The 144,179-nt window shown below is 47.9% G+C and overlaps 2 protein-coding genes across 2 annotated transcripts; both read right to left on the reverse strand.

Moving 5' to 3' along the window:
* Positions 1-43,360: 43,360 nt before the first annotated feature.
* Positions 43,361-62,006, reverse strand: CD101 (CD101 molecule). Its single transcript, XM_050892865.1, has 10 exons — positions 61,961-62,006; positions 60,411-60,788; positions 59,067-59,483; positions 55,491-55,874; positions 54,338-54,721; positions 52,951-53,355; positions 47,575-47,982; positions 46,321-46,713; positions 43,554-43,719; positions 43,361-43,493 (listed from the first exon to the last, which is right to left on the reverse strand). Exons 1-10 carry the CDS (start codon positions 62,004-62,006, stop codon positions 43,361-43,363), a joined length of 3,114 nt encoding a protein of 1,037 aa, XP_050748822.1.
* A 15,244-nt stretch (positions 62,007-77,250) lies between these two features.
* On the reverse strand, positions 77,251-116,661 carry PTGFRN (prostaglandin F2 receptor inhibitor; the record flags this gene model as incomplete). Its single annotated transcript, XM_050913914.1, has 8 exons — positions 77,251-77,780; positions 79,047-79,352; positions 86,170-86,277; positions 97,784-98,203; positions 105,212-105,637; positions 111,167-111,550; positions 114,998-115,417; positions 116,280-116,661. Coding segments are annotated over 8 exons (2,613 nt in total), but the record flags the coding sequence as incomplete, so codon positions are not given.
* Between the last annotated feature and the right edge of the window lie 27,518 nt (positions 116,662-144,179).

Consider the following 144,179-nt stretch of genomic DNA (forward strand, 5'->3'; position numbering starts at 1 on the left):
GGGAACGGTGAGCTGGCTGTGGGCTTTGGGATGAGTTGAGGAAGAGGGGTCAAGAGGTGGCAAGCCCTGGCTGCCCACCGTCAGTGGAGCAACGTGGCAAGGAGGGTGACCAGGTATGCTGAATGTAAAATGGGGGGACGGGGGGGGGCTGTAAAAGGGAGGGAGGTATGGACATCCCTGTAGGAGGCTGAGCACTGAAAAGACACTGCCTGCTGGGAGACAGGTAGGTGTGCTTCAAATTTGGTATAAGCCCAGAGCATGGCTTTAGGGCACGAAAGGGGTTGCTTTCCCAGCTTGAGGAGAGTGATTCCTCAGGAATCAAACCCAGCTTGCTGCCCTCATCTCCCAGCAGTCTTGTGTGATGTGAGGGCCACCGAACACCAGAAATCAGCCCTCTCATGTCCCATCTCCTAACTAAAAACTGCAATAGTCAGAACACTAGCCATGAACCAGTTCGGTGGCACAACCAGATGATGCTCGCAGGGAAGATGAAGCCAAACTTCTGAGACATGAGAAGCCCTGTTAAGGCTTGGGTCCATCCCATAACTGCTGGCAAGAAGGGAAGTGTAAAGGGAAGGGATCGGCACAAAGCCTCTGCGCTGAACACCTGCAGTTCACTCCCACAGCGATCCGGGCTGTGGCATGGCTGCAACCACGTTCCCACGCTTCCCCGTGTGGTGCCTCTGCCCCCGATGCTTTGGCAAGCACAGCGGACCCCCTCCACTTAGGAGAGGCCTCACATGAGGGAAGAGGCAGCGGCGGTCCCCCAGCATCACCCACCACCCCAGCATCGCTCCCTACAGCTGTCAGAGAGGTGTGAAGTCCCCTCGAGATGAGGCTTGACCTTCCTTTGCCAGCTGCCTTGTGCAACCCCTGTGGGTCTGTGCCCACTTCTGGCAGGTCGGCACGGGAGCAGCGGGAGACACGGCACCCTGCTCCTCCCTGCCACGTCAGCCAGGCAGGAAAGTGCAATTAGATTTTGTCCAGCAGTGAAATAGCTCCAGTATTGTAATTCAGTGTACCCCAAGGAGAAGGGGGAGAAGTACGTGTCTTTCTCCCAGAGGAGCTCCCTTCAGATTTAGGCACGTGGCATCGCGGCAGTTACACCCCACTCACATGCTAAGGGTTCTCCCTTTGCTAAAAACCCACATTTTTAAAAATTAAAAGCCGTGATTCTGGCATGAGAGATGCGTTCACGAGGGACAAGTTTCAGCTCACCAAGCTGCTGTGAATCAGTAGTCCCCTTCGCCTCAAGGCATCAAGAGAGATTAAAAACCATTAGTACACTAGAAAGACAACAGCGGTTTAATCAAAACATCTTGGGAGCGGCTTATGAATACTGTTAGCAGGCAGTATTTTCTAGTGTATTTGTCTCTCATTAAGAAGAGCCTAACTTAAGCAGCTTCCTTTTGAGTTTTTGCTTTCTCAGACTTGAATTTGGTTTAATTGCTAGTGCACAGGCCTGGCTGGCCACTCGCCGCCTTCTGTTCCTCCTGTATCCATCACTGCCGTTCGGCATTCCTGATTTTTAGCCAGGATGCTGATTGCGGCCTCTTTTGTTTACCGGTTTCCTTCCCCTGGTATTTGCAATTCTAAATAAGTTGAATATTTATTACCAGCTCGTCATTTTATACTGAGAACTGAGCTCCCCCCAACACACACACCCAGACAGGCTTCTTGGGGTGAGAGGCACCTTCCTCTGCTCTGCCATGGCCCCACAGGCAGTCTCCAGGGACCGCCAGGGCCAGGGATGGAACCTCTGGATTCACAGAGGAGAAAAGGCATTTGTCCAAAAGAGAAGGCCAAAACTGCACTTACGGTGCGTGCCCCGGCAGGCTCTGTGGCGCTGGCCCCTTCCCGCCTGGTCCTAACCAGCAGCCACCCCAGAGGTCTCGTGTGCCACCACTGAGATAAGGTGCAAGCAGGCACGTATGGCCAGGGGCTGGTCCCTGCAGCCCACAGAGGGCACAGCATCGGCGCTGGGCGTGGTAGAACTGGCTGCTGTGGCAGGGTGTCCAAAAATATAGGGGCTTGCTGCCATCACACAGGGGAGAAGAGTTGGAAACAGGCTGTGGACTGAAGGAGGCTATCGCTGGAGAGAAAGACCCTTCATTTCCAGTGCTAGGGTAAGGGCTGCCTTTGCTCGCTGGCCAAACACTTCCTGCTGGCCTCTCCTCCTGGCTGAGCTGATACCAGCTGGCAGCACGGTGCACAGCCTGGGAAAAGCCGTGCTGGGACTATTTGAGAAACAGGGGCAGGTAGGAAGGTTAAGGCTGATGTGATCAGGGACGGCTTCACAGGGGAACAAGGCTGGGAAATCCTAACCACTGGGCTGTTGCTTCCCTTGTCCGCTGTGCACGACTGCAGAAAACAGCCCTGATGTTGTGCTGCAGCTTTCCAGTATGGCCATGCATGGAGGAAACTGGGCAGCCCAAAAGGAAGCTGCCGCAGAACAGCGTTCAGCAAGGTGGTACCCACTCTTGTGCCCTGCACCAGCTGATGGGTATATCTGATCTGTGCCCTTCTCCCTCTCCCCTTCCCTGCATCTGACAACCGCAGAGAGACATCCTTTTGTACAAGTAGCACAGAGTGTGTCTAAACCTGTGTTGCGGGAGGTTATCCTTACGGGGTGCAAGTGACCTTCCTCCAGTCCACAAGAAAGTGCACAAGCTAAAACTTCAGAATGAAAATATCTCTTTTTCCATAGGATTAACAACTAAAGAAACCTCCCCTTTCCGAACAAAAAACAACAAACCAACCTTCCTCCTAACTCTCCAAAGTAAACAGCATTCAGAGTAAAGTTGCTGAAAATGGAACAGCATACCCGTCTGTCATCCTTTTTCTGACAAAATTGCCACAATTTTCACACCACTAGGCTAATGTACACCATCTAGCATTTGTCCAATCTTTTTTTTTAAATAACCCAATCATGGAGAAGCTTCCATCAGTTCCCCAAGATGCTGTTTTCAGCCCTGATCTCACCACTAAGAAATTCTCCTGGTCTTCAGCCTACATGTTGTTATGCTTTATTTCATTGCTCTCGTTAGTCCACCTGCCAGACGTCCAACACACTATTAGAGGGCTGCTCAGTTATAGCGCCTTGACATGCCACCGTGTGACTTCCGTGAAATATAGGGCTGAAATTTAATCTACGTGCCTGTAGCCCAAAGCTATTAAGACTGGGTTGTAGATTTATAACAACACACTTTTTCTCCTTGTCACCAGCCCAAGGACTCGGCGGCTGCACCTGCACTGCTGTGACCCCCGGGACCTGGGTTGTTGCTTGCCTGTGCCGCCTGCCTGCCTGCTGAGTGCTGGCTGGGACGGCTTGGAGTTCACTTGGCTGGGACGCAGAAGGAGCAGCGAGGGTGGAGGAACCCTTGTAGGTGCCATCTATGCCCCAGCAGGCCTGTCTCATCTCCCCACGCAAAGGTATCAGAGCAACAGGACAGCCTGGGGTCTGTCCCTGACAGGCAGTGGACACCGAGGAATTTGGGGTCAGGCTGCCCCAAACAGGGACAGCACAGGGGTCATGTCTTGGGTCACACCAGGACCAAGTTGGTCAATATAGTCGTGCAGATGGTTGCGTGCTTTGGGTGACTAACAGCATGAAGGGTTCACATTGACCTTCCTTCCCTGCTGAGGGACTCACCAAGCTGAACACATATCTCTCCAGACAGGTCCCAGCTGCACATCTCCATCCTCCTTAAAGTCACAAGACCATGAGAGGTTTGAGAGTTGCTGCAATAGCCATGCACACTGCACTTTGGAGCACCCCCAGCAAATGGTGAATGTAGAGGGAAATCGCACCTCTGACTGCTCATCAAAGAGGCTCCGGGTATTCAAGGCTCTCAGAGGATGAGCTAGGCAACCTGCTCCCATTGCCTGAGCCACAAATGCCCTTTTCCTGCACCTTCCAGCCTGGCATGCTGTGGGAGAGGCCAATCACTGCACAGAAAACTTGAGTTATGTGGTGGGTTGACCCCGGCTGAATGCCAGGTGCCCACCAAAGCCGCTCTATCACTCCCCTCCTCAACTGGACAGGGGAAAGAAAATATAACAAAAGGCTCGTGGGTCGAGATAAGGACAGGGAGATCACTCAGCAATTACTGTCAAGGGCAAAACAGACTCGACTTAGGGAAAAATAAATTAATTTAATTTATTACCAGTCAAATCAGAGTAGGATAATGAGAAATAAAACCAAATCTTATAAAACACCTTCCCCCCACCCCTCCCTTCTTCCTGGACTTAACTTTACTCCTGAGTTCTCTACCTCCTCCCCCCCAGCAGCACAGGGGGAGTGGGAATGGGGGTTGCGGTCAGTTCATCATACATTGTCTCTGCTGCTCCTTCCTCCTCAGGGGAGGACTCCTCACACTCATTCCCCTGCTCCAGCGTGGGGTCCCTCCCACGGGAGACAGTCCTCCACGAACTTCTCCAACGTGAGTCCTTCCCACAGGCTGCAGTTCTTCACGAACTGCTCCAGCGTGGGTCCCATCCACAGGGTGCAGTCCCTCAGGAACAGACTGCTCCAGCATGGGTCTCCCACGGGGTCACAAGTCCTGCCAGCAAACCTGCTCTAGCGTGGGCTCCTCTCTCCACAAGTCCACAGGTCCTGCCAGGAGCCTGCTCCAGTGCAGGCTTCCCATGGGGTCACAGCCTCCTTCGGGCATCCACCTGCCCTGGTGTGGGGTCCTCCACGGGCTGCAGGTGGATATCTGCTCCACCATGGACCTCCATGGGCTGCAGGGGGACAGCCTGCCTCACCATGGTCTTCACCACGGGCTGCAGGGGAATCTCTGCTCCGGTGCCTGGAGCACCTCCTCCCCCTCCTTCTTCCCTGACCTTGGTGTCTGCAGAGTTGTTTCTCTCACATATTCTCACTCCTCTCTCCGGCTGCAGTTGCTGTTGCACAGGGGTTTTTTTCCCCTTCTTAAATATGCTATCCCAGAGGCGCTACCACCATCGCTGATGGGCTTGGCCTTGGCCAGCGGTGGGTCCGTCTTGGAGCCGGCTGGCATTGGCTCTATCGGACATAGGGGAAGCTTCTGGCATCTTCTCACAGAAGCCACCCCTGTAGCCCCCTGCTACCAAAACCTTGCCACGCAAACCCAATACAAGTTATCATATTCATCAAGTTATAAGACAGCTTCCAGCTCCTTCATTGGATCACAGTTTAGGAGGTCCTCAAAATCCAGGTCAGGGTAAGTCCCTGGGTCATAGTAATGCTCCTGAGGCCTTTGTACTTTCAGCCAGCAGATCGGGCAAACTCTTCTCTTAAGGAAGCTGCCTTTGTACCAGGTTGCATTTTCCCATCTTCCGAGGAGCCATATGATGGGCAGGAATTCAATCATCCAGAACTCAAGCATCTTGGGGCTGTGAGTCAGGGCGCACAGAAGTTATTGTATAGTAGAAAAGAAAGGATGTTGCATGTGTCCAAAACACTTTTAATTAATGCCAATATGGAAGATCAGGATGCAGGAGTGGTGGATCCCAGATTACAGTGTGGCATGCCTCAGCACTCACAAAACCCGCTTGGGCTTGTGGAGTGGCTTGTAGGGCACAGCATGCGGTTGCCCTCCCTGTATATCCCAGGCCCACTGCGCAAGGTAGCACCAGCTTTGCAGATGAGCCTGAACTCCTTGCAAACCTCTAGTGGCCTTAGAGGCTGGGATTAGCCACCCCTACCTCACAGCACAAAGCATTTTGTCTATGAATTAGGGGCAGCATGGGGAATTTCCAAACACACGCAAGAGCCCAGCTCCTTGGAGGCACCATCTAATCTGCATGCTTGGCTGCAGCCCTGGCACTGGTGGGGCAACTCCACCCTGCAGACCTCTTCTCCTAATGAGCAAAGCCTTCTGCACATTTCACAGATCCGCCACATATAAACAAGTAGGTCATTCCCGTAATCTCTTCAGCTGGGTATTAAAAAGCTTGTCCAAATTTAAGCTTGGAGTGCGTGAGCCTTATTACTCCCAAGGGCTTCTGTTGTGTCTGGCAGAGGCAACACCAAGGCTGCTGAGGTTAATGAGAGCATTTCCAAGGACTGATGAGTGCCCTGCATCATGCTTTCCGACGCTCTCTGGCAAAAACACACCTGCAATAGAACCCAACTGCCCCAGTCCCAAACTGGGGACCGGGGAGCTGGGGACTGGACAAAAAGGCTGCTTTTTTTCCAAGCACAGAGTGCTCCAAGTCCACGATGAGGGACTCCCAGGTTGCTGCCAGGAAGACGGAGAATTTTCTGAAAGAAATACTGCCTGGCATTTAGCTGCAAAGACCCTGGTTTTATCAGAGAATATAGATGTGTGTGAACGCATGGTGAGTGATGGCACGTGAGAGTGAGAGGGCACTTTGTTAGCAGCCCAGCCTCTGGAAACCGGAGCCCGTAAGGGAGCTGACTCGAGCTCAATATCACACAGCAAATTGAGGGTGTTTGTTGCACACAATGCAATAATTGTATCTGGGTCTAAATGAACTCAGCATCACTCCAGGATATAGTTATTATTATGGTTAACGGGAAGCTAACACCAGTTACTGCTCCAAAATGTACTCTTTCCTTGTCTCCTGATTGGATACTATCACTCTCTTGCTCCTAACAGTGATTGCTTTCTGCAGCCTCCATCCATTTTCCTTGCAATAAAGACAGCTGCCTTGGTTTTTGACTCCTTCTTCATTGCATTGCTCTAGCTCGCATTTCTCTCCCTCTGTCCCATAGGCACCCATAGCCTCCAAAATGTGAAGCCCAGGCCAAAAATCAAAGCAGTAAATCTTCACCAGGCAAATGCACATCCAGATGCTGTCACTCAAAAACAGGGGACATCACACCACTGTGGGTATATGCCACTGGTCAAAACCCATTTACAAGCCAGTAAGTGCTTATATCCAAAGAATGAGCTCAGAACAGTTTTTTCAACATAAATTCTTTGCTCTGGTGTTTGAAATGATACTGTCCTAAGATTGCCTATTGTGGTCTACTGACAGAGTGCAGAGATTTGCCTGCTCTACCATTCTTCCCCAGCATCTAGATCAGTATTAATGTCACCCCTTACCAAAGAGAAGAGCAGAGCCCCAGAGCTCAGTGGCTTTCTGGGGGATGCAGAACGAGTTGGTGTTGCAAACCCTGGCCCTTATTTTCCCCAAATGCAAAGCCTCACTTCCACTTTTGAACATTCACTTTCAAATACAGCATCTCTCTTAAGGAAAAGACAGTTAAAGATTTCAGAAATCAACACGAAATGCTTTTCATGCTCTGGCTGAGATTCTCCTCTGCAGTACACGCTGACTTTGGCTTCACCTTAAACAATATATACATTTCCATAAATGTTGCTATTCATCTCAGTGGTGCAGATAGCTGCTTACAGAGCAGTTGGCTGGTTTTGCTCCATTAGGGAGCAACACCAGCATGGCTGATGTGAGCCTAGGAGGCGGATGGGCGCTTTGGCTGGTGGCAGCCCCTGCCCTCCCCCTTGAAGGTGCAGGTGGAACTGGCGCAAGGCTCACCTCCACAGAAAGGGAGCTGGCTTGGGCGTTCACTCCCACGGCTCACGGCCAGAGGGCCATTTAGGACATGGACATCCCCTGCCTTTGAGGCTGGAGGAGAGAAAGGCAAGGATTACCCTGCCCTGTCATCATTGACCTACATACTGGGCCTGCTGTCCCTGGACCCCGCTCCTGCACTCTCCTCGCACAGGTTAGAAAGCCAGTGGGGAGCAGGGAGTATGGGAGGATAACCACCCTTGCCCCTCCACCAGCAGCCTGCTCCACACACGCATGCGGGGAGCACCCACATATGTTTGGGATGTGTGGAGAAACAGAGCACACGTTTCCCCACCATTTCAGGCACAGGTGGGAGGTGCCCAGTGGGTCCTCTCGTAGCCCGCATGGGTGGGATGTTACAGCAGACCAGGCTGTGCAGCCATCTCAGCTGTGAAGCACTGCTGAGCCCTACGCAAAAGCACCAACTCTTTCTCTGTGTCTACCGAGCAGAAATTACAGGCAGAACTACCAGCCACAGGCGCTGGAGCCGCTCGGAGCGCAGCGGCCAGCAGCCCCCGTGCTGGCAGGGCCGCCTGGCCGGGGCTGCCCATGGAGCACCTCAGGCTCGTCCCCAGCCAGCCTCGCCACTGACAGTGCCTCAACGCCCTCTCTTGGCAGCTGCATTTGCATTTCCACAGTTTCAGCTCCTCTGCCTGTAGGAACCACCGGCTCTTACTGGAAGAGATGGGCAGGGATGCTTGCCGGGACCGGGACCAGCAGCGAGGACCACAGAGAAGCAGAGAAACAAATCGAAACCAGCCAGCCAGAGGGTGGGAAGATGCGGGGGCCTTTTCTGACAGCTGATGGCTAAGCGTTAGCAACGAAGAGAAGAGGACATGGACCTGCGTTTTCCCCTGCTCTGTGTGCGGGACAGGACATTTACACTTGTACAGCACGCAGGGCGTTAGACACCCACCGGTACCAGGCAGAGGAGCTGTGCGGCGAGTGCTCGATAGCGAAGGATTAGACCCTCGCAGCTGGCTAGGGAGCCTCTGAGGGAAATGTCGAGAAAGGGGGAGGACTTCTGTTCATTCTGAAATCAGCAAAGGGTTTCATAAGCTGCTTCCCTTGTAAAGCAGAGCTAGTGCACTGTGGTACCGGCTGACACTTACCCTGCTGGAACAGTCTACATGCTACAATTAAAACCCCAGGCTGTCCAAGACAAGCCCTGCTACCGCTTGGGCTGGGATGTGCCGGCCACTGGATCAAGACCTGCACGGCAGCTCACTGGTGGCTGGGTTTCATCAGAGGTTTTTCCTGGGTAGTCCTCCACAGGAGCTACCCCAGGCTTGCAAGGGATACGACAAATTGAAGTAACTTGTGTCATCAGCTCCCTCTGTCTGCTGGTGAGACAACCCCATAGTGCCAGCCAACCAAGTTAATCAAGCAATACTTAGAGGACCAAATAATTTGCACCAGTGTGATTTGTCTGACTGCATGGGGTAGATGTGCCATCAGCTGATTTGCCCATGGAGGCAGAAAGGAGCCAGGCAGTGACAGCTGGAAAAGCCTAAGTGCAGAGTGAGGCCGAGAGAGAAAAAGAATGGAGAAAAGACTACGCATTGACAGATGAGGATTTTGGCAACAGGGAAAGCAATCACTGTGTGTGCTACATGTACCTCACGGCATCATTGCAAGCTTAATTAATCAATAAGGGCCCTGGGAAGTTCGGGTGCTATGGGAAAGCAAGCCAATGGCACCGATCCTGCGACTACTGCCACCTGCAATGTGAGCTGCCCTGGGGGGAAGGGGGAGAAAAAGATCCATCTTATTTAGATCAGAGCGATGCCAATGGGCTTGACTGGTGCGGGAAGAGGAATTGCACCTCTACACCTCTACTTCAGGAATCTTCTTTATCTGTCCGTTTTGGGTACAAATAAGAGTAGAGAGATCATTTTGACAGTGGTGATGAGATTGCTCAGAAAATGGACCTGTGAAAATTGATTTCTGAGCTCGCTGTTAGGGGTGGAAAAAAAGAATAATTTCAGGTTGTCCAGAAATGCAGATTTTCCAGTTTGCTTGCCAACACCTACCATAGAAAAGAAATAAACACCGTGGGTGGCTAAATCCTTGCTTTTGACACAAAAATTCAGTGCCATTTACTTCATTTTCAGGGCTTGTGTTTTGCTTTATGCTTTTTTAAAAAAATCATATTTCACAACGGAACATTATTTCAAAATGAAAAAGTGAAATGTTTTGTTTAGAAACTGTGGGAATAAAACATTTAGATTGAAAAAAAGCCACCCTCCATTATTTAAGCCCAAACTATTTGTCGAACTTGACATGCATTTGCAAATGGATTCAGTTGTCCTGAAAACTGAGGGGTTTTTTCCTTGCTGATAGCTGCTTTGGGGGCGGAGAGAAAATAGCCTATTTCTGCCTTGGAGTTCATTTGTTCTTGAAGCTCTTTAACTCAGCAGGAGTCAGAAACATTCATCTTCCCTGTGGGAATGACCAGGCTGCGAAATCAGCCTGGAGGCGAAGGGTGACAAAGGTGCATCTCCTGGATGCGGCTCCTTGCACAGGGAGGGCTGCAGCCCCTGCTTTTGCTCTGGTGTCCTAACGTCCCAGGACGTTACAAAATTTGGGACTGCACGCGGAGACCTGTTGGGAAAGCCTCTGGGAGCCGGAGCTCCCTGGAAATGCTGTTTTGCCAGAAGGGATGCAAAAGCATGTTGTTTCCAAACAGAATATCTCATCAGAGCTCACCTTGGCACAGGCCCCCTGTACCACACCATTGCACTGGGCTGAGTGGCTTTCGTGAGAGCCACGAGGAGAAGCAGCAGTGAGGTGTGAAACCCGGCTGCAGGATATGGCGATGCAATCCCGCTGCCCTAATACCCTTCCTACCAGGAGGGCGGCGGGGCAGCATCTCTCTTTATGGAAACGGTCTTCAGCGCTTATCCAACATTTCTGCTGTTTATCCTACTTTTGCACTTCTAATTAAGCTCCTTATTAAAGCAATTAATTCTCCAAACACAAAACTGCAGCGAGCGAAAATTACTACCAACCAAAGGCTGTTTGGTGGAGTGTGGTAAATGAGTTGCGGAGCACTGTAGCTTAATCCTGGTCCCCATGGATAAGGATTGTTGCTAGAAAGCCTTCCCCCACTGCTGGAGGGTTTTTTTCCCTGGGGCTCAGCAGAGGACAAGGGCGAAAAGAAGCACAGAGACCCTCCTCCCCTGGGAGCAGCGCTACAGGAGCCTCCAGACCTCATCCCTGACAACACAGCGTGGGCATCCTCTTATTTTGTGAAGTGCTGTGTACATCAGGGTTGAATAACAAGCTCAAGATTTGGGGCTCCAAGGCCTGAGGGCTGCTCTTCTACACTAGCGTAAGAGCCATGCAAAAATAAGACAGGAGGCTATTCCTCCCTCCAGAAGCCATCTCTTCCTCTCCACACCTTTCCCAACCCAGGCTGGCAGCTCTCCTAGACCTCACCCTGGAGATAGCTGGGAAGTTTCTTCTTTTGCTATTTAGATGTGATTACCTTTTACAGCATAAGGAATCTTCTCCCTACAAATCTACCGTTCCCAAAGGCAGCCTGTGATAAGCCATACCCTTAATTCTGGTCTTCTCCAAAAGAAGAGAGGTGGGGAAGAGACAGCAACACAAGAAGGATGAGAAGTAGCTGGGGCTGACAAGCAACCCATCTAGCACAAGGAGGAAATTCCCCTGTACTCTGACTGCCCTGCTTAGAGCATCCCGTGATTTGCCTGAGCAGCAGGGCAGTGAGAAACATTTATAATATGGTGAGTGACAACTGTAAGAAAACTCCTTTTCCCATCCTCACCCTGTTGATACCCGTTGTGTGGTATTCAAAGAGTACCTGCTCTTTTTATAGGGCAGACCCACTTGACCAGCTAAAGCTTTCTTTCTCTCCCTCAAGCATCTTCCTTCCCACTCCAGACCTGCTGGAGTGGGCAAGACACCTTTCCAGGCACCCACAGCAAGCGTTTGGCAACCACAGTGCCTACCAACAAAAACAAGAGAGGATGAGCTCCAGCACCAGTAAGCCAAAAGCAGTGCTAGCAGCCCTGCTGTCCTTTAACTTCATCCATCCCTTCCCCAAAGCTTTCATTCTCTGGCTCTACCACAGTGTAACCTCCAGCTGGCAAATATCCCTTTCCCACCGTGTGGCCCCACTTCCCAGGGGGACACTCCCTGCTGTGGTTTGGCAGACAAGGCAGTCCCTGAATTGGGACCTGCCTCAGGGCCAGTCTGTCGCTAGTCTGGGGCAGGGTTGCCTGTTCCTGTCTCCAAGGCTCCTCCCCAGCTCTACTTTCTCCAGCATCTGGACACAAACAGCCTATAAAGAGAGCATCACCCACACGATTTACCTTGTCGCAGCCCCACTTCTACCCCAGCTCCGGCTTAGGCGTTGTCCCACAGAGAGAGGTGGATGCCATGTGAGATGGCCAGCAAGCAAGTCCTTGCACCAGCCCAGGGGTGCTATGTTAATTATCAGGCACACAGGGAGCTCCCCAGGCCACTGCAGGAGAGGTGTGCCTTCTGCCAGGAGGGAGCCACTGCTCTCTCTGTGCACGAGCACAGCAGAATAGAGGGCCTGGGGTGCCGCCACACCCAGCACCCACAGGTGAGTTAGGGATTCATTTGCCCTACCTACCTAACCTTGAGCCGTCAGTATTTCACAGGAGCTGGGGGTTTCGCCCTCTCCTGCTTTTACCCCAGAAGCAAAAACAAAGCGCTGCCCTTACCCCACGTCACAGCGTGGTGCAGCACCACACCACAGCACAGCCCGGCCACATTGTCACCATGCCACCAGGACATAGCAAAAGGGGACACATCTCCAGAGATTAACAGGCTCCTTGGCCAGTCAGGAGCAGGTACAGCCCCTAAACCCTGTGCAAAAAGCCCCGGAAAGACCCTGCCAGCAGGTGAAATTCTCCTCTGGATTTCTGCTGTCTGAACACTGTCATTCAGTGGGAAATCAGGCTGACACGCAGCTAGAACAGCACAGGGAGACAGCAACGTGTGACAGACCGTGGCACGTGCTCCCTGGAAATGTCCCTGCCTCTTGCCCCAAACAACACATCTTTATCCATTTTTATGGCCATTTCTGGGTGCCAGCTGTGGAGCGGTGGTGCAACGGAAAGGCTGCAGAGGAGCAGGCTGCAGCAGGGCCAAGCAGGTGTCCAACCTCCAGCATCCCTCACCAGGTGCTCATCTCATGCATCAGCTGGAGAGTTGCGAGGGGGAGCTAAGCCACAGAGAGGCCGTCTGCTACTAAGAGTGTTCCTGCTTTTCATTTGCATTTGAGAGCAAAAAACCTGGACTGCTGCTTCTTCTAGTCACATGCTTTGGGCTCCTCAGGCGAACATGAGATGGGCAACTCTCCGTGGATCTGTAGAAGGGAAGCCTGTCAGGCAGCTGTGGCTAGAGCACAGTTGAAGGGGAGGATTTGTGAGGCATCAAAAACATGTGTTGAAACCTGTCCAATCTGTGGCCATTTGGATCAGCTTCTCACACGCTGGTATCGTCCTCCAGCCGCTGCAAGGAAAAGCGGGAGGGAGGCGCCAAGCCCTGGAGCCCTGGCAGCCCTCCCCGTGCCGTGATGCTGAGGTGACACAAGCCAGCTCACGGGCAGAGTCATTAGTTGTTTCCTACTGGCATCCCACGCAGCAGCGGGGGGGTCCAGCTGAGACCCCCGCCATGCACCGCCGACGGCTCGCAGGTGCAGTCAGCTCTTCCTTGACTTGCAGGGGCCCCTTTCTCCCAGGAGAGGGGTGCGGGCACGCTTCACAGGGCCAGCACAGAGGAGCACGGCCCCTGCCAGCGCCATACGTGCAGGAAAAGGGCTTTGCTCTCCTTCTGTGCCTGCAGATATAGCAGTCACTGAACTTGCAGACAGAATAGGACAAAGCCTGCCTAAAATGCCCCAAACCACACAGACATTCTCTCCTGTCTCTTGGGTTTAACTGTAGCAGCCACGGCTCCAGCTTTCCATACATGGCTCTAGCCAAAGCCAGACCATTTACACGTCCTCCAGACTTTTTCCTTGCACGGCACCAAGCAGAGGAACGTCTCAGAAATACTTCGTGAGTGTTTAGTTCTCCCACCATTGACTCTGGCATGTTGGGGACCCTTTTCTGCCGAGGTTTGAGTGACCTCCCAGTGACTTGCTTTCTCATGCCAGGCAGAGCCAGAGCATGGCAGCAGAGGACCTGCCTCTCCTGGGTCCCCCAGAAGTTCTGGGTCCCACCTGCCCCTGACTGCCAGGGGGTCCCCACTGCCCGCAAGAGACCTCCTGCCCATCTGGAAGAGGCAGAGCACCAAGCCCTCTGCACCACCACGACAGGCCCTCAGCACGCGCCATATGCGTCCTTGAGCAGAAAGGTGGCAGCTCCCGACTTGGCATCAGGCCACGGGCCTCTCCAATTTTGGTGGAATTCGGGAGACTGATGCCAGCCAAGGGACTGCCCTGTTGGATGTATTAGTGCTTGGAAAGGTGGTGCCTTTCTTCCACTGCCAAAAGGACAACCCCTTTCTAAGGCTGCCACCAGAGGGGCCGGTGCTGGGAAAAACCTCCTTCAGCTAAATAATCCCACTCATCTGTCTGTCGGGAGGGCAGAGAAAGCAGCGAAACACTTTGGGATGTCAGCCAGCCGCTGTCATACAGCGAACAGCTGGCTGGCACTCCCCCAGTGACAAAAACGCAGCAGCCTCAGCACGGGGAGCAGGAGGATGCGGCGTAAGCTGAGCACCAAGCGTTGCTTGGTCCTTGGTGTTTGGGGGGAGGAGGACCGTGCTCTTCCAGATGCTGCTGCACCCCAGAGCGGGAGGCGGATCGGAGCCGTGCCCAGCTGTATCCCCGAGAGCAGAGTCACATCAGCAGTGAGGCAACTCCATCCCTCCCTCCCTCCTCCCCTGCCACGGCACTGACAAGCCTTGCAGAGAGGCAGGCAGCCCTTGTGAGAACAGCCAGGAGACACGGGCAGTGCTCCCAGGGTCAAGCCATTGAATGAGAAAGTGAGCTGCTGAGAAGAGCCTGGGCATTAGCTCCTGTACAAGAAAACAGTGGAAATACCAGTGCAGCGCCAGTGCTTCCTGCACCAATGCATCCTGCAAGGCTGTGGGCCTCCAGTTGCATCTGCAGATGCTAAGAAACCAGGAGGCAAGGGGCAAGCACCCATGGGGCAAGCAAGCCCTGGCAACTGACAGGATCATGCCCTCTAGGACATGCTGCTGCATAGGGAACAGGGTGGAGGAAAGGCGGCCAACCAAACCAGCTGCTATCCTTTTGTCTTCCTTCAGGAGGGGATCTAGCCAGCTGGTTGCCTCCTTGCCCTGGGGAAGAGGTAGGAGCAGACAAGAGCTCTTCATGTGACTCCAAAGTAAGTGCTTTACTATAACCCAGAAATCAAAGAATCGCTACTTCGGAGGCAAGACAATAGCAAGGCACTCATTTTTCATCAGCCTCTGATCTCCCATAGCTCTAATTGACCTCAGCAGAAAACACAGATGTGCTGCACTTCTAGGAAAAAGAAAAAATCATGCCTCAGTATTATCTCAGATATTCCCAGGAGAGGTAATAGCCAGAGAAATTTGGTTGTTCACGTCTATCCACAGGAGGTTTGTGTCCACAAAGACATTTCTATTGGGTTTCTGGCTGACACCAAATGCATCCTCTTTGATGTGCATTTTTGGGTCAATGCACACCAACATCCTCCAGGTGCCCTTTTATCCTGCATGAGCTGGAGAACCATTTCTGATGGAAGAACTCATTTAAAAATTACTCCAGAAAGATGATCTCTGTCTGTACTCTGTACCCTCTGGGGAAACGGGCCCCAGCAGGCATCCCAGGAGGTTTGCTGCTGCCCCGCAAGCCCAGCGCTGCGGAGGGACAGGAGCAGTGCCAGTGAGTGCTGGGGAGCGGGAGTACTCGGTGCCTCTTGCATGTAGGAGCTGTGCTGGGTCTTCATGGGCTGCCACTTGCACAGACGCTATAGCAGTACCTCCTGGCTCTTACTCCTCGGCTCAGTATTTCTTCCTATTGCCTAAGACTTTTCCTCCCTGTTGCAGAGGAGGTTTGCAAGCCTTTCAGCTTTGAGCAATGCCAGCTGAATTTTGAGGCTGATTTTCTTTATATAGATGCTGTTTTTCTCTATTTATTAGTGGTCTCTGGAAGCTCCCAGGCCAATTGTTTGAGAGCATATTTTATAGCTGCGTGTGACAGTAAGGAGAGAAAATATGCTAATATGCTCCCAACATGGGAAGAGGAACGCCAGGTCAGGCTGCAGGAAAGGCAGTAGCTCCCCAGAGGCAGCAGCCCCGCAAGGAGAAGCACAGGCAAGGAGAGCAGGCCAACAGCTGTGCCGGTGGCACGCCGGGCTAGGAAGGGGCCAGGCTTGCTGAGCTTTTCAAGAGAAACATGGCTTTCTTCCATGCAAAGAGTGGATTTACCAAGGAACAAGGCAGTGGGGAGACACGGGGGAACTACAGACCCTCCTGGTGAGCTTGCTTGGTCTCCATCCCTCATCCCCCTGGCTGTAGGCACCGGAGTGAGGCACAACTGGTGACAGGACAGCGTGAACACCTTGCGTTCACAGCTGGGGATGGTACCTGACATCATTTCAGACTCAAAGGAGAGAAATGCTTATTCCCTGCACCTCAGAAAGGCAGCACTAGAGTGGAAGTTAGCTGCTGGGGGAGGATGAAATCAGAGGCAACATGTTTCTGGACAGCTTTGGGGGTCAGACTAGTGTTGGGAGAAGGAAGATCGTAGGCTGAACTTTCCCCACACCTACCAGCTGTACATAACTCAGACAAGCCTGAATCTTTGCGCGCTTCCCAAACAGATAACCCACGGGTTACATGCATGGAGGCACACCAACTTCTTCTCCGGTTTCAAGGAATTCAAAAGGTGAAATTGATTCTGCATGAGTTAGGGAGTACTGAGAGGAGGATGTCGTATTTTCAATCACTGCTAACGTCTTGTTTACCGTTCCAGCCCTGGGAAGCACACAGCCTGCTCATTGAAAAGCTTTTCTTCCCTCACATGTTCATTCATTAAGCAAGCTGTTGACAGAAGCCTGTAAGCACAAAGCCCAACCACAGCAGTGAGCTTCGGAAACTGCTTTATTTTTAGAAAGAAAAACCTCAAAACTGCGATATTTCTCCAGAGAACTAACTCTAGAACCACGACTAGTAAAAGCTGCCTTGAAATAAAACCATTTTTAACGATGGCATTTAGTGGCAGTTTGAAGAGCCCAATGCGCTTGCAATTTTATCAGAGGGGAATGCTTTTTGGGGAAGGCACGCAGGACCAGTGAAGGACTGTGGGGTAGGCAACATAACTGGCCTTAGCTTGCCCGTCACCACTCAGAGCAATCTGTGATGCCTTTGCTCACAGGACCCAGCATTTCCCCTCTGGCTTTGCGTAATGCACCGAGATCTCAGATTCCTAAGTGGCTTGCAGTGCACAGTCCTTTTTTCTCAGTAACTCTCTCATTATAGACCAATTTCAACTTATAAATTCATTTATAAGCCAGTCCATTTGTGCAGACCATCTTGCTGAAGGCAGACTTCTGCTTTTCTCCATCTCCCTCTCTCCCTCCCTCTTCCGCTAGAGCCCCTAATAAGGACAAGCGCGTGTGAATCCGGGACATCTCTTGCCTATTGCTTGCGCGGGGCAGGGGCCGGTGCCGGGCACAGCTTCATCCAGGAGCTGTGGACAAAATCAGAAAGGGGCAGCATAGCTGCAACATGGAGCTGCTCTTGCTGCCCAGCTACCTCAGGATAAAGGCAGTAGAGGTGACGGTGGCTTCTGCAAACACAACCATGTCCAGACCCACGCTGCCAGATCACGCAGGCAGGGATGGGTTCCTCCTGCCTACAAGTGGCGGGCAAGGGGCTACTCCCAGGAGCTGCCCAGCAAGGGGCCCTGACATGGTCTCACCTTGCTGCTGCTCATTCTCAGCCCTCTCTGAGGGAGCCATGCAAGCTCCAGCACACCCCGGCAGGGGCTCATCTGGAAGAGGAAGCGCTTGCCTTGGCGCACCTCCATCTATCCCAGGACCCTCCTCCCAGTGGCACTGGGATGCTTTCCTGTCGCTAGCACAGCCTCGGAGCACAGATCAAGAGCACTTGGGCAGCAAACCAGGTACTGGGACAGGAGCAACCACCCCCTTTAGGCAAGGAGGGACAGGAGAAAGGGAAACGATACAAGGGAAACTTGGTAGCAAGAAAGTTGACCTTGCCAGGCCCAAGAAAAGGCAGGCATCCTTCTCCAAAGCAAAGGGGCTGCATGTGGCTGGGCCCCAGCCCCTTGGCTAAACCAGGCTAACCAGCGATGGGTCACCGGCTTGGCCCGAGCTGGAAGCTGGCCCAGGGTCTGTAAAGACGGGCCATCAGTCACCTTTGCCACCGTGCGACCAAGGACACATTGACTGCAAAGCAGTGGCCAGGCGGAGGAGGAGGAGAGAGTGATCTCTGCCTCCCCGGCAGAGCCAGAATGGAGACAAGCCCCTGGGAACCACTGCTGCCTCGCTGTCCCCAGCCCTCAGACCGCTGTCCTGGGGCACAGCCGCCTCCCCCAAACCCGCTTTATTTCCCGGGAAAACCCAGCAGATGGTGCCAGACTGTCAGAAACCCTCCGGGAGCCCGGCCCCGGCTCAAGCTCCGCTGGGGGCCCCGGGAGCTGCCGCCTGCCTCCCTCCTCCTGGCCGGCAGCGGGGGGCAAGGGGGGCAAGCAGGGGTGCGAGATTTTGGGAGGCCCTGCATTAACCTCTAGTAGAACCCCGGAGGCTGTGAGAAGGTCGGCACCCACCCCTTTTAATTCAGCCAATGCTCCTTGGCCAGCATCGCATTGTTTCCAACATTTTATTTTCCAGTGCGATGTTTGGTCCTTTCAGTGACCAGAGCAAAGGAGTTTCCCCCCGCCCCCTTCTCTTGGCTGACTTCGCTCTGGGCAATTTATCTCGATCCTCAGTGTAAAATTTTCCTTTGCACCATTTCATCCTATTATTCCAGAATAAATCAGGATCATTTCCATGTCGAATGCCAGCAGAGGAGCACCAGAGCGGCAGGGTAGTTTCACTGCTGACAGCAGTTCAGCCAGTTAGGAGACTTTCCCCTGCGCTCCGGCATGGGGACAACGGGCCCTTCCTGCTGACCACAGGGCTGCCCCGGCTCTCCATGGACGCCTGGGGCCCTCAAAGCAGCGATCCTCTCCCGAACCTCTCTCCGAGCAGGACTGTGCCAGAGGCTGGTGAAGATGCAGGAGGCTGTGTCATCTCAAGGACCAGCTGCCTGGGAAGCCACACCGAGGTGTTTCAGGACAGCCTGAGCGGGTAACTCAATAGTCAGCACTGCTGGGCTGGCCTGGAAAAGCAGCATCCCAAGGTGTGGAGGCAGGCAGGCAGGCAGGCAGGCAGAGGAGCAGGCAGCTCAACCATCCTCCTCCTCCTCGCAGGGCTTGTGGGCTGGGGACGGGCTCAAAGGGCAGCGGTGCCCAGTGCACCGGGCAAAAGAGAAAAGAGTCTGCTTGACCTGGGTGGGCCTTCGAAGTAAAAATACATCGATGTGTGACCCAGGGTGACATGGGGTCTGTTCTGCACTGAGGGTGGGTCCGTGCCACACAGCAAGCACTAGGCATTTCCCCACTAAGCCAAAGGTTTTCAACCACTTGTAGAGCCCAGAGTGCTTTCCAGTGGAGGACACATGCCCTTGTGTCAGCAGGACTGCCAGCAGACTCACGTACCTCAGACCCCAAAGAGCAGGACAGGCATCCCCAGGGACCCGCACAGCAAGGACAGAAAACTGCTGACCTAGAAACAGCCACGTGGGCTTTGGTGCTCCCAGCTGGTGGTGATGCAGTCACAGCTAAACAAAAGTCAGCTTTTAAATTACAGAGCAGAAAGCCCACCCATTTCTCATCTACACCCAACAGCTGAGCTCACCCCCATTATTTAAAACCATGACACCACTGTTCCAGGCACGCCACTGTGACCTGGAGCCTGGGAGAGCTGAGTGAGCAGAGCCCCTCTGGAAAGCAGGGCAGGGACCAACAGCCCAGCGCCCCAGGAGGGGACTTAATGCTTGAGCCTGAATGCGGGAGCTGTCTGCCAGAGAGCTGCCTGCTCAGCTTTGCTTTCCCCCAGCAAGTGCCCTCACCTTCCCTCAAGTCCAGGTTCTCATACAGGGCATTGCATCACCACACCCTGCTCTCTATTCCAAAGGCTTTTCCCAAACCTGTCAGCGGAACCAGGTAGCTTTGCATGCTGGAGACCTTCCCCAGTCTGACCCCCAAACTGCTGCTGCTGCTGCCTGAATGGCCAGGGAGCACACAGCCCTGGCCCTCTCAAACACATGAGCCATGTCCCTCTCTCCTCCCTATACGCGCTCCCTGAACAGCACCATCCCAACCTCATCCTCCAGCAGGCAGCCCAACTCTGTGTCCCCAGCCCCCCCAGCCATGTCCTCAGGATGTGGCCACCTTACCTCTCCCCTGCCCCTGCCTTGCAACCTACAGGCACAAGCATGCGTAACTCTTTCCTGCTTATTTAGGGATTGCAGGTGCTTCAGCCTTGCTTTATAAACATCTGTGTCTCTCTGCTGAGGTTGGGCCAATGGTGCCTCTGGCTGCCAGGGCTCTCTGCCCCATGGCAGGGGTTTCTCCTTCCCCTCCAGCACCTCCTGGCTGACACATCTAATCAAGTGCTGGGCAGCTGAAGCATCCTCTCTGCACTGCTCCTTGCAGCCTGCATGCGTGTGTATGTGTCCGTGCAATCACTAGCCTGTCTGGCAGGGATCTGGCAGCACGCAGGCAGTGCCACCCCAGCAGCGCTGTGAGGTGTTAGCAGCTGCTCTGCAGCTGCCAGCCTCAAAAGCACCTCTGGATGAAGCCTCACTCCAGCCGAGGTTTATTTCTAGGCCAGTTTCCACAGTAAAGAGGCCTAAGAGAGCGTTTTGCCCATCCCCGTGGGTCTGTACTCACTGCCCTCTCTTCAAGTTTCAATGAAATTTGATTGAAAGGGTAGCAGTCTCAGCTATATTAAGGTCTCCTTGACTTATATCCTATATTTCCACAAATGTAGGTGAGCGGATAGAGGACTGAGATCCCATCAGCACTCTGGCCTTTGCTCGGCTTCTACCAGGCAGTTATGGCTCGCCGGGGCACGGTTAGGTATGTCCTCCCCACAGGGGCATTTTTAATCAGAGGCTTCAACTTGTTCGGTTCTCGCTGGGTCACTGCTACCAGTGGGGCCCTCAGCCACAAACCACAACCTCCATGTTGCAGCAAGAAAAGATGAGATATCACCCAGCAGGACAAGCTTGAGTTTGAACATTGCCACAGCGAAGAAATCAGGAGCAGAAAAATTGAGGACACCGGTGTGATTTCGCATATTTAACCTCCTCATAATTCCCTCTGTCGGTATTACCTCTCAGCTTCCAAATCCTCAGTTTGGCTCAGAGGGAGGGAGATTTCTCTCAAGGCTTTAATTCTTGGGATTAGACACCTAGGAAACGCCTGTCCGGGACACACCAATGGGCTGCCTAGCCCATTCTCCCGCCGTGGCCATGGGAGAGGGCACACAGGGTTGACCCCACCATCCTCCCACAGCACCCAATATTGTGGAGCCAAGGGTGTGAGAGGGCACTTCCCATCGCTTTGAGTACTCCACTCCTGAGCCTGCTGTCCCTGAATGCCTCTCACCCTGCCCGAGCCTGCCGGTGCTGCCTGCCTCCCCAGGGGCAGAGAGGGCCAGGCGTCCAGGACCTGCTGCATGAAGGTGTGCTTCCTCTTGTAGCTTTTTCCAAGGAGGTGTAGGAGTTTCAGTGACTGTTGCACGGTGGCTGTGCTGCAGGCCTGGGTGAACAACAACTCCCTGTTCACTGCCTCTGTGGTTTAGCAAACCTCGTTTGTATTCCCTACCAGCCTCCTCCTCTCCAGAAACTGAAGTCTTTTCACATCCCTCAGACATCAAAGGACACAGTTAGGGCTATGGGAGCCTAACCTGCATCCCTGAAAGAGCCAATATAACCACATCTAATTCCATACGTGCCTTGGTATTCAGGTAATTGCCCCAGGCGGAAGCCAAGTACATGTCCAAGGGGACGGGTGAGATACATCCGGGGAGCTGTGGGAGGACTGAACCTGAAGACCAGTGTATAAACTGGTGTAGATTTAGCATGCACCCATCAACTTTAACCAGGTGACAGCTATAGGTCTAGCCCATGAGTCTTTGACTGTGGGGACAGGGAAGGTTTTAAGAGAAGTGAGAGAAAGCCACTCTGAAAACTGCTGCAGGACTGGAAGTGTCACATGAACAGCCTGTGCTGGTGCAGTGTGGTTTCAGTTGCTTGCAGTTTGTGTAGAGGTTTCATATCACACCACGGGACTCTCATTGTGTGTAGCCTGACATTTCTAGAGCAAGCAAAGGCAGCAATGAACATCAGTGCATACGATATTGTCCTGGTTTCGGCTGGGACAGAGTTAACTCTCTTCTTAGTAGCTGGTACAGTGCTGTGTTTTGGATTTAGTGTGAGAATGATGTTGATAACACTCTGACGTTTTAGTTGTTGCTAAGTAGCGCTTATCTTAAGCCAAGGACTTTTCAGTTTCCCATGCTCTGCCAGCAAGCAGGTGTGCAAGGAGCTGGGAGGGAGCAGAGCCGGGGCAGCTGACCTGAACTAGCCAAAGGGATATTCCATACCATGGAACGTCATGCCCAGTATATAAACAGGGGGGAGTTGGCCAGGCAGCGCGGATCGCAGCTCGGGAACTAACTGGGCATCGGTCAGCCGGTGGTGAGCAATTGCATTGTGCATCACTCGTTTTTTTCTCCCCCCCCGCTTCCTTTTTCTGTTATATTCCTTTTCATTACAATTATTATTATTATATTTCATTATTACTATTGTTAGTATTATATTTTACTTTAGTTATTAAACTGTTCTTATTTCAACCCACGAGTTTTACTTTTTTTTCCCCTTTCCTCCTCCTCACCCCACTGGGAGGGGGGAGGGGGAAGCGGCTGCGTGGTGCATAGTTGCTGACTGGGGTTAAACCACGACAGTAATGAGTGCTGGAGATATTATCCAGATCTCCAGACAGGTTGCATGAGGCAGTTATGAGACTCCAAGCTGACTAGACTTCTACAACAATGACAAGCAAGAAAAAAAATTCAGTAGCTCATTGGCTTTTCCACATACCTCAGGCCTTTGAAGGGACAGAGGTCACTTCACAATGATCCTTTCCTGGACTGTATTCAAAAGGTTTTGTTCCTGCTTGATGAGTTCAGCCCCACTGCAATGATGTCCTTGATAAGGAGGCCAACTCCATCACCAGCAAACCTCTCTTTCCAGGCTGATATTTCAACAAAGGTGTTTCAAGCATATGCAGCGTGTGGAAGAGAAGGGGAAAAGCGAGGAGTTTATGCAGGGCTGATATGAGAGATTTACCCTGGCAGAGAAGATATGGGAGATTTACCCTGGCAGTGAAGATATGGGAGATTTACCCTGGCAGTGAAATTAAATGTGCGTGACACAGCTGAAGGCGAGCATGTGTGTTAACAGACAAACACTCCCAGGAACTCAAAATGAGATGAAAAGGGAGCTGAAGAAAGCAAACACCAAGGCATTCACACCACTCAAAGACATGGTGTGATCCTACTGCAGCCGCTCCACCAGCTGCACATCTGTGGCCATGCCGTGTGCTGCTGTGTATGGCCCTTCCTGGGACAAAGTTTACAGTGGGGGACAACATGCTGTGGAGTGTGGGTGGGACAAGGGACAGGACATGGACCAAGCAGTACAGCTGTGTTAACTTCTTAACAGGTAGCTGGGGTGAGACATGAACACACAGCATGACTGTATCAGCCTCCCAGCCACATGTGATGAGCCCTCCCACCACCCACCCCCAACCACCGCATTTAGCCTTCAAGGCTAAAATATCACGTGTCCAGGGGTAGGTAACCTCAGCGAGAGCTGCTGAGCAGCATGAGACATTGCTCGATAGGCCAGCCAGGAGGGAGAGAAAGACAATGTGGCGGCAGCTGCCAACCCCCATCGAAATTATGGATGGGCCAGCAAGCCATCCAGTGCGTTTACTGTGGTGGCCTGCAAAAGGGCCTATAGTAAATCCAAGATTCCTGACTCGAATTTTTGCTACCTCCCTTGCCCTGGCCCTGACCACCTCTTTCTTTACTCCCCAGCCTGAGACACAGAGAGAAAGTGTCAGTAGGCTGCAGATAACACCACTGCATCAGTTTACGCTCAACGTATGTTTCAGGTACAGGTAGCAATTTTCCCTGTGATGGGAAAGGCAAGCTGAGGGAGCATCAGACCAACAGCACAAATGCACCCTGGAGTATCTACATGCCTGTGCTGGGTCTCCTTGCTCACAGCAGGGAAAGACCACCCAGCATTACCCCTTACATGAGATAGATACCCTTGGAAAAGTCACAAGCTCTAGAGCCATGCCTCCTCCCCTCGTGCTGCTGTTCCCAAGGTGGTCTTGCACTTGGCGACCTTGGCACCCTTGTCAGCTGCCCTCATGACATTCGCCTCCTTCCCCTGTGGAAGTAAAAAGACCAGATCTGGACACGGGCACTGCTGAGAATAGAACAGCCTCCCCAAGGTGGGGAACAAGGCTGGGAACTGGGTTCCCACCTCCCTTGTCCCTGGCCATCCTGCCTGGGCTCTCATGGCACTGTTACCCCGTGGGGCAGCACGTCCCTTCCTCTTCCACCCCCCGTGACATGAAGCAACTCTGGTTACTCCTCTGGCCAGCTCTGCTCCCCAGCGCACCTCAGCAAGCCATCACAGTCCTTTCTGAAGGACAGGCAGCTCTCACAGCAGTAAAGACCAGGGTAGAAGACAACAGAAAGCTTATTCTTCACCCCCAAGAAATGTCTGCAAAGTTGCCGTGGTGTCCCTGCCACAGCAGGGAGCGCTCTCTGTCCCCTTGCTTCTTGTAGTGCTTTTATCTGCATGACATGAAGACGCTGCAGCAGCTGGGACTCAGCACCAGGTCCCAGGAGTTGTGACCAGCAGGACCCCCCTACACCTGCTGGCAGCAGCCCGGTGGATTCAGGCCTCCCTGGGAACTCGTGAGGGCCTGGCCCCGAGGATCTCAGTTGCTCCAACAGTGAAAGGTTTTAAAAACACTTGCAACCAGAACTGTGGCCAAGATGCTGCACTTTAGAAAGCTTAGGAAAAAACCCATCCTAGAGTCATATCAAAATTATATTAAAAAAAAAAGCCCAAACTTCCATAATGTGTCAAGCTCTAAATTAGCCATCTCTTAGGGCTCCAGATCAAGCATGTGAAATCCTCTCCCGTCCTTGGAAGGGGAGCACCTCAGGGAGAAACAGATCTAGAAATCCTTAGAAGCACTAAGGAAGCCTGAGAGGGCTGCCAGCAGCAGGGACCCAGCTTCAAGGGCACGAAATTCCACTGCCTGGGCTAAAACACTGGGCCTCTCAACTTGGGGGCAGTGATCAAAACCAGTGATCCCCTCCAATGCCTAGCCCCTAGAGCAGAAGACGGACACATGTATTTATACACAAGCTGTCAGCGTGCACTATGCTTGCAACGACCAATAACCTGCCCGGGATGAGCCCAGGCTCCTCTAAGGTTTCGGACAAAGGGCACCTCCGAGTTAATGAGCTGCTGAGCACCTCCTCACTCTTGGGCTAGTGTCCTGGTTTAACCCCAGCCAGCAGCTAAGCACCACGCAGCTGCTCCCTCACTCCCCCTCCCCCAACTCCCAGTGGGATGGGGAGGAGAATCAGGAAAGAAGGTAAAACTCGTGGGTTGAGATAAGAACAGTTTAATAACTAAAGTAAAATATAATACTAGCAATAATAATAGTGAAATATAATAATAATAATTGTAATGAAAAGGAATATAACAAAAAAAAGAAGGGGGGAGGAGGAAAAAAGAAAAAAAATAAAACAGTGATGTACAATGCAATTGCTCACCAACCGCTGATCAATGCCCAAGCAGCGATCTGCCCCTCCCAGCCAACTCCCCTCCCGTTTATATACTGGGCATGACATTCTATGGTATGGAATATCCCTTTGGCTAGTTGGGGTCAGCTGTCCTGGCTGTGCTCCCTCCCAGCTCCTTGCACACCTGCTTGCTGGCAGAGCATGGGAAACTGAAAAATCCTTAACTTAGGATAAGCGCTACTTAGCAACAACTAAAACATCAGTGTGCTATCAACATTATTCTCACACTAAATCCAAAACACAGCACTGTACCAGCTACTAAGAAGAAAATTAACTCTAACCCAGCCGAAACCAGGACACCTAGCTACCAGCATCTTAAACAGAGAGAGATTTTCAGTGTAGATGCACAGCATTCCCAATTCATAACCATAAAGACATGCACCCCTTCCCTTGAAATAGGCTTGAATCCTGAAGCTGAGGAGATTTGCAAAGCAAAACGACCCGAGCACTTCTGCCTGCCTCTATAAACCACATGGCTGACAGCCAGCAGTATATCAGACTGGCAGAGGAGGGAAAGCTGTCATTACCTGGTGTTCAAACAGCTCATGATTTAGCCTGCTCGTGCTCCCCAGAATTTAGGCTGCTTCAAACCACAAGCTCACAACCTCAGCCAAAACTGAGGAACTTGAAGCAACCTGAGAAACTCAGGAGCAGCAGAAAACCCGGGGCCAGTGCAGAAACATTAAATACAGTTCACCTTGCCCATGTGCAGAATCAACCGTAACCCAAGCGTCCCTGCTGAAGCCCAGGGGTCCCGATGAGCAGCTTGAGGGAGGGAGAACCACTCATTCACATGAAGATGCGATGCCAAGAGAGGCAACAACGCCACAGAGGAGATGGCGGGAATCAGGTGGAAAAACCATTTTTCAGGGCCTTGACAGTGACCCAGAGCACTCCCACCGCAAGAGGAATTTCTTTAAAAAGCACTCTCGCTGGGGATTTATGGGCGAACATGACTGTATATTTTACAGTACATTCTTATGGCCTCATCGGTCAATAATCTGCATTTAACTCAGTCCCTTCAGAGTGTGATGGGCCATAATGCTTGCGAAGCAGCTGCTACATGCTGAAATAATAATCAAGGAAGCAGAGAGCAGAGTTGATAATTGACTCTGCTAATGTGCAAGTTGGGACTTTGAGTTATTGATCAGATATGCTTCGGTGGCTCAGCAAGAGCCCAGTCCTCCGTGCCTGGAGGTTATCAACTTGGATGTTACCAAGAAGGGGGTCCTCTCTTCTCCCTACATACTCCCTTTTTGGATCGTCACCTATTCAGGATTTCTTTCAACATTTCCCCCAGGACTGGTCTAACACAGACCCTTGAAATTGCCCGGCAAAGCAGCTTTGTCCCTGCTGCCAGCCTGCTGCTGTCCTACACACCCAGATCTTCAGTATCAGGAACATAAACATGCAATGCTAAGGAGACAATGACTTTCACCCCTCAGTACCTCTTCCTGGCACCATCCTTGGCATAGGTACCCCTTCCCATCAACCCCTTTTCCTTCTACCCTCCAAGTGAATCCATCGCTTCCCCCTTCAGGTCTTCCACCCACCTCTCCTCCTCCTCCTTGAGTGACCTAAGCTTCACTGCAGCTTCGGCACATTTCTCCCTGTCCCCAGAGGTTACCGTGCCATGGCTGCTCAAGGCGTTGCTTGGCCACCTCATCCCCCATGCCACCACTGACCACCTGTTTGCCCACCTTCTAGCCCATGTTGGAGCCAGAGTGATAAGCCGCTTCCTCCACTGTTAGCTAGACATCTGCAGCCACGTCCTGAACGTGCCCTTGCAAAAAGCCTGCTGAAAAAGCTAAATAAATTATGTCAGACAGTTCTTCTTTCTCAGCTAATTCACTGGTTTGTTCAAAGACTTGCAAGAGTTCAGGAAATGCGGTTTCCTTTTGCAGAATCTCTGCAGGTTGCACCTCCGAGCAGTCTTACCCGTGTAAGCTTCACGGCCAATTCTCCTAATTTGCTGGGTATTGCATTCATTTGCATGCGTGTCGAACAGGCCTGTAATTCTCCATGTCATCCCAAGAGCTGTTAAAATTGTGAGTGCAACATTGTCCGTCCTTATCAAACACTGCTTTTTCTTCTGACTTTTTTTTGCATATGTGTTTTTTTGTCTTCAACGAGAGAAGAAATATTTCTTTTTGAGATGCGGCCCTTTAATCCCTGTGTTCCCCGAGACCTCTCGGCTGTACGCCATCGCAACCTGGCAGCTTACTGATACTTATATAGTCTGGTTGTTCCAGCTCCTCCCTCGGTCTCTGATGCTATCCCGCCTTGGTCCACAAAAGAGCAAGGTCTGCGTAAGCACCTCCAGAGCCACCTTTGTAGTGGAAACTGATGTGAAGGAATTATTCAGCCCTTCAAGAACACCTTTCGTTTCCTTAATTGCTCTCTTTTAAGTACAGGTGACTCAATCCTCAAATATTTAAGCAGACCTCCTGGTGTGGGTTACTTGGGAAATCAATGCTTTTACACCTCTAGGCTTCTGCACACTTAAACCCATTCTGATCTTCTAAGACTGGGAAAAATGCTGTCCAGTGAAGGGCATGAAGAGCGTAGTCTGGGTTGTCCAAAAACACTTGTGAGATGCTTTAAGCAAGTACCTTCACAAGAGTCTAATAATTCAGTGGAGAAAGGTAAAAGAAGAGTCACTGGCTGAAAGTTAGAGCCAGACAAGCCCTATAAGGAAAAAAAGCCATGTGCTCTTAGCTGGGAAGATAACTATCCACTGCAGTTCACTCCAAGAAGAGGGCTGAAGTCTCCATCTTGACATCTTCATCACAGCAACATTATTCAGACCTAACATGAGATAACCAGCTGAAAAGCTCTGTCCCAACCGAGGTCCGCCAAAACACTCTGGCGGCCTTCCTGACTCCAAGCCCCGCGCATAGCCCCCCCGATGCACATCGCCGCGCTCGGCCCCTGCTCCCTCCAAGACACCAGCCAGACCAGCCGCTGGGAGCAGCCGTGCAATGTGATTAATGGCCACACGGCACCTGCCCGAGGCCTCTCTCTCTCCTACACCACCCTGAAAGGAGCTGAAGAGGGGCGGGCAAGGTGTCCCCTGCCACCATCCTAGCGCAGGGGGTCCCTCATGGGTCCCCATTGTCAGGGGACAGATGACGTGCAGGCAGGGCTAATGGAGACCCACAAGCCGCCAGCCCTCTGTAAAAGCTTTTAAGAGGTGACTAAGAGAGGCGTGACGTGTGGCCGGGTAACGGGGTGGGAAAACAGCCACAGTGCTGAGCTGTCTGTCAGGCGGTGGCTGCAAGTCACGCCACCAGAGACCGAGCCGGTGGCGGTGGCAGCCGGCGGCTCCGTGCGGGAAGTGGTTACCTGCGCTTCGCCTCCCGGCACACGCAGCTGCCGAGGCTGGCCCGCCCGGCGGTGGGGCGGCGAGCTCCCCGAGGAGCGCCAGGCCCTGCTGGGGAGGTGGCCCTAGCAGCGCTGCCGGTGCCCAGACACATCCGTGGGTACGAGGTCTCAGACGCTAGTGGGGGGTGTGTGCAGGACCTCTGTCTGGCAGGGGAAATAACCACGTGTTTCGTGAACCGAGCCGCAGTGAGAGCCAGGGGCTGCGCCGCTGGAGAGAGCCTGCGTCTCGCAGCATGCCCCTCCTGACCTAGTGTCACCTTCGCTGAGCTCAAAGCTGAGCAGATGCTCGTCCAGGCCCAGGTAGAGCCCCTCGCAAGGCCAGCAAAATACTTCTCTCTCTAGCGACTGCTTATGAGGCTGGAGGTAATACTGATTTTCAGATATGAACCCCTTCAGCCCACAAAGAAGTGGCAGGATCCTGCTGGTAATAATGTTGCTTTCGGCCACCAAACCAGAAGCCCATGGTGATTTCTTCCAGATCTGCCATGGTTTGGTGATTCTCAACACTTTGAAGCAACAAATCATGGTTTTAATTTGACTTTCTTGTAGATCTCCCTGCAGCCTTCTTGCCTGTCTCTTAACCAGAAACCCCACAAGGGCTCTCACTTCCTTGGATCACTCCTTACTGCTCTGTGGGCCATGGCTCTGGGGCCAGTGTCACAGGTGTCCAAGCCACCCTTCTTCAACTCCTCCTGAACAGGATTCAAAAACAGAGGCTCGTCCTAACCCAGAGTTGGATTTCAAAGGAAAAGACAGGATTCAACAGCCAACAGAGCTCATAACAGCTAACAGGCTTCAGGTGGAAGTCTGGCACTCCTCCCCGCCCACCATCGTACCTCTTTGAGGGGAGGATGGGACAGGTTGAACTCCCCAAACTCTAGCTGAAGAGTCCAAGCATTGCTTCCACCAGATGACAGGTGTCCAATGGGCTTCGCTTCCCCTTTGTCTGCAGAAGAGGAGAAGGATAGCTTCCCATTCGACTGCACCCTGCCAGATGCTGTGGGACATGCCCGTGTTCCCACAGCCCTATATGGCCCTTCTCATTTTCCAGGTTGTCTTTCCGACCGGATTCATCTACTGCCAGATGTTGCTCACTTTGCTGAGTCTGTAGCTCATGCAGCTGCTAGATTTTCACAGAGGTTCAGAGTTTTTACCAAGAGTAGCAGAAAGTTGACAAGACGCTTGCAGTTTTGCTGTGGCTGACAGAGTGCTGAGTTGCAGCAAGGGAAATAGGAAGGCTCTTGTTCAGCTCGGTCCCATGATGCATGAAAAGCTAAGAAATAGCCACGCAGGCAGGGAAGTGATGGCTCCATACGGAGACTCGGGATGCTGAGTGTCAGCTCTGCAACTCAAAGATGTGGAAGACGGGGATTTTTAAAAGAAAAATGTCATTTTACAGAAATAGACGTAAGCAGTTTCCACACAAGCATCAGGAAAATGCTTTCGAAATGCCCATGCCAGCTGGACAGAGCCTCGCCAGGAAGGTGCCTACGCACAGAGCCCACGGTGGCGGGCAGCAGATCTGCAAGGCAGGAGCCACAGCATTGGCACTGGTGGCCTCCCCCAGCCCCAGGCCTCAGCACTTCCCACGAGACAAGAGAAGCTGCTGCTCTGCAGGGGTGGGGAGGCCAAGCGTCACAGCACCTTGGGGTTCCTGTCGCATCAGAGACTTCCTGACCGATGTTGCAATTACTTTGTCCACCCTCAGTGTGCAAACAACCCCTGCCACCCATGCCTGGTGGCTGGCTCCCCTCTCCCTGGGGGGATGGCAAGGCGCTGCAGCGTGCAGCCAGCCAAGTTGAGTAGTACCCCCTGCAGAAACACAAAACCTGCAGACAAACCGTCTGCCCCCTAGGGCTCTCCTGACTTTGGTTGCATGGAGGGACTCAAGGACCAGGGGGTCCTGACGGACAAGCTGAACATGAGTCAGCAGTGCACCGCTGCAGCAAAGGCAAATCGGATCCTGGGCTGCATCCACAGGGACACTACTAGCAGAGATAGAGACATGATCATCCCACTTTACTCAGTGCTTGTCAGGTCACATCTAGCGTACTGTGTCCAGTTCTGGTCCCCACAATTAAAAAGAAAGACGCGGACAGACTGGAGAGGGTCCAAAGGAGGCCCACAAAGATGATCAAAGGGCTGGGGAACCTGCCCTATGAGGAAAGACTGAAGGACTTAGGTCTCTTCTCCCTGGAGAAGGCTCAGGAGGGACCTCATCACAGTTTTCCAGTACCTAAAGGGTGGCTACAAATTAGACAGAGGCTCTCTCTTCACAAGGGGCCACATGGAGAGGACAAGGGGCAATGGGTACAAGTTGCACTGGGAGAGGTTTCATCTTGATATAAGAAATAGATTTTTTACAGTGAGAACAATCACTGGCACAACCTCCCCAGGGATGTGGTGGAGTCCTCATCGTTGGAGGTTTTCAAGACACAACTGGACAGGGTGCCAGATAATCTCATCTAGGCTCCCTTTCCCATGAAAGGCTGGACCAGATGATCTTTTGAGGTCCCTTCCAACCTGGGCTGTTCTATGCTTCTGTGAAACTCATCCCGTCTCCAGACCCCAGCCTCCCTCCAGGTCTTTGCACCTCCTGGCCCCTGTGTAGCTCACCCCCTCACCCCAGGCATTTCCCCTGCTATCCAGGGACACTGCCTCCAGCCATCCCTCCCAGGGTCCCCTCCCCTGCCTCTTATGAGGGGGAACCATGACTGTGCCATCCCCAGATAGCACGTGCCCTTGACAGGAGAAGTGTTGTCTCTGCTTGCAGACTCCTCGCTGCTTCTTTTCTTCTGCAGAAGGATCTGTTGCCTTGCTCTGCCTCCTGAAAAAGCAGAGAATAAAAAGGGAGACAAGCCTGCCACTTTGTTGCCCCTAATCAGAAGGGTGCAGGGAGTGGGAGATGCTGTATTTAGGAACATACCTGAAGGATTTTGGATATCCCACCCACATACCCATTCAGCTGGTGGATCCAGACTCCTCTGTGTCGTTTATCCTAATCTCTCCCCTTGCACTGCACAGCAATCACCCTTCACCATGAGATCACACAACTCCTGCACCCACAGCAGCACACTCATCACCAGTCCCAACCCTGTCCCAATAAATCACGGCTAGTCTACCTATTGTAGAGGAACAGGCAACAAATCACCCACTGACCAAACAGAGCCAGGGAAGTGCTTCAGACAGAGTGCTGCAAGACACGCCCAACATGGAAACATACACTCCGGCTACAGGGCAGCTCCCAGCGTTGGAGAGATGGTGCTGGTAGTTACCCAAAGGTTTCACCATATGTGTGTGTACACATCTCCATTGCCCATGCTGCCCTGCCTGAATTTGGAAATAGCTCCCCTCCAGCTCAGCAAGGAGCGTTTCTACACCGGAGCTTCTAACCTCCGTCACGTCAACAGGGACCCGATCTGGCGATGCTGTTCTGGATCCTTCATCCCACTCCACGGCATCTGCAAATGAGATGGAGGTGGAAATGTCTGATCCAAACCTGAACCAACTGCATCAGAGGTTCAGAATGAGTTTTTGGTCCTAATCCATTACTAAATGCTGGAAAGTTCAGAGTGCCTTACAAGCCTGCTAATGAAGCAAGTGCAATAGGGAAAGAAATACGAATCCCGTTTCTGTGCCAAAAGTGAATTCAATTTTGTAGAGAAACTGCATATTTACTACCAGGCGTCCTGTGATCACTCAGTTCCAGTTTGCTCTTTTCCTTCCCTAACAGGATTTTCCCAGCACTACTTACCTCATCAGCCTTTCATTGCTACTAAGCCAGGATTCCCAGACAATCTGTCCCACTGCCTCAAAACAACTTTCTGTCTATCACTAACAGGTCTGCAGCACCCATATGTCCTGCAGCCTCCACTGCTAACAACAGTCTTAATCTTTTTCCTTAACACCAGTCATCAAAGTAACACTCCGAGGCAGGAATAGATGCTAAATTTCAGATCATTAGCAGAAAACAGAACCAATTATGAAAAAAATAGCCAAGAGTAAGAGATCTCACATTGGATTAAAAATAGATTGTTTTTATTCATTCTCATGACTTCAATTTGGCATGCAAACAGCAGGCTTTACAAGCTCAGAAGGGAAATGTGCCTGGCTACGAGGCTGGCAGGGATGGCCTGAGTGGGGATGCATCCACCCAGCTCACGCCTGCAGTGTGGAGGAAGGTGTGTGCAGCACCACAGCTTGTTTCGTGGGCCTGGGATGCCTCCCAGGGGGGACCTGGGCAAGACCGGCTGGGGAGTGGGGCAGGGTTAGCTTCTGCGCTGGGTGGCTGTCGCTGCTGGGCACGTGGGATCAGAGGCCCCGCTCGGACCTGAGGAGGCAGCAAAAGGGCGACAAAAGTTGCTCTTCCCGTGCAAATCTGTTCAACACTTTGTACGCTGACACGGGTCACGGGCCTCCTCAGGGATTTGAAAGCATCAGAGGAGAAAGACTGCCCATCAGGCACCTGCAGCTCCCCTCACTGGTCTTGCTGGAGGGATGTAATTTCCTTTGGCAGCATCCTTTCCTCACACCTTGAAAAGCTTGGAGCTGAAAACGACCACCAAAGGAGAGACATAACTGCTGCCATCGCTAGCATGTGCTTTTGATGGTAACGGCAGGCAGGCTCTGACAAAACAAAAAATCTGTCCCAAAGCAGGGAGGAGGAGGGGAGGATGCCTGCAAAGCGAGTGTGGCTCTCAGCAAGCAGCAAGAAACAACTGAATCTCCAGGAGACGAAGCGTGTCTTCCATCTCCCTGTCACAGAAAATGTTGAGAAAGAATAGTTTCCAGCTGTGAGGGAAGACCGAAGCCCAGCAGTGCTAGGGGACAGTTTCAGCTGCTGCTGCCACCCCTCTGCTAAGGACCCGGGCTCCAGCACCAGCTTCACCATCAGTGACCATCACCACCCCAGTGTGTGCAAGAGACCAGAGCAGTGACAAAACTGGTGGCCTGATGGGTGAGAAGCGGGGGAGATTGTTCGTATGGACTCAACAGCAAGTCAATAGCTTCCATGTGGAACGTTACATTAAGATGGATTGTTTAAATGACTGGAGAGTTTATTTTGGCTGGGACAGGCATAGGGGCTCAGAGGAGGGAACAAGAAAACTATATACAATTTCCATGAGGGTTATTTGTTCTTCAGCATCTGAAGAGAGCCCCAAAGCGCTATCATAAGTAGGCTTGAATTCATTATGTGGGGCTCTGTAGTGCTGCTGGGAAATGCTTGGGGGGGGGGGGTGTCTACAAATAGACACCTCCCCAAATAAAAAGTTGAAAGCCAATGTGAAATGAAGAGGGAATAAGAACATGGAAAGTTTGTGTGAAGAAGAGTAGCCGCAGCTTGGCTACACAAAAGCTTCATCTATTCCAAGTATAGCAAATGGGAATAAAACTCTGAGTCAGACCTTATTTGTCCTATTAATTTGGCTGAGCATAAAGTCACAACAGAAGAAAAAAAAAATACCCAAAACAGCCTTAAATAGCTTAAACTAAACCCAATCATTTACCAGCACAGTGTCACAATAAAAGCAATTAGCATGCAAGATATTAAGAACCTATCCCATCTTTAAAATGTCTATGGGCCACAAATAGAGGTGCACAAAAGATAGATTAGGAACAAATCTCAACCTCTTATGCCATCAATTCTCAAGTTAATTATCTGATAATCACCATGGCGTTCATTTACAGAATAAATATCCCATGTAAATTTAAATCTGCATGTAAATAGAAAAAGAGTTAATTAACGAAACAATAAAGTACCCAGCAATGTAAACACTCTGCTGACTCCACTCCCCATTAGCGGGAAGAGTCTGCTGGAACTTTGTGCTAAACTCCCAGATTGAAGCACTGGGGTCTGTACTTTTAGCAGCAAAGCAACACGTACTGTCATAAAAAATAAGTTGCAAGTTTGTCAGCGGCGAGGAAGCAGAAGAAAGCCCAGATCCCAATTCAACACAGCTTATCCTTATTTCTACCTCCATCGAATAAAGCACATAAGCCTCCATGGAAATCACATGCTTGCATCCTGAGCTGAATAGGGATAAGTAAAGAACATGCTTAAATATTTTGCAGAATTAGATCCACAATCTTCATTTCATACTGCAGTAATTCTTTTTCAGAAAAATCTGTTTCTATGGAAACTTATTTTGGGTCCAGCAGAGAGATTTTTCCCTTTGATTCTCACTTTTAGAGCCAGTCTTTCCTCCTGTCTCCTTCTCTAGAGATGTTCTAAAAAAGCAGATTTCTGATTTCTTTGCCTGTTTCATGGCAAACTGCTGTGTCTAAGTTGCCTCATTTGTTAAGCAGAGAAAATTCTCAACTACGCTATTGTGATAGTGTGAAGTCCTTGAATGGAAGATGCTGTAGAAAAAGAAAGGATAACCTAAAAACTTCATCTTGCCTAGTGGCCTACAGATTAACATGACTTACTCTACTGAAAGAGGATTCTAATGCTTTTAGAAGCATTTTGGGGGGGGGAGGGGAGGGGAAGCCCTTTTAGGGTGTATAAAAGCAAGAGAAAATGTGAAAATTTAGTGGGTATGTGCCTTTTTTTGCATCTTATACAGTTATATGTACATCTACAAAGTAAACATGGAATAAGAACATAAAAAAAGTCTACACAGTCAGACTATCTACCTCTTCACCTTGTCTGAGCAATGGCCAAAAGCACAGGCCTAAAGCAGAAGACAAAAGCAGAGCAGTCATATGTGATGCTTCCCCAAACCCCTACCAATCCACAGCTCAAGGACTTGCAGGATGGCTACTTCATGGTTAGCAATGCTCAGTAGATTCCCTTCTCGATCGTTTTCTCCTGGAAAACACAAAATTTTAGCACAACATCCCATAACAAGGATCTTTCCAACTTAATGTCATGTTGCGTAAAAACCCTGCTCCTTTTCATTCCTGTCATTTTGAGGCTGCTGCCAGCTAGCTTCTTCAGTGTCCTACTGCTCTCTTGCAGGGAGAGAAGGAAAGCTCAACCGCTATCAATCCTTTCCTTGCCATTTGAGGCCTCTCTCACAGCCTGAGGTCATCTCCCCCAGACTGACAGGCCCAGGTAGTTCAGCCATTCCCCACCTGAAAGCTGCACCATGGCTTTCATCAGTCACTGCTGGCCCTCCCTGCGCCCTCGCCAGGTCTGCTGTCTTCTCTGGGGGTGGAGGAATGGCCCTGCATGGAAGGTGTGGGTGCACCGCAGGTGTACACAGCGGCAAAATGATGCTATTTTGGTCTGTATTTCCTCATAACTCACAACTTCTTGTTTGCTATTTCGGCTGCTCTGAACATCATGCAGATGTTACGTACACCTGGCTATTCTCACATCAAGATCTTGCTTCTGAATGATAACTGTCAGCTCAGACCCCATCATTTTATACGTGAAGCTGAGACTGATTTTTTTGCCACCATGTCTCACTTTACAGTCACCTACACAGAATGTCATCTGCTGTTTCATTACCCAGTCACTCAGTCTTTGCTTAGTAGTCATCTTCTTTTCCAGACCATTTGTGTGTTCGTTGAGCAGCACAGGTCTCATCACTGGTGACGTCCCTTTTCTGTCAGAACTATTTACTTTCTTTTCTGCCTTGTACTTTTAACAAACAGTTTATCCATGCAAGGACCTGCCAGTTTTATCCCATCGTTACCTAGTTTCTGTAAGATCCTTTGATGATGGTTGTTGTGGAGACTCTTTTGGCTCTGCACAGACTACATCCATGAGATTTTTCTCATCCAGATGCTCACTGACTCCTTCAAAGAACCTAACAGATTTGTGAGCCACACCTGCCTTTTTCAATAGCCAGACCATTTCTTCCTTGCTTGGTGCAGAGGTCAATCTTCCCAGCTGCCTGCAGGTCCCTCAGCCTTCCCATGTCTGGCTGGTCTAGCATAGCATCTTGCAGAGCCATTCAAGCCTCTGAATACCCATGCAAGATACACAAAAAACTCTGGCCTGATCCTAGGACCCAAGAGCCTTGTGTTAGTGAACAGTGTAATAAATATCCCTTTAGACATTAATTCTTCAAAACAGGTCAGATCTTTGCCCAAAACAGAGTCTCAGGAAGATGTGTTTGTCCAGCGTGAGCTACCTGGCTCCCAGATCACTGCTTCGGGCTTGATGACCTCATTCCCAGGAGCCTCTGGGTCTGCCCCAGAACGGCCTTGTCAGTTGAGTCGCAGTAAGTGTTGTCCTGCTCAAGTCCAATTAAATGCCCAAATGATAGCACAAAATGAGCTGCTTAGCCTCCCATACCTTTGCCTCACGTGGGGAACGCACCAAATTGATGATTCACTCTCTGAGACCAAAGAGCAGGATGACCTCGCATTGCCTGTACAGGATGTGTGTCTTAAAACATAGGCATGTAATAGTAGGACAGTATGTTCATAGCTTTCTCTCTAGGCACAGAGGGGCTAGGGGCTTAGCCACAGGTGTAGCTTCCCAAGGACAGAAAGCAGAGGACTTTGTGCCACACTGATGGTAGTGAAAGTTACCCCGCGACATCCCCATCCTTCCTCCCTGTCTCTTTAGACCTTCAGTAATTCCTCTCTGAATTGCCTGCCTCTCCTAACATTATCAGGCAGAAGCGTACGTCCCACTTCATTAAGCCTGTAAGCCACGGGCTGGATGATATCTGACTTGCATCCGTTTGCAATTTAAAACGGGCATTTGCTTCAGATCAAAGCAGCAGTGGCAGTAGGAACAGAAATTAGCATCTCACAGCCTCTCTCTCCCCGGTTTCATTGCTACAGTGTGTCTCCCTCATTACCAGGGAAATGAAACGTCTTTACAGTTCAGGCTGCCTCGGCCTTTTATCCCGCAGCCACCGCATGAGGCATTACTGCCACATTTAACAGCGATTGGTCATGGCCCTTCTCTTTCAAATGGGACAGTGGGCCTCTCCTCCCTATTAGCATCCCATGAGGGGGCTGCAAGGAGTCACAGCCCCTCGTGGTTTGCCATACTGCTCCCAGCATTCACCCATTCATTCCCTCAAGCTTAAAATAATGATAAAACCAATGTTTTCCCCCCTGCCTGTGACTTTTCACACTTAGTCGACAGTCCCAGAAACAAATGCTCCTCCCACCCCTACAAGGAGCAGGTAACAGCACGCACAAGGCCAGAGGCCAGGTCACCCCTCGCTTCGCAGCCACCCCCACATGCTTTGCCTTCATGATGGTGCCCAAGGAGGGGTCTGAGGACAGCACCCATCATGAGGGCAGGCTCCGGGGATGCTGGAGGAGCAGCTCCCTTCCCTCTTCCCTCGCTTTGCCCAGCAGCCCATGCACACGACCTGCACCCGGTGCCTGCAGGGGGAATGAGCACCATAACAATTAAAAGATAAAATACCCCTGGCTCGGATTATTCTTTTTAAATAAAGCTGCTGATGGAGGCGAGTGGTTTGCAATGGCAGTAGCGAGCTTGCGCCCACACGTCCCTGGAGAGCTCACTGGCACTGGCTGTAGAGGATGGCTCAGCTCCCTGCCAGCATCACTTATAAACATATAACTCTCCTTAGAAACATACAGGAAAAAAATGTAACGAATGAATGAAAGCAAGAAAGCCCAGATGAGCACATGCTTGAATTTGTTGCTTGTGGTATTCTGTTTCCTGTCCGGATTGCAGAAGCAAGCAGCGTCTGGACCTCGCTTTCCAGTCTGCATTTCTAAATAGGAGCTGCTAGGGAAACACGCTTGTGTTTCGTTTAAACGATGTCCACGAAAGGATTGGTTTGTGGTTTTTTGGTTTTTTTTTAAATGCGCAAGCAGGTACAGGACCGTTAATCTTGTCAGTCCCACACCACCACAACCAGCCTCTTTGCTGGTGAGTGCAGCTGGCTGAAAGGACGCTGAGCTGGTCCCTCTTGCTTGCTGCGGTAGCAAAGCAAGCCGGATACCGCGTTCTCTCTCTCACATCCTTCCCACCTCAAGCCCCACAGTTTGTACTGCTTCTGCCTTGGAAAGCATTGCTCTAGGGCAAGGGCTGCCTCTTCCTGCCCTGTGCAACAAGACTGCAATCCCATATTATCTGCTGGAAGAAAAAAGGGAGGAGGCGGAGGATTGGAGAAGGACCAAAAAAACAGCAGTAGGCAGATACAATGCAGCAGTTTCTTAGTGGTTAAGGAAGGTTTAGAGTCCTAGGAGCAGTTCTGCTTTGTCTTAGGTGCCAAAGACCAAGGCTGAAGGACACATGAAACAAGCAGGGGCTGCAGGAACCAGCTGGAATGCAAAATGGCATCAAGTGAGACCAAAGCACGTGTCAAAACTGCATCTTTTATTTCCAGTTTTTAAATATTTTATCACAGGAAGAAAACTGAATGTCAAATTTCAAAACCAACTCAGAGTTAATAGGAAGGAATTAAGAGATGCTGCTTGAGAGGGGACATCCCAGGAGAACTCCAAGTCATTTGTTTGGAAGCATTTCTTGAAAGTTTGGCAACCTTCCTCAACAACCTTGCCCTGGCAGCACAGGACAGCATGCTGCTGCTGTGCCCTCTGCTCCCAGGGAGCAGGGCAGGCCAGGAAACCCTGAGCCATCGGCTGCCAGAGGACGCAAAGTATCTCCCCGCTTGCAAGCCACTTCCCACCACTCCTACACAGCAAGTAACTCATCACCCACCCTCGCTCCTCACAGGATACAGCAGCCTTGCAGCAAAAGGTCCTCAGGGCACGCATCTTCAGGTGAGAGAGTCACTGGTGCGATCCTTTGCCCCACTGCATGTTGGGCGAGCCACCCCGGCGGTCACTGAGCACTGGCCATGCTCCTGCCCAAAGGCAGGTGCCACAAAAGCATTCCTGGAAGGCAATGCAACACAGGGCTTATATTCCCACCCATCCCACCCTCACGACATCCATCTTCTGAACAGTGAGGGTCTGCCAAGCTGCAGGGTTGTGCTCACTTGCCTGGGAGGCAGCGCTGCTCTCCCCTTGCCTTACAGTTTCCATACCTTCCTATAGAAACACAAGAGCACAACACAGCTCTTGTGTTTCTATAGCCCCGTGCAACCGCTTCCCAGTGGATTAATTCCTCTTGGACCCAGCTCTGCATTGCTCTGTAGCCCCTTCAAGCTGCTTTAAAACCTGTGAAAGGACCCCTGGACCTTCCCACTGCACGCTGCCCTCACACAGGACGTTCCCTGGGCAAGGGCGCATCAGGGGGACGGGGTGCGACAGGGGCACTGCTGTGCTGCAGCGTCTGCGCTGTTGCACTGTTTTCCCCAACGGGGCTATAACAGCTAAATATATATTTTACCAGCTGTTCTAATTTACATCAGAGGCTGGACTTGGAAAAAAGGTGGCGATGGGGGTAGGTGAAGGTGGCCAAGAGCCCCGGCAGCAAAATCACCACCATCCCCTGACCCACCACACACATGTCTGTCTCCCTCTCATACGTTTACCTCAGCCGAGTGAAATGTTCTCTTTAAAAATAGGACTGTTTTGGAGCTTTTGCTGTGATAAGTTATAACTCTTTCTAAGTTCACTTATGGAAAAAAATACATCTTAAAAAATATAGCCGAAAGCTTTGGTGGTGATCCAGCAAAGCCAGGGAAAAAAATAAAGAGGAAAAAAATTTAAAAAATAAAAAAATAAAAAGGAAAAAACCCCGCCACTGCAAAAACACGCATTCTTCTTGCAGACCCTTTCATCAAGACCCTAGGCACACCTTACAAACCTAAATTAAAACCTCTAAACCCATGTGAATAGAAAGCTGCTACTTGCATAGGCCTCTGGCTGAGCGAAAACAGGACAGAAGAAGAAAGTGCCCCGTTGATGGAGAAATCTTCCTCTCTCTGCCCACCTTCTTCTCCCAGTCCACCAGACACAAAAACCTCGTGTTGCAGTAGAGTCTGCAGCTTTTCACGTGACGATCAGATGGCAGCAAAGACGCCTCCACAGACCTGCAATGGAGTGCTGAGGTGGCCAAGCAAGGGGCCAGCGCGGACTTGGGGGATGCACCAAACCCAGCCAGGTCACTCATAGGGCTTGCACTCAGCTTACGGAGACTGATCCACACACACGACCGCTGCAGCAGGGTAGGGGCTGTCCCACGCCACCACCCCAGCACTCTTGTAATGAGTAGTAACCTAAATAAGTTAGATTTTTGAACAGAAGGCTGGTCTTGATGAGGTTCATCCTAAGACATGTAAAGAACGGGCTGTCAAGCCGTCTGTTAGTGGTTTGCTGCGGTAACACCTGAGGAGGTGTGAGACACCAAGTGACAAGAAAAGGGCACAATTACTTTTAAAAAGAAAGGGAAACAGAACACCCACATCTTCTTAACTGCAATCCTCAGGAAGATATAGGGACAAAGTACTTACAAGCACCTAGAAGAATGCAAGAAAAAAGAAAATAAACTTTTTTTGGTTTTTTTTAAACAAGAACAGAGCATCTGTTGAGACCTATCTAATCTCCCCTGCAAGAAGTACTTATGGGCAATCTAAGGAAACAATCCAAAGGAAAACACAGAGGGACAGCACAAAATTGGCAGATAAACTATGTGCACAGATTAATTGTTAATAGTTTATGGTCAAAAATGGTTCCTTCTTTCCTTTCCCGCGCCCTAACACACCTACATCTCCTTTCTGTATCCCCTAATTACAAGCAGGGTGCCAGGCAGCCAGCGTACAGCTGGCTCAGGGCTGGCTGTCAGGCAACTCACACTGCAGCCTTCCCTTGGTGCGACAACTTGCCTGCCTCCTCTCCTTCATCCAGCTACCACTTTTCATGAAACTTGTAGGAGTTTAATGTCCTGGGAGCATCTGCTTCTCTGTCAAAACAGACTGAAACTGGTCCATGAGTTAAAGCATTATCGAGACAGGACTAAGACAAACAGACAGCAGGATCTTTCACAAACTGGTGCAGAAAGCTGTTCAACAGGCCCATGCAAACAGTGCTTCAATTAGATAGGAAAAGTCAACAGCCTGGACACACAGTGGAGAAACAACTTGCTAGACAGTAAATCTGCAGGAGAGGAGCCTGCCAATTGCGAGCCAAGTGCAAACAGTGCCGCGCTGTCACATGCACACAGAAAATCAAACATCCTACTGGGATGTGTAAACAGGACATAACCCACAAGGCAGGGGGGAAACCTCTGCAGAGAGCCCCACGTGCGGCTCTGAGCACTCACGCCACGGGAAGACAGATCGGGTCAGGGCAGCAAAGGGCAAAGCTGCACGAGGTCCAGAAAACATAACCCACAGGGAAAGACTGAGCAAGCTGGAGCCCGCCAGTGCAGACAGAGGTGGCTCAACAGGGAAACAAGAGCAGTAGTCTTCAAACTTATGCAAAAAGTGCTTTTTCAAGGAGAAAGGGACCGAAGCACCTCCCAGTTCCTCGGGATACAGGCAGGCAGCTTGCCTAATTGTAAGGAAAGTGAAGGACTTGAACAGATCATCCAGAGGGGCTGTGGTGTCTCCAACCCTCCCTCTGGTCAAAGGAAGCAGGTTCATAAAACATCTGCCATGATTTCCATATGGCTGCTTTTGTCTGAGGACAGTGCTTTGAGTGTCGCCCTGATGCCTGACCTTGCAACTCGCTGGGACCACATCCTACTTTGCACAATTAGGGGTTGAGTATCCTTTGACTTACAGGGACTGGATTAAAATCTTTCCTCTAATGCATCATCCAGCCAGCCTTCAGGTAGCAGAGCTCCTCAGCCTCGAAAAGGTGAGCCTGAGCTGGATCCCAGAGCATAGAGGAGCTGCCCCGCAAGCATACGCATGGCTTTTTTTATTACATGGTACAACCCTGCAGGCATCTAATACCAGGTCCCAGCCGTGCAGCTTCCTGACCCACAGACAGCCCAGGCACGAGGGGCTGGATGCTGTCTTCTCCTACAGCAGTCCCAGCAAAGGAAGGAGCTGGAAAGTCTTTGTACACTCATCTCCAAGATGGCTTGGTGTCCACTTCTTCCTTCTGGGATCCAAGACTCAATGTGAGTCCCTTATTGGGTCGATAGGATTTGGTTTTTTGTGGATGGCTGTGGTACCCCTGCTATGGACTTTTTTCAGCCCCAGCCAGCCTTGCTCAGTCCTCATATTCCTGTGACAGGTTTTGTGATGAAGACCCATTTCCTTTCAGAGAAGATGCTCTTTGGGCACAGGCGCTCTCAGAACGAGGGGATAGCAGTGTCTGAGAGCTTCCCCAGCAAAGGGTGGGCAAAGGCAAGTGCAATGCCTTAAATGGGACACCCATACTCCATTTCCAGCTCTGCCACTGGTTTTTAGCCTGCACACCACATAGATTTTGTCAAGTCACCTAAAATGAGTAGCAATTTGATACTTTTGTGCCACAGTGCAAAAAGAGCTGGTTTTTCCCCTTATACCTGTAGAGGAACAACACCACTTCCATCTACAGTGGGAGATGCATACTGCAAGGACCTCAAACATACCACGATGAACAGAGTGTGAAATGGGGGGGTACCTAACCTAAGAGACAGGAACACCTGTTACGAAACCCCTGTTTGCTTAGTAATTCAAAGCTGCTTCATTCCACTGAAAGTAAACATGCAATTTCAAGGATTTATTGCAAGAGCTACTACAAAACAATAAAAAGCCCCTCTGCAAGTACTCAGTCCTCCTCAGCTGTCCAGCTCCACTGCTTCATGTTACATCTACCATTGTAGACGAGCTGAGTTTTCTTGACCCCTCCAGCCTTTGCAGTTCCATCAGCTGGTCTCCTGTGATGTTGTCCTTCTTGCTTTTTCTGAATTTGAAGTACCAGCAGAAGACTGCAAGGGCCAGGAGAAGGATCAGAACCAGTGGTAAGTATAGGATGAAGTTCAGCAGTGGTGGGGATGAGCAGATCCTAGATAAAACAGTTGACTCTGGAGGAAGAAAACAAACAACAAAAAAGTGAGGCCCCAAGCTAGTTTGAGTTTCTCTCTCCTACTGTTTCCATAGGTTATCTTCTTATCACTTTTCCCTCAATCTTCAACAGCTACCAATTTTTAAGAATTCATACAGGCTACCTGAGGAGAAGGGGGAGAGAAACCAGGTAATTTGCCTCAATTTCTTGTTTTGGGAGGTCAGATAGGGCCCCGGCTCATTCAGCGGAAACTTCCCAACAGAAACAGCATGGCTCTTCAGCTAACCCGTTCCAGACCAGGCTCAGCAGGAAAAGCCACATACCTTTCACCCTCTGGGTCCCTGCCCGAGAACAGTGACAGCAGGGTGAGGTAGAGGTCTGTCAGAGGCTGCACCACTGAACAAGGAGGGACAAGAGGAAAGCAAAGGAAACCCGATCAAGGAGGTCCCTGTCTCGCCCAGACACCTGCTCCTCCTTGCTTCTGCCACTCTGCTCTCTTATTTCAGCCACGCTGAGCTGCAAGGCAGCTGTGAGCCCCATCCTCGTCCCCAGCAGCTCCTGCAGAACAGCTCCCCAGTTGAGGTGGAGGCTGCCTGTACTGCTGGTGGACCCTCTGGGTGCTTCAAAAAAAACTTGTTTGATCAGTCCCATGCTAGCTGAAAAGCTCTCATTTGCGGCCTCTCCATTTTTGTCCTGAGCTCCTTACAGCCACCCATTAACCCTGGCCATCAAAATCTCCTCAGTTGACACATGGCTTCAACACCACAGACTGACCTCAGATGCACCTGGCCCACCATGAAGGGTCATGCCAACTCCTTTGGGTCTGTTTTATCCATCTCAAAGTATTGTTCCTCAATTCTCCTCTTTACCCAAGACCCATGTGCAGACGTTTTACGCTTGCTCTGCAGTACCATGCTGAGCATGCGGGTCTGCTGATTTGAAGCTGTCCGTGGTGGACCCACACAGCCTGGTGGGCTAGGTGTGACCCTAGGGATGAACCAACCTGGGGGCTACTACTGGCTGTGAAACTGGGTTTTACACCTCTACCTCTGAGGCTCTACGCCCCATCCATACAGATGGAAACAGCATTTACTCTCCCATAGGAAAACAGGGAGAAGTCTCCACTACATGAATGCCTCTAGAGTACTAGGGAGGTATCCTAAAGGGCAGCATCAGGGATTAGAGCTGAAGTAACTCCTGGTTACAGGTATACGTGCACATGGCTGTGTCATTATCCCCCAGAAAACTCCGGAACATTGAAATTCGTGAGCCAGAGGGGCATTTTGAGATACCTGCATCACTGGAGAAACACACACACACAAAAAAAAAGAAAAAACCCACCCAGCTAATCTCTTGGATTTTGTGAAAACCATGAAAACCACTTGGCAAAAACACTTATACAAAAATTGGAGAAGAATTTTCCAGCAGTTACTGAGCAATTTTAGCAATGGTTACTCCACCAGTAATGGGTAACAAGAGACAGAGGGAGCTGATGAAGGAGAAATCTGAGTGCTAGAGGGAGCCATGATGGACAACAGCAGGAACATAACAGCAGGGGGATGAAGTGCTGTCAGTCCCTCCCTGTGCAATTCAATCCAGATTAGCTCTGCTGTAGGTGCAGAGTCACGCGAGTAGGCTCCGTGCCTGCCTGTGCCAGTAGCAGGCACAAGGGAGGGCTCTACAGGGTCCCCTGAGCTCTTCCATGTCGGTCAGCATTGGTAAGTGCTACAGAAGCTATAATCACATGTAGGCACCCAGGCTGGCTTCAGGCATGGCAGCTCCAGGGCTGAAGGCATGAGAAGAACTGCAGGATCCTCTCAGCTGGGTGCAACACAATTGATTTCACAGTTCATATATTTTCCTCCACATGGGTCATTCGAGCCTCCTATTTCCCCAAAGAGGCAACAAGAGAGTACTTTTTCCCTGCCTGTTACCTCCCTAAAAACACTGTGTACACCTGACTGAAACCTTTGCTTTTATTTATTTAAAATTCTGTATGCAGAATCCAGCTCTATCTTTGCACCCAGCATGCACCCTAACTCACCCCAAGAGGACAGAGCCTGTTTTTAGAGACCTCACTGGAGATGGACTTGCCAGAAAAATCACACCAAGAATTTTTTCCCCAGAACAGTTAGCGTTCTGGCCCCAGTGGCACAACTGAGAGCAGGGGCTTGTACCCATGGTCCCACAGAGAGCCCACAAGCCGTAAAACACTGCAGACACAAGTGCACTCAATGGTACCCTCTGGACCACGTGCCTCACAGTCAGAGCTCTTGGTATCTCATCTGACCACCACCTCCAATGTTTGCAATGCCAAGCACCTGGGTTTCAGCCCTGGCAGATCAACGGGACTGGGACCTCATTGCCTCCCCCACCAGGCCCATAGCACGTGTCCCTCGAAGGGCTCCCTTCCCTCCCCTGGCTCCCAACACAACTCTGGTGATCTCCCCAGCACTGACCCCCTCTGCAATCCCTTAGCAAGTCCCACTTGGATGCAGCAAGCCCCACTACATCCTTGCCATTGCAGCCGGCATCACCAGCAGAGAGCCGCCATTATCCACAGCACGGCTAAGGGGGAATGGGTGCAGGGTGAGCAGCCCCTCGCACCCAGCAGCATTACCTGGTGGGATGGTAGTGAGCTGGGTGTACCCCGAGCGCGCCCAGGCTTGCAGAGCCCAGTCCTTCCCCTCGCTCTGCTGCTGCCACTCCTGCACCTGGCAGTGATACACCCCGGCATCGCCCTCCTCCACGCTGCGCAGCGTCAGGCTGAAGTCGCCAGCAGCCAGGCGGCGGAGGTGCAGCCTCCCCGCCAGGCTCTCCCGGGGGTACTCAATGGTGCCATCGTGGTGGAGGGTGAGCAGGGGCCTGACATGGCCGCTCTCCTCCCGAAACCAGGTGGCTGAAAGGTGAGTGGCGGGCAGGTGGGCACCCTGCAGCAGGCAGTGCAGCGTCACCTCCTCGCCCTCCCTCGCTGAGATGCTGCTGTTGGTTTCCTCCAGCTGCAGTTCACGCTCTGGGGTAGGATGCAAGCAGAAAGAGAATCTTGCAGTGTTGCACTGCCATAGAAATGCTCCTGCCTGCACCTGCAGGCTGATAGAAATCTTCTGGAGTGAAACAAGGGGAATTGGGATGGCCTCTTGCAAGAGGCTCTCAGGACACCCACAGGACCCTTGCTCCTGTGACTCATTCTCCCTGGGGTGTTTTTTCCCCCGCCATCATCTCTGCCCCCTGTTCACAACCCTCTGCTGTAATACTTGACACCCCCTCCAAATAAGTGATAAGGCATCCTTTGGACCAAAAGCTACTTAGGAAGCTGGAATTCTCTGATCCACTTTATTTAGGGCTGTAACCCATAAGCCAAGTGAGTCTGAGAGAGGGAAGAACTGAGCCAGGGAGACTGACCGTGCACCCCAGCAGTGCAGTACCCAAGGTGGGAGCAGCTGAGCCTTCAGCCTTGTTCTCAGCAGCAAGGTGCTGCAGGGTAAGGAAAACAGTGTCTTGCTTCAGGATGTTCAGGAGTACCAGGAAAGGGCGGCTTCTCTATTCACAGCACTGTACAACCAACCAAGCGCACCATGTGTTGGAGGGAAAAGAAAATGCCACGATTCACTTTGTTATGAAGCATTAGACATCATCTGCCAGTGGCAAAAATACCAGCTTGGTTGGTTCGGGAGGATGTGGTAAATCCTCCTAGTTCCCTATTTCCCTTTGAGAGGCACTGACACCTCCTGCATCTCTAAGTCTCAGATCCAACGCAGGAGCTGCTGCTTCTCCTAAGCCCTGCCAGCTTAGGAGAGGCCTGGCGGGGGGCCCGGTTGTAAATTGATCCAACCTTCTCCAGTTGCACCTATACAACAGATAACCACCTGCTCACCTGGGAGCTTGAACTGCAGCATGGTCCTTCCTGATGCTCCCTCTCCAAGTTTGTACCAGCCGTCCGCCAGCCAGAGCCATTCCTCTACCACACAGTAGTACCTGCCCTGGTCCCCGGGGTTCACAGAGAGTATCCGCAGCCAGAAAACATTGCTGGATGCCCTCTGACTCAGGAACCGGGACTTTTGTGCAGGAGAGCTGAACTCAGCCCCATATTCCAGTATGCTGCTGTAGTCGGCCCTTACTATTTGCAGGGGGGTTGCATCTGCTGGAGGAGGAGGTAGGAGGTACCAGGTAATGGCGAACTGAGAATTATTCTGGGCAAACACGATCCTGCACTCAATGGCTGTGTCAGCACCGCCGGCAATCTCCACAGAGCTCTCTTTCGTAGCTACCTGAAGCTTGCTTTCTAAAAGGGAGAAACAAAATAATCATGCTGGCTGCTGCTGCCAATACAAGGATGCTGGCAATGAGAGAAATAAGGCTGGCCCGAGAGACCCACTGAAAGCGGAGGGAGGAAGAGGGTGCTCAGAGTACAAAGACCCATTATGGGATGCTGGAGCAGGGGAGGTGGAGGAAGGAGGGAAAAGGCAAATCCACACACCCTTATTTGAACTGTGGTGGGGAATCACTGGGTGCTACTGGGCAGGGGAGTAGCGGAGGAGGGGCTTGGGGGACCACAGAGCAGGAACGGGGTGGGGGGATGGAGGCAGCTGCCATGTTGGAGCTTGGAGGCAAAGCCTCTGTCTGAAGCAAACGTGTCTGTCTACCACTGCTTCTATCAGCAGGCTCACACATAAGTGACAAAACCACCCCATGGCTTTGGAAACTGTGAACAAGTGTCTTATCTCAGAGAGACTACAGAGCCTGCATGGGTTTCACTAACAGTCACCATCTCAGGTGTTTGCTGTGGTTATTAATCGGAAACCACATAACACAGTCCCAAACATCTGCTGTGATTATACCCAGCAACTGTTCAATTTAGCGCTGAGCAGTTCAGGAGAGGAGAGCTGCGGTGCTGCCTGCAGCTCTGCCCCCCCGGCAGGGTACACGGTTGCTCCCGACGCGCCTGTGCTGCTCCTTGTTTGAGGGACCCCCTTCCCGCCATGCATCACCTGTTGCTGGTGCCTTTCCTTCTCCTGCACCAGTGGAAGGGCTGCAAACTGGGCTCTTCGAAGGGCCTCCAACCGCCTGCATTTCCCCTTGGCCCTCCCCTCCGAGACACCACCTCTGTCAGATGGGGCCAGCAGTCACGTGAAGGAATACACACAAATATCTACCCGTGGGTAGACAGAAATTATTCAGCATGAGGCACCCTCAGGGTTTTAAGGGATTGTAGCTTGCGCCGAGCAGCGGGATGCCTTGTGCCACGGAGGCTGGGGGCAACCGAGCTCACTTAAGTTCAGCCCCTGGGTGCTGGTTCGGGGACGGGCTGCAGTGGACATGCTGAGATGCCCCCGCAGAGTGTCTCAGCCCCCTGCCCTCAGCCACAGGCTCAGCAGGGCACTCTCCTCCACGGCACCTCCCTGAGGGATGTGATGGCACCAGGTTATGGAGAGGGCCTGTGGACCAGGAGGGAGCTGCGGCTTCTCCTGCAGGGGAAGAGGGACACCGCAGGAGAAAGTCTGTGCATTTCCCCTTCCTTCAAGCATTTCTTCTTGAAACTGAAGCAATCCACTTCAGAGGCCATCACTGTCTCTCTTGAGGCCAGTCAATGCAAAATATTCCAACTGATGGCTCTTGACACCCCTGCGCATTGCCTCTGCCTCCGTCTCAAATTTGCCAACAAAATCTCCCTGCTCACGTCCACTTATGCTGTTCTTTTCTCTTTGCACCCTATTGCTCTTCCTCCCTCTTCCCTCCACACTGCAGACAGACACATTTTCACCAAAAGGTTGACAGTTTCCTCCACAGCAGGACTTGCACAAGTCCCAGTATCTTCTTACTGCCTCTCCTCAGTGGTGAGGATTTCAGCAGCCACATTCCCCGGGAGGTCTGGGAGGTGGCCCCTCCCAAGGGATCAACAAAGCGCTGTCCTGCATTTCCCAGTGCCCATTTGCGGCTCTGAAGAAACAGGTAAGGGCAAGAAGCAGAAGAGACAGGAAAGCAGTCAGTCTAATTAGGAAGCTGTGCAAATTAATCAGATCTACACACACAGAGATCAAGCAGACTTGAGCGCACTTAGGAACCACATGCAAGTTGATGTCTTCCAACTTCAGTATTTAAAAGCATACCCAGCCCAGAGCCAGCTCTAAGGAAGCACAAATCTTCAGAGAGCGACACTGGAGATATTCAAAAGCTGTCTGGAGACAGTCCTGGGCAACCTGTTCTAGGTGACCCTGCTTGAACAGGGGGCTTGGACCAGATGAGCTCCAGAGGTCCCTGCCAACCTCAGCCATGCTGTGTTTCTGTGACAGGTGAACTGATCACACTGGAAAAAAATAACACACATGGTTCTTAACTTCAGCTGTTCAGTACAGAGGAGTATCACTCAGCCAGCCTGCTGAAGGTCCAGGAGCTTTATTCAGGGACCCAGAAGTGAACTCTGCCAAAGGAAAAGAAAAAAAACTCCCAGGTATTTCAACTGGAGACTTTGCTCCCGTTTCAAAGGCCACAGGAGAGGAGCAGGCAGGACCGGGGAGGTGGTGGACACTGGGGACAGCCTTCCCATGTCAGACACATGGACGCGCCTTCCCCAGCTGCAGCTGCCGGGGAGAGCATGCCGGCAGAGCAACCCCACCACTCATCACAAGCAGCTCTGCCACCTCTCCCAGTGAAAAGGAGCTTCAGAAAAGTCAGCTGTGGGGTCACGCTGGACCAAAACGTGCGCCTCCCTCCAAGTGAGCTCCTCCTGGCAGTGCTGCTGCAGTCAGGGGCGGGCAGGTAAAACCCAGGACCTTTCCCCAAATCCAGAGAGGCTGCCAGCCCAGGAGACAGCAAACTGTGCAGGGGGGGCCTCTCGCTTGAGTATGGCCCAGCCTGACACTTGCCGGGGCAGAAAATACTCCAGAGAAGCAAAAGCTACTAGAGCTCAGAGAGGAGCCACAGGAACCGCTGCGGTGAGCACTTGATTTTGATGAGAAAAATTGCTGTTACACTCTCTGAGAAGATCACCTCAAGAGGAAGCAGAGCACTTGCTGCAAAGCCGCTTTGTTTCAGCTCCAGGTCTCCTCTCGCTACCGCTAAAGATCAATTACCGAAAAGGGCAGAGCAGCTGCCTGCCTTCTCCTTTGGCACAGAAAGACATAGTGCTGTTTTCCCTTTCATTTTCAATTTAAATTAACTAAGCTGAGCCTCTTGCTGCCTGTCTCACTGTGAACCCTGCCTGCTGACGCCACACTTTCTGCCAAGCCCAGGAGCAGCGGAGCACACCGAAGGGCACGGCCGCTGCAGCGACCCATGTGGGCCAGCTGGCCAGAGGGGCGGCTGGTCCAAAGCCCCCTGTGGCTCGCTCCAGAGCTGGGGGAAGCCACCACAGGCAGCTGCGCCGAGAGGCTGATGGGAGCATCCCCGCTAGGCTTGGGCAGCATCTGCCTGCCCAGGGCACTAATTTTGGGACCCCACCAAGAGTCAGATGCTGAACCACCTAAGAAGTCAGAAATGGAAAAGACCTGTCCTCCTTCCCCTCGTGTTATGACCTTTCATGCATGTCCTTCCCATCTGAAGCTACAGGCCAGATCCACAGTGGCATTTAAACTCCTAAAGCACCAACTGACACCAAGTGGTAAACAAAGTGCCGAAGCCGAAGTCAAGAACTCCAGTATCTCTGCAGGCTCCAACCATAAGATTTTGTATGTGAAGAAACAGGCTGGTGATTTTCATGATTTGCAGCTTCACCTCATCCCATTGCTGTTCGAGCTAGTTTCTTTCCTAGACTTACTTCTCCACCTTCCAAAATATCCTTCACTGGCTCATGCTGCCTTTCTGAGAGAGACGGTACTAGAGCCAGCAGCCACCTCCCACTGCACCTCACCCCCTCCCAGTGCCCACCATCTTTACAGAATCGCAGTATCCAGTAATGGCTGCAATACATTTGGAGCCAAACATCGTAATATCTTGCTGCTCCACTGCTACCGTCTCCTCCGTGTAGATGCTCTACAATTACGCTTGCTTGTCTTAATGCCATTTACACTACTAACGTACGCTCACAGACGCTGTCTGTTGTCACCCCTAGCCTCAGTACCACCCCGCAGACCCCCTGCCCCCGGCTGGCTGTAGCTCAGGTGTAACACGGAGCACCCCAGCACCCAGGTCTGCAGGGGCGAGGAAAGAGCAGCAGCAGAGCAGGAGGGAGAGCACCATGGAAATGAGTCCGAATAGGGAATGAAGTGTATCAGCTTATACTACAACAAACCCACCAGTTAAAAAACACGGAAAATGCATAATTTCAGTTCACTGGGTTATGATCCCAAAAATCCAAGGATTAGAGGAAGGAGAACTTAATGCATGTAAAAAGAGCAAGAACTCTCCTTTGCTGGCAGAACAGACACGGGGGGGGGGGGGGGGGGAAGCCCATATTCTCACGCCTGCCTCCACAGGCTCAGAGGTTTTGGCCGGGACAACCCCTTCAATTCCTGCAGCAGCCCCAGCCACGAGCAGCGCAAGCTGACAGTGTGCTGCTGCCAGGGGTGGCGGGGAGTGGACGCGCAGCGGGCTGGCTGCGGGGCTGCAGTGTATTTGCAACATCTCTCTTCCATAAGAGGACGAGGGTCCCTGCGTGATGCTGGCAGGCACAGCGGCAGCGCGGATCCTGCCTGCAGAGGTGGCCATAAAAGGGAACCCTGGGCAGGGGCCCCAGCTGCGCAGCCCAGCCATGCCTGGGAGGAGACACCTCCACCCAGAGCCCCTCATACCTTGCGGCTCGGTGCTGGCTCCCAGCCCGGCAGAGAGCCCTGGCGCTTTCTCAGCGCACCTCGAATACACCAGGGGAAGCTCAGGGGGACACAGACATATCCCAGCACCAGCTTCAGGAGCCAGTCTCTCTCCACCACTCTCCACCCCCCCAGAAGCCCACACTATGGGAGGCACCTTGCACCCCCAGCATTCAACTGGGCTCCTTGAGGGGGGACTAGTACTTCCCAGAAACAAAGCTTAAAATCCTAGTGGAAAGGCTGATCCCTATATGCTTGGCATAATCTGCAAACAAATAGACATTGCCACTCCCCAACACCAAATTTGCCTCCAAGAGTGTTGTCAGGAGCTGTGGGTGCTGAGGAAGAAACAGGAGAGGCAGCACCATCTCGTGCGGCCCTGGGAGGTGACCCTGCTGGGGACACCCCAGCCATCAGTGGTCCTGGTTGCCCTTGGTCATGTTTGATGGATTTAAAGTTGCAGAAGGAGAGACCTCTGCTGCAGAAGTGCCTGTGGCACTGCTTACCTGGCAGCACCACCTTTATCCCCACAGCGTTGGACTTGGCAGTGGCCGCCGGCTGCCCCAGCGGCAGGGTGTTCCTCCTCCAGACCTCGACCTCACACTGGTATGTCCCCTCATCAGCAGCCACAGCATTGCGGATGTGCAGCCTGAAGGAGGTGGCAGCCTTCGTCAGCTGGGCTTTCCCCTGGAAGTGTGGCTGTGCTGCCCCCCAGGCCATGGTGCCACTGGGAAAGACCCGAACCAGCTCATGGTAGTGGCCGGTGGGTGGGCTGGGCTGGAAGAGCCACCCCACCGACACTGGCACCTCCTCGAGGGTGTAGCTGGCGCTCACTTGGCAGATGAGTTCAAAACTCTGCCCGTATCTGACGGTGGCAATTCGGCTTCTCAGCGTGGCGTGTAGACCGAGACCTGCTCAGGAGGAGTAGAGCCCTTGGCGCTGGGACAGAAATCCTGCCCTGTGCCACCTCAGTGCCACCCTTCCCACGCAGCACCGTCCCCGCTGCCCCAGCCACCGCAGCCCCATGGCAGCCAGCAGTCCTGCTGCTCCTCTGCCGGTGCCGCTCTCCCCCGAATTGCGCTGTGCTCTTCCAGCCCTAAGTGGTCCCTAGCCCTCTCCTACCTCGCCTCCCGCTCTCCCACCCCCAGCCCCCCAGGCAACCCCGAGTACCCTCTCTTCCAGGCTCCCCAGTCCCACCCCGTGGCAGGGAGCCAGGGATCCTCTGCTGCTGCTGCCTTGTTTGCTGCTGCTTTCCACCCTCCACAAAAGCCTAACAATTCCTGCGGTCCGACTGGTGCTCTCAGGCACCTGGCCCAGCAATAAGAAAGGAAAAACACCCTAAATCACAGCCAAAAGCTGTCTCTCCATAAAGGCACCCCTTCCAGCAATGAAAAGAAGAAACAGCGTGGGCATTGCACGCCGTGTTGGTTAGCGGCTGTGTGCTCAGACAGGAGGGCAAGAGAAGTGATCAGATACCAGCACCAGGGGTGTATCTCTGACAAAGGCCACCATACAACTCAGCAAGTGCCTTTGTTGAGCTTAATTACTCTAAGTAATTATGCTGCTAGAACAGATATTTTGTATTTCAAGCTAAGGAGACAGTCAGAAAGACCTGCTGAGCAAGCCTCTGCCTTTCAGGTCTCTGGGCATTTTAGCTGTTGTGTCCCACTTGTCTCTCCCAAAACATCTCGTGGAGGACTCAAGCACCCTGCTAGAAATGGGGAAACTGAAGCACTCCAGGGCCAAGCGATCAGCCCCAGATCACTCTGCAGCAGCAGCGGAGCTCAGGGCACAGCAGACCTCTGTCCTATCCATGTGTGTCCACCTGCTTCTCCAGCCTTGCCTCCAGTGTGTCCAGCTTGAAAGCCCAGAAATAGGGGTGGCCCAACTCACCCATGGAGCTGACTGTCACTGCTGTCTCCTCCTCCTCTGTCCAGCTCTGGCCTCGGGACCACTCCGTCGCTTTGCACCCGTACCGCCCGCCGTCGCCCTCATCCAATGTGTTGGGGATCACCAGGGTGAAAGCGCCGGAGCTCGCCTTCTCCAGCCGGAGGCTTCCCCGAGTCCCGCCGTCCCGGTAGGCGCTGCCCAGGCTCAGGGTGCCGTCCCGCTCCATGGTGGCCACCAGCACCCGGGGACCCGGGTGCTGCGGTGGCAGGTGCCACCACTGCACGGACACAGGGCTGGCGGCTCCTTGCACCTCGCAAAGGAGGGTCAAGGCATCTCCCGCCACGACCTGCGGTGTGCTGGTGGACACGGACAGGCGCATGCGGCTCTCTGCGAACAACAGTTACTGCGTGGGAGGGGACGCAGTTGTGCTCCGCAGAGAAAGCCAGAGATACTGTGGCATTAAACGGAGAGACTAGATAAATCTTGACATTGGAAAAGGAAAGGAATTGTTTCAAATTTTCAACCAGCCTTTTCTTATAACTTTGGAGAGGGCTTTGTGGTTTGGTTTTTTTTTTTTTCTTTAATGTCTTTCCTGGGACATGGATACTTAAAGAAATACTTAGGAGATAGAGTCCCAACAGGCAGCTCCTGCTACATCAGAATAGCCATAGTCTAGCTATGACAAGGAAACCAAGAGTTTCCCACACATCCATCTTAGAGTGGTTTCTCACAAGTCATCCCTCCAAAACAGGGAGGGCACCCTGATGGAAATGGCAATGATCCCCCCCCTCCAGAAGTACCTGTTCTGCTGGGTCATCCTGTGATCCTCAGGAGTAGCAACATGCATTGTTCACAATTTTCTATACCAAAGACACAGACCCAGCCTCCCCAGAACTCTACCTATTTGCCCCAAAACTTATTGCAAAGAGACTGAGCTAAAGGTTTACACTTTGTTGACAGCTACTGCATCTGTCATGCTAATGTTTGCCAGAGCAAGTGCTTTTCCATTATTTACCAAAATCTATGGCACATTTGCACTCTTGCTGCAAACAGCAGGTGTGTTGCCCCTGCCAAGATGAGGCCAGACTTGAAGTGTTCCCCAGTCAGGGATCACTGCAGGCTTTACCTGGAAGAGCAGCCATTAGGATTTACTAACCTATTGGCTTCACGTCAACTTGGATGCCTGATGACAGATTGGTTTGGATGCTGTGAAAGTCTCCAGGAGTCTTCACCTCCGAAACAGAGCAGTAGTATGTACCGTTGTCCTTCAGCCCCACCTCATAGATGGTGAGGACATAAACTGTGTTGCTTTGCTTGAATGCTCGGAGCTGCCCCAGCTTGGCTCTCTCCTCATATTCTTCCTCCCAAATCAATACCCCATAGGGGTCAACCCTGGCCACTTCCATGCCGTTGAGGAGCCAAAGCACCTGGAAGTGTCTGCTGCTGCTCTTCTGGGCTCCCACCATGCAATTTAGCTGCAAGGTATCACCTTCAGAAAGGGAGCTTCCAGCAGCAGCGATGTCCACGGAGAGGTCTCTGCCTGTGGGCAATCAAAAGCAAAGAGGGTGCTGGGTGCCCCTGCCCATGCTTCCCGCCCGCCTGGCAGCACTGATGGCCGTGCAGATGGAAATGGGAGGGAATTCTCTATTGAAACATTTTCTTTCATTAGAAAAGTGATCAGGATGGAAAATTTTGCCCATAGGGAGATGGCTGCCAGCTCCAGGCACTAACCAGCAGTCAGAGGTGGAGGAAGCATCAGAGCCTTGAGGAGCTGAGCTCCCCCCTTCAGAGCAGCTAACCCCCCCAGAGCAGAGCACCCAGCAGTACGGCCTTGGACCACAGCCACCCCTGACTCAGCTCAGGCATCCGAACCAAGGGCTGCCCTAACCCAGAGGCACTGGCTTTTGCGGGGGGCTGCTCTGTCGCATCTCCTGGAGCTGTTCTGCTTCACGTAACAAACATCCCTTAAACCAGAAAGGGGCACAAAGCAGCTTTATCACTCAGTGGTGTTTTTAACTCTGCTGTCTGTGGTGGGAGAAGGGGCATGGAGGGCTGGCATTCAAGTTGCTTGTCTGAATCTGATGCTGCAGGTCCTGCATGCTGCAGGTCCTGCATGCTGCAGCCCTCACTGGCTGCTGCAGGATGTGGGCAAGAGACGCTCTCCGAGTTGGAGAAGTTTTGGGTTAGTTCCTACAGAAAGCAGAAATGTCAAGACTTGTCACAGCACAGGGAGGACAGAGGGAAGCAAGAGGAGGTGGAGGTCATCTCCTAATCCCTGTCCTGCCCCCCAAACCGACTAGCAGCAGGTGCCGAGCAAAGAGGGTAGCAACAGGGGCAGCACAAAGTCATCTTCCCCTTGGCAGACCCTCTTGGGCAGTCAGCCACACCTGAGGTAAGGACCCTGTCTGTGGGTCCTATGATATGATTCACCTTCCTCATGGGGCATTCAAAGCCTCTGCTGCTAATGCCCTCTGGTTCCTGGCATCAGCCTGGCTGGAGAGTGGCTGGAGGCAGAGACCCACAGGGTGCCCCAAAACCCTGCGCCACGACCCCATACAGCAGTGGCATGGCCAAAAAATAAGAGGTAGGGCTGAGCCCCGACTCCCTGGGCAGACAGCCTGGCTCACACCACTCCATCTCCTTGGGTCACTGTGGTGCCCTCTGTGTCTCACAATAAAGGCAAGGCTATGTGCTGCAGTTTGGAGGTAAAACAGAGCAGTTCCCAGACTGCCACTGGAAGGGCTCGAATAATTTATTGAAAGCAGACTACCCTGTTAATTTAAACACTGGTTCATAAACAGTTTGCGAACAGGAATCCCAGTCACTGCAGATATGTTTGGCATTCCCAAATATTTGCTGGAGAGTTTATAGAAACCGATGGAGCAGTTAGCCACGGTCAGAGTGGTCGCCGGCTCCCAGTGTGACAGGGCACTCAGCCCCGCAGTCCGGGCTCTCCCACGGGGTGCTGGAAGGAGACCCCAGCCCTGCAGACATGATGGAGGGCTCGTACGCTCACCGCTGTTTCCTTTCGGCAATACCAGCAGCTCCAATACAACCACCATATTGTCCTCTTACCACCATCGCCTCCCTTCTACCCTTAACAGCTACCACAGGGCAAATATTAAACTCTGACAAGGTTTCTCTATTTCTAAGTGATCCTATGGCACCGCTACCCAAAGCCACACACTACTGGTCACGACGAACACTCTTAAACAAGTGGATGCAGGAAAGCACACCAACTGCCATTGCTCGCCTGGCAGCAGCAGACATGGAAAGCCATTGCTCCAAACAGTGCGTAATAAGGGGAATAAAGCTTTGCCAGTCAACCAGGTTTTGGGAACCAGACTCTGACAGTGGGAGACTACACTTCCCTCCCCCTCCCGCTGACACCTTGCCCCCCCGAGCTGTACGCAGGGTGTTTGGTCCTTACCCATCCGTTTCTTTGGTTTCCTGCTCTGACTCACCACGCTCCCGCGAGACACCGGTTCCCCTCACTGCTCTGGCTCTGCAGCCTCCTCCATCCGCCCTGAGGCGTGGGGACAGGGTACACCACCTCCCCAGGCAGGTTTTCAGTGAGAGACTTGCTCCCATTTTACTGCATACGTTAAAGGGCATCAACTAGACGCAGCCTTGTCTTGGCTGCTTTGAGGTAAAACTCACTGGTGGGAAAGAGAGATTTTTCCCTTCCTCTGGGCACAGCTACCCACATGCAGCTGGGGGAAAAGCAGGGTGAGGGACTGCAGCCAGCAAAGGGCTTGTGGCAGGAGAGATGGCAGGCAGCATGCTCAGAGGAGTGGCAGCAAACACACAGTGCTGTAACCATTCCAGGGCAGTGGGGAGAGAGAGGTTTTCCCACCGGCCCTGGGTGAGGCGATGCAGAGCTTGCAGATGCCAGGAGCCATGGGAAGCTGCTGGGGAGAGGGAACAGGAGGTGCCTGGCAGGGACAGAGTGGAGTGGGGGAGAATGGGCAGCACTAGCAAGGGGCTGTTTTTCAAACTTTCCTATTTTAATCCATCTCATACATGGTAGCAGGTCTAAGTCTCCTCTTTCTAATACTACGTTCTCCTAGAGCATAAGCCAGGAGCTTGATGCACCCACTTCAAGCACAGTCTGACCCACAGTCCCATTACCACCCTATATGAACTACTAGGAGGAGACACAGGGATGGCCTAAAAAAGAGCAACAACAGTTCCTCTGGAGGTCAGCAGACTCGTGACAGCATGGACAGACAAGCCACCTGAAGCAGACATCAGAGCTATGCAGCACACGCGGCGCATCCCCATGTCCCTCGGTGCCCGTGGCCAAGGCACCACGACGGGCAGCTGGCTGTTATGTACTTTGGTTTTTGAGACCATGAGACGCTCGAGGCAGTCTAACAGTGTGGTTTTCTGCACACTGGAGCTTAACACTGCCAAGGAGCCAGCCTGCTGCGGGCACACGCTGCTCTCTGCTAACACCTCGTGTGGGCCCACAAGGTTGCACGATCGCTGCCGGCATCAGAGATTCTGCTGCATGAACCTCAAAGCGAGAAGCACCAACAGCTCCCAAACCAGGGGCTGCCATGACCCCGAGCCCAGCCCACCCCCCTCAGGACCCAGCAGAGGCGGCCGGACCCAGCAGTGGGTCCCTTGGCTGTGGCGGAGGCAGGCGAAGGCCACTGAAGGCTGCTGCTACAGAGCCTTGAATGCACAAAGGAGTTGGAGCCAACGTGTGAGTCTGCAAGGGCCTTACCCTGGCTCATGACGACCAGCGACGTCCTCCCTGTTTGCTTGCGGGAGATATCCTTCCATGTCTCATCAGGATCCTCAATCCACTCAGCCGCCTCGCAGTACAGCTGCCCCCGGTCGGATGGCTCTGCTCCCCCGATGGAGAGCTTGTACGTGGTGTTCCCAACCTTGTTCAGCCACACGTCCCCCGCCAGAAACCTCTGCATGTAAGAGGGCCCTGGCCTCAAGACGAAGTCCTTGGAGAGGGTGAGGACCTCCTCGGCACGGCGCTCTTCTGCTCCCTGAAGATGGTACCAGCCAACAGAGAGATGTGTGTGCTGGGCAGTGGACTTGGACACCTCGCAGGTGAGCTCCACCGCGTCTCCTTCGGTGCGGGTGAGGACCTGGGGCACCATGGAAGCCAAGAGGGTGTCTGCGATCACTGAGCACAGGGGAAAAACACAGAGAGTAGCTGGTCATCAGAAAAATCGTCTCTTGGCCTCAGTGGGCAACCTGCTGGCCACTACAAAACCACAGCCAGGCCCTAATGGATCTGACGGCATAGGAGAAATATCTTTTGTAGCTGATTGTCAAGGCTTCCATCAGCCTACACCAAGGTGTGAAGTGGTTAAAACCTCAGCAGGGAAGAAAGCACAGTGAATGTCTCTGCAGTACCCTCTTCAGTCAAACTATGGCAGTATTAATTAGGCAACCCCAAGGAGATTAACATCCAGCCCCTCACAATCCCAAGTGTAGGCTGGTAGAACACCAGGATAAAGGAGGAAACAGGGGTGAATACCAAGTGGAAGTACCATACCACCACATAGACTTGGTGGGCTCACAGTAGGGCCTCTCCCTTTGCCTCTCCACCCCATTGCCTTCCCTCTCCTAGTGCTCTGCACAAGCTGCTACCTCCATCTGTGGGTATCCCGCTTGCATCAAGTCCCACACCCTGACCTGAGAGGACACCAACAGCTAACGCACAGAGCCTGAAAACTCCTGGCCTCCTAAGCACTTAGCTGTGAAATGCTGTGGCTGCATCAGGAGCTGAAGTTAAAGTCAGACCGTGGGACAGCAGAGGCTTCCTCTCCCTTCCCCTGCCCTGGCTGGGAGGCAACGGCCAGAGCAACCTGCAAGGGGACATCTGGGCAACCCTACCTTGGCCAGCCGGGGGTGAGATAGCAATCCCACAGTGGGGAGAGGAGAAGGCAAATTTATGCCCACCAGTCCCATTAATCACCCCTTTCCCCAGCTGCCCCCCTGTCAGGGACCCAGAGACGAGCACTTCTTCCCAGTGCAAAGGTGGGGGCACTTGAAACCTGCCTGCACCCCTGCCCAGCAGGGCGCGGGGCTCTCTTTCAGGACCCACCTGAGAGGTTTGTCTTGGCGCTGTAACTCCCAAAGTACCTCTCGTCGGTGTTGGGCGTGTGGCACTCGTACTCCCCAGCGTCCCGGTCCTGCAGCTCGGTGATGTGCAGCAGGACGGCATCCCCCTGCACCCGCTCCACGTAGATCCCCCGGCTGCGCACACGCTGGGTGTAGATGGCGTAGGGGAAAGAGGGGTCGACGGTGCTGACGATCTGCACCTCCCGCTCGGGGGCCGAGGGCAGGTAGATGGACCACTGGAAGTTCTGCTCCGCCGGGCCTTGGTAGCCGCTCACCTTGCACCACAGCGTGACGTGGGACCCCCTCACACGGTAGAGGGGTCCCTTCTGAACAGTCACCACCCGTTGGCCAGTGCTCAAACCTGCCAGCAAACAGTCGGCACATGCGGTGTTTGCAGGGGTATATGCTACCCGAGGACTGCATACCTAAAACGGCAGTGGGTCTGGGCATGCACGGGACCGCAAGGTAATACTGAAAAGAATTGCTGTGCAGTCTCATTCTTTGAAGCACAAAGTCCAAGGGACTTCACACCCCTTGCAATTGTAAGAACAAGTCCTGTAACAACAGACTTCCGAACTTTCTTGTCTCCTAGCACACTGGGGGTCACACAACAGAGACCGAAGCATCATGACCAGAGGGCTGTCAAGCCTGTTCATGGCTGGAGAGCATCTCTCAGCCAGCTGTTCAGAGGGAGCAGCAACCAGGCTGAGACCACTGGAGGAAGCCTGTGGCGTGTTCAAATTAAGAGGGCCAAGCACTCAGGTCCTGCACAAGCTGGGGGAGAAAGGGAGCAGCTGCCAGAGCTGACCACCACCAGAGAAGGAGATGCAACGCAGAAGCCAAGGGACATGGGACAGCGGAGGGAACTGGCAGGCTGTGTGCTGCAGAGGTGCTCCATAGACAGAAACCAGGGAGGCCGCAGGAGAGTGGGCCAGCAAGAGCTCCTCCAAAGGCAGGGGGCTCCGGAAGGAATCAAGGGCTCCCTCCATTTCTGCCTGCAGAGGGTTTGGGGAGGTGATGGCCACCCATGCACCCTCCCCTCCCGCAGAGCTCCCAGTGGTGACGCTCGCTCTATGCTGGTGCCCAGCACGTACACCGAGCAAAATGCCCACAGGACATGGGCACTGAGTCAAAAACCAACCATGGAGACCAGGCCAGAGAGGAGCGCTGGTGGCGGCACAGCCTAAGAAACCCTCAGAAACTCCCTCCCAAGGGAAGGGGGCGTGAGGTAACCCCCTCAACACCCCCAGCAGCCATGCAACAGGGGTGCGCATGTCCCCTCACGGAAACCCTGCCAGGGTCTGGGCTGTTGCTTTGGAGTGAAACCACAGTGACGAAAGGAGAACGTGCCCCCGCACCTCTTCCCACAGCCGCCAAGCCAGAGCAGCGCTGGCCACAGTGGGGCCGTTCTGGTCCCGCAGCCCCAGCAAGGCTGAGCCGCCTGCCTGCAAAAGTCCCATCCACACCGAGGGGGTGCTTTACTTCCCCCTCGCCTGCCCCAGGAAAGTCCTCGCCATGGTGCAGGGCACTCACCCAGGAGGAGGAGGAAGGCAGCCACCAGGCACCCCGTCAGCCCCATGGGAAACTGCTCTGCTTGGGTCCTCTCCCAGACGGGCAGTGGAAGGCTCTCATGGGCAATGGCGACAGCCACCCTGCTATTTTGAAAGCGGCTGGGAGGAAGCTGCCCAGCGGTGGTGGTTTCCTCTGCTTAGACACGGCGAGGAGAGGTTGGGGAGCAGGGTGCAACAGCAAAGTAACACGCCTCTGGGAGGTGACAGCCAGCACTCCAGCCCCACGCCACCTCGGCAAGGGTGATGCTCAAGGCCCCTCCTGCTGCTGTGTGCATGCCAGGTGCCCGGCGCTACCAGCTATGGCTTTGCTGTCCCACAGCAGCTCACAGGCTAACCCTCTGCCTCGTGACTCCCACTTTGTTGCATGGAGTAGTTTGTTCCCTGCTAACAGAGGGGGTGAGGGGCCAGATCCTGGGGGGGGATGGGGCAGATTTCTAGGGCTGAAGCTCCCCCCAGCTATTTACTTTGCACAGCTGCAGACAGCAGTGTGACATCTCAGGTACAGGCTGGGTTGGCACGGTGCTCCCCAAGGACGGCTGACCAAGCCCTGCCTCGGGGTGCAGTGGGGCACCCCAAGTGGGGTGTGTCTCCCACAGCACCCCCACCAGCTCATCAGCTACACAGGCAGGATACCCTCCTTTGTAACAGCCAGCCCAGGCAGCTTATCGGCTCTCAGAGGATCACCCCGCAGCCAGAAACTGGCCGGGAACACTCTCCTGTAAGCACATCCCACAGGCCAGCACCCAGATGCGGTGGATCCTGGACCAGCGCTGCTCACAGGGGCGGTGAGACCACGGGGAGCTGCACTGGGAGGGCTGAGACCAGAAGGCTGCTGGCCACAGCCCCAGAGGCAAGCGCTGCGGTTGCATCGGCTGCTGCATGGCATCGCACCGTCAGCACCGCATGGCCTAGGGCATGCTGCTGCTCCTGCTGGCAGGTGCCAGGGACATGGTGGGAGGCCAAGAGGGGCATGTCCTGGGCAGGCCAAGCCCAGCCTCTCGAGCATGCAGCCAAACACTAGCGAGGGGCTCAAACCAGAGACACTCTCTGAAAGGATTTGTTTGGGGTTTTTTGAGGGGTTTTGTCTTGGTTGTGGGGTTGGGTTTTTTTGTTTGTTTGTCTTCTGCAAAAAGGATGGCGGCACAAAGCATTTACCCCTGAGCCACGCTGCTCCCGCCGTGCTGCCAGGGCATCGACTGAATGACTAAATTAGCTCAGGGATTCAGAGGCAAAAACCAACTGTAAAACAAGTCCTTTTGCTTGATCCCACGGGACTCCTAGAAGGAACAAGATTCATGTAACGAACCAAAACAAACACAAGGTCCCTCCTTTCCCCATTTATAAACTGATTCATATGACAGCCTGAGGGGCCAGGAGATAGAGGCAGAGGCTCCTCGCTGCAAGGCTCATGCCTCCATTAGCCAGCTCCTCATCAGCCTGTGCATGCAGCTCCCATAGCACCACACAGCTCTCCAGAAAGCCAAATCCATTCCAGGGGGACAGGCTGTTGCAGCAGGCAGAGCGGTCCCTGCAGGATCTCACCTGTCCCCTGCCACCCACCGTTGCTGCAATGAAATGGAGCGGAGGAGCAGCACCTGTTTTGGGGGAAGAGGGTGTAACGCAGGGCTGAAACCCATGCGCTGGCTCCTCAGAGGAGGTGAACAGATACAGCAAAGATTGGCAAGCGGTGGAGTGCCCCAGCATGCCTGTTGGTGAGGAGGACCTGTGTCCGATGGCAGTAGAACACAGCCACGGACATAGCCATAACTGTGTGGTAGGCTTCCATTCCCTGCTGCAGGATGAAACCCTCCCATCTCAGAAGGAAAGGGATGAAGAGGTTTGCTTTCCAAGAGCAACCCGCTGCCAGCAGTGCCCCGGGGATGATCCTGCTGACAGTAAGCCAACCCACTTACCACTTTGGAGGAGGAAAAAGCATCTCTGCTACAGCGACAGAGTAAATGGAAAGAAAACTTGGAGTTCAACCTCAGTCAGCTTCCGACAGTCAGTGTGCAGATAAACACACACACGGGGACAGTTTAACTCCAAGCTTGCAACTCTAATGATACATGAGTCACTGTTTACATTTGCAATAGAGAAACTGGGGAGAATAGGATTGCCTGCCCCAGCCCTATCACTGGCAATGGTGATGCTCTGTGGACAAAACCAACAGCTCCCTCTTCCTGGGACTGCGCAGTCTAAAACTTACTCTCTTCCTCCCTGGGAAATCAGTGCAACGAGACATACGGCAGGGCTATTAACCACGCAAGGCAGGGTAAAGGAAGAGGATCAGAGAATCCTTTACAAAGACAGCATTGCCATTAGAAACCACATCAGGAAAGCCAAATACATAGGGAGAAAGATCCCCTTACCCTATTTTCCTGGGGATGACACCAGACAAGAAGCGAGGGGGAAATATGCTTCTCGGATAGCACAGGGGGTCCCTGGCTGTACCTACAAGGAGCAGACTTGCCTCCTCCGAGCCAGGCAGTGTGTGTGCCCATGCACCTCACTTGGTGAGCTAAAGTGCTGCACCAGGGCCATGGGGATTAAATGCTATTGAGCCCTAGCCCTTGGCACAGCCTGGCTACTGCCAGCACCCGAGCAGCAGGGCCACCTCTCAGCACACTCCAGCAGGGTACCACCATCTCCCACTCCAGAGCACAAGGCTGGAGGTCAGGCTGCCCACAGCACTGGCTTTGGCTTTCATGCAGGTGATGACCATCTTTAATTGCATGCCTCCATACCCATTCTCCTTCCTCCTGCCTCCCTGGATCCCTTTCCAGGCACACGTTTTGGATGCTCCTCAGCCACTTTCGGCCAAAGCTTTCCAGCAAAACACCACCAAAAATGCAGCATGGCAAATTTTACCAAGCCCAGTGCAGCCAGGGTGAAGTTAGACTACCTTAAAGAGCGCAGCAGCAATCGGCAACATCCACGGTGACTTGGAAACCTCCCAGACAGACAAGTGCTGACCAGACACTCCCCTTGCACACTGCAAGGAGCCTGGGGGGATGGGGATAAGGCAGGATCACTCCCACAGCCGGGTAGAAATGCTATGGAGGAAGCTGTTGAGGATGAAGGAGGCAACCCCATGGTCAGTGTTGGTTTTTAGTGGGAACAGACTGCTGAGACCCAAAAGCAATTAGACAAGCATAGGGGAGAGGCTGCAGCCCAGATCCCCTGTCTGGCTACATGGCCCCCATGAGCTCCCTCACCCCATTTGGGTGCCTGGGGTTAGGGCAGCTGTGGTTTCCTCTGCCTGCAGCCATCACATTCGTTGCTGGCTCCCACCCATCACAGCAGAGGGCACAGCCTACCCCACCTTCTGAAAAGTAGCAACAAACCCCACCTTCCAAAGGAAACCAGACCTCAAATCACATCTTGGGCAAATCTGGCTTTGCACAGGTAAGAGTTTTCCGCCACTGCCAGGGTTGCTTGCTCTGGGAGAAAAAAACCCTAGCTTTTAAAAGGGAGGGTTCCCCCATGAGCTTTTGGCATTGCTATGCAACATCCCAGGTGACAGCAAACCGCTCTGGCAGGAGCACGAGCTCTGGGGCCTCTGTTCAGCCCCATGGCTCTATCATCTCCTCACCCCCATCCAAGCCAGCCCTCAGCAATGACCTGTGCTCCACATCTCTACTCACACAGACGAGCGCCCTGGAGCTCCCAGAGCACCGAAGCGCAGGTAGCAAAGGAGCTAGAGAGTAATTTGAGGCAGCAAGGTCCCAGCAGAGAGGCTGAAGGGGGCAAAGACAACACAGCCCTCTCCTGCCAGCCCCTCCTCACCTCCTTTGGAGGGGAAAGGCAAGTGGTGCCTGCTTGGCTGTAAACATCTCAGTGCCTTGCAAAGGGTGGCCGCAGAGAGCTCCCTGCATTTCAGGCTGCTCTTGTGACTGAAGGGGCAGGGGGAATACAGCCCAGGGGAGCAGGCTATAGGCAAGCTCTCCAAAAATGCCTCCTCTGCCTTTGCTTCACAGATCTCAGGAGGCACGTCCCCCGCCCAGAAATGCCATTGCCACATACCCACAGTGAGCAGGGAGGGGCAGAAGGACGGAGGGATGGAGGCTGCAGCCTCGAAAGCAAGGGGCTGGAGCCAGGCAGGGTGGGGGGAACGTGGGGAAGAGCGCAGCATTAGCTGGGATAATCTGGCAGTCTTGGGGGACGCGCCAGAAGCCTACAGATAATCAGGGGAGCTGGCGCAACAGACTTTGAAGTCTGCCATCAGGTTTTCTCAGCCTGGCTCAGACATCAAAGGCAGCTGGTTACTTCCCCCAATTACAGGGAGCCGGCCAGCTGCCTGGCTTCCCCAAGGCAGGCCGGATCAGCCGCAATCCCGCAGGCACACTCTCCTCTCATGGGCAGAAACCTCCTGATGGAGCACAAATGCCCAAACCCTCCAGCTCCTGCAGGAGCCAGGCTCGCTTTCCTGGGAGCTTGCCTCGCAGCTACGTGGGCTTTCACCTTGGGCTGTTGGAGCCGAGCGAGATCTCGGTGGATAAAGATTTCCCCACTGACGTGCTGCCGAACCAAATCACCCGCCAGCCCCAGGGAAACCAGACAGCCACAAAAACAGGGGGAAGCCTAGCAAAGGTGAAGAAAATAGCAACGTTTTCTCATGGTGGTGGGAAGTACTGCTTCTGTCACTCAAATCCTGTGTGTCCTGGGCCCTCGTGGGACATGGCTCCAATGCACGGCAAGGACAGGGTCTTCATGAGCAAAATCCACAGCAGCACAGAAAGGCTGTTGCAATTATTTTGCACCAAAACCCACAGTATCATTGGTACAGAAACTGAAACAAATCATTAAAAACAAAAAGCAATTGAAATCTAAGAGCAGAACAGGCTAGGAAGCAAAGAAACACCTGTCCTGTGCAACTGCAGCTTTCTAGGACCCTGGCCACGCTCAGTAGTGAGCAGCCTGGCAACTGCAGCTTTCTAGGACCCTGGCCATGCTCAGTAGTGAGCAGCCAGGGCTGGCCTAGGAGGAGAACACCCACAGCTCTTTTTTGGTGAACTGGTGTTTGCTCGCATTTGCACCATCATTTCTACCGCAAAAAGTCAAACAAGAACAAAATTGGCCAGGGCACTGCAGAGACACCAAAGTCCTTCAGGAAAGTGGGATGGGTTATTCCTGCTTCGCTGCCACAGCAGCAGGCAAACACACTTGTTCTGAATCTGCTCTGCCAGCGGGACATAAGAAGAGTCTGAAGCACATGCTTCATATCTTATCCTAATAAAAAGTGCTCTTTAGTCGTCATCCCCCCCCTCCATATATACTTTTTTTTTTTTTTTTTTTTTTTTTAAATCTACCCACACAAAAGGGCTGAAAAGCCTCACTCCTCTATAGCCATAGCTCCATCAGTCTTTGTAGTTTGGGCCAACAGTGCATTTCTGTCATCAATCTACTGTACATCTCACCTTCGCTGCAGGCAGCAGAAAGCTCAGGGGGGACAACATGCCACTGGGGACCAGGAGGGACGCTGCACCAAGGGAGCTATTTCATCTCATTCCGGCCAGCTCCTCACAGCACCCCAGGAAGGAGCCAGCAGTGCAGCACCTCAGCAAACAGGCATTGCCTAGCAGCTGCCCTTTCCCATGCCACATCAGGCCACGCTCCTCTGGCTGCAGGGCTTGGCTCCGAGGCGGCGCAGCCTGCCCTCCATAAATCCCGGCGATCCCCTGCCGCAGCACACGCGGGGCCAGATCACGTCACCGTGCAGTCTGAAAGTGCAGTCCCCCTGCCTGGCTCAGCTCCTGCACGACACCAGGAGCTGCTACACGCTGCCCCTGAACCTCTCCGTGCTGGTGTTTGAAGCGGCATCAGCATCTTTTAAGCAAGCAGCATCACGAAAGACTGTTTGAAGCAGAGCAGCAGAGGGTTGCGCCTGGTCGTTTCGGTTCCTGATGGACACAGCGAGGGCAGCAGAGGCCAGGGAAGAGAGGAGGGAAGTTAAGAGAGGGAAAGAGGGAGAGCAATCGCAGTGGGCTGTTGTTCAGTAGGAAATTCTGTTGGGGAATACAGAACAGTATTACGTGTTGGGAGAGAAGCTAGGTTTTAATATTAAGCTGCTTATTTAGGTCTCTAAGTTACGGAGATGCTGCACTTCAAAACTAATTAGATTGACAGAGCTTGGATTCGATTACAGGATTTCCAGAAGGAAGAGGGTTTAAAAATAAAAAATAAAATTAAATAGCTGCCCTGGAAATGTTAGCAAGGGAATTAAACAGCCATTGCTGCAGCCAATTGTTAAATTCATCTAGGCTGGGAAAAATGACAATTCCAGCTGCCAAAACCCACTGCACCAGTGGATGCAGTAGGGAGGTGCTCTCCTAACAGGCCTGACTGGAAGATGCACAAAATGTGTGTTTCCCAGTCCTAGAGGTAGGCAGAGGGTCTCTAAGGCCCTTCAGGAAGCACATGCCTCCCTCTGACAGCAGCGTGTGAATCGGAAAGCGCATGGATTTTTCCCCACCCTGAACCCACTGCAGTGAGCAGAGCATCCAGGAACTGTAGGCAGGCAACTGCAGGGCTGGGGCTGAAGCGGGAGAGGCTGCAGGTCCCACAGAGCAGCACAAGGGCTACCTGCAGAAACCCGGCCACCTACGTAGACAGAAAGTCCCATCCTGACCAGCCAGGACACTAAAGCACTGTCTGCACCAGAGGAGTGTGGCCAGCCCAGCACTACAAACAACATGGGAGTGATACACAGCTATGCTCCTGAAGTGATAAAGCAAGGTAGCAATGGCAGAACTACACTTACAGCTCACCTAGCATCAAAGCCTTTGCTCATCTACCTGAAACAACTCCCTCTTTCCTACTCCTCTGAGATCACCGGAAAAGCAGCAGTTTCACAAGGTCCAACAGCAGAGCCAGAGTGGCCCTTTTTAAAATCCCAGAACTGTCAGCTTCCATTCCTCTTGAAGCTCCTAAAGCATCCTTCATCTGTGAATATGAAGCTTGTCTCTAAGTACACATACACGGGTGTCCAAAGAAACTCAGCCTGGGGCCTGAGGGGTTGGCCAGGGAGACCTTGACTGAAAAATGTAGTATTAACATGCTGTTTAGTGGTCTGGATGTGTTTAGCTACCAGACAGCTGTACCTGGCCATGCAGTAGATGCTCTCTGTTCCCGTATGCCACCTTTTCACCCTCCTCGGGTCTGGGTAGAGCACTTTGGACAACACCACCCCATGTTGCCCTCATTGCTGCATAACCATGCCAAGAGCAGAACAGGAGAACACGGTGTTGGCAATACAGATGTTGCTGCTGCTGCTATCCTCCACTCACACTAAAGGAGGTTGTCTTGGCTATAGTCACAGAAAGGCTAAGTTATATTTACACTAAGCCAAACAAATTTCCTTCAAACAAAAGGCAGGAGCTGCAGTGAACTCTAGGGAAAGCCTGCAGGGTACACAGCTTTGATTAAACAGAGATGTCAGGAAGAGTTGCAAATGTACACACTAGATCTCAGTTCTTTGTGCTCGGATTGTCAGTCTCAGTGTGAAAGCAACTCCTCCTTCAGTGTTGCCACTGAAGGGCTTGATAAAGTATGCACCCAGTACTGCAACACAGCAGCAGTTATCTTACTTTTGCCTGACACCTTCCACCTAAGAGAGCCTGCTACTCCCAGAGACTTGGAGAACATCTCTCACCACTGAAACGTGGGTCTCAGTCAAGTCGGGAAGAGGTGACGCTCAGATGACACGCTGCTGCCACAAGGTGAGGGAGGGTTTAAACACAGCAATGCCATGCCCAAGGGTCCTGAGAGCCATCTTGTTAACACTGTATACAATTAGGTCAAAGAAGGGGAATTTAATGAATAGCGACTTACAAAAGACCTTTCTGGATGAATGCAGGGGACCGTGGGAGACAGAAGGAAGAGAGAAAGAAAAAGATAATGGCATCAGGCAATGGCACCTCAGCAGGCACCTGAAAGGCTACAGGAAAAGCCATCAGCTTCAAAAGGACCTTAACATCTTATTTCTAAAGAAAATGTATATTTCTGCCAGGCTAGGCACCCAGAGCTGAAGGGGCTCTCCCTTAAACATCAGACACGGACATTTCTGAGCTGGAGGAAGAGGCTATGCTTGTCGGCCCACAGTGATGGGGGCGGGGGGGGGAAGAGTGGGCAGTGACAGAAAACAGCTGGTAAGGTCTGTTCCTGCGGAAGAAGACCAAACACCCAATAAAGCAGAAAGACATGTTATCCTTTTCATTGCTGGAAGACTCACCTTATGGCAATGATTCTGCTCTAAGTACTTCAAGAAGCCTGGTCACTCACTATCGGTACAGCTACTAGAAGAGACACCTTCAGAGGGACTGGACACTGTGGATAACACACCAGGGACCTCAGTATGAGACTTGGTTGACTCCAGAAGTCACACGGCAGAAGAGTTGCGTGGCTGAAGACTATGAACCTGCGCAAGGATAAAAACCGCAATTAGAGTGAATTGGATCCATCCTGATAACTGTCATCCAAGGACTATGCTTATGCAAAGGCAGAGATGTTATACAAGTAACAAAATCGAGACTAAAATCCATCCTGGAACTGTTTTCAGAAAAACGTAAGTTATGTGAGAATGGTTGTTACAGAGATCTTGAGGACCCGTCATCTGTCTGTTCGTTGAATAAAGACTACAGCTATCTGCTGTGGCTTCCTCCCTCCTTCCCCAGCCCATCACTAGAGGGAGCTGCCATTACCTCATTTCTCTCAGCCCCTACCTGCCTGGCCAACACTTCTATACACTGATCTTGCCTAATTCTCATGTCTTAGGTGAGCTGTGCTTTCCTTTACAGCTAATCGTGAGAAATGGATACCTTCAGGTTTTTATTCCAAAATGCATGTCTCAAGTAGGTCAGATAAATTGCACTCTTTAGGTATCTGTTTCTCAAGGCCAGGGTGGCTAGCCTGGGTGTTAAAGATTAATCCCATCACTGTTATCTTGAGAAATGACTTTGCTTCATACTAGGTACAATGTTCAGCACAGTCGTCGCTTATCTGGAACTCATAGACACTGAGCAGCATTTGCGTGCATTTGTGTTATGACAGCAAGCAGCCGCTTGGGAGAAAGAAGGCCAAAACCATCTCATTTAGAAAGAAAATCTGTCCCTGCTGCTTTGGCAAAGGGAATCTGAATGTCTCTTTGGAGTCATTTCCTCATCAGAAATGCTTAGTTTCCTTGCATATTGCCTGGAGTCCTCATGAGGAAAGAGACTACAAAACATTTGTGTGCATGTGCATGTGGTGCGAGCCTTACAGATAATCTGCAGCGGGCACTGGGCTGGAGTTCTGCAGCTTGAGCTCTCAGCAGATGATTCAAGGATACACCACCACAACATCCCCCCACTCTCCCCCAGAGAGATGAGCACAGAAGAGCATGGTCCTTTAGAGATGCAGAAAGACAAAGGCAAGAAGAGACTCCTGAAGGGAAGAACTGGAAACGAAAGAGGGGAGGCAGAGGGAACAAAACATGGAGGAAATGAGTGAACAAGGTTGAGGACAGAAAGAAAGAGGATGTACCTGAACACCAAAGGGGAGGTTAGTACTACTGTACTTGCATTCAGAACCTGCAGTTGGCTGTAGCCACATACAGCTTTCATATATCCAGGCAGATGCTAAGCAGCATGGATATTTTCCGTGTTTACCATAGCCCTAGGATCCCAGCTGCTGCACACCATGCCCAGGGCCTTTGTAGAGCTGAAGTCAGCACAGAGGCAACAAGAGCCACAAAGGCAACACCAGTCCTGTCCCCTCAGACATCTCTGCGGGTTCTCGGATGCCCAGCAACTGGTACGTTCATATTGCTAGCTCTGCTGGAGAAGCTCTGTAAGCATCCTCCCTTCTCTCTTGCCCCACCCTTTAAGAAATTTTTGGGAACTTAGTACCTTTGAGACTCCTTGCCGTCTGTTGAACATGCCAAATCATTGGCAGGATCATACAAACAAGGAACCAGAGGGCATGAGCCAGGTTAAGTTGCCAACAAGAAACAGAACTTCATGTCCATCTATCTGCAGCTTCATTATTCACTTCTGAAGCCAGCAGAGGTGTACTCAGACTAAGTCAGTGGTCTAGTCTAAGGCCCAGTACATGCTGGAGTTCATAAAATCCCACATGAACAAAGTATGATATAATACTAGCTTGCTTTCACAAAGTCTGCTTTGGAAAGTCCTGCCTTTCTACCCCCTTGGCAGAGGTGGAAGCAGACATGCACTTACACTTCTGGCACTTTGTGGAATGCAACTCGGCTGCCAGGGAGAGGAGAACAGCTTGTATTTGTGGCAGCTCTTCTGAGGGACCTGGAAATCCACAGAACCTGGCTTCCTCAATAACCCAGGCATTCCCCTGGAGCTCTCAGTATCAATCATCTGCTGGCTACAGCCTAATGCTGTTTTCCTCAGTAACGGAAGAAGATCCCTGGCAAAAGGCTGTCCGATAGAAGGCTACGTGCAGTATTGAAGCTGTATTTACCTCGCACAGGAACGAGCAGTGGCTTTTTCTTCAGTTAGCATGTCCCACAGCTTCAATCAGTTGCTAAAGGCTCTATCTTGAAACACCATCTGTCCTGATACCTGCTGTGCAGACCTCAGCCCCCTGCAATCACAGAAACGTAGAAAGTCCCACTGAAAGGGCAAAAGCCATATGTTTCCTTGGAAGATTTGCATGACCGGGCTTCACCTTCATATGACAAAGAGGAGGCAGGTCTTCTCATGCATCCTACTCAACACCAGTCAGCTTCAGTCCAGCAGAGGTTTTAGGACTGGCCCTGACCTGAGCAGGGCAGTCAGCCAGCGCCATCGCAGCACAGCTAGGCCTGTCGTAGAACAAGTACAGCCAAGCCTGTTGCCCAAGACTGGTGCTATAGAAGCAACTAAACTCTCAGGCTCTGGCACAAGAGTGCTTTTCAGACTGCCTCTATGACAGTAGGCAGCTAGATACCTCTATAGGCAGGTAGCTCAGCTGAACCCATGGCAGATACAAGCTGATGCTGGAGACTTGATAACCCCCATCATTCACAGCACCGCTCAGGCAGTTACTTGCAAGTATCCCCCTTCATCTCCAGACTTCAAGTTTCAGCTTTCATTATTATGATAAAATCCTAGCACACTTACAAGAACAGTACTAAGATCCAGGTCATCCTGGGGGGGTGGGGGAGGCAAGAGGATTTCATAAAGCTAATCCAAACTTACCAGTAAGCTGTAACCTGCACAGCTAGAGGCCAACGACTGCTGTCCCACAAGCATGCCACTCATTACTCGTGGACATGTACGTGTTAAACATCTACAGCTGCCAAAGGCTCTGCTGAGGGAGAGACCATTTATGACATTTCTCTATCTCAGCTGATGGTCCGTGTCACCCCTAAGAACTTACAGCCTGGTGCCACCTCCCAGCTTCCTGTAAGCACACTCTACAGAGGACATCTCTCCATGCTAGCTGCAACACCACCATCTGGAAAGAAGCCAAAGGTACACATTTTGCTGTCAACTGGCCTGCACTGCAGCCATCTCGGACAGAGCATGCACCAGTTTGAACACAAACCCACCTTGCCAAAGCCTGTCTTGGCCTCCCAAAACCACTTCTGCCTCAACCAACTTCTTGCTGGAAAGCAAGTCACCTCCTTTCTGTACTATCATGGTGTCCTTACATGGTTGCTGTGGCGGAAAAATCCTAAATTCAGCCATTGGCAAGGTAAGCAGGAAGTTTACTTCCAACACTACTGATTTTCCTCCTGGTACCTTAGAAACAAGAAGCCTCAGGAAGGGCTCAAGGAAGACTCAACATCTAATGCCCAGGTTTTACAGCAGATACTAAACACACACTCCTAACTGTGACTCCTGGCCCTAGGTAATCAAAAGGAAACTCCCCCAACAAAAAGGTTGACTTACAGTGGGGTAGAAACAGGATAGACTCAGAAAACAATTACATTCCCCAATTCATCACAGAAATGTAGGCAAATATTTAAAACTTACTGTAAAATAGGGCTCATGCTTATTTTATAGGGTAAACAGTGCTGCAAACAGGACTGTAAGGTTTACATTTGATACCCTTGCCTCAACAATAGTGTGTGCATACATGCAAGGTACAAGGAAAGAACTGCCCATAGCTCAAACATCCAGACCCACAGCACAGACATAATCAAAAAGGCTCGCTCTTTATTTTAAACATAAAAAGAAACATTTTACACAGCATTGTTAGAACTATTCAGTACCTGCATTCCAGAATTGTGCCAAACACTTTATTTTATAACTTTGAAATTAAAACAAAAGAAAGAAAGTATCTTGCCCTTCTGCTATATGATGTTCAAGCTTGCCCTGGATCAAAATTCCAAGTGCCTGGAGGAATTTACCAGCTTAACCAGGAGATGTGGCAATGCAAACAGAAGAAGATCAACGTGAGCCCTTAGGATACTTTGACAATACCACAGGTTGCAGCAGGGAGGATACGGATGCTTACACTGCATCTCAGGCAGCTTACTCTTCTGATACTCTGCAGGTTTAATACACAACCAGATGCACACACACCTCCACTCACACAAACTCTGGTCACACAGGAAATAATAATAATAAAAAACATGAAAAGTGACCTAGATTTTTTTTCATTAGAGATAAGATTCCCACTCTATTTTAAAAAAAGGGGTAATACAAAATTGGCACAAGTAGAAGGAAACCTGGGGGGTAAGTCTAGCCCCTCAGCTTCAAGCCTTCCAACTACAGCAAGTACAGGGTGGAAGGGGATGCAGCATTGCCTTCCAAGGGGCTGGCAGCAGTACAAGCTAGCAGCGAACTTGCTTCACTTGGAATGACAAAGATGGTTTGTTACGGGCCATGAAGGAAGCTCAGCATTAGCTAAGGACATGGGGACCTTTCACTAGGGGAGCAGGGAGCCCTGACCAAAATAACCCTGAGTTTTTTCCAGCAGGGAGGAAGTGTGCTATGTTGTGTGCTTGGGAAGAGCTGGAAGTTCCCTGCTCATTCATTCCCTAATTATTGCATTACAGTCATGATCCTCTCCCTAAAACTTAACCAAGAGCACATAAACAAGGAGTCAGTCTGCAAGGACAGAAAGTGACTGATGCTGTGCTTCAAACTTCACCACCACTACCACCCCTCCCAAGATGCCCCAATGCCACAGGCCTTCCATGAAGAAAGTGGATGTTAATGCAGGAAAGCAGCTGCTAGATCAGCGTGGGAAGGACAACCAGCATCCCAAACATCAGAATGGTGTTTCATAACATCCAAGGAAAAAGCAAGATTTCACTACAGCAGACAGACAGGAGAGGAAGAAAAATTCTTGCTGTCAAAGTAATATCTGAGTGAATCCTTTCCTCAACTCCCTTCCTTTGGAAAGCATCGCTACAGATTTCTGGGCTTTCACGGCAGAAGCTAGAGACTGCTTCTGCCCTGTTCCTCAGCAGAGGCAGCTACGTCTGCCTGCAACATAGGCATTTTCAGAGCTCTTCCGGAAAGGAAAACATCAAGCCAGAAAGAAAAGTTGCTATGAATGTTCAGGCCAAAGTATTCCAGAGGTTTACAGGTTTTGGGTGTCCTAGTTTTGGAATACTACATGACACGTCTTAGAGTCAAATAACAAGTTGCAAGCCCCAACTCTGCAAATCAAGTCCATTTTGAAGATGTCTCACATTCAGCTTCCAAAAATCATTGGACATCTCTATGCATACGTATGTACACATATGTGACTGCATGCATGTCTGCATGCGGGAAGCAGAACAGCCTTCTAGAAAAAACCCTCATGTCAGCCTCAGAACAAAGGTCACAATGCAAGACAGGGAAAAAAAAAAAACAAAACACACAAAGAAAGCTTACCACAAGAAAACCCCGATTTTGGAATAGCTAGTGTTGAGTGCAAGGTTCCACAAACACTAATGCGAAACGAAGCCTTCATAGCACAGATACTAGACCTGCAGCTCCCCTGGAATGTGCAGTGGGATGAGCTATCAGCGAAGCAGATCATCTAGTACATAACTAATGTCTAGACTGGCAACAGCACAACACAGCCACTACCTTCCATGGATGCTCTCCTTTAGCATCTTTTACCTTAAAAAAATCTGGAAAGGATTGAGCCCTGGCCTCAACTCTACATTTCTCACCCTTCTTGATGCGAGCCAAACCCTGGCTGTGACATCAGATTGTGGTACAGTCCTACTTCCTTGTTTGTTTATACACAGTATCTTTATTCTGACTTTTATTGCTTAAAACACCAGCTGCACTGGGAAGACAGAACTGCCTGGTAAAGGAGCTGCTCCCACTCAGGAGCCAGGTCAGTGTATGTGGAAGACCAAAGCAGGACTTCTATACTATAGCACCTAGGAATAGGTCTCAAACCCATGGGGAAAGCCCTGCTGCAGGCCCACGCACAAGATGAGGACCGTTTGAACCTGAAGGATTCTTGCTGCCCTCTTGGGCTTGCTCCTATTCCTACCCTGAGCTGCACTTCAGCTAATGCAGATCTCAGACTCTGCTCACAGGTTTAAGGGTTACCACTGAGTGACTGGCAGAAGCAGCACTGGAGTCTGGTCTGTGCATTTGGTAACACATAGTTTACAAGTCTTCTCTAAACATGATCAGTTGGCCAACTGCAGACAAAGATCCATCTCTTTTTTTTTTTTTTTTTTTTCCATAAGTCACACCATCACCAGTGGGGCAAGGTCTCCCACCTCTCTGCCGAGGCCAGCAGAAGGCTGGGCCTTGTCCCTAGACACCACATGCCCCCCTGCCACAAGCAGAACAGGGTCTCAGGCACAATGTGAGCAGCTGTAGTGGGGAGAAGATAAGGTGGAAGGGTGGGGGAGAAGGTGGCCATAAGCAAACATCCAACAAATGCTTGTTTGAGGATTGACTCTTCAGGGTTGCCAAGTTAGCCCCTATTCACCACAGCTAAGAGCTTCGAGCACTGAAAATAAAATAAAACAGAAGTTTAAAAAAAGTGTCTCAAAGACCTCCAGGCAAGTTATGTTTTGGGGTTAACTGCAAACCCTTTGAAAGCCAGGGAAGAGAAGGCATGCTGACAACCATAAACCAATTCTTTGCTGGAACAGCCTCATGAGGCACCAGCAGAGGAACCTTCTCTAGCCTTCAACCCAACACAAAGAAGTCTGTGAGATATCAAGATGGACAGAGAAAGGGAAGAGGATGGTGTGATAGGGGTAAAGGGGAAAAGTAGATTGGTTAATACAATTAAAGTCTAACGCTTCTACCAGCCCCTTTCCCACCCATCGCCCTGCCCATCATGCTTTCATACAGGGACATCTTTTCAAAACCAAGAGGGGGGGAAAAAAACCCACCAAACAAACAAGCAAAAAAAAAAAAAAACCTTAGTGAATTTTGTCACAGGGCCCTGCTGAAAGAAGGCTCAACAGTTTGCACATTAGAAGGACATGATCCCTATGCAGAAAGTGCTGCTGGAAAAGGAGAACTCCGAGTTGCTAAATATGGCCTGAATGTTCTCAGGACATGATGTGTAAAAAGGAGAAGCTTGAGGTCCAGGCTGAAATCAGAGAGGAAACGCACTGTCTTGTCTGGGCCTGTGAGTCAGTGTCTCAGCACAGTCCAAGAGCCCTGTGAGTCTCTCCCAAAATGCAAGTGTGTCTAGCTCCCACGCTCAGTCCATCTCCATCGACATTAGCCGGCGACGCTCTCGTCTTGTTTCCTGCACTTCCTTCTTGCAGCACCAACGGGAGCTACAGTAGCCAATGAGGCAGGATAGGAGTCCAATGACAGTGGCCAGACCGATGCCAATCAACAGGGGATACTTGAAAGCATTCAGAACTGAAAGAAGAAGGCAAAGTCATTAGATATCACTGAGAAATTCAGAGATCCCCTTTATTTGTTCTCACCTAAAAAAGGAGAAAATCCCACATTATTCAGTCATGGGCAGATTAATTATTTCAGAAGGAAATTACACGAATTTTCCTTCTTGATTTCTGTCTTTTGAGGTTTGGAAAACTGGTCTCTTACTGGACTCCCTTACCTCCTCACCCTAATTCTTCCTCTACCATTTCAAAGCCTCAGGGAGGCTAGAAGCACCAGAGGAGCCTTGGAGTGAGACAGCAAAGTAGAGCTAGTTCCAAGAGGTATCCCATTATCTGTTCCTCCAAACAAAAGCCTTGCAAAGTTTCCCTATCAGAGGCAGACTGTGGCTGCACTCTTTGTAATATGTTTCCAAATGGCAAGGAGTGGACTCCTTTACGCTTTGCTTGATTAGAACTACTCGTACAGTATATTCGCTGCCACTCAGCAACCCTGTCTAATCAACCTCCAAAGTTGGTACCTAAACAACAAATTTGATTTGTAAGCACCTACTGCTCAGTTAAAAAGCAGAGTCAAGAACTGTAAAGAGTCTGGAAAGTACAGTTATAATAGTTATCTGCACAGTATGAAGAACAAAAACTTCTGATTCCTTTCAAGTTCACGGAACTTCCCAATATGACCTTTCCTGGAAATATTGAGAAGAAAGCAACTAGTTCAAAACCCCTCCTGCATTAGTTTTCCTCCTTAGCTACGTGCTGAATACAGCATCTAGCGTTCAACTTGCTTCTCATGAAGTCTAGCAACACTTGCAACTCAGGTTGGAAAGCAGACAAGGCATTAAGTGCAGGGAGCAGCATGTCTTGTGGTTAGGAGAGGGAGGAAGGGGTCAGAGCTCTGACTTTCTGTTCTCAGCTTTGAAATTAACCACAACGCGACTCTACTTCAGCACGCCCCATCTGCAAACCAAGGCTTCCTCCTACAGGCAGCAGAAGGGTTAACATTTGGAGAGACTACTATGCCTTGATTGAAAGATGTCCCAGATATGCAAAACATCACCAAGAGATGATCAGGAAAGAAAACACTCCAGTCTTACGACTATGATCTGTTCAGGCTTACCTAGACTACAGAATCTGGAATCAGAAGTTGCAAACAATAGAAAAGGATAACAAAAGCTAATGAGATTATCACAGGCACCTTTAAAAATAGTCATGGGAACATTTGTCACAGAAAGACATAACAAGGTGTTAAAAAAAAATTGTTGCAACACATGTTGCAATCTCTTACCATCCATTTTCACAGACAGAAAGATGGGTTTGGCTTTGATGTCAGGTTCCCGCTGCCATACACCAGTGGCAGATCGCACCCACGGGGTCACTACGCAGTAGTGGTTCCCAAAGTCGTGGTCCTCACAGCCATGCACACGGAGTCGGAATTCCAGTGGGCTGATTCTCTCCAGGCTGAGATCACTGCTCCCGTTTCTCCTGCTCTGTGTCACAATCCCTCTCCGGTCCAGCAAGGCCAGCAAGATGGGCTCTCTATCCAATGCAAAGGAGCGCACAGCAAACCAGGAGACATCAAAGGACATATCATCTGCATTTGTGGACAAAGAAGAATTTAGACATGTTGGTGAGCTCTGAGAAATATTCATAATGCCACTTCTCAGCAGAAAGGTTAATCTGCAAGCAGCATAGCCAACAATGGTCTGACAGAAGAAGAAAAAAAGAAAACAAAAAAGAAAAAGAGAGTGCCCTGAACATGTCCCTTCTAGGAGGATTCAAGTAGTGAACTGCAACGAAATGCACTGGCAGGAAGAACGTAGCTGCACAGAAAGGCTGACTTACTACAGGGATGACAAAGAGGAGATTTCTTGCTTTTCTGCCTGCTATCCTAAAATTTGTATTTAATCTCTGACCTAAGTTTTCACCAAGCAGGCCTAGTGTCATAAGAAGTTCTATAACTATGCTGACTCTACAGTGAAAAGGGAGTGGAAGTGCTAGGTATTTGCTAGCAGAGAGTGACTTGCAATCACTATCTTCATGCAGGAACTACGCAACCACAAAGTCAGAAGGCTCTTTCCTGAAGGCCCCTTCCTTACATTTAGTCTCCCTAAATGAATACAGAGGTTCTACACAGAGCACAAAAAATTACCTACAAAAGTACCAAGCATTCAGGAGCAAAGCCTGACCCTGATGCTTTTAAACATTATTTTCCAGAGTTGTGGGTTACTGTCACACATTGTCAGGCATCACGCCTTGTACAAGTTTTATGACCCAAGGAGACAGTCTATAAAACGCATTTGCAACACCTTCCACATTTAACACAGCTGACAGGTAGTCAGAGTTCATCAGCACATCTAGCTCCTTCTACATTCATGCAAGATCCTACTGATCCCATTAGCTGATCTCAGTCTTAACCCTATTTGGCTGATGTAGCTGAGTATCTACTTTAAAAATCACTGCTATTCTTTGCTAACGTGAGCCCAGCAACACCTGTCAGAGTCTGAAACCTGGCATGACCTAGAGCATAGACAGGAAAGCCTGCTCACTTGTTTCATCAACAGGTCTTCCTTCCCAGCACCTTAGCAAACTGATGGGCCCAAACTGGAAACAGAGGTTACTATTTCTGTCCTGAGTTTTGGGTACTGGTAGAATGTGTGCACAGGGCTTAACCTTTTCACACCTAAGGCAGTCCCAGTGATTTTGGTGATGTATCAAACCTCCATTTGCTAGTATTAAGATCTCTGAAAAATACAGTATTAGCAACCTGAAATTTAAAACTCATCTTTCGTCTAATTGAGTTTGCTCTTCTCTAAACTTTCACATTTGATCTCCAGGCTAATGGAAAAATTAAAGCCCTAAATCTGCTGCTGTACTCAAATTCTTTACAGATAAAAGTGAAGGCTATTTTTAAGCCTCTATCAGGCAAGCTAACACTTTGGGAAAGAAGGGAACCTTAAAATAATATTTTAAAGTAAAGCGAAACAAAGGGACATCCTCAGCTCTGCTACTTGAAGTACAGCATCAGCTGGCCAGGTAGAACATTCCCCTTTACTGCAGACAAAACCCCACCTACTGTTTGGGGTATAATGAACTCCCTCGTAAGGCGCACTGGTTTTACACACATCTTCAAAAACAAAACAAAAAGATGAGAAAGCAGATGTTACTACCAGAGATGCTGGCTGACCAAACTGTTTTGGGACACCAGCCAGTTTCCTGCTCTGCCTGCCATGGCCAGGTGCTCCAGGTGACAGCACAGAACCTCAAGAGAGCACCCGGCCTGTTTTGCAGCCCTACAGCAGGAGTAGGTCTCCCAGTCCTACATGGGGGTCAGCGCAGGTCATATGGACAGCAGCCCTCACAACAATCACTCTTGCCAATCATACTACAAATACTACTAGTTACTTGGCATAGCACTCAGACTGTTTCCCTTGAAAGCAAAGTTAATAAAAATTACCGTAAACACATGTTCAGTTAAGAGGACCAAACTTTGACCTCTGCTTTGTGTACCCATCCAACTGTCTGTGGGAAACAGGGCCTCTACTGGAGAGAGCTCTGTTTCTATAAACTACTCTTCGTCTCTGCTGCCTGTTTATGCCAAATATGGTAATAGCACCGGCCCACAGGCAGTCACGTTGGGAATGACCAATTCCTTCCAAAGATCATCAAGACTGCCATTAGCTCTTGTGTTTCCAGGTACCATAGGAGCATATGGACACCTTCCAGGCTAAGCCCAACTACACTGAACACACCATTACACTTGCTAAGAAAGGTTTAAACAGTAAATTTAGATACATTAAAAAAAATAATCTAGCCTTCAGATTCCCAGGCAACTTGCTACCTTTGAAGAATTCCTTCTTTTCAGTCTCAGTTAATTTGAGGTTCCCTTCCCTCCACATACAAAGATGAGTGCAGGCACTTGCTGTCATTTTGAAATAGCTGAATCTATCTTCTGTAATTACAACATGGGACAACAGTATTATGCCAACATATTTTATTAGTCAGTATACACAGTGTGCAATTAGTGACTCACTACAGGCAGTCAGAGGGAGGATTTGGCTCTGAGTACTCTTTGTCACTAGCCTCCTTGAAATAGCTTAAAACAGCAAAGTCATCTGACTCATTTCTATATATCTCCGGTTTTCATGCAATAAAAACACAGGAAAATTTAGCAAAACCAGGACATAAATCAGGTGCTCTCTAAAGATCAGTGATGAACATGCCTAGCAGCTCCCAAGTGCTAATAAATACGTAGGTTTTGCTGACATAAAACAGGTCACAAACTAGGCTTCCCAAAAGCATCTGTACCATTCCACACACACCTCGCATCAATGTTGACAAGTCACTCTCACAATTTTTGTCCCCAATCTACAAAAAACAAACCCAACCACAAGAACCACACTCACAGTTAACACTACCAAGGTTTCTTTCACCAGTTTCTTCCGTGCTCCACAATGTTGTAAGTAGTGTGGGACACCTGGACAAGGTGTCCCACATTAGAGGAAAGCATAACATCCCAGTGCCAAGCTCAGAAGGCCATCAAGGACCTCAGTGCCCCCAGGTCATGCAACTCAGCTACTTCCATAAAGGAACACAAAGAGCTGGGAGTTGGACGCTTCAGAGCTCTGGGAGCAGAGTAATAGTGGTGCTATGCTTCCTCCCCTCCTTAGTGAGGATCATCAACATGTAAAGCACATCTTTATGCATATTTCAATTTGACACACAGGACTAAGCTGTCTGGGTCTTAGCTGCTTCCCTGGCCAATCACTCCTCAAAACAGGGAATCTTATTTCTAGACCAGCTCTTAGGAACCATACACTTCCACTGCTTAGAATGGAATGCTCTCAGCATCTTGTTACAGTGCTGAATCACAATTTTGAGACCCTTTTTGTTTACTACATTTAAATGAGGTTGAATAGGACTTCCTAGAGAGCTGAGCAAACCACTTCAAGCCATACAAGAGGTAAACAAGCTGGTTTTGTTAAATTCTCCAGAGTGCCCACTGGGTCTGTTTGGAGCAGATAAACCATCTCCTTTCAGGCACAGTAAGTAGTGCTTTTAAATCCCTAAGCACATAGCCCAAGAAGGGGTGATCTGGGAAGTCTAGAGAGATCGTTTGTGAAAATGCGTATTCAACAGAAATATCAGAAGCAGCTTTTATATCTTCAGGGCACAGAAGAACTACTATTCCCCCCTGACACACACATACTCCCCTCATATCAATCCAAAACACCAACCACAGCTGCCAAGCCAAAGGAGCACTTTAGATGGAGCAGCTGCTGCCATGTACTGAGCTTAGTAATACACACTCCATTTCAGCAGGGTCTCAAAGAAGCAGAGGAAATTAAAGCATGCAGCAGTCACGCCAAAACCTTTTCCACCCTTTTGAAAATTTCCTGGGGGGGGGTGGGAGGGGGGTGTACACACAAACACCCCCCCCCCCCCCCCGAGTATTGTGAATTGCCTCTACCAGACAAGGGTCCAACCCATAAGCAACGCTTCTAGAAACAAATGGATCAATCTAACTGTAACAAAGAAGGGCACTGACAAAGATCATTGGTCATTTAACTTTTCCTCAGCTCCTTGGAAGTACTTTATTTTTCTGATTGTGCATACAAAGAGGGAGAAGAGGTGGCACCTGACACCTCAACTTATTATAGGAAGCATACGTACTAATCCACATGCATGTTTGCAAAGTTGAGTGCCTATGTGTACAAGAGCAGAGCTGGCAGGCAAACCAACTGTGTTCAAAATGGTTTGGATGTGCATTTGACGAGACATCCTATGAAATTCCCTGATCCTTCTTTGCTCACAAGAGGGCCCAAAACACACCCCTGCAGCAGGTCTGACACCAGAAGAGTAGATGGCCTTTGAAAGCCATCATGCCCCTCAGAAGAGTCAAATGCAATTGCTCTGCTCTCCTTTCTCATCACATTCCCAGATGGAAACACCATGTCTGTACTGCTGTTATCTGTTTTCTTCTAGGAGATGCTGGCAACTCTTGCTCTGTTTATCTGATTACCTGGTGTACGCTTTCCCTAACAATGTGCCTCATTTCCCCACTGGTATGAGACAGCTCTTATTTTCACAGAGACAGGTCAGAGATGGGATACAGGGGAATAAAGTTACTACTGAGGAACTACATCTGTTTTTTATCATATGAGCCCTTAAGGCCCTTCTTCATCTAACCTGCTCCGTTATCCCACTGCTCTAGTCCCCTCCATCTCTCAAGGCCAAGGCGGCAGACTGAGAAGGGAAATCTGCACACCCTACAGCTGTTGCATATATTCCAGCTGTTCCCTGCAGCTCTTCTGCTGGTCTCATCCAGAGGACCAGCAAGGACTGGAGAGGGGCCAGCTTCATATGGGCCTGAGAAAGGCCCAGATGGGGTTTCTCCACACAGCATGGCTGGTTAGGCCCCAAATCCTGCTCATTTAGCAACTGGAGGCTCAGAGCATGGACTGAAAGGTTCCCTCAAAACCTGCCACCATGCCACACTTTACTAGGCGTATCTGTTGCCTGTGCCTCATCTGCCCCATTACAGACTCAAAAAAACCCAAAAAAACAACCTAAAACAAACAAAAAACCCCCACAGAGGCAGAGATCTGCCATGTTCAAGATGACATTACTCAGCTACGGAACAGATTACAGTGCTGACATTTAAAACTCTGCACCGGCTGCTCATGACTGCTGGAAACAGCATCATTTCCAACTCCAGGCATCATCTATCAATTCAACAGACGTCCAGGAACCCTTATGAAGTTGCCCAGTTAAAACTTAATTGTGCTGATGAGCAGGCTCCTCGAAGAGGACACCTTTTTACTTCGATCCCTTTGATTATCCTTATCTTGTCACTGCTTCTCCCAGTCTCAAGCTACCAAACACACAAAAAACCACCACGAACCCAACTGCAGCAGAGCACTGACAGGAGAGCCCCACTGTTACTAAGTGGCCTCTTTTCAAGTTTTAAGTGAGTCAGGGATGCTGGGGCCTCTTTCACAAGGCAACCCCAAGCTTATTTTAGCTGTTGAACACCAGCAGAAGCAGCAGCTCCTCCCTGCCAGCAATTATTGCTTTGCAAAGGAAGCCAGCTGCTTTGGGTACTGCCTCACAACAATACCTGTAAGACCTTGGGCACACCTCAACTTAGAAGAGGCTTCCTGCTGAGCAGAAACTGCAGGACAGACTGAGGTATACGTATAGGCATACGTTGCTGCTTACTGTGTCCAATATCTCAGGCTATGAATCTTTTGACAGCAATAAAGTTTACTCAGCTTTTCCTCCCTACCAAGCATTTCAATAATACAATCTACAGACTTCTATCATTTTTTCATAGGCAACACACAACTATAATCTAGCAAATTGCTTCCCCACTACACTCAGATTTAATGTAAAACAGACATCTTGGAATTTCAAAGTGATGGGCCTTTACTAAGCTTGGTACTTCATCTCATCAGCTACTACATTATAAGTAATATTTTCTGTACAGCACCTCTTTTGTAGTGGCTTACATGTAGATTTCTAAGTTTTGCATGAATCATGACATCTTTATATTTAGATATATACATTTATATTTACATATATATTTATAGATTTATTTTAAATACATTTTTATATTCACACATATATATATCTATATATAGAATGACTTAAAAAACCTAAACTCACTCCAAACCCAAATTTTGGGTATAATAACCAGAGTTATTCTCATAGCATTTTGATGAAAAGCAGCTCAGGCAATGCTTGGCAAGCAGCTAGGTTTTGAGCAATTCTCTGAACTTTTCAGCGCTTCATAAAAATTTGCCTTCAAAGTGTCCGCTATCCTTTTCACAGCGATTAGGTACTGTGTTTCTTTCTTCTTCCACACAAAAAAGGAGGCTCACCTCTGAAGGCATCAGCAATAAACATTCATTTTTGGCATTTAGGCTGCAGTAGTCAATTATTGTGATTTTCAGATTCACATTAAGCCTTAAATTCACTCTGAAGTGTGAAGCTGACCGGCCAGGTGATTTTAAGATTCATTTACAGATGACCACTTTCTCCTAACAGGTTTTGCCAATGGACTTCCTTTCCAATTAAAGGAAACAGGAATAGTTTTCATGGCCCATCTCGTGGTTGTAGGCTGAGACTGCGCCAGCAGTGGGGTCAGCTGGTACAGACAGCACAGGGGGGTTTAGCAGTAAGAACACTTTTTTTTCCCCTCCCCTCAGAATGTGAAACAAAAAACCCTTGTTTTAAATTGGGCTGTGTAAAGCAAACATACTCTCCTGTATTTATCTAGTTCTATAGGATTTTCAATGCTGGTTCTCAATTCTCCAGCCTCACTCAAAGGGCATAGGGTTGTAACCGCTAGTATTATTCTGCCTGGTGAAGGCAAATGAATTACAAGTAAAATGATTTTGCCAAAATACCTGGTTCAAGTGCCATTCCTTCCATTGTGACGATACACAGCAAATCTGCCAGTTCACCCTGGTAAATTGTCGGGTTGTCAGAATGCACCGAGACATTAAACACAGGACCTAGAAAAGAGTAACCACAATTATTCATGACAGGCTTTTCTTCAGTGTCCAAAACCTTCCTTGCATTACCTTCAGTATTCTCTGCTAGTTTGTGGAGACAGAGCTCTGAAGTAGGGAAGGCAATCATGTAAGTTTTCCCAAAATAGTTATCCATTTTTAGCCATTAATTCCTGCACTAAGACAAAGTACCCAAACTGCCAGACCTGTCACCCAACACAGAGGCTGCTGCTTAAGTCTGCCTTCTACTGTCCTGCACAAAAGGAGCTGGTCTTCCACTGGCGACTCCTCTAAGAGCATGAGAGTTCAGGTCTTCAGGCTAATCCAGCATGGATCTTTTTGGCTGAGGCTGTCAAAAGGAATTCAAGTTAGAACAAACCAGTATTTTAACAATACAGATGGTTCTGCTACGGAACTGAAACACAGACAATACAAGAAGTGCATCTAATAACACTTTTCTGTGGGTTTTCCTTCAGGCTCTGCCACAGATAGCTTCTTCTGTAGAATATGTCTCAAAGCCCAGGGGTACAGTAACTCCTTCAGTTGCAAAGTGGTGATGATATTGGTGAAAACCACTAGGTTGTTATGAAATGCTCAGACACCATGACAACATGTGGTGTTTGACTTCTGAGGTATATAAGTTAAAAAACAAAGCCTCCCCAAATTTTGACAACTACATCTCTGGTGCAAAATTAACAAAACCACAACTCCTCAGATATGCCAACATTGCTAGTACTCTCTGTTTCACAGGGCACTGAAGAATGTGTCAAAATACCCTTAGTGATTTCTCTACTAAACAAGGCGAAGGAGATGAGGAGGAGGAAAGCTGATGCTCATGGTGGCCTCTGGGATGGCTTTGGGGGAAGGAGCCAGGGAACCCAGGAAGGAACCTGGGACTCAGATTAAGAAGCAATCCTTTTTACCCTCCCTGGACTCCATAAGCTGCTATCATTACCTGGGCTCAGCTACCTCTGGGTAGCAGCAGCAACAACAAGCATAGAAAGGTGGTTTGGGAGGAAAGAAAAGCTGTTGCAAGATTTGCCCTCCTCCACTCTTACATGCTACTGTTTTAGTACAGGAACTGTAAATTTCAAATCAACTGAAGATCAGTGGCAAACAATGCTTCTGATGGAGAACATTTAAGGAAACCATCCAAGACAACCCACTTGTCCCTTGCCCTCCCAACAGGTTTCTGCGGAAAGCTATGCTGACAACTCACCACACCACACACGCTTACCACATCACTTCCAAACTGAGGTTCTGGAAAGAAACTTGGATGTGCCATGAAGCTAGAGCTGTCGTTTTTGGTGAAACTATTCTAGACTACAAGGGCCTGGCTTGTTTTGGTCAGCAGAGATTACACAGCACACTAAGAAATGAATTCCAATTACAATGCAATAATTACTTCTGTGGCTTCCAAAATTCCCCCCACAATTTCCACTGGGCACAATGTGCTGCTCTTTGTTATACCATAAATTTCTTACAGCCGCCTTCTCTGCCCCAGAAGCAGTTGTACTTTGTACACAAGGGCAGTATGTAGACATAATCTCAGAGGTTTGTACCCATTCTGACACCAGAAGTCCTCTCCATTAAAAAATAAGACTGCAAGTTACCCCACCAAGCAAGGATAAAGGGTGGTAGAGATGCAATAGAGGTTACATGTGGCCTACCAGCTGAGACTCCTACATGCTTATGCTAGAACATATTTAAGGAAGTAAGAGACCCAGAATGCTTGGAAGTTCAGCTGTTCAGGTAGTGACTTCACGAGCAGCCTACAACACTAACTTAAGCTCAGCATGATGGGATCCTTTTCTGGGGAAATGGAGAGAGATTAATATGCTTCCTCAGCCTCTATCCAAACTCTTTCTATGTGAATTCAGTTTGTTTCCTGACATTCACACCCCTCCCCCCCAACCATACTCCCCTTGCAGCCTATTTGATTATTCATCTTCAGATAAAACAAGACATTTTCCATCATTTTCTCTGGAGTTGTGCAGACAGAAGTTCAAGGTCCTAGGGGACTAAAGGCAGCATGGACCAGGGCACTCCACCCAAATGTAACCAGAAAAGTCTCAAGCTGTGTGTGAACTGTCACAGCAACAGAAACAAAGAGACTGTCAAAATCTGCCAGGAACATCCCTGCATTCCCAGCACATACCCTCTGCTGCACTGATCGAAGGCAAAACAGCACCATAATAATCCTGATACTGTCTATAGCTCGGGGTCTATCCTAAGTCCCAGCAGCGAGTGAGGTGACATCATGTCAGGAATATGGGACATGCTCTACTCAGGCAAACAGGCTCTGTCCTGGCTAGACGCTGGCAGGGATTGAGCAAGGGAGATGAACTGCATGATCCCAACTTTGTCAGGCTAAGGATAGGCTGCCTTACCCCTGCCCTGGCAGAGTAAACAAGGAAAGACAGAGGGTACATATAGACAGGACTTTTCAGGTCTTATTTCTAGGTTGAAAGTCCAGACATCTACCACGTTCAGCAGACGCTGGCTTTAAACCCTGGCATGCTGTCATGGTTTAACTCCAGCCAGCAACTAAGCACCACACAGCTGCTCATTCACTCCCCCATCCCCCCACCCCATGGGATGGGGGAGAGAATCAGAAGAGTAAAAGTGAGAAAACTCATGGGTTGAGATAAAGACAGTTTAATAGGTAAAGCAAAAGCTGCGTGCACAAGCAAAGCAAGCCAAGGAATTCATTCACCACTGCCCATCGGCAGGCAGGTGTTCAGCCATCTCCAGGAAAGCAGGGCTCCATCACACGTAACGGTTACTTGGGAAGACAAACGCCATCACTCCGGACGTCCCCCCTTCCTTCTTCTTCCCCCAGCTTTATATGCTGAAGCATGACATCATATGGTATGGAATATCCCTTTGGTCAGTTGGGGTCAGCTGTCCTGGCTGTGTCCCCTCCCAACTTCCGGTGCACCCCCAGCCTACTCACTGGTGGGGTGGTGTGAGAAGCAGAAAAGGCCTTGACTCTGTGGAAGCACTGCTCAGCAATAGCTAAAACATCCCTGTATTATCAACACTGTTTTCAGCACAAATCCAAAACACAGCCCCATACTAGCTAGTATGAAGAAAATTAACTCTACCCCAGCCAAAACCAGCACACATGCCAACAAACCACTAATGCAGAGTGGAGTCTGAGTACTCCTGGCCATTGAATGTCACGAGGGTAAAAGCTAAGCTTGTTTGGTCACTCAGCCAGGAAAGGCCATGTATCATGGTAATGCAGCACTCCCTACATACTCTTCAGTTCTGGGTCACCAAGTGCATCTCTACCCTGCCTCCCACATGAAGAGTCAAAGCTTCCTGGGCAGTAAGAAGGCTGCTGGGCAGCAGCTGCTCTGTCATTTCATGATCGTACTTCCCCCTGGTAAGCCACAAACAGTTACTTCCCTTTGGTTATTTCCCTACTAGGGTACATCTCCTGCAAATTACCATCTATACCTCCAGGGAGAAGTCACTGTCCTGTGTTAGAAGAACTGGATTTCAACAGAGTCTCGAGAGACATGTCAGGGGTTGTGCTCTTCCCCCTCCAGCTGAAGAGGGAAAACAATTATTCTTTATTTTTTTAAACCTAAGCAAGCTTCATTACAGTGAAAGCTTCTTAGTTCAGTCTTGAAAACAGTATGGTTCCAACTTCCTAGGAGGAGCATTTTTCTTCTTTGGAAGTATCTCAGGTGTTCTGCCCACATGCCCCATGCCCTGGGCCTCAGGCTGCCCTCAGGCATGAAAGGACAGAATAAAGCATCTTCACAGATTTCCCCCCCGCCCCCCAACTACAAAACCTGAAAAGGCAGGAGGCTGTTTTCAACAGAGACCCATTAGCCCTGAGCTGGACCACAAAGACCTTTTAATCTCCTACCCTCCACCAGAAGGTACACTTGAGTCAGAGTTGTAGTTACTACACAGCCTGGGAAAGATTCACAGAAGCTGACGACATGGCTCTAATCCCTCATTAAAAGTCATCTGCATGCCGCTCTTCTCTATAGCAGTGTTCTGGTCTTGTTTTTGCTCGGTTTTATTCTTAAAAAAAAAAACAAACAAAACAAACAACTGACCAGTGCTTTTAACCTGATTATAACTTGCCTGATTTATGTCCCCGGCTTAAACAATTTACTCTGGCTTCAGCTGAACCTGTCTGGCAACAGGTGAGAGAAGCAGGAATGAGCTGCATGCCAATCTCAAACAAAAGCAGCAGCAAACCAGTGCTTGTTAGTGGGTTACAAGCAAAACCATCACCTTACCTAACCAGGTATCTGCTTTACTGCAGGCTCAAGAAAAGCACCTGGGCAAAAAACAGCACCAGAGCAGACACGGGAGGCTTCCAGACACATTTTCAAGGCTCTTGAGGACCTCCCAAGAGGTCACAAATGTGCCACAAAAATCTTCTGCAAGGTGTAGATCCTGTTGGGTTTTTCTTCCCCATTACCACCACATTGCAGTATTCAAGAGGCCCTAGATCTAGACTCCACCAAGCAGGGCTTGGCACACAAAACCCAAGTGCTTTTCTTAAATTTTTACCCTCCAAGACAAAAAAAAAAAAAACCCTCAACCACAAGCTTACAGGTGCAGGCATGTGGTAACAGGCAACTCCCAGTAGACACTGATGACACCAACTATCAGGGTCTCAGCATCGCCACGCTCAAGCACTTGCAGGGTCACAGGAGGCGTTGGGGAGGTGACATGAACTCTCCTTCAATGAGATCTGAGTTCATGCTACATTAACACTGAGAAAAATAGAACTCTACAGATAACAGATGATGTGGCTTTGCTCACCTTGCCACCTGTATTTAACAATTTGAAATACTGTTCTTGGCACCTACCAGTCACTCAGGAGAATAAACAAACCAGAATTCAGTTTCAATTGCAGGGTTGACAGATCAAGCATGACCTGTAAAGCTCATCAAGAACAAAGCAAAGTTAAGTGTAGGAAAGCTGCTCAGGAGTTTGAAAGCTGAGAAATAATTGGATTTTAGTAACTTCAGGTTTGAAGATAAGTGTCATGCTCTCAGCTAATTTGGAAACTAAAGGGCACAGATTTACAAAACAAACCAGCATTCCAAACTCTAAGAGCTAAGCATCAACCTTCCTGTAAATTGCTATCTTCTGCTGAGACCTCTGATTTAAACTAAGCCAAAATCTCTGTTCCTCACTACAGTAAGGCCATATGTAAGCTTAGATACAACCCCTAAAAGAAGTTTTCTTCTTTATTAAAGTAATAACAATTTTATATTAAAAAGCATCTGCAGTCAAGATAGGAATAAAAAGAGTTTTCAGAGCATTTCTTGACTTCTGAATGCTTGAAAAACACTATATAATTTTAAACAAAGTGAAGAAACTGAGGTTAGAAGTTTACTAGTACAAATCTAGAAGTGCTTAAAGAGAAATCAGGTTCCAGGATCAGGAGCTGTTTGGTGTAATTTCTTCTGAATGTCCCCTTTTATGGCAGATCTCATTGCTCAAACCATTGATTTCATGCAACTCAGGAAGGAAACTCCATGATCCAAATCCTATAGTGATATAGTTTTCAGCTAAATGTGCATTGCAAATTCTTCCACATACGTAAACGAAAGGAAAAAGTGTTTATAAGCTGCACCAAATTTGGTTTATTACTTTGTGCTCAATCAGATTCACACTGAACAGGCTGCAGGGTGGAAAGGAGGAGTCCAAGTTTATTGAGTTAATTTACTCAGCTTAAGGATTTACATATTGGAGAAAAATAAAAAATCCTGAGCCCTATTTACCTGATGTCACCCCATTCTCCCTGCTTTCCTTCCCTCCTCAGTAATCCAAACACCTTAAATCTGCAAGAAAAAGAAGGGGAAAAGGAGGGAGAATAACCGAAAGCCAGTTAACATCTAGATGTACAACAGACGAGATCCTAATTACCTAGGTCCTAGGTGACATTTTGGCCTTTTCGATATCATTTTAGGCAGTACTTCTCTGCAAAAAAAAAAAGGTATAGTCTCCCCACAGACGTGAGTTACCTTTATTTTCCAGACAAGTAGAGCTGAGAAAGGTCAAGGTAACCTGACCGACAACAGAGATCCAGAGCAGGCCGTTCCACCCAAGAAGCCTGCGCCCAGTCCATTACCCTGCAGGGAGGCCGCAATCACTGCATGCAGCTTCCCTACTTGCAGTCAGCCAGCACCACGGACCACAATGGGGAAAAAAACTGATGCAACCCGCAAGTTCTCTGTCTTCCAAAATATTACTCATATCTGCCCTGGCACCAAATCATTCACTCTTGAACTGAGAATCCCATGACCTGCCTTTCTCCAGATAATGAGCTCCTTCACCCACACTATTCCATCCCCCTGCCCTCTCCCTGCTTCTTCACGGAGCTGTTCCCTAACAAGTTTTACCACAAGCCTCATAATAGCTGTAACTGGAAGAAGCCCCCAGTAGTTTAGTCTGTGGTTTCTACTTCCAGCTACAAATTAATGCACACAGGCACAAAGGCACACAATGACAAAACACGTTCCTGCCCATTAACAGTGGCTGGAAAATACCAGCCTTTCTTGCCAAAGAGTTTCTGCTATATTGCTCTTCGTTCATTTCCATGATTAAGGTTTCTTTCCTTTAAGAATCTTTCTGTTCTCATTTCTTGAAACTGAGTATCTCTCAGGGTCATTGCAGGGCATAATTTCATTTTAATTGCAAGTTCAGCTTCAATACTCAGCTCATATTTCAGCAGCTCTCGGTTTATCTCAGCTTCTTCCAAAGTGAATGATAATACATTGCTGTGCAATGAGCTCATATGCAGATGTAATTCAGAGTTGAAGATTTCATCGAGATGCTTCCCTTAAAGTTCTCTTTTATTTTTGCCTCTCCAGAGCTTTCTGCCCTCTGCTGAATGGCACAGGGGGAAGCCAGCTCAGAGGACAGCCAAGCTCCAAATGGTTCTCTCATAACATACTTCTCAATATGAGATTAAAAGCTTCCTTCTCCCTGCTTCCCTCAAGAGAAAGGAAAATAAGTTACTTCTGTGGAAATCCCTGTGAGTGTATAGTGGGCAAAGACACTCTAAATGCTAACCTGGGCTTCCGGGTTCCAGGTAAAAGGGATAGAAAATTAAAGGATGAATGCCAAAGAAGAATTTATGATGCCAGGATAAACCAGGTGGATTTCACAGAGACTAGGTGCCTCAGCATTAAAAAAACAGCTGCAGGCCAGCTGGAGCCATTTGAACCCGATACCTGTACACAGACCTGCATCAGATAAGCACTGATCTCAAGCAAGTTCCCAGCTATTTGACTCCTACCTTTGCTGGCCAGCTCAGCTAAGGCTGAGAGCAAAGGGGAGCACGAAAAAAAGACAGCCTCTATCATCTGCTGCTCAGCCCTTGCAGTGCAAAGGCATTGCTACTGGAGCAACACCTCCAGGTGACCATAAGACAAGTGAGAGATTTCAGTGTGGGGGAGCGGGATCACAAGTCTTACGAGAAGCTGTCTTGATACACTGGCTTCAGAAGAACAGCAAGGAACAGAAGACAGGTGTGTACCAGGCTGAAAGAAAGGCGATGTACACATACATCATTCAATAGCTCAGGAGGAGAGAGGATGTGTTTGAGTTTCAGCAGAAATGATGCAATGAAATTAAGAGAAAAATTTCAAGACAAGCACTAGTAGCTGTTCTTGTCCCTCACATTGCTGGGCAACCTTTGAAAAAGAGATGGCAGAACCTTTGTTCTAGACTGGGAAAACCAAAAAGAAGCACTGAAGAATATTAAAGTCTTCATATGGGACAGCTTCGCCCTGCCCCCCAAATAAGCTTAGTTTGCTTACAGCTATTGGGCATACAGCAGGCATTCATTTTATGAAATTAGTCTAGTGATCCATGTTATTCATAAGGCCAGACCAGAGGATTCACAAGATCCTCTCTGGTCTTAAAATATATCCAGCAGAGAACAATCTGCCATTGACTGAATATTTGAAAACTAATGACCTACTAGGCTCCTCTCACCATCACCCCCACCACCCCCCAACTTCCAGTTTATATAATTCAGTGGGCAAAATCCACATCTCATTTTTTAGTTCAGGAAGCTTCAAACAAATGCCTTACATTAACATTTCAGATCGTTAACCAAATGGAATAAATACGTCCCTCTGCAACAGCAAGTGGAGAAAGAAGAGAGGAGGTCTCTGCTTGCAGCCAGCAAGTTCTGCCTTGAATGGAAAGAATCTGAGCAAGACATTTTCCACAGATGTTCATGGAAAAACATTTGAGAGCAGTACCACATTTCAAGCCTATTGTGGCAGGAAACAGTGAAGTTTCATGTGCGCAGTTCCCAGCTCGTATATAAAAAGCTTACAAGACTCCTGCCATTCAGATAGATCACATTGCACAATGCGTATGCACACTAAAAACCCCTCCTTGAAACATCACTCAACTCAGAGATCTGGGAGGGAGTCAAACTGGAGGGAAGGATTTCCAATCCTAGCAAGTCTCCCCACCCCCTATCAAAGGGGAATAAAAACAACTAAGAAATTCCTCCTACCACTAAAAGCTTCATGTAAAACCCTTTAAGGGCTTACTTCTGCTGAAAATACTGCTTCCGTATTGATCACCTCCCCATTTCATCCCCCATGGTGCAAGCTGAAAATGCTGTCCAAGTCCAAGCCTTCAAAGTAGGGAGGAGACTGGAATACTCTATTTTTGAAATTATACTGCCACCTTATATCCCCTCCAGCAGTCACAGTTAAAACGCCTTTCTGTTACACTTTCAGAACCCCAGAAGTCAGTGTAATTGACTTGTTAACAGTTTTCCTACCAGGGACAAACATACTCATAAGCTACTCATCATACCCCACCCTCCCTTTAACTCGGGACTTAGCAGAGCGGTGCTCCCCAGCTTTTACAGTTGCCTGGAGAGCTGCACGCCCCTCTTTTTCTGACCCTTTCCTGTTAGTATCTTCCCTCCAGTTTTGGGGAGCCTCTCATTCTCCCTAGAAACCACTAGCTACCTCAGCAGTTCTGCCTTTCACCATTCCCGTTAGGGAAAATCTGGCACCAACTTCTTTTTCTGAAGAAAAACTTTGACAGCTGCCTGTACCACAGGATGCAAGGGTGTGATATCTGAGCTGTGCTTTTATAGCTGCTCCACAACTTTGCCATTTACCTCTGGCTCCCTGACTCAGTCTCAGTTTGCAAAGACAGTACACCTCAGCAAACAAAACCAAAGTAACACACCCACAAAACGTCTTCTGTCTTGTATACTCAATTCCAAATAATTTTCCAAATAACTCCACAGTTAAGTCCATTCTAACTGTGCTCATCACATGTCCTCATCATGCCCAGAGATGAATGGCCAGCAAGGATATCCAAGTAACAACTGAAGGACACAAAGTTCATCCATCAATTGATGAAAGAAAGGTATTTCAAGCCAGATTTTACTACCTGCCAAGATTATTTTGGGAAATAGCTCTCCAGTAAATTGTGCCTGGGATCTCATTTCTCTCTTCACTCTTTTGTAAAGAATGAAAGGCTGACAGGGCTTCAGGACCATCCCTCCCCCTGCTCCAACCCTGCTACTGGAATTCACACGTTCCCAGGGCAGTTCTACAGGCTGCTTCCCTTTCTTCACTCCACACTCCAGAAATCCTATCTGGGTGAAGAGGCTGGGAGTAGAGAGTGACAGCAAAAAAGTCAAGACTGCAACATGCACACTTCTCTCCCTTGCATAGCTCACAGGTTTCCCTCTGAACCATGGATATTAATAGCACCCCGCCAAACTTTTTGTATGGGAGTTCAAAGTGACATAACATAAACAATGTTGAGAGAGTCACCAACCACCACTTTTGTGCAGGAAAGCCTCAACATAAGAGTTTGGAGGGGAGGGGTTTGGGACAGATTTCATTCTTGCTGGTTTCTTGCATCACCCCTTTGCAAATGCTGCTCTCCCACTGTGTCTGACCCAGATATCGAGAGTAATAAGGCTAAAACTATAGCCCATTAAACCATCCTGAGAAGACAACAAATCTACAGTAATATTCATTTGTTACAGTGCTGCTCTAAGAGGCATTTGGAACATAGGCAACTAACAGATTATTTTCAGAACAGTAACTTACCATAAAACTAAACAAAAAGCCAACCAGAAATTACCTAGAACTGAAAGAAGCATTGAGCTGAGTCAATGTCCTCTCTCTGGCCAGCTTAGGTCAGGCTGCATTCTTCATTAGGGTTTGTATCAGGATGCTACATTTCAAAGCATCTTACAAAGTGATGTCCTCATTTCAAGGCTGTCCCCCTACGCTCAAGCCCTTGTCCTTTTCCCAGTGTGCCTAGTATAAGGAAGTTCAGTCTTTAGAAATCACCTCGTAGAGAACAATTACCTTAGTTATGGATGCAACCAAAAGTCAGGCTGCTCTTGCCTAGTCACAGACACATCTTCTAAAAACCCCACAGCCCCGCTATTATAAGCGCAATAACTCACATGAAAAACAAGGGATGTAAGGATAGACCTTCTCCCAAGCTGTGCTTGTGAATAGGAACAGGGGAGTGCAGAAGGTTTGAGATAAAGCAGCTAACTAGAGAGCTCCAACATAGAATGCACCTTTGGGCTACACTGAGAGCTCTTCAAAACTGCTCAAGAAGTCACCAGCTTGGTTTATTAAACCATTAAATGAGCCCTTCACTCATAAGTGCACCACCATTATAAAAACAACTCCCACGGCACTTCCCACCCACACAGCATGACAGGAAGTCACTGTTAACATGCATCTCTGATGATCCAAACCAATGCTGTCCCTCTCTCCCTCCCTGCAACAATACACCAGGACAGGCACGCTACTCTAAAAAAATCTGAACAGGCAGGCTATGTTACAGCTGAAGGTGAGGGTTTCAGCAAGGATGTGAGGAACAGGATGCACTTCTGGGTACTGAAATTCATCCCAATTTGTGGAGCTTTGTAGCCCAGCCACAAGGCGTGTCTAAGGTCTTCCAGTGGCAGGATACACTTGCTGAGATGGCTGAAATGTTACCATTGCCTTGACCTGACCTGACCATTTTCTGCAATTACATCAACAGGAAGGTGTGCTCAGGCAATTTAATGCCATGCTAATTGAGTCTGTTTTGGAACAGAAATCCAGTTTATATTAATGTTCTTCCAGAGCAGCCACTACCTAACAGCAATCTAGTGATAAAGCTGGCAAATGTGGCAGCAGTTATTCCACACTGAGAACCAGCTCTAAGCCTGCAGGACCATAAAAGCTGCATTAGTAAAGAAAAACCCAGGGGTTATGATTACAGCCAATTCATTAAGCATCTTTCTGTAAACAATACATCTTTCTGTAAATAATCAATAGCACAAAGGACACAAGTACCACCAAAGGAGATCAAGTTAGTTCTCAGCCATCATACCATTTGGAGACCTCTTCCATGTTCCAAAGAGTAGCTATTTCCCAGAGACAGGGAAACCACTGGGAGAGCATCACAGAACTCTCTCCCTTTCTGGCTTAGACACACAGCTGTCAGATTCTATACCAACCTGATGTCTGGAAGTCTATCTGGATAGGGTTGGATAAGCCATTCACTGCTTCACGCCACATGCCACCACCACCTGGAGACCAGGCAGTCACCACACAGCGATACAGCCCAGCATCAGAAATCTGGGTCTGATACATCCTGTAGCGGAACTCATTCTCCTGGACCTTCTCCAGAACCACGCCGTCCACACGAGTCTGGTCCGTCCAGTCTTCCAGCCGCACTACTGAATCCTGGTTCAAGGAGATAATGCGAGTGGTTCCATTGGGATTTGACTGATCCGTTAGTGGCTTCTCAGCTGTAATGAGGACAGAATAGCGTGGCGTCTTGATGTTTTTCGAAGACACTTTGCATGTCATCTCAAAGGTGTGGCCTGCTACAAAGAATGGCTTCAATTTCACCGCCTCCACTGTAAGCGTGTAATCTGAAGAGGGAAGGAAATAAGCAGCAGGAGAGGGGTTAATAAATAGGTGCAGATATTTCTGCAGCACTGTTCAATCTAGAAGGTTACAAATAAGCAAAGTACTTTTTTTGGAGAGATAAATCCCAGCCCATTTATCTAAACAGACACGGACATCCCAGAATGCTACTCAACAGCGCACACACACCAGTACGCAACAGTTTGGGTCAAGATGCAAGAATTCAAACAAATACCAAATACTGAACAGATAATGCAATACACAGGTCATAGCATGACAGGACCTCCAGGACTTTTTTATTCAGGTGTGAAGGTATTAGTCAGACAAGACTCAGAGTCCCAGTTTTACACTGGATCTGGAAGAGCACTCTCAGGGACAGGGTACAAGGACACTGCTGAAGTACTCATGACTAGTGATAAAAGCTGCCACTAACTGAATCGGCAGCACTTAGTGTAGCTTCTTTTATTTCCCTTGAAAATCCACCCTAACAGCAATCCAGACACATTCAGCTGAACTCCCAAGATCAGTTGAAATTGCAAGACAAAAAAAGTTGGTGGTAACAGAAGTCTCCATGCCCAGCACCCCCATATAGACACCTCTGTGTCGAAAGAGTTCAGTATACCTCTGCCTCCACATGTGTTCTTTTCTCCTGCTTCTCATGCATTCACTTGAGTACACGCCTACCAGAAGCCTTGACATTTCTCAACAGCCCATTTGGCATCAAGAATGCCAGCAACACTTACTGCTCGGTTTCCTTCCCTTTCTTCAGCATTCTCCAAGTCTGCTGGCTCCTCAATCCCAAGAATCCCTTAATTACAGGGTTTGGGAAAATTATACATCTAGGAGCACAGCCCCAAGACACAAAAAATACAAGATCACAGTGAGAAATTGAGAAAATGAGGAGTGACTGAAATTAGAACCAGATAAAAGGAAAGGGAGTTGCTAGTTTCCTGGCACAGTGATGAAGAGACATCCTGCACACCCAGGTTCTTCCTAAGGAAGGGAGGGCTGGGGCAGAATACATATCTTACAGCCACTTCCCAAAGCAGCAGTATTGCAAAAATACCGCCAGTCCAACTTTCTGGACTTACTTTGCTGTAGCATATCCTCCCTTCCCCCCTTTATAAAAAACGAGTGTAGACATGTTAAACAAGAAACTACACAGATCACCTTTATGCAAGGTGAAACTTCTCAGGAAAAGAGAAATAAGCAATGGTGAGATTGTAACACATTCCCCAAAACTGAACTAAATGCAGTAATATTTATGCCATCCCCACAAGAGCAACAAGATACTTGTCAAGATTACATTTTGCAGTGTTTTGCCTTCAAGCAGCAGTTTTCACAATGAGTAAACACAGCCCACAAGATAAGAAACCCGGTATGACAACTTTAAATCAGTACTGTATAAAGCAGATCACAGTACAAAGCTATATAAAGAAACAGCAGGAGTGGCGAAGGCTGAGCAGCTTCTAGTGGTCCAGCTGAGCACAGAATTACTTGATACTCCACACCAACCCCCCCACACACTTTCACCCACTAAGCAAGTGGGAATACAAGAGTTGCACATTTAGGCAGTCAGGGTACAATCAAAATTGAAGTTGCACACACTGAGTCATTCTCCGCTCCCTTGTGAGAGAACTCATCATGCATCTGATTCTAGACTTCAAATCCATTTTTTCCTCATTCTGTGTCCATGAGATTCTGATCTGACCCTCTTCATAAGGTTGCAGCATTTAGGAGCCCAGCACAGATCAGCTTGCCAGATATTTTAGGAATATAGTAGAGAATTATATTTTGCCCCAAAAGCAGAAGCACAAACAGCTGTACTTTTCTGCCACATATCGCTGCTTTCCAGGCCTTATGAGGAGGCTCTGGACAAAAATCCCTCCTGATGCAAATGTTCTTTATGCTGTTGATCTTCATGTCAGAGCACTGGGTCCTAGACAATGAAAAAGAAACCTTGCATTTGGGGTCTCATACATGTGCTTAAGACAAACACCTTCCCATGATCAGAGCAGTGCAGATGTAGCTGAGAACAGACAAGTCTCTCTACTACCTGGGCTCCAAATGCCTTACTTCAACTATTCCCTGAGCCACAGGTCAGGCAGCAGTACACAGAGGAGTGCTTTGTCCCCTGCAAGGACAGAGCAAACTTTGTTCCTAGACATCCTTTCTTGACTGTCCATTTGAGGGCAATAGAAATGCTGCTTTTACCAATTATTTTTGCTAAAGAAAAAGGAGAAAGGAGTGGTGGTAGCATGGGACAGCAGCAGAAATGCCATCTGTAGAGCCTGTGGAAGAGAACATCTGAGGCCCAGAGGTGCAGCTGGAGAACAGTGGTAGAATTCAAAAGGGTTAGAAATTAGGATGCTGAACAGAGAACAGGTAGATATATTCTTATGAAAGTCTTTTCAAAGGATTTTTCTACCTTTTAAAAACCCAAAGCTCCTTAGGTTGGATGAATACAGAAGGTAGAGGCACCTCCTCTTACGTGAGACCATAAGAAATGCAGACCAGAATAGAGAAGGGGACACAAAAAACCAGCACACACAGGTGCTGAATGTTTCTTGTTGCAAGAAAGTTAAAAAAGATCAAAGGAACATTTCTGAATCTGCAGTAATATTAGAGACCTGCATATGTAGTAAAGTAAAACAAAAAAAAAAGCCCCACATCCTATCAACTAGAAAAGCCTGGATTGCCATTCTTAACAGTATGGTTCTGTGACAAAATTGTTCTCCTTCAGTAGCAGCAGACAAAATGTAATTAGCACTCCATCACCCCCACCTAGAAAAGCATGTAGTTGTCTCCATGTGTAACAGTGCACATTATGAGAAAGAGGAGAAACCAAATATTTGGCACTTAGGTTAGAAATAACGGTAATCTGCAAGGAAAGTTTCTTCATGTTTCCTATGTTAACAAACTACCCATCAGATCTTACAGCATAAGATGGGCCAGAGAGGTCAGAGAACACTTTCTTCCAAGAACTACAGCCTAAGATTTCATTTCTAACCTTCTGAGATTGGCCAAGGAGGCAAAGTCTGTGTCTTGATCACTACTCTGCACGCTTGCCCCTCTGCGCACACGCCTGCAATCCCATGCAGAGTCTCATCTCCTTCTTGTAAAGCTTCATGAATGACAAGCACGATAAACACACCCTGGTCAGTCATATACAGGAGGCTGCAATCTGCAGTTTATGTTGGAAAGTGGTAGGGGAAGAGATCCTAAGTAAACCATACCTAAAGCTTATAACCAGTTTGGGCGCTACTCCAAGACAGAGGGCTAGCAGCAGAAGAATTCCTAGCCAAATGATTCAGATAAAATTTGAGTAATAAACTGTACTTTGGAGCCTGACAGTTCATGCTTCTGACTTCCATCACTGGCCAGTCCAAGTGGTTAAGCCACACTATAATTCTCCTGTTGCTCTCTACCACAAAGTGTGTGCTCAGCTTCAAGAGTACTTCCTGTGTAGTGACCAAAAAGAGTTTTCACCTAATCTAAGCCAGTCAAATTGCTAGAGAAGCCTAACAGCTACAAGGGCAAGAAGACTTTAGGAAACAGCAAACACCTTCCCTGCACTCCACTGCCTCCAATCAGAAAAGCAGCACGATGGCCACGGCTAACAGTAACCTCAGAGCCTAACATCTCATCAGCAGCCTCAAGTAACACCATCTCAATATTCATAAAGGCTTCTCCATCCCCCAGTGCACTAGCTAGATTGCAAGTACAGGGAATGCAACAGACATTAAGGTAATGACAGCTTTGCCTTTGTAGGAGAAGGCAGCTATACAACACCCTGAGGTACAATTGTAGCCCCAGCAGCTCTGATACCAAGTGCTCCGAAAATACAGCAGGCACACTAAGGCCTGCACCACAGCCTGATATGTGTATATACACAACACAACGGCTCTCCCCACTGCTGCACGCACACAAGCAGACCACCCTCACTGGCCTGCTCCCCTGCTAAGCAAAGAGCATAAACACTTCACCCTCACGCAGCCATGGGCATGAGGAGCCCAGCCACCCCTGACTGGGGCTTGTACACCTAACTTAATGCACTTTCTTCTTCCTACACCCAAACTGGCACATACCCCTGGCAGTTTGGTGCCATGGGTAAGGGAATTTTTTCGCTCAAGAGGAACTGCATGTCTGTACTATGCAGTGTCTTTTACACACCAGCAATGGTAAAGACAAGTGGGTGGCAGAAATATCACCTGTTCTCTATTCGCAGGACTTTCTACAAGATTAAGATGCCCTTGCTCCCAATTAAATGTGATGGGAGGGCCCGGGCAAGCATTTAGGACAAGTAACATTATGTTAAATACAATTATTTTGTAAATTAAAGACAGAAGTATTAACAAAACCTCAAATAATAGTACCTTTGGGATTTGGAATTTCAATTAAAAGATAATGTTCTCTTTTGCAAAGACTTCCATGCAGATCCAAAGTTGACAACACCGGTTTAGGAAACAAACACCAATTCTGCATTCCACTGCAAACAGCAGATGTGCTTTAAATATATGCAGTACTCACACTCAAATTAATAAATAAAATTATCTTTGAAACTATCAAACTTTTTTCTGGGTTGAAAAATCATCTACAGAGCCAGTCAAAAAAGGCTTCCTCCCTTCCTTTACACCTCTTTTTACTGATTGGAATTTGTACTCTAAATAAGCAAAAAATAACAATATAATTTATGCTTTTCATTTTTGAGGTGAGATAAAGATGCTTTCTTTGTCACCTTGGCAGGGGAGAGGGTAGAAGAAAGAGGGGAAGAAACAAATCAGGCAGACCACGTCAAAAACAACGGTGAGCTATAACAGCGATTGGCTGCATTTGCAAAGCTGAGTAAGCGGAAAGACATGTGAGCATTATTGGTCCCAACAGAACAAAACAGAAAAAGAAGATAAAAAACTCAAGTTAAAATGGGCAAACATACAACTTATTATACAACATACACAAAAAGGACTTTGACATCTTCACATGATGTTTACATTTCAAGCAAAGGCTTCCTTATCCTGAACACCCCTCTGTGCTGACTGACCCACAGACACAAGAAAAAAAATACTTCTCCTTTCTCAAAAACTCAGAACAACCTTTTCCAAAGTGGGATTTCTCCAAAGTCCTCCTCCCCGAGCACTGCTCTAAAGTTAACACAGACAATGCAAGTAATGAAATAGTTGGAAGAAAAGCCTTTACATAGGCACAAGCTACCGGAGGCAGAGGCAAATTTCTGTTCTCTCCTTAGGCAAACACGTGGGAGCCTGGCTGCTGCTTTTATAAGCACTGGGAGCAGTTAGGGACTCAAATCACCAGAGATACTTGTCAAAACAGCAGTCAGAGAGCAGAGGCAGCAGCAGATTAACTCCTTCATAGTTGCTGGCTACAGCACTGGGCTCACAGCAGAGTCTGGAGCTCACACGAATAGCATACAGCTTGGGACAGGGCACACAGAGAAAGGCATCTCGGGCTAGACTGCTGGAAGAGCGTGGGGGGGGGGCGCATGAGGGGTGGAAGGGAAGAAGGGGAAATCAAACCTGTGTATTGCCCCCCTCGTTATATATGTATAACATGCTTTTTCAGGAGGAGATGGTGTTTGTAGGAGAGCTCACTTTCACATCATAAATCCCCCAAGTTTTGCCAACAAAATGTAGTTTTCAGCATGGGGACTAAAACATTTACATTTGTGTTGCAAAATTAGCAGAGTTTTTGGAATAAATCCAGAAACAAAGGAATGTTCACACCTGTCACGGTTTGTTTTCCCTCAGAAATGTCAACACAGGCTGAGACTTTCCAACTCCAGCTGGTCTCTCTAGCTGCTCCGAAGGCGATGATCCATTACGCATGCATGCACATACACACACACACACACTCCGTGTTGTGGCATAACAACTCAACTAATTGTGATCAGCATTCAGCATTAATGAGAGATCTCATTCCTGCTGGAGAAGCCAGCTTCAGCAAAAAAAAAAAAAAAAAAAAAAAAATTACCTTCTCATGGACCACACTTGGTCTGGGGACAAAGGGAGTACTGAGCAAGCAGCCCACCATTTTTCTCTCCCCTGAAGCAGAATCCCAGCAGAAGCTCTCCGATTCGCTGTTTAGGGATTATCCCTAAACAACTTTAAACTGATTTCAAACTACTCGTCTCTGAAATATAGTTCTATGCCTGTGGCTGCCTGAGCTAGACTGTTAAACAAATCTATCAGGATAAATGCAGCTTAACTAAGCACAGAATTTTTCCAAAGACATTACATCCTAGGTAATCCTATTCCTTCTGTCCCTATCCGACAGACCCTCTTGCATGACCTCACACCTAAGCCAAAACGGTATCACTCTACAGGATATCCAGGATACATACACCCATTTTAAACCACTATTAAGCAATTCAGGTAACTCTATTTAGCTTCTAAGAAATGCTCCCAGAGCCAGTTTAAATACTGACCAGAGCTAGGTCACTTCTGCCTAAAAAAGGTCCAGAACCAAGCAAATCACTGAATGACTTTGCTCTGCAACCCACTTATTTTTTGATACTCTGGGACTACTATGCCCATGAACTTCCTCAGAAGTCCCTTCTAAACACGGGCTTGTAGGAGAGAGAAAAAACCTCTCAAACTGGCAGACAGAGAAGACTTCAAGTGAATGACATTCCTCTTTTCACCTCAAGACAACCCTGTTGCTAGCAGCAAGATGCATCCTAGAGAGACCAAAATACTCTGAGTCATGAAAGGGGGCAATGACCTCAGCATCACTGCTGGATGCCACCCCTGCCTCAATGACAGCCCGGCTCCTGGAAGTCTCAGCACAGTTTGATTGACGTATCTCTGCTTTGCACTTCCACTCCAAACTGTTGCATAAAACCGGTGAGTGCTGCTTAGTTACCTCCCTCCACAAATAAGAGGCCTTTACACAAGGTACGAGTGTTTTTTCCTTCCACAACATGGCTGACAGGCCTACTCAAGAGAAAACTATCTCAGCTATCAAGGTCTTTCAGCGAACAGGTGCAAGGTTCCTACCTTGTGTAGCCCAGAAAATGCTGACAGATGCAGAAGTCACATCTTTGCTCTTTACCCAGCTGTTGTTGCGGTGCCTACTCCACGCAGAGATGACACAAAAATAATCCCCTCTGTCACTTTCTGAAGTCCATTGGATTCGTAAACTGAAGGTGTCAACAGCCTTTTTAGAGAAGATTATTTCCCCGTTCTGAGTCCGCGCTCTGCTCCTGTCCCCAAGCAGCAGAGTCCAGTCCGCATCCATCGTGGCCAGGAGTTCTTCTGTCACCACATCGTCACTGCGCAGGCGCTGCCTGTAGTACCAGGAAACTGTGAAGCGGATGTTTGCTTCGGTGTCCTGTGCGTTTGTGATCCTGCAGTTGAGCTCTGTGGGGTCATCTGAAAACATGGGTGTTTTAGAGGCATTCAGAAACACCTCATAGTCTGGCTCTGCAGGAGACGAAACCCAGAAGAAAGAGGTTAGAAGCTACAAGCAGAAGGGAGAAAGTGCCAGAGCTTATTAAGAGATACTGCTAACTTCTAACATCCAGTCTGTGAAAGCACCTGAGCTAGAAGCCAAGTGCCAGAATATGCATTTTTCTTAAAAGACCTGGGGACTGGGAACTTGGACTCCAGCTCTCAGACTTGCACCAGTCTGACACAAGTATCCCTAGGCCTGCATTTCCAAACAAGACCTTTTGCTTTGTATGTCTAGTCAGACCATTTCAGAAAAATCAGGACTAAGAGATCTTGTCAAGCAAAAATCACTTCGTTCTTTAGACCTGGCCCCAAGAACCCACCATGTGGGCTCAGTTTCAGCCCAGCCAGTCACCTTTTGCACCTGTTCAAATGCCTGGGGCAGCCTGCAGCAACAGGAAACTGGTTATTCTCTAGCTTTGGACTGACCAGAGAAATTTCCCAAATTTCTCTCCAGGATAAGAGGCCACTTCCCATCCTGAAATGCCTTCTTTTCAACACTTAACCATCCCATCATGTCTCTACAATACGGTTTAAGAATGTTAAAAAACAACCCAAAAACCAAACACCTCACCCACCCAGACACCAAAACCAGGGGGCACAGGTACCACCATTGGCACTGGCCACAGGCAGCACCAATGGCGGCGCACAGTAAATTTCAGTGGGCAGCATAATAAATACTAAGTCGGTTAAGAGTCGAAGATGCGTAGATCCGAAGAGCTTCACAGTCTGAAGAGAGAAGTACGTGCTTGTACAGCTATGAGGCTGGAATACCTCAAGCTTGAAAAGAAGCGCCTGAAATTCATGGGTCAAGAATGGGGCTGTTGTATATAAATCTGAAATAGCTGGCTGTCCAAAGCCTAAAAGCGATAAGGCAGCCGCATGACTATTTTCTCTCAGACTACAGAGATAGTAAAGGAAAAAGATTACAGCAAGAACCTCACACCACAAAGGAAATACATATTTATTTACTAGTGTTAGAATATTTTTTGTCTTGCTGTCTACTATAATTCAGAAAAAAGACTAGCTTTCCAACTGTTTGGCCAATACTCATCACATGGCTTTTAAATCGTAACTGTATTCAGCGCTCTGTATTTATTTCTTGCTTTATGTTTTATTTGGCGTTTTGCCCTCCTAGAAACAATTAACTGAAGCTATAATTGGGACAGAGAAGGCAATCCAAGGCTAAAACTTAGGCTTAGCTCACCAATGAGCCAAGATAATAAAGCATATTAATAGAACTGCTGTGCAAACTGTGCACATGCACTTTTGGACTTCAGATGCAAAGGATAAAAACAATTGTATCAAGCAAGCTGGCTGCTGCTATGTCAGCTTGCAGAAAAGATCTCTCACCATTAAGTGTTATGCATGCAGTGTCCTTGCACCTAGCAAGAGCAAGGGCATTAATACACACCAGATACTAGAGTCTAGTGATACTGATGGTGAGTTTCTGCAGTATTAGGTAACACACAAGCATAACAATACTGTTTACATAAGTCCGAAGTACCTACTAACAATGAACATAAGTGCAGATTTCTGCGCATTTTCAGTATAAGGCAAAATAAAAAGAAAATGCACAGAATTCCTCTGCTGCAACCAAGGCATAGATTATTAATGGTGGCCAAAACCCACTTTTGGTGTAAGTCCCCACAGACCCTACAGCTACACTACTCTTCCTGTCTTATTCACAAAAGACTAGTCTTCTCCAGGGCCTCACAATATATTGCTCACGCTCTGCAATTTTCTTATCATTCCCCCTCGCCTCCCCTTCCCCCCAAAAAAGGCAGCATTCAAGACCAATTCATATTTTCACAGCAACAGAAACTATGAAAGCAGAAACGCTTCTCTAGACAGGAACACAAGAAGGAAAAAGCAGCAATAAACTCGAGTTCTTAGAAAAATCACTTCAGGTTTGTTTTATTTGCGGCCAGGGGAAGGACTGCTAAGAAGAGAGTTTTGGCTTTGACAGCACCACTCCAGATAGGCGCTTCACCCTGACAGACACTCAGAGGATTTAGAAAGAATAAAAGGCTGGCTGGATAAACCCCATTCCTCCACTCTGTCAGCTGTCAAAGAATAGCCTCACTGACAGTTCAATGACTTAATACTCCAGCAGCTCTTAACTTCCATTAAGGAGGAGTTGGTGAATTCTGGATGCAGTTGAAAACCTCAAATGCTGAAAATTTATTCTACTTTCCCTTACCCTAACAACCAAGCACCTGCTAAAGAGCAGATTTTATTCTCTCCTGTTCCCAAATAATGCCAAATTGGAATGGAAAGAGTAAGGAATAGTCCTACAGGTACGGGTACTACAAGAGACTATATAAGCATGCAGTGCACCTGTGCACGCATGAACATGCGTGCATGCATGCACATGCACACAAGTGGGGGAAGGAGGGAACACTCACAAGTTGAATGTGCAATTTGAATGGCTGAATGAGGACAGGAAACGAAGACATTCATCACTTGCGCACTTCCAGCACACATTACAAGCATACTTGGCAACGGCCACGGCTCAACTGCTCTGTACAATGCTAAAATGCAAAATTTAAAGTCATTGTCGCTGGGATTTAACCTTGTGACACAGCTATTTATTTCTGAAAACCAGGCTTCAGAGTGGCCTCTCTATATGCTGGCCCTCATTCAGTGCTTTTATGTTGGAGGAGCTCTGCCTTTGTAACTGGACAGTACCACCAGTTTCTGATGACAAGAGGCTCTGAACTGGTACAATGAGAGGGTTTAGGCCCAGATACTTGCATCCAGTCAAAGCTGGGAACAAACACCAAGTACTACAGCTCTGCCAGTTCTCCCCCATCTCACATCTAGGTTCATTCATGCTTCCAACACAACTAATACTTTGTGAATTTTAGCAGGTGCAGATACCTTACCTACAGCATCCTGCAACACCATCCTGAGTTTCACTGCTTCTGAATTGAAGCTATTGTCTCTCCAAGATTAAACTAGGAGACAGGATGGGTAGGCTGACATATCTAGACCTACCCCTAAAACGACAGGCCTTTTAGAAGTTTTGCTGGTGTTTCATTTTTAGTATTTCTCCCAAGTAACTTTACTTCTAAAGATATTTGCATAAAGAGAGATCTCCAAAGCTTAAGAGTTCAGCTGGGATAATGCAAAGCAAAAGCTTTACAATTTGCAGCAAGCATATGAGACAGTGGATCTCCAAAACAGATTTGTCTTGGGAAAGGGGTGTAGGGAAAGATACTGTCAGCCAGCTCTTGTAGGCCAGGTAGATCAGATAAGCCTGCTGAATCTCTTACCTACAGCTTCTGCTCCTCATTCAGTCAACAAGTCTTAAATGAACAACTGTTAAATACAGCTGCTTCTAACCAGCCCCTTGCAAAAAAACATGGACATTGACAGCATTAGAGCTGTAAGAAGGGAAAACCACCGAGAATAACTGGGGGATAAAGGAAGGAGAGAATAAAGAGATATATTGGGTTTGCATGGCAAGGTTTTGGTAGCGGGGGGCTACAGGGGTGGCTTCTGTGAGAAGATGCCAGAAGCTTCCCCCATGTCCGATAGAGCCAATGCCAGCTGGCTCCAAGACAGACCCACCACTGGCCAAGGCTGAGCCCATCAGCAATGGTGGTAGTGCCTCTGGGATAACACATTTAAGAAGGGGAAAAGTTACTGCGCAGCAGCAACTGCAGCCGGAGAGAGGAGTGAGAATATGTGAGAGAAACAACTCTGCAGACACCAAGGTCAGGGAAGAAGGAGGGGGAGGAGGTGCTCCAGGCGCCGGAGCAGAGATTCCCCTGCAGCCCGTGGTGAAGACCATGGTGAGGCAGGCTGTCCCCTGGCAGCCCATGGAGGTCCACGGTGGAGCAGATATCCACCTGCAGCCCGTGGAGGACCCCATGCCAGAGCAGGTGGATGAGCCCAAAGGAGGCTGTGACCCTGTGGGAAGCCCATGCTGGAGAAGGCTCCTGGCAGGACCTGTGGACTCGTGGAGAGAGGAGCCCGCGCTGGAGCAGGTTTGCTGGCAGGACTTGTGACCCTGTGGAAGGGACCCACACTGGAGCAGTTTGTGAAGAACTGCAGCCCGTGGGAAGGACTCACACTGGAGAGGCTCATGGAGGACTGTCTCCCATGGGAGGGACCCCACACTGGAGCAGGGGACGAGTGTGAGGAGTCCTCCCCCCGAGGAGGAAGGAGCAGCAGAAATAACCTGTGATGAACTGACCGCAACCCCCATTCCCCGTCCCCCTGCACTGCTCAGCAGGAGGAGGTAAGAGAAAAATCGGGAGTAAAGTTAAGCCTGGGAAGAAGGGAGGAGTGGGGGGAAGGTGTTTTATAAGATTTGGTTTTATTTCTCATTATCCTACTCCGATTTGACTGGTAACAAATTAAATTATTTTTTTTTCCCCAAGTAAAGTCTGTTTTGCCCTTGACAGTAATTGCTGAGTGACCTCCCTGTCCTTATCTCAACCCATGAGCCTTTTGTTATATTTTCTCTCCCCTGTCCAGCTGAGCAGGGGGAGTGATAGAGCAGCTTTGGTGGGCACCTGGCATCCAGCCAGGGTCAACCCACCACAAGAGATCATCGAGTTTCTGTTTAAGTAGATTTTTTTCCCCCCACTGGTGAATTAAAAGAACTTGCTGCAGCAATGCTGAAGTAACATATGGAAGCCATAACTTCAAGTGCACAAATAGTCCTTTGCTTGTCCAAAAGGCTAAAAATCCACTCATCTCTAGGACTGAATGATGAAAAATGCACCAGACTGAGTGGGATGTTAAATACCGCAGGAAAATCTGTTTTAGTGGCCACTATGCTAATCAACACTGCTAGCATTAAATTAGCCACAAGCCAGGTCTCTCTCAGTCACACTACTCAACAGCTATGTGACATGGTCTCATAAAATGGACTTGTGTGTTGAGGGAGGAGAATAAAGCAGTATAAAGTCATGTTCCATTCTAAATCCATCAGTATGATGTGGTGTGTCTCTAGTGATTAAAACAACAAAACAAAAACCCAACAACTCTGAAAGCTATTAAGAGTTCATTATGAAGTTTCCATTATAAATAATTTTTATGTTATATGACTCAAAAATCAGGGGAAGCATCTGATATCACTGTGTTCAGAGCTCAGAGAGAATGCCTGTTGCTGGATCAGAGCCCTGCTAATGGTACAAGGCAGGTGAAAGGGGACATATGACAACAGGGGCAGCTTCAGCCCCTGGAAAACAAGGCAGGTTTTAAGTTTTATTTCCCAATTGCAGACTGTTCCATGATACCAGGAAGTGGAGTGCATGGGTGGGACATGCGGTAAGAGATCCTAAAACCCTATAATGTACAAACCCAAAACCCCATAGGATAGATCAGGGGGGTTTTTATGTGAGAGAGATACCCTACATATAGATGATAGATGCAAACGAGAGAGAAACTTGCACAGAAGAGATTCTGCAAGGTCCTCTCCCTTTTCTGATGGGACCAAGGAATGAGTGGTACATTACCCATGAAGTCTGAAAGCAAATCACTCACCTGATGCTGTCACCATCACACTGACTGGTGCAGATGTCCTCTCCACCACCCTATGCCAGCTCCCATTGTGCAGTGGTACCCAGACAGCTGCTTGGCAGAAGTAGTAGCCAGAGTCTTCCACATCCACATCACGCACCAACAGGCGATAGGAGTTCCTATCTACATGGCTCAGACTGATGAGAGTTGAATCACTGACAACAGAATCACGGTCCATGCTCAGCAAAACTTGAGCATCTGACAAGGTATCATCAGGTGACGCAGAAAAATACCACATCACCTCTGCTTGGAAAATACCACTCCGGTCTGTTGTGATGTTGCACGTAAGATCCAGAGAGTCTCTTTCAGTCACAGACACATTGCTTCTTGAGATGACCACATCTAGAGCTTAGAAATGAAGAGACAAAAATTCAAGCAAAAACCTCCTATTTAAAAAAAAAAAAAAAAAAAAAAAAAAAAAAAAGAGTCCACTAAGTTATCCAGGACTTCACATTCTATTACAGAAGCTTCTGAAGTAGCTCAGTAGCCCTACCTTCAAATGCCTGTTGAATATTGAGCTGCATGATCTATTATAAGGGAAGTACACATTATCAGTCAAGCAAGGGATGCATGATGAGGGCAGGGGGGAGGAAGGGAGGGAGAACAGGGTTTTTATAACTCAACAGCAACTGGTCCATGAAGGCTTTGTCCCAGTCACAGACCGCACGTCACCTTCACACAGCAGGAAAACATGTACAGGATTTTCCATTCTCACAGAAGGATCAAGGTGTTTTGGGACTGTCTCGTACAACAGAAAGTGTCCACTGAAATCACTAGGAACTACATTAGAACTCAACTTGGTTTCTGCTGAAATGGTTTTGAGCTCCTCTAACAGAACAGATTTAGATGAGAAGCAGCCACAGCCACATGTTGGAGTCCTGACTGACCTAAGGTGCGTTGCAGAAACATGAAATGGAAGCAAACAGAAGGCAGCAATAACTCCTTATACTGCTGACTCCCCCACTTACTGCTCTGACCAACACACACTGGAGACTTTAAAGCAATGCCAATAGCCACTTAAAAAAACACATTTAACAAACTCCTCCACTAGCCAGTGAATACTTTTAATATACATAGCACATACGGTCATAGCCAGCATTCAAACGGGACCTTCTGCATTCTGTAGGTTACCAGGCTGGCCACAGCTTTGTTAAAAGAAAGCCATGGGATCAAAGTGTCAAGACCAGGAATAGAAAAGCTGGCCTTAGTTACTGGTGAGAGGTGAACCAGGAGTGCTGTGTGTGTTATTTGTAAACCTCAGTGCAAATCATTCACCAAGTCACCTGGCCACCACATGTCTTCACTTGCTCATTCCCTCATTCTACATTGCCTAAAGATTAGATTTGGATCTCAGTGCAGCACCGTTCTTAAAGTCTCAACTGAGGCCAGTAGACAGGGCTGCTACAGCAGTGGTTCTTCTCAGCAGATCTACAACCAAGACCATGAGCAAGAATACAGATTCCTGCCTTAGGCAGCTATGTCTCTGGTGTAGATTAGTGACTTCTGTGTAAAACTATACATAACAGGTACCCATCTGTAAAAGCTTTCTAGGATTATTATCAGGAATGAGACACAACACAGAAAGGCCAGAGCCAAACTGAGCAGCCACAACTATTGCCAATAAAACCAAGCAATACTCATCTCACCACTCACCACCTGATACCACAGAGCAGTCAAACTGAACAGAGAGTAACAAGCCACACCCAAGTCGTAAAGCAAAGCCCACTGTCTGATGAGTATCTCATTGGGACTTCCCTCACTGTCTTATCATGGGATTGGAATCAGTAGGAAAGCTTAGTTAATTTAACAGACTAATACCAGAATACAAAATAAGACTCATCTTCAAGGTTAAGAGCAGCATTTCTCCAAGGAACACTTCTGTCTTCATGAAATAGTGATGGGCATTCAGAATTTGGCAGTATATGCATACAGAGGGACTCTAAGAGAGTTTACCCATATGTATATTCTCAATGCTCCTTTTTTGGTTACAGACATGTCTGAAGGCCTCACTTAGGGTAATATACCTGTTGTGCAAGGCACTGTTAAAAAAAAGACATACGAGAACAAAGTCGGGCCCAAAGATGTCATGATTTTAGGAGATGAAAGTGATGGGCAAGTAGATAGAAGAGCAACAACAGAAAAAACCCACACACAGTTACACAAGTAACCTGTGCATGACTTTTTTCATTAGGTATGTTAATTCATCTTTCGTTGTTGTTTGGAGGTTTTTTTAAATTTTGTTTCTATAAATTCAACCCCACAGTTTACAGCAGGTGAAAATGATGGAAGTGCAACAACCAGGCATGCCATTTACAACTCCAGTTCATTTTAGCATCTAAGTGCAGAGGTTTCGGATGTCAGCGCAAGATGCTCTTCCAGTCCTACTACAGGATGTGTGGGTAAAAAATTTCCACAACTTTTTGCTGGAGAATAACCTATCCCATTTACCATAACTTTAAAAAAAGCCTTCATGCCTCTGACAAAGTGCCAGTGCTGCCAATGACTGAGGTAAAAATGAAGGCAAAAAAAACCTAAACAAAAAAAACACAAACAAACAAAACTGCACACCCAAATCACAATAAAAAACTGCACTACTACTGGTTGTGGCCATCCTCACCCAGTTTTCAGCCACTGATTAAACCCCACCTACTTAAACCAAACTCTCCAAAAGTGCAACAAAATAGAGAATTACAGCTCTTAATTAAAGCAAGCCCTGCCTCAGCAGAGAGCACCTGCAACCTTTACTATGTAACAAACACCCTGAAGAAGAGAAGGCAGATTGATCCTGTCAAATTTCACGGGCTAAGTACCACCAGGATACTAGAACTACATCCGAATGAGCTAGCCAAAAAAACCAGCAGTTCTAGATTCTCCCTATAGTGATTAAAGGATTACAAAAATGAAAAAGATACCCTCACTGTCTGAACAATTCTAAAATAGCGTCATTATCTCACACTTCTGAGCGACCATCATTGCTTGTTTTTCCACCTATTGAGTGACAAGATGCGTCACTGCCCACTTTCCCTCCTCCAACTAGCAGTGATAATGCTAATGCAATTAAGTGCTTAGTGCATCTACTCCTGAAACCTATATGGGCAGGGATATCTGGATATCCTCAGCAAAGCACTATATGTATTTTTGTCTCCCTAGTCAAGCATGCAATGATGTGTTTAACAGAACCATTACTGTCCTAGACCCCTGCCAACACGGTGGAGCAATCAGACCAGTGATCTAGTGTCAGTGATAAAAATCACTAGATAATTTGTACTGTTAAATTATCACTGCCTTCCTCCTTTCTCTTGATCTTTCTATGCTATTGTAATAAACAACATACAGAAAAGCTTCACATCTGTCACTGAATCACAAGCCACTTTTACAGGGGAAGCGCAGCTGTCTAGTGCTATGGGACAACCTTATGTTAATGAGAGCAGAGGGAAGGTTTGGTGTGCTCAGGGGTTAAATACAATGTTTATTTAAGAAATATAAAAGTCAGAAGCAATCTGAAGTGAACTAAGGATGAGATAAAATCTAGGTCTAGGCATCTAAGAGGTACCAGTCAACCCTTCCATGCCATCACCCCCCTTCTCCCCAAAATAAAAGCTAGGAAAATTAGGCCAGGCATTTTCTATCAACTCAGATGTAAACAGGCCAGCTATCCAAACAGCACTCTAGGTTCTCCTGGAATGTATCCTCACTTAGTTCAGCTTACCCAATTTCTGCTCTCAAAGTATCCCAGTCTGGGCGCAGCACTGCTGTAGCTACGAGCTGTGACTCCAGCCCATCAGTAACACTCACCAGTCCGTTGGATTGCCACACTTGCTATCTCCACACTCTTCTCCTGAATCTTCTGCCATGACCTATCTGCCCCTCTCACCCACTCGCTCACAAGACACCTGTAGGCACCCTCATCCACCGACGAGGCCTGGGATACAGATAACTGATACGTGTCATTCGCTCCTGTGTCCAAGCGGGTATCTCCATTACGGTAGCGCTCTTCATAGCCAGGACCCGGCTGGAATTTGCCCTCATGAGTCAAAGATAGGATGTCCCGCCAAGTCGATCCACTTTTGATCTGCCAAGTCACATGCAGGTGAGTGTGCTCCGTTGAGGTTGTAATTGCTGAGCAGCGCAACTTGAAGGAGTCACCCTCAGACAGCCTGAGAGACATTGAGGAACGTGCTTTTGAACCACTCACCAATAAGCCATCGGAAATCACTATTAAAAAAAAAAAAAAGACCAAAAGACACAAGCATCATAAAATGGAAGCAAGAAGAGAACACCCACACTGACCTGTTCAGATATGAGGCAGAAAAACTACCATAGAGCAACACCTGGCCAATCATTCCTTCTTCCACACATAAATATATGCCAGGAACAAGGAAATTCAGCTGAAAATCCATTAAAGGAAGTGCTCCACTTTAAACAAACCAAGACAAGCATTCAAATTCATTTATCCTTCCCTTCGCTTTAGTTTCTCATCCAAACATCATCATTCTGACTATTCCCATCCAGAACCATCTTGCTTTTCATGGGAGTGAAAGATAAGACACTTGAAAAAAAATAGTCTCCCAAGTTATTACTGAGGAACTCTAAATGAGAGAGCAAAGCTAGGGCATGACTGCAGTATCAACATGCTAAAGGGGAAAAGGAAGATTACCTCCTTCATATAGAAAGATCCCTAAATGACACTATAAACAAGAGAGAGGACAGGCTGTGTTTTTTACCTGAAGTTAGCCTCTCTACCCAGAGGCTTAGCGACATTAAATATTTGCAGACACCTTCAGTAAACCCACTGCTTAGTTTTCCCATTTTTATTTACATATTTACTATACAGAAAAAGGAAAGTGGTGTTTATAGTAAACAGCCTCTCTTCGCTTCTTCACCTCACTTGCCTTTGTTATCATACTTCCCAATTTTCGACTTTGGCTTTAGGAGAATTAAACCGGAACAGGAAGAAGGGGAAAAAAAAAAAAAAAATCACAATGCTCATAAGCAACAGAAATTCAGCATTCTTCAGGGCACATCTATAATCAATATCAAAAACAAATTTAGAGCACACCTAACTCGTCAGAAATACCTTTCACTTGGACCTCTGCATCATAATTTCCCTGAACGGTGGCATCAGTGCTGGGCGTGGAGCATTTGTATCTCCCTTGGTCAGTTGGCTGGATGTTTCTAATCAGAAGTTCCACAGCATCGTTGCTGCTCCGTCTCAGTTTGATATCCCCGTGGCCCACACGTTTTTGGTACTCCTCAGAGGTGAATGTAGAATCCCAGGTACTCACTATCCGCACAAAGTCAGTCTCCCGGGAGAACTCCCAGTCAAAGTTCTGTTCACTGGGTCCATCGTAGTCACTAACGCTGCAATGGATCACCACCTCCGTGCCCGCAACTCGAATAAGAGGACCTTTGGGCACCCTCACAACACGCCCTCTGCAGAAAGCTAGGCAGGAGAATAGAGAGAGAACACACAGTTAACAAAGGAATTACCAGGATAGACTTCGACCAAAAAAAAATATGAAATAGAATAAGGTTGGGCATGCCACTCTGCAGAAAGCTAGAACTAGTAAGAGCAGTATTTCCCATTAAGATTTAATCTCACTGGAGCAGGAGCCCCTAAACACACCATTTTTAGTGTGGGCAATCTTTGTTTCATTGCTTATTTACTAACACCTTAGGTAACGAAACACTGAGGAAGAGAAGACTGTAAGGAGTCAAAAAAAAAAAAAAAAAGTAGAGAACTAGCCATAGATCCAATGGGTAGCAGCTTCTCTACCACAAGCCAAGTGCTATGTAAGACACTTAAACAACATTAGTAAGTGGTTTTCATTACTACAGTGAGGGCATAATCTAATCAAGCGTTTTTAATAAGTCTTCTGCTGACATCAGTAGAGGGTTTGAAGTAGGAAACTAACTCTCCCCTAGCTTGAAGGCCGTAAGAGTGGCAAGTTGACATTCTCCAAAAATGAGCATAGCCACTTCTGCCCTAAAGGGTCATGGCTTCTCTAACACAGGTGAGCTTCCTTGCCTTCCTAATTGATTTAAAAGGAAGAACTGATTTCAAGAGACAGTTTGCTTGAATGGATTTCTGCAACCACATCTGTTTCTAGCACACATTTCCTCTTTGGTGAAAGTCCCAGAACATGGCAGCATGAGCAGAGCAGGCTCCCTCCAGAGCAGAGGAACACAGTGTTCAGACCGTGTTTTCTGGGACTGTCTCGCTAGAAGGATAGAACAACAACAGTAGTTCTCTGCAGAAGGCTGGCAAAGCAGTATGTTATGCTCCAGACAAAAGTGTGAACCACTTAAACTAGCCAGAGGACCTGGCAGAGATGCAGCAGGAGACTTTTCTGGTTGATTTGGCTCTGTAGCCCAAAGAATAACCCCAGCAGCTGCACATGGATTTTGGCAAGTTCTTACTTCCCAAAAGAGCAAACTGCTTTGATTCACAGTTCCAATCAGAGAAATCTGTTCAGAAAGAGAGGGCTACTACTTAAACTCAGTCTCCAAACATGAACTGCCTACTGCAGCCCACCAGCTCCATATCCATAGCAAAATATTTTAGCAGTCAGGTAGAACAGGAGAAGCCAGAACACTGAAGGACAGATCTTGCTAAAACCAAGAAGATGGCTGTAACAACATCAAAAGCAGTTGGACCAAAAGGTTGATTTGAGATACCACAGAGGCAAAGCCAAATTCAAACAAACCACCCCTCAACACACAAAGTCCAGCAACCCACAACTGCTCTAATTCACCAGCTACCTTGCGAAAGCCACCAGCTAGTGACATGAACACCAATATACTTCCTGAGCCTTCCCCTCCTATCACTCTGCATGTCTTCTTGCTGTAGATTAAGACCCCACTCACTGTCTCAGAACCATCATGCCAATAGGTATCCAGGTGTGGGCAAAGAAGTTAGTCTCATGGAGAGAAACCACCCACTGGGGAACCTGTTATAAAGTGCAGCTTGTCCCCTCCAGAGCAGCGTGGAGAAGGATGTGTTAAAGAATCAAGATTTCTGTGGGCATTTAAAAACTACACATGCAGCTGTACACACTGAGCATAACTACAAGAAAAAAAGCATATTTTTATCCCCAGTTACAGTTCAGCAAACAGTTGAACCAAGGACTGACACTGTCTTTACCGCCCCAGTTCATAACTCCCAGCATGCTCTTTGCTTTGCAGGCTGTTCACGTGTACAGGCTCAGTCATAATAGTCCAATTTCCTCATTGCCATGACCTTCTGTATTCAACATTAGTACTTCATTAAACTTATCTGTAATGCAGACTGGGGTTAATCTCTTACCCCTTATATCCCTCCCAGAAGACGGTTATTACGTACCTGATCAAGTGATTGACTAGTCCTAATAAGGAAGCTGGACTTCTCTGCACCATTCACATGTGAATCGGAGAGAAAAACCTCCACTGCCAATGTATTGTTCCACAACCAGATGTCTTTAAGGACATCTCTCTAAACACAAGCACCATATAGTAAAATCATTGATACAGAAAAATAACCAACAAAAAAATAAAGAAAGCTGCAGGGCTCCGATATATTTCCTCACTAGGTCTTAAGTTGCAGCCCCATTCAATCCCTCAATTTATCCTCTTACAGAAAGCAGTAGCAGCAGCAGGTAAGCTGTAAAGCACTGCCTGACAGCCAAAACAGCTGCCAGCAGACCACTGTGAGAAGTCAGCTCAGGATCCCAACACTCCTCAAACGCTGATGTTTCTCTAGAAAATACTCTCCTGTGACACTAAAACAAGCCGACAACACTGTTCTGCATGTGTCTTCAGCTGCAGACCCACATACCGTGCACTGCATTAATCCAATCTAGAGGTGACAAAGGCATGACTAATGTGGCAAGGGCTGCACATTTGTGTGTGAGATTAGCAGCTCAGTTTCTCTTCTTCCAAGGTCACTAAAGACCCTTTGACACTAAATGAAGGTAGGGGGTGATTAGCACCTTCATAAGAGAAGGCAGGCCAAAGGGAAAGAGGGGCACAGAGACTCCTCAACGGATCTGTTTGGAGTCTGTATCCTACTGCTGTAAAGCAATTACTATCCACCTCCTCACAGCACAGTCCCATAAGCAATTCCAGTTTAACACAAAGTTGGGAGGGCGGCAGTGGAACAGGCTGCAAGAGAGAAGAGGGACAGCCTGTAACAGTTATAATTTTATACTTTACAAATAATAACATTTGTTACCACTAAGATAAATTAGGCTTCTCATAAGGCAGGAGCACACAGAGACAGCATCGCAAGATAAGAGAATGAGAACTTACTGCAGAGCATCTGCTGTGCCCTGCCCACAGGTAAGGAGCACGCACAGGGCAGACACTGCAAGGGTGAGCTGCATTTCTAGGTGACCCAAGAGGCTCAGTATCTAGCAAGCTGTGAATTCAAGGTTCTGCCTTTTGTCCTGCAGCAGTCAACAGCAAGAGTATCCCTAAGCTACTAAACAAGGTGTTATGCTCTCTGCTGTGCATTAGGGATTAACATTTCATGTAGCTGTAGCAGAAGGCACAGAGCTACAGACACTGATCTTGGCAAGAGGTGAGCTCCATTTTACTCTGGCAGATAGATGAGGAGCTTTTACAAATATTTCATTCTTGCAGCGCCCTGTGTTACTCGCATACACCCCCTCCATCTTCCCAGAGCAATCAAAGTTCAGCTTTCGTGATATGAGAGCTTCAAACTCTGTAAATTTGTTGGAAACATTTATTTTTCATGACACCTAATATATTTCACTGTTAATATAAAGTGACATGTTCTTAATGAATATACTTGAATCCCATTTAACTGTAGAAACAGATGGAGCAGGACAGAACAGTGTTTACACTAGTGACAGAAAACAACAGAACTTTGACAATTCAGGATTTTTCAGTATCACTGAGACCAAAGATGTGTATTTAGCAGGAACTCAATAACTGGCTCTGTACCATAAACTGCAATGCTGGACATCAAACCTGCCTGAGCGCAAGATTAATTGCCTAAATAGAAAAATTTATTGTTACAGAGTTACCAGACCACCAGTTGAAATTGCAAGGAACTATTTTCCAAAATAAAAGGTAATGGAGCCCCTGTAAGGAGGCCAGCACACAAACACAAGGGATGGTACTTGTTCCTTGGGCTCATTAGACAGGTGACAGGACTACCAGCCAACACTGGTGCTTTTGCAGGGCTGGGCCAGAAACACCAAAGAAGGAAGAAGTAGGGCAACCACAGAGCCTTCGTGGTTGTTTGTCAAGCACTTGATTAGAGGATTCTCCCATGAGAACACATGAAATACTTCACAGGAACACAGGCAAAGTGTGGCTCAAGGTAGAATAATAAACTGGGGCCTGCCATATTAATAATACAGAGGCAAGATAGCCCAGACATAGCCTAGGCAGTTTTGAGCTAGTGTTTGTTCCCTAGCAATGGTCCATGAAGTACTTAATTTGTCGCATCACCTAGATGCACCATCTCATTGCTGTCATTAAAGGAAATCCTTTCAAAGAGGAGAACAAGGAAAGCAGATGACTGAACAGATAGGTTGTGAAGTCAGTTCGAGTACATTAAATAGCAACCTGTCATTTTTAGGATAACCAAGAAAACAAGGCAGCAAAAGTGTGCAGGATCTACAGAACAGGTGGTCTGTTTAAACTCTCAAAAAGCTACACAGCTCCTCAAGGAAAGGGCTGGTGAGGATTTCCTCTTGCATTAGGGACATTGCTATAGACGAGGAAAGTCTTCTAGGATCTTCATCTTCACACAGGCTTTGCATCTACGTATCATTTATGAAAGAACAAGACAAGAAGTAATCTGTGGAGTTGCCCACAAGGCCAAGAAGGTATTATCCTTGCAAAGAACACACCTCTGCTTCAACACTCTCTTACACAAGGTGCTTCCTCCACCTGCGCTAGACAGCTCTATCTAATAAGAAAACATGTTCTTTTAGCAGCCCAGAGAAGGAGGTCGACTCTCTACATCCGCCAGCCAAAGGAAAATGCAATGTGACATGCAGTAGGAAGCCAATTAAAGCCAAAAAAGTAAGAGCTGAAGAATGAGTAAATTGGCTCAGACTAAGCACTCCAGCTTCTGCATCAGAAAGACTTGGAACACACAGTCCAGCTCCTCAACCAAGGCAGTCACGGGAGACACAGCGACAACTTTGCTGATGCCTTTCATCTCAAAAGAGCTTTCTGAACAAAAGGTTGTTTCATTTGCCAACTAAACATTACCATGTCTGGGAAGGAAATGCAGCAGGCCTTTCAAATTCACAACAGTTTATGACAGAAAAGAAATACTGCAGCCAACTTTGCAAATGGTGGTAACAATCTTCCCTCCCTGAACTCCTCCATTTATTTTCAATCTAGGCACCACTTTGCTGCAGCACCATGTAAATGAGGGGGTTGAGCAGGGACAACCCTTCTTGTGCCACACTGGAGAATAAGCAATGGATTCCCCACCATTAAAGCTGTGCACTCTGCCTCCTATTTCTAGCAAAATCCCAGATTTCCCACTTGTGTACTGCACTGCTTAACTACAGTGTTTGTGATGCATGAAGCCATTTTAAAAAATAGAGGAAAAAAAAAAGATTTTATTTTTGCATCTTTTTTTGTCCCACCAGAGAGACACATCCACACAAATCCTCTTCCTCTGTTTTGAAAGAGAACTGATCAGGCTCCCGCTGGGAGGCATTCAGCGACTTTCCCTAGCGAGCAGCCAGGTGAAGTGACAGACAGCATGCCACACATTCACAGGCTCTTCTCTGGGGAAGGAGAACCAAAGCATATCAGCATGGGAGATTATAATCCTTATCTCCAATCTTCCCCTTTTCGCCTTGCCTCTCCTCCCAGCTCCAATTATCATCAGGCAGCTACACATCAAGAAGGTCATCTGCGACTATATGGGAGAAAGAACAAGTTTAACAAACACGTCTACAATGTTTGAAAACCTTTCAATACTGTTAACACAATTTTTATTTTTTTTTTTTAAATATATAACTTGATTTTCCTAGAAGTGGCACATTTACACAAACAGCATGTTGCTTTGGGATTTCTCTCCCGTTTTAAATGTAATCAATTAAATTTTCTATCCTACACTGTATATATATGAGAGGAAAAGTCAGAGAGATTAAGCAGAATAAAAGGAATTTCTTTAAGTACCAGAAATGCAGCTAACTTGAAATTTCTTTACTGGTCTTAAAAAGAAAAGAAAAAAGAAATCTAAATAAGTGATATCTCTTACCATTCCTGCTTCACACACAACAACATCATACTCTTCTTTCCAGTGCAGACAAACACACAGTAGGGGTTGGGATCTATGCTAAATAAAGTGGTAGGCTCTTGCTACTCTTTCCAAATTACAAAATTTATAACGCCCTAATCAGCAGAAGCAACCTGCACCTTACAACCAGACAGCCCGCATAGGGAGGGAACAAGGGGCTCCTTTAAGAGAGACAAAATTTAATTCCTTATGTCAAAGCTGTAACCACCATAGTAGCCCGGAATCATCCAAAGCACACAGGGCTCCCTCCATAGTTTGCAAGCCAACAGTACTGTTACACCTCCCTGACTGCAATACTCCCTACCTAAAAAAAAAAAAAAAAAAAGACTGATAGATTTTTATGGCTTGAAAGATCTGCAGCATATCATCTGAAGATATCAGAGAAGAGCGAATGAAAGAGTCCATGAGAGAGACATTTACATTGTTCTTTCCCAGGCAGCTAGGATTCTTTTTTTAGATAATGTAGAGCTCTTATCAAAAGGAATTAGCCTGGGTGTAATTGCTTAAAACCCATTATCTCTATCAGGATGAAGAAACACATACTGCATCTTAAGTGAAGCCTTAGAAATGCTATCAAACTGCAAGGCTGCTGGATTGCTCTAATCTCCATGCCATCTGAAATATCTCAGAAAAGCCACATCTCCAGCACTGGGTGAAAAACCAAGTACCTTCCCAGTTGGACTCCATCTATACCGTGTGGATTAAGATTCACATGAAAGGATTAAAACAACATATATTGCAGCACAGTAGCGACCTGCTGTCTTCCCCATTCACCCCCCTCACCCACCACCCCCAAGAAAAGGGATTTCAAATGCACCTAAGCAAACCGCAAGGCTTTCACTAGGACACAGTTCTTAGTTATCAGAGAACCACAGAATGGTTTGGGTTGGAAGGGATGTTTAAAGATCATCTAGTTCCAACCCCCCTGCCATGGGCAGGGACATTTTTCACTAGATCAGGTTGCTCAAAGCTCCAGCCAACCTGACCTTGAACAGTTCCAGGGATGTTGCATCCACAGCTTCCCTGGGCAACCTGTTCCAGTGTCTCACCACCCTCACAGTAAAGAATTTCTTCCTTACATCTCATCTAAATCTACCCTCTTTCAGTTTAAAGCCATTACCCCTTGTCCTGTCACTACAGGCCTTGGTAAAAAGTCTCTCTCTGTCTTTCTTATAAGCCCCCTTTAAGCATTGAAAGGCTGCAATATGGTCTCTGTGGAGCCTTCTCTTCTCCAGGCTGAACAACCCCAACTCTCTCAGCCTGTCTCCATAGGAGAGGTGTTCCAGCCCTCCTCTGGACCCGCTCTAACAGGTCCACGTCTGTCTTGTGCTGGGGGCTCCAGAGCTGGACACAGTACTCCAGGTGGGGTCTCACAAGAGCGGAGTAGAGGGAAAGAATTATCTCCCTCAACCTGCTGGCCGTGCTGCTTTTCATGCAGCCCAGGATACGGTTGGCTTTCTGGGCTGCAAGCACACCTTGCCGGCTCACATCCAGTTTTTCATCCACCAGTATCCCCAGTCCTTCTCTGCAGGGCTGCTCTCAATCCATTCATCCCCCAGCCTGTACTGATATTGGAGATTGCCCCAACCCAGGTATATGACCTTGCAATTGGCCTTGTTGAACCTCATGAGGTTCACATGGGCCCACTCCTCAAGCCTGTCAGGGTCCCTCTGGATGGCATGCCTTCCCTCTAGCAAATCAACTGCACCACTCAGCTTGGTGTTGCCCACAAACTTGCTGAGGGTGCACTCAGTCCCACTGTCTATGTCATTAATGAAGACATTGAACAGTACCAGTCTTAATACAGACCCTTGAGGGACATCACTTTTACTCATCTCCATTTGGATACTGAGCCGTTGACTGCAATTCTTTAGATGCAGCCATCCAACCAATTCCTTATCCATTGAATAGTCCATCCATCAAACCCATACCTCTCCAATTTAGTGACAAGGATATTGTGTGGGACTGTGTCAAAGGCCTTACAGAAGTCAAGGTAGATGACATCAGTTGCTCCTTCCTTATCCACCAATGCAGTCACTCCAGCATAGAAGGCCACCAGATTAGTCAAGCAGTTAAGTTATGCTATGGTGCATCTTTCCATTTGCAGGAGTCCTTCTGCATAGCTGTTAGATGTTTGCTGCCTTATATGGCTAGTTACCTAAACTCTATCTGTCATCAATGGAGAGAAGCTATCTGAAAAACTTCTCTCCCACTGCTGTTTGTAGTTAGAGCCTAGGGAGACAACCACCTGAGCTCAGCAGAAAAACTAAATAGATTTTCCATGCTTCTCCCCCACCCCTTTAAAAAAAAATAAAACCCCCCACAAAAACCAACAGCCCCCGCCAAAAAACCACCAACAAAAAAACCCCCACCACTCTTACTCTAAATACACAAAACACACCAGCACAATGGGCCAGATGAACATCCAGTGCATCAGACCTGATCTGTTCTGCCCAACACAAGTGTCTGGATGATGTTACTTTGGATGAATACATAGTAGTTAGCAAGTTCAGATCTGGAAACAGCAGTCAGAAGGCCTTGTTATCTAAAAAGACAGGGACAGCAAGAGAACAATACTTCACCATAAAATATACTGTATCACTGCAGATAGTGAGCAGATCATCTGATCACTGCCCAGAAAGATCTATTTTGGAAAAACTTCACTGAACTGTCTCACAAGAAGGAAAGCCTCCTTCCCCTGCCATGTCTCTCTGCTAAGGCAACTGCAACAGGCAGAACGGCATCTCTTGCTATCTCTTGGGCTACTGGGAATAAAGCACTGTTCACCTGTTCAGCTCCACCCTTTTAAAGACCAGCTGACTGGCATCTCTTTCACCCAAGCACACAACCCATTTCAGTTCTCTGCCAAAATGAACCACAGGAATTTGCCGTAAGTGCTTCTGTGGATTATTCCTGCTACAATACAAGGAGAAGAGACCAGTAAACTGCAGTGGAAGCTTGTAAGGCAGAAACCAGGTTGCATATGCAATACTAATTATAGTTTAAAACACTATTGCTGGCTGCTGACAGCACAGATCCCACTGTGCACCACTGCTTCCCAGTCATGGGGAGAGGTATGCTACTGGAAGGTAGAGCAAGGCATACGGCAGGTAGAGGGGAAAGGAGAAGCCATATAAACCTTTCCCAGATGTGCAAAGCAGAAGGCTAGTTTGTCAAACAGAGCAGCCCTTGGCAGGCAGAGAACTGTTGCACCACTGATCCAAACAGAACAAACGTCTAACAGGCAGAGATAATATTAAAGATCATGTTTTAGATTCCTCTGTACGTCAAACAACTCCATCACATATGATCTCTATTTCCTTTCCCTACCACTGACTGACAGTTGAAGATAAAAGGCTGTATCTAAAGAACTACTTTTCTAAGTCTCCAAAATGCAGCTGGGAACAAAAAGGGAAGGAGAGAAAAAAACCCAATGAGATGCAAGAGTCAACATGCTGCTTATTCCTGGGTCCCATCTGAAATACCTGTCCCTGCTAACGACCTTCATTTACTTTCCTCCAAATAGTCTCACAGAACTCCATTTTTACCCTACTCTGCCAGAGCAGCCCGTTTAGGTTACCTGGTGACATCTGACCCAAAAAGTCCAGGGACTCTGGAAGTGGTATGTAGACTGCCACGCAAGAGAGGTGATTTTCTCTTTTTCTGCCTCAGAAGCAATTTGTGTTGCCAGAGCAGAGGTTCAATATGTTACATTCTAAGAAAAACAGTGGACAAAGCAGTAAAGCCCACAACTCAAAGCTGAAGAGCTAGCACAGTTGGAAGCTGGGCTGCAAATATTTGTAGAAATGCTGTATCTAAAGTATCTTCACATTTTCTTTAGTGGGGAGGAAGGACACAGGTTAAAAACTGTAACACTAATTCCAACTCAAGAGGAGTGCATACATTTACCAATATTTTTAAAAAGTCCTCAAACTGGAATATACATAATTAAAATCAGTGCTGTTCTGCAACATCATTAACTTGCACTTATCTGTTACCTTAAATCTTTCCCAAAGCAGTTGAAACTGAGTAGAGCAGTCCACATCCATTTGCTCTATACTGCAATTTCCTCTGGGCAGAGACCAACCATTTTCTTTGCTCTATGTGGAATGCACCACACCACTAGGATTAAACTGAACTTTCTTTGGATTTAACTGGAGAAAACAATCAGACTAGAACAGATCATTTCTAAATCTGCATTTACAGTAACTAAAATCATACACTGAGTGTGAAAATCCAAGACAAGACAAAAAGTCCAAATCAAAGACAAGATCATGTTAAACTATAAAAGCTAATACATTTTTCAACCAGCATAATTTTAAACAGGACATAGCACCTAGCAGAGGTGAGAAAGCTGGAAAGCTAGGGAAAAGTATTTTTGTCAAAAGACTTTTTAAAAGATGCACATACAGCAATATCCATGTGTTTCACAAATCTGTGATTTCACAAATTATACATTTAAAAAAGGAAATCCTGGAACTCTCCCTCCTCCCCTCTCCCAAAAATAATTTCCATTATCATCCCCTTTTCCTCCTAGAGCAGAAGGTATTGATTTTTACTGGTGTGAAGTAAGCATTTGTTTTCCAAGTTATCTTTAATGTTAGGTAATATAAAAAAACCCACTCAAAATGCTTTCAAATATAAGAAGTGCTGAATCCAATATAAAGTCTTTTACTTTTCATTGACAATTATACTAAAAACAAAAAGCAAAAAACCCACCACTAACAGCTGTTTGGGTTTTTTGTGTGTGGTGTTGGTTTTTTGGGTGGTTGGTTTGCTTTGTTTTTTGGTGGGGTTTTTTTGGTCGGTGGGTTTTGGGTTTGGTTTTTTTTGGCATTTGGGTTTGCAGGGGGTTTTGGGGGGAGTTGTGGGGTTTGTTGTTGTTGTTGGTTTTTTACCTGCTTAAATTTGGTGGCACTCGTCCACCATAATTTAATACAACATCCCATCCATACCAGACAAAGTTCTGTCTAAAGCCAAGTTAAGTCTAAAGGGGATCAGAAGATGAGATTAAAAAAGCCACATGCTTTCATAATCCAGGTATTATTAATCTTAACCTCCACTTCCCCAAAGATTGTTTTTGCAGATCATTTCAAATCTCAGTACACAGAGACTAGTTTCCCAGCAAGCATTCCACTGGATGAGCGAAGGCATCACATAGGCTTCAGCAAAAACAGCAACAGAGCAAAGCCCGATTACAGAAGTCAGCAGCCACAACGCCAAACAACCCAACGGACACATTAGGCTCTCAGACTCTCTGGTTGAGATCCTGAAGGGCAGCTTCCCTCTGTTTGCATCTGCTGTTGTGAGAGATTATGGAAGGAGGTGGCTGGGCAGCAAGGCTGCTGGAACTGCTGAACAAGGCAGCATATGGCACTGGCTCACCTTGGCTCCATGCTTGACAATTGATTTGCAGCCATAGGAGCTAGTGGAGGGATGGATCTTGGTGTTTATAGAGTAATCCTTTTCATCTGTAATTTAATTATCTAACAGTCCCATCTTCACCATAAATAATCTCCAAGCAAGCGGCCACATTAAAAATGCCAACAACAGATGCACACAGAATGGGTGTTACAGCATGGGAATGCGTGCCTGTGCCTCGTCGGCACATGCAGGTAAGTGCAGCAGCACAGCTATTGCCAGCTCTTTTGCTGCAGGAGATGTACTTGGACAGATTAACTGACTAGACCAAACTCATGCAGTAGAACAGGAGCAGTTAGGAATAGATCAGAGGCATTCCTGGTTTCAGGCTTAGTGCTCATTTCACTGTATCACACTGTTTCTTTACATAAAGATATGTACAGCTAGGCAAAGAAGACATAAGCAAATGCAAAGCAGACAGTTAGCTTGTGCTCTATCAACTGGTGCCCCCGTAGCTCAGGAGCCCCCCAAGGACTTCATTTGGGCACCTACACCACCACCATATCCATACTGCTGTCTGCAACCTGGAAAACCAGAGACCAATGTTTTCCAACCCCTTCTCTCAAAGCCCATAGATCCAATTAGCACTCGAAAGCCAATTTCAGGTCATGCAGAGCAATACTGTTTAGTATGCTAATCTCTATAGAGCCTGCATGTTAGAAGCACAGATATTTTTCTCCTAGACAAGAAGGAATTGTACGCATGCGTGCACACACAGAGTATGATTTAAGAGACATCAGGGCTCTTCCTTCTTTAATACAAGATTTACATAACTAATTCTGTAATTGAGAACAGGACTGCAAAGTATTTACAGTACTTGTTGCTGCTGAGCTTTTATTATTTGCTATGGCACTGACAATGAGAAACTCTTGCCCCAGAAAACGCAGCTAGTCTGGTCTCTGGCATTAAAAAAGTGGACACATGAAATTACCCATTTCAGTAAGAGACATTTTTCATTACAGTATTGTTTCCCTTTTGCAAAGGAGAGGGTCAGCAGTTCGGAGGGGGCAAGAGGAGGAAAGAGGTCCAGATAAGGAAAAGATGAGAGGTCAGGGACATAAAACATCTAGAAGGCACACAGGGATTCCAGTCAAGGTCTTTAAGAGGGTCTGTGTAACCCCCAGACCGTTAAATAAAATTACCCCCAGATGGGTCTGCAAAACAGCTGGCTTTAAAAACAGACATGCCACAGCGCTCTTCATTATTTGAAAGAGACAAATACCAACACAGACAGTTCTGGAAACACAGGAAAAAGCTTCACAAACAACATTTAAATCATTCTGGTTGGTTGCATTAAGACTCCTGAAAATTGAGAATAAGGTACTAAATCAGTAAATGGAACTCAAGACAGCCTGCTTATTTACTTCACTAATATTTAAAAAGCAAAAAAGCTTATCCTCCATCACACAGAAATTTAAGACTAGCACAACTGTCTACTTTAGCACTTGGCACAGCCCAAAAGGAGAAAAGGCTGTAGAGGGCAGTTGGTGCTGAGGCCCCAAGAATCACACTATGCATATTTGGGGGTTTGCATTGGACCAGGTTCCATGCCACAGGCCAAAGACCCAAGGGCATATGAAGCACAGCAGATATACTCCTACAGTGACACTTCTGGTTCAGTTACATCCAAAGGAATCCTAACTGCACACTCAGATTGCTTCCCAGTAAAAAGCAACGTGCAGAAAGTGGGACAGTAAGGAGATTCACCTCAGAAATTCAATCCTCGCCCCAACTAAAATGGTAATGAAGATGCAGCCTGCGTGCTCCTAAAGGATACTTAAAGGGCTGTTCACATTTAACTTGAACTTCAGTGTGGAAATGGAAACTCCTCCCTAAATCACAAATGTGAGCTAAGCCATGAACAAATGTATGGCTACGATATGAAATCCACCCACACTTCGTTCAGTGTTGCTTATCCCTGCTCAACAAATTTAACAGCCAAAATTTTCAAAAAAGCATGCAAAAGTCAAAAGTTTGCCTCTGAGAGCTTGAAGGCAAATTAGCTGTGTAATTAGCTGTCTGTGCCCCTGAATTCTACCCCTAGAAAGCTGTTCTCACACGTCAAAGGAAATGGTATTGTATGCAGCTGCTGTTTAATTTACTAGAGGATTAATTTTACTGGACAAAAAGAAGAGACTTTCTGGAACGTGTGGGCAGGTATGTGCATGCGGGCAACACGCGAGAGATTGAGAAACCAGCAGAGAGCTGAACTACCTCACAGTTCAGCTGTCTGAACCAAGACACACACCTGGCACAGCTCCACTCCCAATTACCCCAGTCCTGGAGAGAAACAAACTCCTTTGTACTTTCGCCTTCTAGAGCAAGTAGAAAAAAAGAAACACTCCACTCTTGTGACCAAAGTTAGCTAGTTCAAGAAATGAAGAGGTTCAGCTTTCAAAAAACCCCGAGCATTAACCTTCTGGGGAACCAAGTCTCTTTGTAAAATTTCAGGCTCACAGCCTCAAGCCTCCCATCACCTCTGAAAACCTTGCCCTGTATTCAATGCAGGTATTTTGTTATCTCCAGTAGCAGAATAGCAAGGTTCATCAATTCAGTACCTGGCTGAAGAAGCCCAGCAGCCTTCTCATGTTCCCCATCACAAATTGAAAGTCTTTTCTCCTGTTAGATTATACGCCAGCAAGTTTTCACTGTTACCTGTTTTGATTAACTCGCAGCATTTGCAGTAATATCTACTCTTACCTCTACAACTAATACTGAATAGCCTTCCTGGTACACACAGTAACACATAGCACTGCAGAATGCCGCACGCATTTAAGCTTTTGGGGAGAATTTTATGCCATTAGACATTTGGGAAAACCCATGTGTAGCCACATAATAAAAGACTGCATCCCAACATATTACTTCTTGGAGTCTTAGTGAAGTTTGGCATTCAGCCATTAGCTACTAATTTTCAGATAAGAATACCTAAATACACATCTTAAAATGTTTCCTGTTATTCCCATTTTTTACGAAATGTATCTCAGAAGTATTTACTTTCCTGCTGTCATTGGCATGCTGTGTATAGGAAGGTCAACACCACAGGTGATAAAAGAGAAAGGGAAAGTTAACACACAGTCAGAGATCAGCTAATATGCACCATCACCCAGAACATTTCAGAAAACGAAATTTCAGAGATAGCCAAATGCAACACCCATAAGCCAGCAAACTCTTGGAGGAAATATCCAAGGTTAAACATGAGGACACCACCTCTAACTTAGGAAGTCTCCAAGCTACAGATGATCATGAGATGATACACTAGGATAGTAACAGGATGTGCTCACTCTTCCCTAGGCATCCGCTCTTGTCCACTGTCAGAGGCAAGACACAAGGCTGAATGGATTTTTGGTGTCAGCCTTCCCTCTCTTTCTACAGCTTTAGGAAGTACTCTTTTACTACTGCTGCTCCTCAGTGGCACCCAGGCTGGTGACTGGGCTGTGCCCAGCAGTGAGAAGAGAGACAAAAAACAGAATGAAAGAACACAGGATTTTCAACTCTTAAAAATCAGAAGACAGGGAATCTTTTTGAGCATGAAACAAGAGTAAGGCAAGGAGAGAACCAACATGACATTAAAATAACAGGAGGAAGAGACTACAGGTTTTGAAAGATGCTCAGAGGGAAAATGCTTAATTGTTTCTTTTCTGCTCCAGTCTCCTTGCAGAGCTGTTCTAGGTTACACTATTTAATAAGACAACCTACGTACAAAATAAGTAGCTGTTAATACTTGAGAGAAACTTGGATATCCTGAAAGTGTTCAGTAACTAACACTTATAATCAGCTTACATTGAAACAGACAGCAGATTGCATTCACCCTATGCATCCTCACATTTGCTACATTGGGAAGAACAGTTATGTCCCATAGTACATTGTTCCACAGAACAAAAGACTCTACAGCCAAACTTCATCCCGACAGAGAGCATGCCAGCCATTTTCTGGATCCTGAACTGGTACATGTATGTAGCATGAGAACTAAAGACAACATTGCAAGTTCCAAATACCCATTGCAAAAGCAATAGTGCACTGCAGACTAAGTCTCAGAAGTCTCTACCAGTCACTGTATTAACATAAAGAAACAATTTTAACATCAACTGAAAAGAAATGATGTCTGGTGCAAACGCAGCAGCTGTCTAAGAGCATACAATATAGAGCAGCATAAGAACAGAAGTGGAAAGTACACCACCAATTTAGAAAGTCAAGGGTGTTAAAATTCACCTCCAAAGCCGTAGATGGACTCAGCCACAGAGACGAGAATTAGCAGTCCACACTTTTAAACTGTGAGAGAAGATTCTTAGCAGTACCGTTTACGCACCTTTGAGATTCTAGCTAACAGGTGTCTCCCTGAACTGCTCCCTTCATTCGAGGGCAAACGGCCCTCAGGTAACAAAGGAGTGCACTCAATGCACAGGGAGAGCTAATATTCCCCAGAGGTACTTCTGATTAGGCCCAGAAAACTGGAACATGAAACATTGCTGTCCAATGTGCACAGCAAGCCCTGATCCCTTTATCAGAACATATCCTGGAAGCCATGTCAAGTCAAGGAGACCTGCTCACCCAGCCTTAGCACCAGAGACGATATGAACTGACATATCCTTCAGAACGCAAACACAAAACATGGACCCACAGGTAAGAAAACAGGAAGAAAACAGAAATGTGAAATACATTTGTACCACACCAACCTATACCCAAGAGGTGTTCATTTGGCACTTAGGCCTTGAACTCAGGCTGCAAAGAACTGAACTGAAAGCCTGATCTCACAAACATTAACAAAAAAAAGGATAAGCAAGAAAGGCACTGAATGCTGTGCTATATCGGGAAATTCCCCTTGCTCTCATGCTTCATGATAACATCTGAAAAGACAGCATTGCTTGAAAAAGTCAGTGTTATATCTAAGGCCCAGTGGGCAAAAGAAGAGGAGTTATGCCTTCATTAACACTCAGAAAGAGACGCAGTATACACGTAGTCAGACTTTCTCAATTGATGGTTTAAAAATAAAGGATCCTCATCCCAGCTCTGCATCTAGCCATGTCCAATGTCAGCAATACACAACAATTTAAGAACAATAACAAAAAAGACTGACAAGCCTTTCATACATAAATACAACAAAACTGTTTCTCTTAATTTCGTCATTGTTTGTAAATTTGTACTTTAAAGCTTCAAAGTACTATTTATACTCCCTGCTCACTTTTTATTTTACTACATCACAAAATCAACTGGGTTTAGCTCTCTTGTTGGTATGGCAGTCATAAATCATGTCAACAGCACTATCCTATAACAAAGTTTGTTTATGATTAGAGAGCAATCAGTATTATTACTGTTACAAGTAACAAAGTACCTAGAAGGCACTCCTGCTGCTAGTGAAGACCTAAATAGAAGGTACATACAGCATTTATAGAGCTCTAGTTAACTATACAACTTTCCTCTCACCTCACCCGCTGCCTCCCCACTTAATTTTTCAGAAATAAGAGTGGGTTTTAGACATTAATGATCTGAAGAGCATTTCCCAGGAGCTTAAACCAGTTAAAATCCACAACATCAAATTAAGACATTTCAAAGAATTCAGGCAGAAGAGCACCCACCGTAATGCAATGCAAGAGCAGCCTACAAATGCCTCCACTGTTTGTAGTTTTATAGCCTAAGCCTACCCTGCATTTTGACTCTTGGTACAAAGCACACAACTAGATCAGGTTTTGCCTTTCCCCAGACAAAACACAGATTATTTCAAGATCTTTGTCCCTTTCACGAGGAATAAATAAGCCTTGGACAAGGGACTGCTAGGAAGTCTTAAAGTACAGAAGTCCAGTCTGTCCCTATGTTGAAAAGAAGCAGTCTTTGCCTTTATCGTAAAAGGAGATCCTCTTTGCCAAAGAGAACTGGTGTTTTTAAAAAAATAAAGAAATCAGTTTAACACTCGAGTAATTATCTTCCCTGGGCAGTTTTGTTTAAGGTATTTGTATTTTTGCCGGCCCCATTCACACTACTGTACTTCCATCTATTAGCAGTTCAATGCAAGAAATTCACTACCTGTCCATCACCTACAGTTGCTCAGTACAATCAGTGAGATCTCCCAGAATTCTCCGAGATCCTATTGAAAAAAAATATCTCTACTGATGAAAAGAACCACCTTCATTAATCCACCTGGAGGATGTATTCTTCCCTTCTAATCATTATGGGAATTTACAATTCTAATAAAGCTGTACTCACATCAAGTTATTCAGATTACAAAATCACTGGAAAAAGAAAGCTCTCAGGCATGGTGCTGTAAATCATCAAAAACACTTCTTATTCCTAGCTGGTAAGCGCTTTAAGAAAGGGTATGTACATAGCTGACTGCTAGGGAAGAGTTACAGGCGTGGTCCGTCAACTGGTTATCACTGAAATGATCATCTGTTAATCAGCAGAACTCAACTGAGATTATAATCAGAACCCTATTTTTTACAGGAAGGATACATATTTATATACTGTTTAGCCCAAACTTTGAGTGAAACCCACCCAAACAGATGTATTGTAAGCCAAGGCTATAAGTTATCTGCAGAGAGCCTGAAACAACAGCAGAGGTAAAAGCTGCGTCCTTGAATGTCAACACTGGAAGCTAATAACAAATTTAGCATCACTATTGTGGACTGTTTCAGCATTTATACATTTTTGTGGAAATGCGCAACAGCTGAATGTTGAATTGCAGACAAAGCCAGACTAAGACCATGAGACAGTACTGGAGTTAGAAGAAACATCCTGCAGGAAAAGTTTAAAATGAGGCTCCTTAACTTCTGTCTGTAAAAGGGAAGAAAAAGGACAGACTTCCTCAGCCTAATTTCACAAGCTCCTGCTAAGCCTGCATGTCACTCATTTAAGTGTTTGTCCCTATTTCCTCCTTAAATGCCAGAAATGTCAAAGGACAGGGAAAGACAACACTAACTCATTCCAATTAGTTATATCTCAACATTAAAAAAAACTTGTACAACAATCAGAGTTAGATGATGCTAAGGGGTGGGGGGGGAATCCAGAAATGGACAGTGGAATTTCTATATGACTATCACCATAAATTCAAAGAATGTTCTGCCAACTATTTCATTTTTAGAGCTTACTTGGTTTTAAACTCCAGTTTTATTATTACTTGGGACTTGTGACAGGAGCTTCCATGCAATGCATAATTCAGCATGCATGTGGCAGAAATCATCATCAGAATTAGAACTTCAAGTCACAGAATAATTGTATAATCTAGTAGCAGTATTTATGTAACCACAATGTTCTTTAGGGATCTTTCATTAGACCAGCTGATACAGTCAGAAGAGATGGCATACAGTTCCTTCTTCTGAGACAGATGCAGTGAGGAACCTCTGTAAAGTTTCACATGCACAGTTATACCTTTGCTATTACCCTGCATCAACGAGCTCAAACTCAGCTCAAGTCCCACAGCCTCTCATGGTTCTGCCCTACCAGAAGTATACACTCCAGTGCTTCTACCCATAGTGACTTTCCTGCAGAACAAAACACCCAAGATGACCTGACAAAATCCTTGCTGGCATTCATACTTCTGATGCTGCAGAGAAGACTGTTTAGGCAGAAGTGGATTCAAATGGAGGAAAAAAGGCAGGCAAAAGATGACTCCATGCACAGAAACAGATGTTCTGAAAGAAGGCAAGACAGAGATTCCACTCTCCTAAAAATGCCAACAATATATACCACCAGATAAGCAGAATTCTGTCTAAATGAGTGCCATTCAAGTTTCCCAGCAGGTATTCAATGCCCTTCATCTATTTCGACACAAAGCATACATGCCATCTTTTCCAAGAAAAAGGAGAACCACCTCAGTACCGGCAGGCTAGCTAAGAGACAGTCTCAGGCTGAAGAAGAGCCACAGATCCCCACAAGCTCCCACCAACCATCCAAGCTACACTCAATGTATGAACCTGCCACCTCCAAAGAGTGCCACAGCAGAACAAGAACATAGGTAGCCATACTTGCTCCATTTTGCATATCTTTAGAGAGTAAGTGTCCAAACCCAGCATGACTTATCCATACACACTACTGCCTCTGAGAAAGTACTAGGGATCTGTTTTAAACAGGGTAAATGTAACCCTCAGGAGCAAATTTTATATCAAATTACAAGAGAGTGGGTACATGCAATTGCCTGTGAGGAATTTAGGGGTCTTGCTAAACAGACAGGAACAATCATCAGGATATTTCCTGTCATAATCCAGTGGCATACATCCAGGACTACATGGAGGCCTTAAAGGTAGGGCACTAATTACCACAAGTTAAAAATCTCCCTGGCTGTATGTATTGAAAGCAATCATCAATTCGTGAGCCTTTCAAATTTATAATGCTTGCAAAAACAATTGATGGGGAGGTGCAGAGGGAAGTGGTCATGTTAAATAGTACTGAGAAGCACTCAAATAACTTTGAAGGCCAAAGTTCTTTGCTCACCCACGCAAACAAAACAGTCAAGAACAGGGTAAACAAGGCTATCCCCTCAACAGCCTCCATGTGCATGTGTCAGCCACAGACGACACACATCTGGCTGTTTTGTATCAGAAACTGGGTACCAACCTCACTCAGCCTTGTTCAGGGAGCGACCTTGTTGACTAGAACACCACCCAGTACCTGCTGCTATTTTGCTCAGGCCAGCAGACCTATGTTCACTCAACTGAAGCAAAACCAGTAATTCATTTTACACAGGCCCACTAAAAGGTAGACACAAGGCTGGAATCATACCCACACACTCAAAAGCAGAAAGCTCTAGCTTCACATTACCAAACTCCCTGAGACTAGCTGTCCTTCACCAGCAATTCACAACATGGGCCCTTATATCAGGTATCTTCATCCTCCGACAACCAGCACAAGGCTTCAGGCCCAAAGCTGTCCATCACATTAACCCTCTCAACATGAGAGTCTGACACCTAAGCAAGGAGGTAGGGGAAAAGAATACCTAACCTACAATCAGTCTTCTCAACAGGCCTTCAATACGTTTAATGCACACAGGCCCTAAGGAAAGGGCACTAAGGAGGTCCAACATGTGTCATTGCTAGATCTTCTATGAGCCCATGGCCCCCCCTCCTCACACCAAGGTACCCCAGGCACCATTTTTTCTTTTTACCCCCCCTCCTGTGCACCCAAGGCACCTTACGCCACCAGGCCAAGATGAAAAAATCATCAGCATGAAGTGCTCTTCATGACTATGCCATTTACAGAATCTCCAGCTTGGGCCCTTGCCTCCTCCCTGCCAAAACCTCCAAACATCTTCCGACTCGTATGCACAGCCTGCTCTTCTTCAAAGCTCACCCTGTAGCTCTGTGACTGATCATCTCCCCAGCACTGAACACATTGTTTCAGCCCAAGTGGCAGTCACAGGCTGTCTCCTGTTAGTAGCCTCCTCTGAAGTGGAAACCTCAGTTGCAGAGCTTTAATTCCAAGAAACGTCTGTGTACTTATGACAGTCACTTGACCAAAGTCCCACTTCGGACTGCAAGCAAGATACCACAGCAACAAGGCAACCTTGACACTGGAGGATTACTGCTGACCCCAGACTGTCACTCATGTGAGAACAGTATTCACGCTGGACTTTGGCCAAACCCGCATATGCAAAGCAAGTTTTTACCTCAATGCACCAATACCAGAAGTGTGACAAAAGAAGAAAATACAGAAGAAAGACAAGCCAGCAAGTTACTTTGATGGCATATGCATGTTCCATGAAAGCGCTGTAAGGGGACTAGTTCCTTATTCTGGGTAGGAATTGCTAAAGCAAGGAAAAGACCCACCTTACAAGTCTGGGTACAGAAGCGCCCAGTGCATCTGCCCTGCATCCATCTGTAGGTTACTAGCCTTTGCCCAGATGCACGAAGAGGTGTCTTTCTACAGCTTCAGACAGGGAGAAAAATCTCTCTATATACATACAAACCAAAAGCTGACTGCTCACACCAAGAGGAGGGTCAGTGAGAAATACTTTACATCACCTTTAACAGCTCCCTTCTAAGTAGCTTTGGCCTATCTCCGTTGATCCTTACAGGTTTATGAGGCAAAGTCTGGAACAGGCACACTCCCTGCACCCTCTGGTCATGAGTAGGAACAAGGGTACCATCTGAAGTCTCATTTGTTCTTCGGCTATTTTGGAAGGACATCCCCACCCACTAACTCTATTCACAATACTGCAGCCTCCCCCTCCCCCTCGCCCCTCCCTTTCAGGTTCAAAAGGCAGACACCAGCATCAATTCATATGCCACAGCATACCCTGCAGCCGCACACATCACACTTCAGTCCTTGTTTTAAACCCTGCAGGGGTCTACAATTAGATATTCCATTTACCTGCCAGTGGTGAGCAGAAAACTTTGCTTAGAAAACTAAGGTATTTCAAGGTTTGCTTGCAGATCTTTGAGAAACTTGTGGTTTTTACCAAGGCTGTTCTTTGGTGATAACTGCCCCAACACAACCATCTCATGCAGACACACCTTTAACTCATTCTTCCATTTTAAATAAGCTATTCCTCCACTTCCTTTTCTCTCTGGGAAGTGTGTCCTGCTCCAGTACTCTTACCTTCCTTCCCCCACCTCTAATTTCTAGCAACAGCCACACTTCTGTGCGCATTGACTCCTGGCTACATATGTTATTTTCTCACCCTTTTTTTTTTTTTTTTTTGAAATAAATAAACCCACAAACCTAGGGATGTCAGCAGCTTTGCAACTATTGACAGGTGCCTATCAATACAGTTGCCAGCAACCAGGGCTTGGCTTTAGTGTCCATTTAGTCAATACCTTTAGTGTCCATTCAACCCTGCTTTGTGATAGATGTGAAAGACCCAGGCTTACCTTGTTACCTCCCACCTCCAGACAATCAGAGTGATTTTGTCTCCGATAAGCTGTCATGCTCTTTATTTTCTCACTGATGAAGCCTGCTTCAAGCACTTAAGCTCTCTAAGCCAAAAGGTACAGCATGCCTTGTCTAGAACCAAACCCTGAGATCAAAGGGAAACAAGGTTGATGCAATAGACTTATTACTCTGCATTAATTTAAATGTCCATATGAACTGAATATGAACAAGCACACTCTACATACAACATAAAGACTCTTTACATAGACATAAATTCCATCCACTGACACCACCTCCCAATACACAGTATGTCACTGGGCTTCTAAAGAACATAATGCTTCTTTTGGTAGATGGTGGAGGTTGTAACATCTGGGTAAATATTATGGGTGGTGCTCTGAAAGCACAAAATAGTTTGTGGCAACGGCAAAAGGCAAAGGAAGATGCATCACCTCTCCCACCCTCTAGCACTGAGAAGAGGGTAAGAGCACAGACAGAAAGACTAACACCTCACTGCTTATTCTAACAGTTTCCATTAACAAATAATAGCCTATTTTCACCTCAGTATTACTTGCTGTATTCAAGCACAAATGAATGCATGTACTGATTAGACATACGTTTCTGGAAAAAAAGAGTATTGAAACTTAAATGACTATTCACAAATAATGTGAATTCTGAATTTTTCTCAAAATAATTATGTTTGATACCCCGAAAATTTAGGAAGCATCCTCTATTAATTCAGCATCTGTTTCGTATTTAGAAGCTATTCTTTGCAAACGCAGGGGTCACGCTGCTTTTAAAGCGGCTCCTGCCAATTCTCTTTTGCAGGGCAGATTTAATAGCAAATTCCACTGCCACAGGATTCACTGTGTAATAATGAAGGGTAGTGTGTCAATAGATGAAACTGAACACATCAATAAGAAGCTGGCAGAGGTCCCCGTGGATGCCTCTCTTGCAACAACCATTTTAATGCATGTAGGAGAACAATGCCATTACAGCCTGCTCAAAGATTCCCCACAGCCACATTGCATCAAAGACCAACTGAAACACGATGCTAAATCTCTACAGTTGGAGCTAACAGTGGAACATACACAGAAACAAAGTCCTTTACATGGGCAATTATTCTTGTTAAGACTGGCAAACCTAAGCAGAGCTAGCTTTTGTCAGAAATGGAGTCTTGCTAACCAACATGACCCCCAGTAATGGTTCCACCAAACTCTTTTTAATGGCTACCGATATGGCAAGAAAAGTGACTCAAAAAGCATGAAAGCATGCAAATTGCAGTCATGAAGCAAGCACTAAGCAGCATAGCTAAACCACATCTTTAAGAAAGTTGGCAGAAAGGCAAGTCCAGACTAATCAAGACTGTTAAACAGAAAGAGTGGCATAAATTCTTTACTTTTTCTTTTTTTTTTTTGAGAGCAACTATAGCAGCAGGAGTTGTTTTACAGCTAGCATGAAGTAAAGGACAATGGGGGACACCTGGGAAAAAGCCTAAGAGAAGAACTGAAGCCAGAGAACAAAAGTTAAAAACCACACATAAAGTTTACATTGATTTTTTTTTTTTAAAAGCCACATATAAGAAGGATTATATATATCCTTTGTGTGCTACAAGCAGCAGACTCTCACAGCAGATCTGATCAGCGATCCACACAGACCAGCACGTTGCTCCAGCATTGGCCAATTTGGCATTAGGGGGAGAGAGAAAAAGGGGGGGGGGGAGAGAAAAAAGGACTTCACAACACATTTACAGAAGTCTGAAACTGGAATAAAAAGGAGGCTTCCACTTTTCTGCCCCCAATTCCAGCTGTAATCCTTTGACACCTTAAAAGCAATGACAACGTGCTTTCTCTAGGGACCTGAGACTAACTCCCTACTGAGCATTTACAAACTGATGCTTTTCCAAGTCTTATAATGCGGCCAAATTTGGACATTTTTCATAAGAACAGCAAAAGCCACATTCTTGATGCAAAGTTAACTCTCCAGCCAAATTTCCAGCTCTTGCTCTAAAGCATGGAGGTGCTAGAACTTCTCAGCTTAGCAGCTGAGATTATTATTTGTTCAAGAGTGAGAATTGGCCAGAACACGCGAGAATTAAAAAGAAAAAAAGCTGCTTCTCCCTGGTCCCTCCCCAAGTGTAACAGTCGGAAATAATGGAGCTGGGGGGGGAGGCGGGGGCATGGGGGGTGTATTTCCTAGGAAAAAAAAAGTCAACCTGTGATAGACACCCTGCCCAGAAAATTTCAGCATGAATGCCTGAAGTCTTGCAGAATAACAAACAATTTAAGAGATGGCCCTCACAACAAAAAGTATCAAGCAGATATACTACAGGCATTGCTGGCAGCCCTGCCTATCAGCAGCTGTGACAGCTTGCCTGGGAGCTCTAGTCTTTAATTAGTTCTCATTCCTGAAGTTCACAAGTCAATTAATTCCAAAACCCATCCTCAGATCCTTTTTTAAAGGAAATCCTGTCCAGGACTCGGTGTCTTACTCACTTACCTATTCTTCCCATAGCTTAGCTAACAGTTCAGATCCTTTAGAGCATCCATGCAAATGCCATCTGGCCATCGAGATTATCACTAGTCAAATACTTCAGCTTGCTTCAGCAATTCTTCATATTTCTGCAGCAGTATTTTGCCATTGCAGCATACAAAAGATATTGTTCTCCAGGCTGCTTCTTCAGACCCTGTCACATAAGACTCTCCCTGCAACTTGCCTCATCTAGTGTAATGAAAAGGAGCACCAACTGCAACGCTCTACCACAAGTTTCAAGCAGTCCTCATGGCAATTACATAGACTCGAATCTACCAGAATTACCATACTGCTTTATAACTTTACAAGACTCAAAGGCATTCAGCAACACTGGTTCTACCTTCTATCTAGCTCGCTTTAAACTTAGTCAGAATGCCATAGTTAAAGTTGATAAAGGTTTCCACTGGAAATCCAGCTTTGAAACCTTTTCCAACGCCAGAGGGGGGGGGGAAAAAAAAAAAAGACCATCCTTTTTTCTGTCTCAGACTTTAGTTAGAAGAAATCAGTTATGCTTTACAATTATGAAAGCTTACATGTAAATGAATAAGCCAGTTTCTGATATGAAACTCAAAAAACTAAGAAACTTTTTTAAGTTCCATAACTACTGTCTTGCTTCTTATTTTAGATATGCTGATGATCTGGAAAGGCATTATTCAAGGCTTTTGGCATCTGAGCAGCTATATTTCATATCATCCTATCCCAAAAGCAGTTTGGTCTGAAACTGATTTTATACCTTTGTCTCTTGCAAAACCTAATGCATAAGGTGTATTAAAAGTTTATCTCATTATTTTTAAAGCCCTTCTCAGCGGGTATTCAAGCCTTGGAAGAAAGCTACAATTTGAGGTTTTCTAAAGAATCAACTGACAAAAAACTGGACAATTGGAGAACTTCACATCTCATTCATACAAGCTCATTCCTTCTTTAGGGCAGGAGATACTAACAACCCAGACAAAAACTGCTTATGTTACAGTCTCTCCCTGTCTTGTTTGATCCAGTTTTGGGGTACCTTGTTCAGGGTAGGAACTAGGGTCATGCAGGAAACTGCTTATTATTCTTGGACAGAAATTGAAGCATTGGTATCCCTAGACAATTTCGCCTTACAGGTCTCTAGAAAACAGACTTTATCACTTACTACTGCAGATCTAAGAAAGCAGGACATCTAGCAGGGGCCTGGGAATTAACTGCAACATCTCCAATAAAAGTCAAAAGCAAAGTATTAAAAAGATATTTTTCTTTGCATTATGATATAGATTCTTACTTTATACTCCACCTAATATCTTTCTTTCAAAACTACTAGAGACCTTGATAGACACTGACATAACCCTTACTTTGACCCAGCTCAGTTAGTAATGTTTTCCTCAAGTTCTTTCCAACTTAACTTTCAAGTGATTGGTTTCTATACATAATCAGCAAGAATTCACATTTTCAAATAATGTGTCCATTTCCCTTCCTTCTAAAACACAGAACTCCACACAAAAAAAATATATCCGTGAAAGGCATCTAAAACCAGACAACTGAAATGTTCACTTTCTAAAAGTATCTTATTGAGATATGTAACCATTTCCCTACTAAAAATAAATATACAAGTCTGTTTTGCAGGTAAGTGTTCAACAAGGATTATGGAGACTGGAAAAAAAAAACCCAACAACAAAAACAACCACACAAAAACAAATCAACCCATAAATTTATTACATGTGAAAGCTGAAATCTCAAATGCCCCTGAATGTTTGTTTATACAGCTAGATGGATGGATATATATTATTTCTTAAGTACATGCCCCTCTAATCAAGCATGTGGCTGCATTTTTAAATGACCCCTACTGCTTCCTTCAAATCTTGTTCAGGCAGGTTTATACCTCAGTTCAGGGATTAGAGCCAAATACAACAGAGGCTACCCAAAGAGAGCAAGCTGTTGCTACGTTGAAATGTAGCAATCGAGAAACCTGGAGAACAAGGTCGAAGAATTTCAGAAAAAGCACACGGACTCCCTTAAAAGGAGCCCTGGACAGGAACCTACAAAGACACATGAGAGCCAGAAAAGGTGACTAAGCTATCATTTGCCAACCCAAAAGAACACAGGATGTAAAGGAAAAAAAACACTCGCTACACTGCTCGCCCTTTGATTCCCACATCTTCCCACAGCCTACACGCTAAGAAAATACATCAGCATGGCAAAACCACAAGGAAAGCGCTTCCTTCTCAGCAACACCACCTGCCCTTCAGTGCCTCACCAACCCAGTTCCAACGCTCACTACATGCTTCTACTGCCTTAGCAGTCTGCAGCTGCTAAGACCAGGACAGGCTTGTCGGTATGTCCACTTTGGGAGCCTTTTTAACCACCTCTAAAGCTACAACAGAGATAGGCAGGCCTAGCTCTCAGCTCCTTCTCTGAGTACCAGTGAGGATCCGAGCCTGCCTTCTTCCAACAGCAGGCAGGCAAAGGCCACCAGCACCAGCCCTGGGCTCACCGGCAGGTGAGCGGGCACCAGCAAGGGAACAGGAAGCAGATTCCACTCTAACACACCCTGAACGCTCTGTGGGTAATCATCCTTACATCGTCTCCCTGCCCTAAACCTTGAGGCTCTCCCATTTTCTAATGCTTTCACTTTAGCTGCAAATGCAGGGAAAGATTAAAGCACTCTTTTCCTTGAAGTTCACGATCACAATAACTTAAAACTAATTACCAAAAGCTTTCTATTGCAGAGCTTGAATTAAACCTTGATTCAAATGACTAATTGTTGTAGCTTCTGAGGAAAAGAAAAAAAGCAATAAAGAATTTCAGATACAAGTTGTAGGAAACAACTCTATTCATCTATACACGAGGCTTCTCGGGATCTGGCATGCTGGAACCAACTTTCATCATAGCAGACAGCGAATGTCACACAGGTCTAAATGGCAGTAAGAAAAAGGCCATCTCTGGGAAACCCATCATCAATGGTTTTCCCCCAGGATCTAC

The sequence above is a fragment of the Gymnogyps californianus genome, chromosome 1 (genome assembly GCF_018139145.2).
Source record: "Gymnogyps californianus isolate 813 chromosome 1, ASM1813914v2, whole genome shotgun sequence".
NCBI lineage: Eukaryota > Metazoa > Chordata > Aves > Accipitriformes > Cathartidae > Gymnogyps > Gymnogyps californianus.

Coding starts and splice junctions, on each gene's coding strand:
- CD101 (XM_050892865.1), bottom strand. CDS start 62,006: ATGGGGCTGACGGGGTGCCTGGTGGCTGCCTTCCTCCTCCTCCTGG. Junction 59,484..60,410: donor CGCCAAGACAAACCTCTCAG/GTGGGTCCTGAA, acceptor CCCTGTGCTCAG/TGATCGCAGACACCCTCTTG. Junction 55,875..59,066: donor GCTGGTCGTCATGAGCCAGG/GTAAGGCCCTTG, acceptor GATTGCCCACAG/GCAGAGACCTCTCCGTGGAC.